We start from the raw sequence: 144,179 nt of genomic DNA, 5'->3' as shown, positions 1-144,179 counted from the left end.
TATCTTTATTATATTCATTCAACTTATCCAAGAGCACTTAACATTTTTCCAGTTGTTTAGAGCTGACTTTGTTTCTGTGGAAAGTGTTTTGTAGTTTTGCTCATGTAGTTCTTGACTTTCCCTTGGCAGATATTTTATACTATCCACCATTGTTTTATTTGTTTCTTTTTAAACCATTTATTTATTTATTTATTTTATAACTTTTTATTTACAAGATATATGCATAGGTAATTTTTCAGCATTGACAGTTGCCAATCGTTTTGTTCCAATTTTTCCCTCCTTTCCCCCACCCTTTCCCCCAGATGGCAGATTGACTGACACATGTTAAATATGTTAAAGTATAAGTTAAATACAATATATGAATACATGTCCAAATAGTTAATTTGCTGTATAAAAAGAGTCGGACTTTGAAATAGTATACAATTAACCTGTGAAGGAAATCAAAAATGCAGAGGGACAAAAATAGAGGGATTGGGAATTCTATGTGTTCCCACATTCTAAGTGGTTCATAGTCAATTCCCAGAGTTCTTTCCCTGGGTATAGCTGGTTCAGTTCATTACTGCACTATTGGAACTGATTTGGTTCATCTTCATTGTTGAAGAGGGCCATGTCCATCAGAATTGATCATCATATAGTATTGTTGTTGAAGTATATAATGACCTTCTGGTTCTGCTCATTTCACACAGCATCAGTTCATGTAAGTCTCTCCAGGCCTTTCTGAAATCATCCTGCTGGTCATTTCTTACAGAAAAAATAATATTCCATAATATTCATATACCACAATTTATTTAGCCATTCTCCAATTGATGGGCATCCACTCAGTTTCCAGATTCTGGCCACTACAAAGAGGGCTGCCACAAATATTCTTGCACATACAGGCTCCTTTCCCTTCTTTAAAATCTCTTTGGGATATAAGCCCAGGAGTAACACTGCTGGGTCAAAGGGTATGCACAGTTTGATAGTTTTTTGAGCATATTTTTTGAGCATAGTTCCAAATTGCTCTCCAGAATGGCTGGATGTATTCACAATCAATGATTGTGAATCACCTACAATGTATCAGTGCCCCAGTTTTCCCACATCCCCTCCAGCATTCTGCATTATCTTTCCCTGTCATTCTAGCCAATCTGACAGGTGTGTAGCAGTATCTCAGAGTTGTCTTAATTTGCATTTCTCTGATTAATAATGACTTGGAGCATCTTTTCATATGGCTAGAATTAGTTTCAATTTCTTTGAGAATTGTCTGTTCATATCCTTTGACTATTTATCAATTGGAGAATGGCTTGATTTCTTATACATTAGAGTCAATTATCTATATATTTTAGAGATGAGTCCTTTATCAGAACCTTTGACTGTAAAAATGCTTTCCCAATTTATTCCTTCCCTTCTAATCTTTCAATAGTTATTTTAAAGGGAATTTCTCTTTGTATCTCTTGCTGTTGGATTTTGTTAGTGATGTATAACAGCAAACTTGCTAAAATTGTGGATTATTTCTAATAGCTTTTTAGTAGAATCTCTGGGGTTCTCTAAGTATATCATCATATCATCTAAAAAGAATGATAATTTGGTTTCCTCATTACATATTTTACTTGCTTTAATCTCTTTTTGCCTCCTCTCCTGCCGAACCTAGCATTTTAACACAATATTGTAATGGTAATAGTGGTCAGCCTTGCTTCATTCCTGATTTTATTGGGAATGGTTCTAGTTTATCACCATTACATATGATGCTTGCTGATGTTTTAAATAGGTGTTATTGAGTATTTAAGGAAAATTTCATTTATTCTTATACTCTCTAGTGTTTTTAATAGAATGGATGTTGGGGTTTATTAAATGTTTTTTCTGCATCTATTGAGGTGATCATATGATTTTTTGTTAATTTGGTTATTGATATAGACAATTATATTAATAGTTTTCCTAATATTGAATCAGCCATGCATTCCTGATATAAATCCTACTTGGTCGTGGTGTATCATCCTGGGGATGATTTTCTGTAATCTTTTCGCTAATGTTTTAGTTAAGATTTTTGGATCAATGTTCATTGGAGAGATTGGTCTATAATTTTCTTTTTTTGTTTTTGTCCTATGTGGTTTAGATATCAGTACCATGTCTGTCATAAAAGGAATTTGGTAGGACTTCTTCATTCCCTATTTTTTCAAATAGTTTATATAGCATTGCAGTTAATTGTTCTTTAAATATTTAGTAGAATTTACATGTAAATCTATCTGGTCCTGGGAATTTTTTTTTTAGGGAGTTGATTAATAGCTTGTTTTATTGCTTTTTCTAAAATGGCACTATTTAACCAGTTTACTTCTTCCTCTGTTAATCTGAGCAACCTATATTTTTGAAGGTATTCATCCCTTTCATTTAAGTTATCACATTTATTGGTATAAAGTTGGGCAAAATAACTCCTAATTATTGCTCTAATTTCCTCTTTGTTAGTGGTGAGTTCTCCCTTTTCATTTTTAAGACTAACAATTTGATTTTCCTCTTTTATTTTTCTAATCAAATTTACCAAATGTTTCCTCTCTCTAAAACAAACAAAAACAAAGTTAAGGAGATAAATAGAATTTTAGGAAAGTTAAATGTGATAGATCTCTGAAGAAAACTCAATAAGAATAGAAAGAAATATACCTTTTCTCAAATATGTATGGTAATCTCACCAAAAACAGACCATATATTTGGGCATAAAAACCTTATAATCAAGTGCAACAAAGCAGAAATGTTTAAAAGTAGACTTTTCAGATAACAATACAATAAAAATTCTATTCAATAAAGGTCATGGAAGCACAGGTTAAAAATTTCTTGCAAGACATAAAGAGTGATATAATAAACAAATTAGAAGAATAAAAGCTAGTTACCCCTCAGATCTGTACAGAAGGAAGGAATTTGTGGCCAAAGAACTAGAGATCTTTATTGAATACACAAAATGGATAATTTTGATTATATTGTTAAAAATCTTTTTTTTTTTAAACTAAAGCTTTTTAGTCACAAAGTATGTGCATGGGTAATTTTCCCAACATTGATTCCTGCATAACACCCTGCTGCAAATTTTCCCCTTCTTCTCCCCATCCACTCCCCCACCAAGCAGGGAGTCTAAAACATGCCAAATATGTTGAAATACATGCCAGATCAAATATATGTATACATATTCACACAGCTATCTGGTTGCACAAGAAAAATCTGATCAAGAAGGAAGAAAAAGAAAAACAGAGAAAAAAAGCAACAAAATGCAAGCAAATAATAACAAAGAGAGTGAGAATGCTATGGTCTGTTCCACTGACTGTTCCTTTGGTTCTCTCTCTGGTTGTAGATGGTTCTCTTCATCACTGCACAAGTGGAACTGGTCTGAATCATCTCAATGTTCAAGAAAGCCATGTCAGAATTGATCATCATATAGTCTTCTTGTTGTGAATAATGATCTCCTGGTTCTGCTCATTTGACTTTACATCAGTTCATGTAGGTCTCTCCAAGCCTCTCTGAAATCATCCTGCTGGTCATTTCTTATAGAACAATAGTATTCCATAGCATTCATATACCATAATTTATTCAGCCATTCTCCAATTAATGAGCACTCGCTCAGTTTCCAGTTTCTTGCCACTACAAAAAGAGCTGCCACAAACATTTTTGCACATGTGGGTCCCTTTCCTTCTTTTAAGATCTCTTTGGGATATAATCCCAATAGAAACATTGCTGGGTCAAAGGGTATATAGTTTGATAACTTTTGAGAATAGTTCCAAACTGCTCTCCAGAATGATTGGATCTATTCACAATTCCACGAACAATCAGTGTCTCAGATTTCCATGTTCACTCCAACATTTGTCATTATATTTTCCTGTCATCTTAGTTACTCTGACAGGTGTGTAGTGATATCTTGGAGCTGTCTTGATTTGCATTTCTCTGATCAATAGTGATTTAGGGCACCTATTCATGTGGCTACAAATTGTGTCAATTTCTTCATCTGAAAATTGTCTGTTCATATACTTTGACCATTTATCCATTGGAGAATGGCTTGATTTCTTATAATTTAGTCAATTCTCTATATATTTTGGAAATGAGGCCTTTATCAGAACCTTTGACTGTAAAAATGTTTTTCCAGTTTATTGCTTCCATTCTAATCTTGTCAGCATTATTTTTGTTTGTATAAAAACAGTTTAACTTAATATGATCAAAATGATCTATGTTATGATCAATAATGATCTCTACTTCTTCTTTGGTCACAAATTCCTTCCTCCTCCACAATTCTGAAAGGTAAACCATCCTATGTTCTTCTATTTAGTTTATAGCACCATTCTTTATTTCCAGATCCTGAACACATTTCAACCTTATCTTGGTACATGGTGTTAGGTGTGCTTCTATGTCTACTTTCTGCCCTGCTAGTTTCCAGTTTTCCCAGAAGTTTTTGTTAAATAGTGAATTCTTATTCCAAAAGGTGGGACTTTTTGTTTTGTCAAATAAAAGATTGTTATAGTCATTGGCTATTTTGTTCTGTGAGCCTAACCTATTCCATTGATCAATTAGTCTATTTCTTAGCCAGTGCCAAATACTTTTGATGACCACTGCTTTATAATATAGTTTTAGATCTGTATAGCTAAGCCACTTTCATTTGATTTTCTCTTCATTAATTCATTTAAAATTCTTGACCTTTTGTTCTTCCAGATGAATTTTGTTATTTTTTTCTAGTTCAGTAAAAATAGTTTCTTGGGAATTTGATTGGCATAGCACTAAATAAATAAATTTGTTTAGGGAGTATTGTCATCTTTATTGTATTTGCTTGTCCTATCCAAAAGCACTTGATATTTTTCCAATTGCTTAGATCTGATTTTATTTGTGTGAAAAGTGTTTTGAAATTTTGTTTATATAGTTTCTGACTTTTCCTTGGCAGATAAATTCCCAAATATTTAATATTATCAACAGTTACTTTAATTGATATTTCTCTTTGTATCTCTTGCTGTTGGATTTTGTTAGTGATGTATAAGAATGCTGAGGATTTATGCAGATTTATTTTGTATCCTGCAATTTTACTGAAGTTATGGATTATTTCTAAAACATTATTAAATTATTTTGTGTGGATTATTTCTAATAAGATGTTAGTTGATTATCTGGACTTCTCAGGTGGCAAGTAATACAGAATTGGTCATTTTAACCATAAATGTGAATGCGGTAAACTTCCCCATAAAGAGGAAATGGTTAGCAGAAGGGATTAAAAGCCACAATCTTACGATATGTTGTTTACAGGAAACACACCTGAAGCAGGGAGATACATGCAGAGTAAAGGTAAAAGGTTGGAGCAAAATCTACTATGCTTCAGGAGAAGCCAAAAAAGCAGGGGTAGCCATCCTGATCTCAGATCAAGCAAAAGCAAAAATTGATCTAGTTAAAAGAGATAAAGAAGTGCACTATACCTTGCTAAAGGGTAGCAATATCAATATTAAACATATATGCACCAAGTGGTGTAGCATCTAAATTCTTAAAAGAGAAATTAAGAGAGCTGCAAGAAGAAATAGACAGCAAAACTATAATAGTGTGAGATCTCAGCCTTGCATTCTCAGAATTAGATAAATTAAACCACAAAATAAATAAGAAAGAAGTCAAAGAGGTAAATAGAATACTAGAAAAGTTAGATATGATCGATCTCTGGAGAAAACGAAATGGAGACAGAAAGGAGTACACTTTCCTTTCAGCAATTCATGGAACTTATACAAAAATTAACCACATATTAGGACATAAAAACCTCAAACTCAAATGCAGTAAGGCAGAAATAGTAAATGCATCATTTTCAGACCATGATGCAATGAAAATTACATTCAACAAAGAACCAGGGGAAAGTAGACCAAAAAATAATTGGAAACTAAATAATCTCATACTAAAGAATGATTGGGTAAAACAGCAAATCATAGACAGAATTAATAACTTTACCCAAGAAAATGACAATAATGAGACATCATACCAAGATATGTGGGATGCAGCCAAAGCAGTAATGAGGGGAAATTTCATATCTCTAGAGGTCTACTTGCATAAAATAGAGAAAGAGAAGGTCAATGAATTGGGCTTGCAACTAAAAATGCTAGAAAAGGAACAAATTAAAAATCCCCAATCAAACCCTAAACTTGAAATTCTAAAAATAAAAGGAGAGATCAATAACATTGAAAGTAAAAAAAAAAAAAAAAAAAAAAAAAACAACCTATTGAATTAATTAATAAAACTAAAAGTTGGTTCTATGAAAAAACCAACAAAATAGACAAATCCTTAGTAAATCTGATTAAAAAAAGGAAAGAGGAAAATCAAATTGTTTGTCTTAAAAATGAAAAGGGAGAACTCACTACTAACAAAGAGGAAATTAGAGCAATAATTAGGAGTACTTTGCCCAACTTTATGCCAATAAAATTGACAACTTAAATGAAATGGAAGAATACCTTCAAAAATATAGTTTGCCCAGATTAACAGAGGAAGAAGTAAATATCCTAAACAGTCCCATCTTAGAAAAAGAAATACAACAAGCTGTTAACCAACTCCCTAAGAAAAAATCCCCAGGACCAGATGGATTTACATGTGAATTCTACCAAACATTTAAAGAACAATTAACTCCAATGCTAAATAAACTATTTGAAAAAATAGGGATTGAAGGAGTCTTACCAAACTCCTTTTATGACACAGACATGGTACTGATACCTAAACCAGGTAGGCTGAAAACAGAGAAAGAAAATTATAGATCAATCTCCCTAATGAATATTGATGCTAGAATCTTAAATAAAATATTAGCAAAAATATTACAGAAAATCATTCCCAGGATAATACACTATGACCAAGTAAGATTTATACCAGGAATGCAGGAATGGTTCAATATTAGGAAAACTATTAGCATAATTGACTACATCAATAACCAAACTAACAAAAACCATATGATTATCTCAATAGATGCAGAAAAAGCATTTGATAAAATCCAACATCCATTCCTAATAAAAACACTTGAGAGTATAGGAATAAATGGACTTTTCCTTAAAATAGTCAGGAGCATATATTTAAAACCGTCAGTAAGCATTATATGCAATGGGGAAAAACTGGAACCTTTCCCAGTAAGATCTGGAGTGAAGCAAGGTTGCCCACTATCACCATTATTATTCAATATTGTATTAGAAACACTAGCCTCTTCAATAAGAGTTGAGAAAGAGATTAAAGGAATTAGAGTAGGCAATGAGGAAGCCAAACTATCACTCTTTGCAGATAATATGATGGTATACCTAGAGAACCCCAGAGATTCTACTGAAAAGCTATTAGATTCTCTGGAATTCTCTAAGTACACCAACATATCATCTGCAAGAGTGACAATTTGATTTCCTCATTACCTACTCTCTTTTTTTTTTCTTATTGCCAAGGCTAGCATTTCTTTCTTTCTTTTTTTTTTAAATTATAACTTTTTATTGACAGAATATATGCATGGGTAGTTTTTTTTATTTATTTACAATATTATCCCTTACATTCACTTCTGTTCCTATTTTTCTCTTCCCTCTCTCCACCCCCTTCTCTAGATGGCAGGCAGTCTTATATATGTATATGTTATAGTATATCCTAGATACAATATATGTGTGCAAAACTGTACAATTCTCTTGTTGCACAACAAGAATTAGATTCAGAGGGTAAAAATAACCTGGGAAGAAAAACAAAAATGCAAGTAGTCCACATTCATTTCCCAGTATTACTTCTCTGGGTATAGCTGATTCTATCCATCATTAATCAATTGGAACTGAATTAGATTTTCTCTTTGTTGAAGTTATCCACTTCCATCAGAATACATCCTCATACAGTATTGTTGTTGAAGTGAATAATGATCTTCTGGTTCTGCTCATTTCACTCAGTATCAGTTCATATAAGTATATCCAAGCCTCTCTGTATTCATCTTGTTGGTCATTTCTTACAGAACAATAATATTCCATAACATTCATATGCCACAATTTACCCAACCATTCTCCCATTGATGGGCATCCATTCATTTTCCAGTTTCTAGCCACTATAAAAAGGGCTGCTGCAAACATTTTGGCACATAAAGGTCCCTTTCCCCTTTGTTAGTGCCCAGTAGTAACACTGCTGGATCAAAGGATATGCACAGTTTGATAGCTTTTAGAGCATAATTCCAAATTGCTCTCCAGAATGGTTGGATTCGTTCACAACTCCACCAACAATGCATCAGTGTCCCAGTTTTCCTGCAGCCCTTCCAGCATTCATCATTATCTTTTCCTGTTATCTTAGCTAATCTGACAGGTGTATAGTGGTATCTCAGAGTTTTTCAAATTTGCATTTCTCTGATCAATAGTGATTTGGAAAACCCTTTCATATGTGTAGAAATAGTTTCAATTTCATCATCTGAAAATTGTCTGTTCATATGCTTTGACCATTTATCAATTGGAGAATGGCTTGATTTCTTATAAATTAGATTCAATTCTCTATATATTTTGGAAATGAGGCCTTTATCAGAATCTTTAACTGCAAAAATGTTTTCCCAGTTTATTGCTTCCCTTCTAATCGTGTTTGCATTAGTTTCGTTTGTACAAAGGCTTTTAAATTTGATATAATCAAAATGTTCTATTTTGTGATCAATAATGATCTCTAGTTTTTCTTTGGTCACAGATTCCTTCCTCCTCCATAAGTCTGAGGGATAAACTATCCTATGTTCCTCTAATTTATTTATAATCCTATTCTTTATATTTCTAATTGCATTTCTAATGCAATATTATATAACAATAGTGATAGTGGGCAACAGTATTTCACTCCTGATCTTATTGTGAATGGTTCTAGTTTTTCATATATTTTTCCATTTCACTTAGGTTGTCAAATTTATTAGCATAAAATTGGGCAAATTAACTCCTAATAGTTGCTACAATTTCCTCTTCATTGGTGAATTGTTGTCCCTTTTTATTTTTGAAGCTCACAATTTGATTTTCCTCTTTCCTTTTTTCTTATCAAATTAACTAAAGTTTTATCTATTTTGTTTTTTTTCATAACACCAACTCTTAGTTTTATTTATTAATTCAATATATTTTTTTTAAATTTCAATTTTATTTACCTCTCCTTTTATTTTTAGAATTTCAAGTTTGGTATTTGATGGGGTTTTTAATTTGTTCTTTTTTTCTACCTTTTTTAGTTGCAAGCCCAATTTATTGATCTTCTCTTCTCTAGTTTATGCAAGTAAAGTTCTAGAGCTATAAATTTTCCCCTTATTACCACTTTGGCTGCATCCCACAAATTTTGGTATGTTGCCTCATTATTGTCATTCTCTTGGATGAAATTATTAATTTTGTCTATGATTTGCTGTTTCACCCATTCATTCTTTTGGGTGAGATTATTTATTTTCCAATTTCTTTTTGTTCTATTTTTCCCTGGCCCTTTATTGAATGTAATTTTTATTGCATTGTGATCTGAAAAAAAATGCATTTACTATTTCTGCCTTTCTGAATTTGATTTTGAGGCCTTTATGTCTTATTTGAGGTGTTTATGGTCAATTTTTGTATAGGTTCCATGAACTGCTGAGAACAAAGTATACTCTTCATACTCCTTTTTATCTCCATTCAATTTTCTCCAAAGATCTATCATATCTAGTTTTTTTTCTAGTATTCTATTCATCTCTTTAGCTTATTTCTCATTTATTTTATTGTTTGATTTATCTAGTTCTGAGAGAGCAAGGTTGAGATCTCCCACTATAATAGTGCTGTCCATTTCTTTTTGCAGCTCTCTTAACTTCTCCTTTAGGAATTTAGATGCTACACCACTTGGTGAACTTATATTTAATATTAATAATGTTTCATTATCTATGGTACCCTTTAGCAAGATATAATTTCCTTCCTTATCTCCTTTAATCAGATCCATTTTTGCCTTTGCTTGATCTGAGATGAGGATGACTACCCCTGATATTTTTTTTAATTCACCCAAAGCATAATAGATTCTACTCCAGCCTTTTACTTTAGTCTGTATGTATCTACTTTAAATGTGTTTCTTGTAAACAACATATTGTAGGATTCTGGCTTTTAATCCAGTCTGCTATTCATTTACATTTTATGGGAGAGTTCATTCCATTCACATTTACAATTAAAACAACTAATTCTGTATTTTTTGCCATCTTATTAACACCAAATTATACTTTTCTTTTTCCTTTTCTCCTTTCCCTCCTCTCCAGTATTTTACTTATGAGCACTACTTGCCTCAAGCTGTCCTCCCCCTTTAGAGACCCTCCCTCCTTTTTATATCTTTCCCTACTATTTCTCTTTTCCCTTCTATTTACCCTACTCTTTCCCTTTTCCCCTTTCCCCTCCCATTTTTCTATAAGATGAGAGATGTTCCTAGGTTAAACCAAATGTATCTAATATTCTTTCTTTGGGCCAAATCTGGTGAGAGTAAGATTCACACAATATTCTTCACCTCTCTTCTTTCCCTCAATTATAATGTTTTCTTTGCATCTTCCTGAGATATAATTTCCCTCAACTTTTCCCATTTTTTCTGTTACAATCCCCTTTCCATCTCTAGTTTCTTTTTTATATTATAACAAAAATCAGATTATACATATATTCTCAATATTCTCCCTAAACAGAAATATAGTTCTCAAGAGTTGTTTTTTTTTTTTTTTTTTTTTTTTTTTTTTTTTTTTTTTTTTTTTTTTTGTTTTTTTTACCTTTTTGTGCTTCTCATGAGTTCTGTATTTGGAGGTTAAATTTTTTGTTTATTTCTGGTCTTTTCATCAAAAATATATGGAATTTACCAGTTTCACTGAATGTCCATCTTTTTCCCTGAAAGTAAATGCTCATTTAGCAGGATAATTTATTCTAGGCTGTAGTCCAAGATCCTTCACCTTTTGGAATATCAGATTCCAGGCCTTTTTATCTTTTAAAGTGCAAGTTGCTAGATCCTAAGTAATACTTTTTGTGGCTCCTCGGTATTTGAATTGTTTCTTTCTGGCCATGATATTCCTTGGGGTTTTAAGTTTTAGGTCTCTTTCAGGAGGTGTTCGGTGAATTCTTTCAATGGTCATTTTACCTTCTGTTTCTGTGATAGCCAGGCAGTTCTCTTTGATGATTTCCTGAAAGATAATGTCTAGGCTCCTTTTTATCATGTATTTCAGGAAGTCCAATAATCCTTATTTGTCTTTCCTAGATCTATTTTCCAGGTCAGTTATTTTCCTCATTAGGTATTTTACATTTTTTCTATCATATACATACATACATATATATAGGTTTTGCTTGACTGATTCTTGTTGTCTTATTGAGTCATTTATTTCCATTTGTTCCATTCTGAATTTTAGTGTGTTATTTTTTCATGTACTTTTTAAACTTCCTTTTTTATTTGTCCAATTGAATTTTTTAATGAGTTGTTTTGTTCTATGGAATTTTTCCCCCCATTTCACAAATTCTTTTTTTAAGAAATTTTTTTTTCTATTTCACAAATTCTGTTTTTCTGGAAATTTCTTATTTCCCCAGTTTATCAAATCTTTTAATGAGTTATATGCTTTTTTCCATTTAACTATATCTATTTTGTGTTGCCTTTTCCAAACTCTCTTGCAAAGCTTTCATTTCCTTTCCCCATTTTTCCTCTAGCTCTCTTTTAAAATCCTTTTTAAGTTCTTCTAGCAGAGTCTTGTGTAATGGGGATCAAATTATATCACCTTTTGGAGCTTCATCTGGAAACAATCTGCCTTTAGTCTCCTCAGGGTTTGAAATCTTTTCTTCTCTTTTGCCTTAAAAGCTGTCAATTGTTAGAGTCCTCTTTACTTTTTTTACTCATTTTTTAAAAGTTAATGTCTACCTTTAGGGTGGGAGAGGTTTTCCAAGCAACCACAACTGCACTGGGTCATGGCTGATTCACTCCTGGTGCTGGGTCTGCCATGTGGATTCAGCAGTTCCCCGAGGCTCTGTGCTGTCTGTGCTAATGTTTGTAGTTGGAGTCTGCACCACCACTCTGAGACTGCACTGCTCCAGGACTCCGAGTTGTCTGCACTGGTGTTTGTACTAGTTGCCCTGGCTGCCTCCCTCCTGTTTCCACTTGAAATAGAGTTTTTTGGCAATCTTTGAAATTATCTTCTGTTGATAATTTGTTGCACTTCCAATATTTGTGGGTTCTGTCGGTCCAGAGGTAATTCATAGGCTGGATTTCATAATTATTGTGAGGGTTGTAAAGAAGGTCAGAGAGAAATGTGTGTCATCTGCACCATCTAAGTTAAAAATCTGTTGTACAAACAAAACCAATTTAGACAAGATTAGAAGGGGAGCAATAAACTGGGAAAATTTTTTACATTTCAAGGGTTCTGATAAAGGTCTCATTTCTAAAATATATAGAGAATTGACTCAAATTTTTAAGGAATCCAAGCCATTTTCCAACTGATAAATGGTCAAAGGATATGTCATAATCATATGAAAACATGTTTTAAATCACTACTGATCAGAGAAATACAAATTAAGACAACTCTGAGGTACCATTGCATACTTCTTAGATTGGCTAAGATAATAGGAAAAGAGAATGACCAATCTTGGAGGGGATGTGGGAAAACTGAAACACTGATATATTGTGAATTGATTCAACCATTCTGGGAGAGCAATTTAGAATTATTCCCAAAAGCTTATCAAAATGTAAATATCTTTTGATCCAACATTGGTCTTTGTGGCTTATATCCTAAAGAGATCATAAAGGAGGGAAAGGGACCCATATGTGCAAGAATGTTGGTGACAGCCTTTTTTGTAGTGGGAAGAAACTGGAAACTAAATGGATGCCCATTAGGTGGAGAATGATTGAATAAGTTATGGTACATTTTTGTTCTATAAGAAAAGAACAGAAGAATGATTTCAGAGAAGCCTGGAGAGACTTACATGAACTGATGCTAAGTGAAATGAACAGATGGCTCAATTTGAACATGGCAACAGCAAGATTATACAATGATCAATTCTGATGGATATTGCTCTTTTCAACAATGAGATGATTTAGGCCAATTCCAAAGGTGTTGTGATGAAGAGAGCCATTGAAGAGAGAATTGAGTATGGATCACAACATAATATTTTCACTCTTTTGTTGTTGTTTGTTTGCTTTTGTTTTCTTTCTCATTTTTTCTTTTTGATTTGATTTTTCTTGTGCAGCATGATAATTGTGGAAATATATATATTTATATATATAGATATGTATATATCTATATATATATATATACACACACACATATATTTAGGGGAGAGGGTGGGGGGAAGGACAAGAAAAAATTTGGAACACAAGGTTTTGTAAGGGTGAATGTTAAAAATTATCCATGCATATGTTTTGAAAATAAAAAACTTTAATAAAAAAGGAGAAAGTAAAATAAATACTTGGAAATGAAATAATTTAATCTTCAAGTGTAACAGCTCAAAAACACATCATAGAAACAATTAATAATTTCAATAAAGTGAATGACAACAATGACACCACATGACAAAGTATATATGATGTAGCAAAAGTAGTACTTAGGAGAAAAATTGTTTTTAATGATGTAGATCAGTAAAAGGGAGAAAGAGCTGGTCAGTGCCTTGGACAGGCAACTACAAAAATAAGAATGAATTAAAACACCAATTAAAAATGTTTTTGATGAAAACGACATAGACCTTCAAAATTTTAGCCAAACATCTACAGAATTTATTTGAATATATATATCCCTTGCATTATCCCTTGCACTCACTTGTTCCAATTTTTCCCCTCCCTCCCTCCACCCCCTCCCCCAGAAGGCAAGCAGTCCTTTATATGTTAAACAGGTTAGAGTATATCCTAGATACAATATATGTGTGCAGAACCAAACAGTTCTCTTGTTGCCCAGGGAGAATTGGATTCAGAAGGTATAAATAACCCGGGAAGAAAAACAAAAATGCAAGCAGTTTGTACTCATTTCCTAGTGTTCTTTCTTTGGGTGTGGCTACTTCTGTCCATTCTTGATCAATTGAAACTGAATTAGCTCTCTTTATCAAAGAGATCCACTTCCATCAGAACACATCCTCAAACAGTATCGTTGTTGAGGTATATAATGATCTCCTGATTCTGCTCATTTCATTTAGCATCAGTTCATGTAAGTCTCACCAGTCCTCTCTGTATTCATCCTGCTGGTTATTTCTTAGAGAACAATAATATTTCATAACGTTCATATATCACAATTTCTCCAATTGATGGGCATCCACACAGAATTTATTTGGGAAAAAAAAAAGAACAACTGTAATTTTTTTTTTGCTGTTTAGAAAATCTTAGGGTGCTAGGAATTAAGGTGACTTTTCTATATTGGTAAGAAGGTCTAAAAAACACTATTAGTGATGAATTTCATGGCTGACTTCATTTTGGAAAGTACTAATTAGTAAGTTTTTAGAAATTAATTCAGCATATTCACAATCATCTACTGCTCCCCTGGAGACAATATAGATTGTATCTAGATCAAAACTATGGAGAAGGCAGCCTGTCATCATCCAAAAGTAATACACTGGTCTGGGCAATGACTTTCTCACCAACAAACCTGTGTGTGAGATCACCATCATCTTCAGCAAGAAGCTCTGTGGCAAGATTGCGAGACATGTTACTTATCTGAAAAGCAGATCCATAGAGGGCCTATGAGAGGTATCTCCATTAAATTACAGGAAGAAGAAAGAAAAAGAAAGGATAACTATGTTCCTGGGATCTCTACTTTGGATCATGAGATCACTGAAGTGGATTCTGATACCAAAGAAATGTTGAAACTCCTAAAATGTGTTAGTTTGTGCTAACTTGCAAGTTACTCAGCCCCACATTTGGGATTTCAAAATATCAAGAGGAGCTGTTAAATATTTACTTTTGCTTCTTTCCGATAAACTTGAGAATTCTCACCTCTAACAACTAATTCAGATAGTTTGACCTTAGCAGAGAAGAGATCCATTTTGGGATCATTCAGATTTGGAAGGGACTTCATAATATGGATCAGGGATATTCCATGAGGGATATATCCCATAGAAGATGAGTAGCTCAAAGTTAATCCCAGAGGCTCTTGAATGGTCTGGGATCCTCCCTGGTCTAGAGGGAGTACTAGTACCTAACTAGCATGCCAACTGTTCTTCAATATTTTGTTGTGACTATTACTCTAAGGAAAGACAGCAGGTATCATTGACGTATCAAGGACACAAAATCGTCAACACACACATTATTTCTATATGCAATTCCCAAAAAAACAGGTGCTAGAAAAAAAGAACAAAGAAATCCATGGAAACAATTTGTCTGTTGTTAAACAGCACAAGAGTTTTCTATTTCTGGTATTTCTATTTCTCCTCCTGGTGCTTTCTTTTACATTATAGGCATGCAAAAATTAGCTGAAAAGTTTAAGTATTCCTTAAGATCTATCATCCATTAGATATTTAACATTGTGTAGAAAGTGGGGGGACTTTCCTCTCATAAATTAACCTTTCAACATGAAGGATGATAATTAGAAGGAGTAAAAACTTATACAAATATAATGTCCAAAGTATACATTACATGAGAGGATTATTATATCTATGCCCTATTCTCACCAGTCCTCACCTTTATCCAAGCCTTCATCCAAGCCTTTTGATTCTTTTCCTCAGTTGACAATCTTGGTGTCCATACTTTGGCAGCAAAAGCTTTGTGGTTCAAATTTTCCAGAGAGAACTATATTTACAAAGTTTTATTCTATTAAACAGTCTTATGATTTTATTGTTATACACTAATGCTAAAGAAATAGTACCCAATGCTAAAGAAAATTCGTTTTATTAATGAAAATTAGCACCTGCTCTGCAACTAAGAGTTTTAGCAAATTGCCCGGGTCACCAATAAGTTGTGTGTTGTAGAAAGCTATTAAACCAGTTAATGGTTTTTCTAACTCGTTCTGGCTTGCTAGACACTACTACACACTGATCCCTGTTCTGTTTATAAAGAAATGAAAATCACATTCAAATTGCCTTATTCACTAAGGCAGCAATGAATAGAAAAGCTGAGCTGATTGAAAACAAAAAAGATAATTGAAAACAAAAGTTAAGGTCTTATTGAGGGGAACCTTGCCCTGATAAAGCAAAGAGTTAAAATGAAACACAAAAGTAATGTTTACTACTTTTCAATACTTGAAATATCAGCTTAACACTTTGGGAATGGCATGGTTCTTTTGCCTGGAGGTGAGCTCACTTTCTAGTCTGGAGACTCTGAGAATACTGTTGCTTTCATAAGTTCTAATACTAGTTTGGACACAAGTTTGGACGCTATCTGGGATACAAGTCCTTTATAAGGAGAATACAGACTTGAAGAAAACGACTTCAAGATAACTGGGGGGAATCTGTTTGGCCTGTCTTTCTCCATCTCTCCTCCAATCTATTCTCAAAACATGTCATATTTATATGGAACTTATGATATGCAAAAATTCTGGGATGCAGTTTGTGCTAAGAATATGCCTAACATGTTTCTGCATTGTATTTCACCAGTCAAGTGACTTATCTCCTCTTATCAGTTCCCCCAACAGAAAAATGCTACCTCAGATTCTCTTTAGCACTGACTATAAAGGATTGAATGTGGGTGGGGGGAGAGGGAGAATGAATTTCAGTTCCCTGCCCCCATTAGAATGCTATTTAAAATTCAGAAGTTCAGTTCTTATAAGTATAGGATTAATAAGACTATCATGGCACTGTGCTTTGCAGGCCTCAGGCAAACCTACAAACTAACAGCTCACAGCTGTCATTGGAGCATCATTAGGACTAAAATGCAAATCTCTGGGATAATATAAAAGGAGAAAACTAAGAAATGGATTCTGTTGTGATAAAGACCAGATTCATCAGTAAAGTTGATGCCTCTGACTAGGACTAGGACCTCTGACATGGGGAATGAAAATATACTGCTGTGTGACCTTATGCATGTCACTTAACCTTGATTTATCTCACTGTCTTCAACTGTAAAATGAGAATAATAACAACACTTAACTTTCAGAATTAGGTTATCTAGGTGTCTCAAAGGATAAAGTACTAGGCCTGGGATCAGGAAAACATGAGGTCAAATTTGTCACTTAACCCTATTTGCCTTAGTTTCCTCTTGTGCAAAATGAGATGGAAAAAGAAATGACAAATCACTCCAGTATTTTTGCCAAGAAAAACCCAAGCCAAGGAAAAATGAGTTTATGAAGAATCAGACACAATTGAACAATAGCAGCAAAATCATTGATATAAGGATCAATGACCTGGAGAGACTTACATGAACTGATGCTGAGTGAAATGAGCAGGACCAGGAGATCATTATATACTTCAACAACATACTATATGATGATCAATTCATATGGACATGGCCATCTCCAGCAATGAGATGAACCAAATCAGTTCCAATAGAGCAGTAATGAATTGTCCTCCTGCATTTTTGATTTCCTTCACATGCTAATAGTACAATATTTCAAAGTCCGATTCTTTTTGTACAGCAAAATAGCTGTTTGGACACGTATACTAATATTGTATTTAATTTATACTTTAACATATTTAACATGTATTGGTCAACCTGCCATCTGGGGGAGGGAATGGGGAGAAGGAGGGGAAAAATTGAAACAAAAGATTTGGCAATTGTCAATGCTGTAAAATTATCCATGCATATAACTTGTAAATAAAAGATATATATATATATATATATATATATATATATAAAGGATTAATGAGATATTTATTGGTAAAGTGTTTGGCATAATGCCAGTCATTGAAAAGTTGCTGCATAAGTGCTTATTCCCTTCCTCTGCTGCCCTAATAATATCTTCATGTCAAAATGCAAGCTTTCTAAGAGACTCTGAAGAGAACATTGGAAAATGAATGTGGTATTTTAACTTTTTGTGGTTATTGTTTATTTGTTTATTTTTTTTTCTTTCTGTTTTTTTTTCCTTTTGACCTGAGTTTTTCTTAAACAACACAACAAATATAGAAATACATTTAAAAGAATTCACATGTTTAATTTATATCAAATTGCTTGCTATCTTGGAAAAAGGTGAGATAAAGAAGGAAGGAAGAAAAATTTGGAACATAAAGTTTTACAAAAATGAATGTTAAAAACTATCTTTACATGTATTTGGAAAATAAAATACTATTAAATAATTCCATGGCTCCACATTAATAACTCCTTGTATTCAAAGGTGCTTACAAAAGATGGGATATTTGGGAAACTTGCTTCAATGATTGGGAAAGGCACAGTAATAAATTCCCAGTTGGTTTGACTTTTGTTTACTAGGCTTATTTTAAGTCAAAACAGAATCAGTACAGAACATGTGCATGCCGCAGGCAAGGTTAACATATTAAGCAGCCTTCCTGCTGTTCTAGACTGGAAGTTTTGAGACTACACTGTATCACATATGATTAACATTTTAGAAAGATATTGGATTTTTATGCATTGGAAATTTATAGATTCATGTGAAATAATTATTAAAATAGCTTTCTTAATGAACAAAATTAAAGATATTTCTCATAAACAACTATATTATTTTCAAATCTTTTCTTGTACCCTTTTCAGGACACTCCTGCCCACATATTGTCTTCAGATGACTATCTATCTTGTCTAGCACTAATTTCAGCTAAGGGACAGACTTAAGACTCATTCATTTCTGAATCTGGCAAAGTGAGCAGTATGGTTCTAAAAGATTTATACTTACTTCTGGGGACTTATTTCCTTAATCTTAGAAAGACAAAGTTTAAAGCACTAATGGGATCCACACAAACTAATTTATCATACTCTCTAGGCACATTACCTACCAATGAAAGTGGTCAGTCCATCAACAAGTATTTTTAAGGGCTTACTATATACCAGTTTTTAACATTTCCTCTCCCTAAATAACAGCAGGAATTTTCTTCTCACTTTAATTGCTCCTTGATCATCATGTAGAACACAAAAGACAGATTTGGATAATGAACACCTTTGATTAACATTTCTTGTTGAATGATTTGTTATGGCTGTATGCAATTCTTTTTATCACTTTATGCTTTTACATGCAGTTGCGGAATTTAATCTTTGAAGGACAGATAATTTTACAGATTTTCATGAGTTTCAAAATATATAATACTGATTTCAGATAAATTCCTATTTCCACTTAAGCAAGCTGCCAACCATGAAACCTCCCAAAGAAAAGAGGTCATTTAAAGGCAAGAGGTTAAACAGATGCTTCATCAGCTAAAGGAAAAGCTACACTAATTCACCTGTGGAAGAATCAAACATATTTTAAGTGTAAGAAAACAAGTAGTCTTTTTTTCTTGTCCTTTCAGGCAAGTATACTGCCCTTTGTTATAAATTTTATATTTCTTACTTAAATCATCAAAAGTCCAAATAATGCCTTTGTCTAGAATCCATACTGAAATTTTGGTTTCTTTAAAAAAAAATTTTTTTTTTGGTTTTGGTTATATGTTTTCATTCATTTTTTTTTTTTTTTACATAATTCCTTATGAGTCATTTTGGGAGAGAAAAATCAGAACAAGAGGGAAAAACAATGAAAGAAAAATGAAATAAAAGAAAAGATTTTTCTAAAAGTGAACATAGAATATATTGATTTACATTGTTGTCTCTCTGAATACAGTTGATGTTTTCCATTGAAGTTTTTTGAGGAAAAAAAAAGTTTATTTGGATTGCCTGGGATTACCAAACCTCTGAGAAGAACCAAGTGTGTCACAGTTAATTAATTCACAATCTTGTTGTTACTGTGTACAATGCATTCCTGATTCTGTTTGTTTTGCTGAGCATTAGTTCATGCAAATCTTTCCAGATCTTTCTAAAATCAGCTTGTTTATTATTTTTATAGAGCAATAATATTCCATTAATATCATATACCATAACTTACTCAACCATTCCCCAATTGATGGGAATCTACTCATTTTCCAATTCTTTGCCACCACAAAAAGAGTTGCTACAAACATTTTTTAGCAACTTTTCCCTTCTTTACAATTTCCTTGGGATACAGTCCCAGTAATGGCACTGATGGATCAAAGGGATGCACAGTTTTTTAGCCTTTTGGACATAGTTCTAGATTGTTCTTCAGAATGGTTGGATAATTTCACAACTGCACCAACAATGCATAAGTGTCCCAGTTTTTCTACACCCACTCCAACATTTATCATTATCTTTTCCTGTCATTTTGGCCACTCTAAATTTTAATTTGCATTGCTATAATCAATAATGACTTAGAGCATTTTTTATATTACTATAGATGATTTTAATTTATTCATCTGAAAATAGTCTGTTCATATCCTTTGACCATCTATCATTTAAGGATTAAAAAGTATTTTTAAAATTTTGATGTGATAAAGAAGGAATTTATTGGGGGAAACTAACTGAAAAATGACTGAAAGTGACTGAAAAATGTGTTATATAGGAAAGTTCATTATAAATAGAAAAGATCTTAATGTATTCATTAATATCATTATGTATTTTATAATAACATTAATTGATAGATTAATATTTACATCAGACCAATGAAGAAAAACATAACTTGTTAAGTAGAGTACTCTGAAGGTGGAATACACTGTTTCAAGATGTAGTGATTTTCCCATCTTTAGTGCTTGTTAGATAGAGAGTGAATAATAACTTCTTGTCTCTAGGATCTCTTTACTAAGTGATCTTCCTAAAGTACAGGTCTGATTGTGTGATTTCCTACTCAGTATATTCCAGTGGATTCTCATTATCTCCAGGATTAAATAAAAAACACAGATAAATAATTCATAAATTGAAGTATCTATAAAATGATTTATACACACATGTATTCATATATACGTACACACACATATTTGTGTCTAATGGTAGCCATTTCTAAAGAGGAAGGGTGGGATAGAAAAGAAGAAAAAGGAAAAAAGTTAACATGTAACTTTATTATACATTTAAAAAGATTAGCAAGCTGTAAATTAGATTTGCAATTTCATGTGTGATCACCCTGCACGTCTAAGAATACATAATGTCTTTCAAGGTTCAGCTCATGGGCTACGTCCTCTATGAGACCTTTTTCCAATTCTTCCCAAATGGTAATGGTCTCTGCCTATTAAAATTGACTTTGTGCATATTTTGATTCTTTTTTTGTATGTGTTTGAATAGGTAGTATGCTTTTTAAATTGAATGGAAGATCTTTATGAGCAAGGATCAGATATTTTTTTCTTCATAATTACAGAACTAATGCAATGCATTACATAGTAGATTCTTGATAGATGTTGAATTTAATGTAATGCTGGTATTACATATGTCACAAATTTCTTCTTCTGTAATTGCTATCTCTTCAATACAATCAGTTCATAATTATAAGTCTGTTCAATCTGTCTCCAATTAAGTAATTAGCTGGCAAAAGATAAATGATAAAAGTTTTTTACTATATGGGACAATTCAATTATGCAACTTCAGAAGTGTAAGGGACTTTAAAAGAAGGTTTTATTGTTGCTCTTTAAAAACAATAACATCAATTTCACTGGCACTTCCCACTGACACTCCCTTCCTTTGGAAAAATTAAATATCATATATGTTATTTCTCTGTTAAGAAACAAGAGGCATACTTCACCATTTACTCTACAGAGAAAGACACAACTTCATTAATCAGAAGTTTGAAGTCTTTCAATATTGGTTTCCTTCACATTATTCCAAAACTCCCTGGCTTTTCTTAAGTGATTTGTGTCAACACATGAGTCTTCTCATGTTCTTTGAATTCTTCATATTAGTTATTTCATTTGTCATAATAACGCAATTTGCACAGCTATTCTCCAATTAATGATATCCAATTTGTTTCTAGTCCTTTGCCACTGCAAAAAAAGACCTTCTGCAGATATTTTTCTATAAATAGTGACCTTTCCAAGTCTTCATGACCTCTTTAGAGAAGTAAAAGTAGAAATGATATCCTTAAGTTAAAGAATATGTATAGGTAAGTGATTTTTGGTTTTTGACCAATTTAAAATTATTTTGTAAATAGATGAATTAAATAATAGCTCTATAACACATAAAATATATTAATATGTCTATTTTACCACAATCTTTTCAACACAATTGTAAGGGATTTTACAGGACTTCTAGGTCAACTCATATTTGATATCTATACATATATATGCATATATACATATACATGTATACATCAATATAATCTTTCCCCTCCAATCATATCTGACTGTGACCCAATTTGAAGTTTTCTTGGCAAAGATATTGGAATGGTGTGTCATTTACTACTACAATTTAATTTACAGATAAGAAATTAAAGAAAACAGGATTAAATGATTTGGCCAACTTTGTTTGAAACATTTTGAATTTGAGATGCTCATAGGATATCCAAATCAAAATGCCCAATGGGCAATTTACAATGTGGTCCTAGAGCTTAAGAGTGAAATGCATATTTTGGCTCTAAGATTATCTGCATAAATATCATCATTAAACATATGGGAGCTGATGAGATCATAAAGTAAGATACTATAGGTGGAAAAGAAAAGGTTCAGGATAAAACTTTGAAATTTACCCATGGTTAATGTTTCTGAAATGATTAAAGGTACAATAAAGGATAATGAGGAATGGTTAGACAACTGAGAGATAAACAAAGAAATCAGTGTCATAAAAATTCAGAAAGAAGAGAGTATTCTGGAGATGAAGGTGGATAATAGTGTGAAATCTAAGAGAGAGAGAGAGTAAGAAGGATAAAATTTGAGAAAAAGTCAAGACAGATAACATTTAAGGTATTACTGATAAATTTGGAGGTGAATTTCAGTTGAGTGATAAGATCAGAAGCCAAGTTGAAGGGTGTGATGACCACGTATTTAAAATTGGCTGGAGTCAGGAATTCAGGTAAAGGGAAAAATCTTCGATCTTTATTCTCAGTAGAGGTGAGGGGGGATTGCAATAGCAATATGGGCAAGAAGGATTGTGATAGCAATATGGACAGGAAGGATTGCAATAACAATATGGGCAGCTGCGACAGGAAGCCAGCTAGCAGAGGGAGACCGAAGCTGAAGGGCCGTTGCAATGGCAATGTGAGCAGCTGTGTCAAGATGCCAGGAAGCAGTCTCTCCTTCCACTTCTCTTCCCATTCCCTTGCCTCCACCCACCAAAAATGTCATTTCCTATACAACACATCAGGACTTGCACAAAGAGTGGGTGGAGGCCATTCTTTCTCCAAGCATATATATTAATAGAGTATGGTCCAATTACTATTTAGCCTCATGTGCTTGGGACCTCAGTGCATCAACCCAAGCCTCAGCCTATTACAGAAGGGGATTTAGAAAAGAGTGATATGAGAGGAAGAAGAAGCACTAAATACAGGCAGTTTATTCTGGAAGTTGAGGAGGGCCAGCAAAAAATGTAGGATTTAATGAAGAAAGGTATTTTGAAAATGAGATTAACTTGTTTTTGGTTATAGACATATAGAGAGGAGCCACTAGGTTTGGACCGATGAGGTGAGACAAAGGGCATTATTGGAGGTGAGGGCAGAGATAAGATAGCAGACAGAAGACAGTTCTTTGTCTGAGCTCTTCTTGGTGTTCCTCAGATCAACACCAGATCAAGCCAATGAACTCGTTTTGGAGTGAAAGAACTCATAAATATTTGGAATGCAACAAATTTCCAGCATAAGATATTTTGGAAGAACTTCAGAAAAGGTCTGTTTCAATAGAGCATGGGGGAGGTGGCCAAGGGCAGCTGCAACGCCAGGATCTGGAGCAGTGTGGCAGCATGCAGGGGAAAGTACTGGGAAGTTCTTAGCCAAGATACAGCAGCATTGGCTACTCTGTCCTGGTTGGAAGCCAGTGGATTAGCAGAAGATATCCAATGCAAATCCAAAAAGCAAATAGTGAGTGTCTGAATCCTAGAAAATGAGGAACTTGGACACACCTCACCCAGCACCAGAGGGAAGTCAACAGCATCAGATGAGGGCAGCAAAGTCACTATGGGCTGTAGAAGAAATTTAGAACAATCTCCTCTTTGACCTAAGAGAGGACTTCAACCTTTTAAAAAAATGAGGAAAAAAAAATAACAAGAATATTGAACAAAGATAGCTTTTTTGGAGAAAGAGAGTGGACTTCAAATCCTGAGGATCCTAAAGACAAATTATCTCCAAATGGAGCCCTAATGGAGTCATATGAGTTGGTCCCCATCTCATAAAACTCTCTTTAAAAAGGATCTTAAAAGAGAAAAAAAATAGGGAAAGAAAACGAGAATTTTGCAAAGTTTGGGCAAAGGGCAAAGAGTTTGGGAAAGGAAACAGGGATTATCTGAAGAAAATTCCTTAAAAATAGATTTAGTGAAATGGAAAAATCATATAACTCTTTACAGAATAGATGTGATGAAATGAAAAAAAAAACATATAATTCCTTACAAAATAGATTTGAAAAAGAAACCAATTCACTGAAAAAGACAAATTTTGTGAAATGGGGGAAAAATCAAACGAACAAAACACCTCAATTAAAAGTTCAATTGGCCAAATGCAAAAGGAGATAAAAAAGTTAACTGAAAAAAAATTCACTAAAAATTAGAATGGAACAAATAGAAGTTAATGACTCAATGGGATTTCAAGAATCAATCAAACAAAACAAGAAAGAAAGAAAGAAAGAAAGAAAGAAAGAAAGAAAGAAAGAAAGAAAGAAAGAAAGAAGGAAGGAAGGAAGGAAGGAAGGAAGGAAGGAAGGAAGGAAGGAAGGAAGGAAGAAAGAAAGAAAGAAAGAAAGAAAGATAGAAGAAAATGTAAAATACTTAACTGGAAAAACAATTGACTTGGAAATTAGATCCAGAAGAAACAATCTAAGAATTATTGGACTACCTAAAAACGATGATGAAATAAAAAGCTTAAATCTCATCTTTCAGGAAATCATTAAGAAAAACTGTCCAGATACTATCTAGAGTCAGAGGGTAAAATAACCATTGAAAGAATTCACCAATCACCTTCTGAAAGAGACCCCAGAATGAAAATTCCAAGGAACATCATAGCTAAATTTCAGAATTATCAGATCAAGGAGAAAATATTGCAAGTAGCCTGAAAAAAAAATTCAAACTGTGGGGTTCAAGGACCCACAGTCAGGATTACTCAGCATCTAACTACTTCCATTTTAAAGGATCAAAGGGCCTGCAATCTGATATTCCTAAAGGCAAAGGAAGTTGGATGGCAATCAATCCAGCAAAATTGAATATTCCCTTTCACGGAAGAAGATGGACATTCAATGATAAAAGACCAGAGCAGAACAAAAAAAATTAATCTCCAAATACAGAACACAAGTGAAGCATTAAAAGGTAAAAAGGAAAGAATTCTTGAGAATTCTATCTCTATTATGGGTATCCTTAGAGAATGCAGGTATAATTTGATTTTACTGTAATAATGAGGTGAAAGGAGTTGTAATGGGAAAAGAGGAATATGGAGATAAAATGAAGGAAATTACATCACATGAAGAGGCAAAGAAGACCTATTATAATTAAGAGAAAGAAGGAAGGGGAGGAGCCCTGTGTCAATCTTATTCTCATCAGATTTGACTCAAAAAGGGATTTCAGATATTTTTAGCTTCATAGAGAAACTTGTCTCAGCCTATAGGGAAGTAGGAGGGCAAAGGGGAAAAGAAAGAGAAAGGCTAACAGAAGGGAGAACAGAAGTAGAAGAGAACAGGTACAAGAAGGAGAGAAGGGCTGTAAAAGGAGAGGGCTGTTTGAGAGAGATTATTGTCAGAAGCAAAATACTGAGGGTGGGGAAAGAGGAAAAGAAAAGATAAAAGTATAACTTGGAGAAAACAAGATAGTAGGAAATACAGTAATTTTAACAGTGAATATGAAGGAAATGAGCTGTCCCCCAAAATGTAAGTGGATAGCATATTGGATTAAAATCCATAATACTATAATATGTTGTTTACAACAAACATATTTAAAGCAGAGTGATACATTCAGAGTAAATAAATAAAAGGGTGGAGCAGACTTAATTATGCTTTAGCTCAAGTATAAAAAGGCAGGGTTATAATCCTGATCTCAGATCAAGCAAAAGCAAAAATAGATCTAATTAAAATAGATAGGGAGGGAAATTACACCTTGCTAAAGGGTACTATAGATAATTAAGTAATATCAATACTAACCATATATGTACCAAGTAGTATAGCATCCAAATTCTTAGAGAAGTTAAGAGAATTGCAAGAAGAATTAGACTAATTAAACTAGTTGGGGATCTCAACCTTGCTCTCTCAGAACTAGATAAATTTAACTGTTGTGGCACAGTTCCCTTTTATTGTCCTGACCCAGTTTTCCTAATTGTCCTATGCAGTTACTCTGTCTCAGATTATAACCATTTCCTTTTTTAAAAATTATTATAGCTTTTTATTGACAGAACCCATGCCTGAATAATTTTTTTTTAACAGCATTATCCCTTACACTCACTTCTGTTCTGATTTTTTCCCTCCCTCCCTCCATCCCCTCTCCCAGATGGCAAACAGTGCTATACATGTTGAATATGTCACCGTATATCCTAGATACAATATATGTGTGCAGAACTGAAGTTCTCTTGTTGCACAGGAAGAATTGGATTCAGAAGGTAAAAAATAACCTGGGAAGAAAAACAAAAATGCAAATAGTTCACATTCATTTCCCACTGTTCTTTCTTTGGGTGTAGCTGCTTCTGTCCATTCTTGATCAATTGAAACTGTGTTAGATCTCTTTGTTGAAGAAATCCACTTCCATCAGAATACAGTATCATTGTTGAGGTATATAATGATCTCCTGGTTCTGCTCATTTCACTTAGCATCAGTTCATGTAAGTCTCGCCAGTCCTCTCTGTATTCATCCTGCTGGTCATTTCTTACAGAACAATAATATTCCATAACATTCATATATACAATTTACCCAACCATTCTCCAATTGATGAGCATCCATTCATTTTCCAGCTTCTAGCCACTACAAACAGGGATACCACAAACATTTTGGCACATACAGATCTCTTTCCCTTCTTTAGTATTTCTTTGGGATATAAGCCCAGAAGTAACACTGCTGGATCAAAGGATATGAACAGTCTGATAACTTTTTGAGCTTAGTTCCAGATTGCTCTCCAGAATGGCTGGATGTGTTCACAATTCCACCAACAATGTATTAGTGTCCCTGTTTTCCCACATCCCCTCCAACATTCCGCATTACCTTTCCCTGTCATTCTAGCCAACCTAACAGGTGTGTAGTGGTATCTCAGAGTTGTCTTAATTTGCATTTCTCTGATTAATAATGACTTGGAGCATATTTTCATATGGCTAGAAATAGTTTCAATTTCTTCATCTGAGAATTGTCTGTTTATATCCTTTGACCATTTATCAATTGGAGAATGGCTTGATTCCTTATAAATTAGAGTCAATGCTCTATATATTTTGGAAATGAGGCCTTTATCAGAACCTTTGACTGTAAAAATGTTTTCCCAGTTTATTGTTTCCCTTCTAATCTTGTCTGCATTAGTTTTGTACAAAAAACTTTTCAATTTGATATAATCAAAAATTTTCATTTTATAATCAATAATGATCTCTAATTTTTCTTTGGTCAAAAATTCCTTCCTCTTCCACAGGTCTGAGAGGTAAACTATCCTATGCTCTTCCAATTTATTTATAATCTCATTTTTTATGCCTAGGTCATGAACCCATTTTGACCTTATCTTGGTGTATGGTGTTAAGTGTGGGTCAATGCCTAGTTTCTGTCATACTAATTTTCAATTTTCCCAGCAATTTCTGTCAAATAATGAATTCTTATCCCAAAAACTGGGGTCTTTTAACCATTTCCTCTTAATGTTTGATGAGATGAAGGTCTTATATCTTTAGGCTATAATCATTCCTTCTTAATGTTTGACAGGATAAAGGTCTATCCATTTTAGACATCATTAGAATATCGGGAGCTTCTCCAGTACCTCCCTCTATTAGGTTATCCCCATCCAGGTACCGCCCCCATTATGTCATTGTTCTTGTTACTTTATAAAAGAGCCTTGTTATCAGACATTCAAGGCTGGATTTTTTGAGACAACAGTCTCATTCAGCCCTGGGACCAAACATGGATCATTTGGTCCCAGTAAATCTCTCCATATAATAAACAAATTATTCTCTAATTTCTATCCTGCCTCAGTTTCTCTGGCAAAACATTTTGGAGCTCCCCAGCGAGGTATTAGAAACTGAGAATGGGACTAGGGGTTAGAGACATTTCAAGTCTCCATTTGGGCCTGGAAACAGTTGGGATCTGGGTTTTCTTTTTCTTGGGAAAGGTTAGTCCTCTGGATTCCTCCAGAGGCTCCAGGAAGAGAGCAGTTCACCAGCTTGGACCACACCCAACAGTGGATACTTTTCAATTCAGCCAGGGGAGAGTAAGTCCAAGTGTCATAAGACACAATCTGATCTGTCTGTCTGTCTGTGTTAGCACCTGGATTCTCAAAATAATAGAATGCTGATGGGCATTGAATTCTGAAAAGGTTATTATTCAGGACACTGGATAATACCCTCTGGTTTTGTGTCTCCTAAACACCTGTTCTGATCTGATTCTGAGCGTCTTTTTGGGCACTATCTGGTTACCTGTTTGTGCTAGCACCTGGATTCTCAGAATAACAGGACACCAACAGATTTTAAAATTCTGAGAAGTAGTGTTGAACTGGACGCAGTTGATACTACCTGAGTATCTCCTAAGACACATCTGGTTCTGTGTGCCAGTTGGCACAACTCTGGGCATTCCAGAGTATGAATCTGGGTGTTTTTTTTTTTTTTAAAGACAGCATCTGGCAAAAACAAAACAAAACAAAACAACAACAACAACAACAACAACAAAAAAAAAAAAAAAAAAAAAAAAAAAAAAACGGCAGGCTCCATTTGGATTATGGGAGGGGAGGGCAGACTGGAGCTGACAACTTTCCTCAGGACTATTCTTTCCAGCTAGCCCCTGTTCTGTGTTAAATGTTTTGACTGCTGGGCAGTCTATGTGTGTTCTGTGTTCTGTGTGATTTGTTTGTCTTTGTATCTCTGGTCTATGTTAAATGTTTTGACTGATGGACAGTCTAGGTGTGCTCTGTGTTCTGTGTGATTTGTTTGTCTGTGTGGCTCTGGTCTGTGTTAAATGTTTTGACTGCTGGTCAGTCTATGTATGTTCTGTGATCTATGTAATTTGTTTGTATGTTTTGTTGATTTAAGAGCTCTTAATCAAATTTGGGAAATAATTTTACTATTGCCTTTGCATGCCAGATTTGTTCTGAGTGTTCTTTTAGGCAGTTTTAAAATGTGAGAAATAATTTTACTGTTGCCTATGCAAGCTAGATTTAGTTAACTTTTAGTATGTGGTCTTAAAAAGAACAATAGCTTGTTTAAAAAAGTTCTGTTAACTTACCTGAAGGGGTCATGTGCTTCTAATTAGGTAAAGTATGTAGCAAAAAAAAAAAAAAAAAAAAAAGAGGATCTGACTTCTGAAGGCTTCAGCTCTGGCCATCTTAGAATTTAGGAAAAGGCCTTTGGGAATAATGGCCACATGGGACCAGAAACTATGCTATTCCATTATTTGAAATATGATAGGAAAAGCAATTTTGTATTATTGGGAATTTAAAGCTATATTTAGTTTGATTCAGAGTTTGTTACCTATATTATAACATTATAAGTTATGCTTTAAATCCAGCTCTGCTGGACATGAGGGTTTTATGGAATTTTTCCCCTCCCCCCCACTGATTTCTGCTACTTTAAAGGTTGGGTGGGGTAGGGATCTTTTATCTTCAAAGGTAAAGATTTAAACTTACTACCCACTGCTGTTACTTCAGCTACTGTAGCATCTAGTTAGCCTGGAGTAAAGTTTAGTTCGACTTCCCTCCCTCACCTATCTTTTTGGAGGTGGAGTGGGGGGGGGGGGAAGCCACATGGAATCCTCTCCTCCCTGCTCCCTCTAAACTGTTCCAGACATTTTTAAATTAAGTTGTAGCTACCTGGTTCTTGGCTAAAAGGAGCAAACTGATTTGTATAAATATAAGGTTATGGTAAATATCTATTTAAGATTTGTCTGAAACTTTGGTTAAGGAGATTTGGGTTTGTAGTTTCTTGTGTTTGTAGTTAATATGTCACTGCATTTTTTCCTCCTGTAACTGTTTCTATAATCAGAGCAATGGTCAATAAGAAACTGTTAATGCAATCCAATTGTGTCATACCTTGCTGTTTCCAATCTGGTTATCTGTAATCATTATATCCTAAATACTTGAGCAAATAAATATTTAATCTGGTCATCTATTGGTTACTAGATATTGTGTCTGAATATTCAAGTTTTTTTTTTTTTTTTTTTTTTTTTTTTAAGATTTATAACTAATGAGAGGCCACATATTGTAGCAGTCCTTATGGGCCAGTCTTTGTATCTCAGACTGTTCTAACTTTTTTTTTATTAGATTTGTTTTTGTTTCTGGATTTGGTCAAATTACAGATATATTGACTTGCTTGTGGGACCTAGATCAAGCTTTGATTGTCAGCACGCCACACCACACCCATTCCCCTCCCTAGACTGAGCATCTCCCCCATCTTCAGCAGGAAGCAGCTTTTGAGATAACCATAGCCCCTCCTCCTGATGTAATTTGGACTGATATGGCGGAGTGGGAAAATAGTTGAATAGTTAGAATTTTAACTGTATTACTGTGTGTTTAAGACTTGGGATGGAAATTATTAAACTTGTGCAACTACTGCTGTTATGTTTGAGTGATTTTTTGTCTGTTGTGTATATGCATATGATTATGATTTACATGTGGGATTGTTATTTGATAATTCCTTTCCATGAGGGAAAAAAAAAAGGGAGGAAGAAATAGGAAATTGGGGGAAACTGGTGCATTTTCTTAGACACTTCTGTCCTACTCCTTATCTTACTAGTTCAGATTTAATTGGAAATCCTTTAAACAGTCCTTTTCATTTTTTATTCCTTGCTTAAATTTTCTGTACTATGATTTGCTGATTATGCTTTAACTTTGAAATCCCTTATTCTGTTGGAATTGCTCTGGCAAACTCAGTTTTGGGGACTATTTTTTAGAAACAACCAGAAATAGGATACCTGTCTTGAGACTGGCAGTCTCTCTGATCTGTTTCTCCACTCCTGCTACCCCATGTCCTTAGTTCGTATTTCAGCATACTTAAAAGGACCTTATAGTTTGATATAGGGCCTCTAAAAGTTTGGGGTTTACCTGCCTTGGTCTAACTGTGCATAATCTGCTCAGAAATGTGATCCTTTCTGCAGCCTTGTCTGTTGCTCTGGGCAGGAACAGGTGGAGCTACTCCAAGCCTCATCCTTCTCCCCTGTAGCAGGTTGCCCCTCTGAATGGGTAGCACAACTGTCTTGAGCCCTGCTGCTCTGTAAGCAGAGGCCGAGTCATGCACAAATGATCATAGACCTAACTCACAGTGAACTGTCCATATGCTCCCAACTGCAGAGGACCTGACATGATTGCAGTAAGGAACTTTGTGTATTGCTGATTTACTCTGGGGTTATCAGAAAGATACTTGACCTTGCCATAAGCGCCTTGCATTGTTCTAGCTTTATTTTGATTTTATTTGGTCTATTTTCGAGTTGGGTTGGTCAAAATTATGGTGCTAACCTTCTAGAAGAAGGTAATTCAAAGATTTGAATAGTTAGAAGAGAAAGAGTGAAATGTTGTGCCATAGTTCTCTTTTAATGTCCTGACCCAATTTCCCTAATTGTCCTATTCAGAGATTAAGGTCTTATATCTTTAGGCTATAATCATTCCTTCGTAATGTTTGATGGGATAAAGGTCTATCCATTTTAGACATCATTACAATATCAGGAGCCTCTCCAATACCTCCCTCTATTAGGTCATTCCCATCCAGATACCTCCCCCATTATGTCATTATTCTTGTTACCTTATAAAAGAATTTTATTATCCAACATTCAGGGCTGGATTCTTTGAGACAATAGTTTTGTTCAGCCCTGGGACCAAACGTGGATCATTTGGTCCTGGTAAATCTCTCCATTTAATAAACTAAAAAATTATTCTCTAATTTCTATCCTGCCTCAATTTCTCTGGCATAACAGAACCACAAAAAATAAGAAAGAAGTTAAGGAGGTGAGTAGAATTGAAGAAAAGTTAGGTAAGATAGACTGTTGGAGAAAACTGAGGGTTGAAAGATAGAAATATACTTTCCTTGTAATACATGTGAGCTATACAAAAATCGACCATGTATTAAGGCATGAAATCCTCAAAAACAAATGCATAAAGACAGAAAAAATGCAGTTTTCAGATCACAATGCAATAAAAATGACATGCAATGAAAGGCCAATGGAAAATAGAACAACAAATAATTGGAAACTAATCTAATCCTAAAGAATGAGTGAGTGAAATAACAGATCATAGACACAAATGATAATTTCATCAAAGAGAATGACAATAATGAGACAACATACAAAAATTTATAGGATTTAAGCAATTCTTAGGGGAAGTTTTATATCTCTAGATACTTGAATAAAATAGAGAAAGAGAAGATCAATGAATTGGGTATGAACCTAAAAAAGCTAGAAAAAGAACAAGTAAATACCAAATATGAAATTCTGAAAATAAGAGGGAACATTAATAAAATTGAATGTCAAAAAACAATTGAGTGTAAGAAAAAATGGAATTAATAAACAAAGTTAAGAGTTGGTTTTATAACTACTAGGAACAATTCACAATTTTAACAAAGTTTCAAGTTACCAAATAAATCCACATTTCATCAGCATTTTTATATATTGCCAACAAAATTCAGCAGCAAGAAATACAAAAAGAAATTCTGTTGATAGCATAAAATATTTGGGAATCTATCTGCCAAGGGAAAATCAGGAACTATATGAACACAACTACAAAACACTTTTCACACAAATAAAATCAGATCTAATCAGGTTAAAAAAAAAATCACATACTCATGGGTAGCCAGAGGAAAATATAACAAAAATGGTAATACTACATATATTGATCTACTTATCTAGTGTCATACCAATCAAACTTGCAAGAAACTATTTTGCTCATGTAGAAAAAATAACAATAAAATTGATCTGGAAGAACTAGAATTTCAAGGGAATTAATGAAAACAAAATGTCGGTGAAGGTGACCTATCTGTGCCAGACCTGAAACTATATCATAAAGCAACAGTCATCAAAACCACTTAGTACTGGCTAAAAAATAGAATAGTAGATCAGTGGAATAGCTTAGGTTCACAGGACAAAATAGTCGATAACTATAGCAATTTAGTGTTTGACAAACCTAAAGACCCTAGATTTTGGGATAAGAACTCACTATTTGACAAAACTGCTGGAAAATTAGAAACTAGTATGGCATAAACTAGACATTGGCCCATACCTAACATATATCAAGGTCAAATGGGTTCATGATTTAGACATACACAAAGATATTTTAAGCAAATTTGAATAAGATAATTTACCTCTCAGATCTTTGGAGAAGGAAGGAATTTGTAACCAAAGAAGAACTAGAGATAATTATTGAACACCAAATAGATAATTTTGATTATATTAAATTAAAAAAGGTTTTATACAAACAAAACTTATGCAGACAAGATCAGAAGGGTAGCAATAAACTGGGAAAACATTTTCACATTCAAGGTTTCTTATAAAGATCTCATTGCTAAAATATATAGAGAATTGACTTATAAGAATCCAAGTCTTTCTCCAATTGATAAATGGTCAAAGGATATGAAAAGAGAATTTTCAGATGAAGAAACTGAAACTATATCTACTCTTATGAAAAGGTGCTCTAAATCACTATTGATCAAAAAATGCAGATTAAGACAACTCTGAGGTACCGCTATATTCCTCTCAGTTTGGCTAAGAAGACAGGAAAGATAATGATGAATGTTGTAGGGGATATGGGAAAATTGGGACACTAATATATTGCTGGTGGAATTGTGAACGGATCCAACATTCCAGAGAGCAATTTCCACCTATATCTAAAGGTCTATCAAACTGTGCATACCATGCATACCAGCAGAGTTTCTATTGGGCTTATATCCCAAGGATATCTTAAAGGAGAGAAAGGAACCCACATATGCAAAAATATTTGTGGCAGCCCTTTTTGTAGTGGTGAAAAACTGGAAATTGAGTGGATGCCCATCAGTTGGAGAATGACTGAACAAGTTATGGTATATGAATGTTATGGAATATTATTGTTCTAAAAGAAATGATCAGCAGAATAATTTTAGAATTACATGAACTGATACTAAGTGAAATTAGCAGAACTAGGATTTCATTGTACATGGCAATGGCAAAATTAAACAATGTACAATTATGATAGATATAGCTCTTGTCAACAATAAGATGATTCAAGCCAATTCCAATAATCTGGTGATGATGAGAAGTATCTATAGCTTGAGAGAGAACTGTGGGAACTGAGTGTTGATCAAACATAGCAGTTTTACTTCTTTTGTTGTTTGCTTGAATTTTATTTTCTTTCTCATCTTTTTTTTTCCCTTTTTGATCTGATTCTTCTTGTGCAGTAAGATTATTGTATAAATATGTATGCCTATGAAAAATAATTGGTTTTATGAAAAAACCAATACAACAGATAAACATTTAGTTCATTTGATTAAAAAAAGGAAAAAAGGAAAATCAAATTGTTAATATCAAAAAGGAAAAGGAAGAACTTTCTCCATAAATATATATGAAAATAGAGAAACAATAAGGAACTATTTGGCCCAACTGTATGCCAATAAATATGATAAATCATAATGTTCGGGCTAGCTTTTTGGAGGTCCTTTGGATGGGCTTTAGTCTCAGCAGCATAGTCACCACGAGGAGGGACAAGAATGGAGTCCAAAGTCTCCTTTATTGTCTCCTTCACTGTCTGAGTCTGTCATAGTCTGACTCAGTCTCAGTCTGACCCAGTCTACTCCAGCTGTCTGCCAGTCTGCCAGTCTCAACCAGTCTGAGTCTGAGTCTGACTTTGTCCCCAATTTTTAAAATACTCTATTACATTTACATCATTACAGTATACAGAGTATAAGCCAATCTAGAATGATTATATCATTATATCAACTAGAGTGATTATATCAAACTAGAGTGATATCATACTAGATATATGTGAACTAGAGGACTATTATCTCATCAATTCCACTGAGTTAAAACCTTGTTTCAAGTATACTTCTCCAGAGTTCCAGTCCTCTATAATAAACTAAGTGAAATGGATAAATATTTACAAAAATATAGATAGTCCAGATTAACAAAGGGGGAAACAAATTACTAAAAAAAAGTCCCATTTTAGAAAAAGAAATTAAATAACCTATTAATCAACTCCCTAAGAAGAAAATCTCCTGGGCCAGATGGATTTTCATGTAAATTCTACCAAAGACTTGAAGAACAATTAATTCCAATACTATGCAAAGTCTTTGGAAAAATAAGAAAAGAAGGAATCCTTCCAAATTATTTTTATGACATAGCACTGATATCTAAAGCAGGTAGAGTCAAAACAAAGAAAGTAAATTATAGGCCAACTTACCAAATGAATATTGATGCAAAGATTTTAAACAAAATATTAGGAAAGAAATTAAATCATGTTATCTCCAGGATAATAAACTGTGAACACCCAAGGCTGGTTCAATCTTAGGAAAACTATTATGCTAATGGTTTTAGCATAGTCATTTCTAGTCATATGAAAAGGTAGTCTAAATCACTTGATCAGAAAAATGCAAATTAAGAAATTTCTGAGGTACCTCTCAGATTGGCTAAGATGACAGGAAAAGATAACGATGAATGTTGAAGGGGATGTGGGAAAACTGGAATACTGATACATTGTTGGTGGAATTGTGAATGGATCCAACTATTCTGGAGAACATTTTGGAACTATGCTCAAAAAAGCTATGAAATTGCATACCCTTTGATCCAGCAGTGTTTCTACTGGGCTTATATCCCAAAGAGATCTTAAAGGAGGGAGAGGGACCCACATGTGCAAAAATCTTTATGGCAGCCCTTTTTGTAGTGGCAAGAAACTGGAAAGTGTACAATTTATGGTATTTGAATGCTATGGAATACTATTGTTCTGTAAGAAATGATCAGCAGGAATTCAAAAAGGCCTGGAGAGACCAACATGAACTGATGCTGAGTGAAATGAGTAGAACCAGGAGATCATTACACATGGCAATATCAATGTTATACAATGAACAATTCTGTTGGACATAGCTTTTATCAACAATGAGTTGACTCAGACCAATTCCAGTGGTCTTGTGATGAACAAAGTTATGTGCACACAGAGTATAAGGATCGGGGAGGAGCCTTGCATAGCATAAGAGGAAGGAAAGAGGCTGTGAAGCCTGAGGCACCTGGATAAAATTTTTGTAGCCAGCAGGCACCGCCTCTCAAAGGGGAACTTTGGTCGTATTGAGAATGCATCATCAACAGAAGTCGCCTTCCCTTATTGGATGTGTGTGTGTTACCTCATAGACCCTATATTAGCAGTGTGGACCAGGAAGAACTCAACAGGAGTTCAACAGGAATCAGCAGGAGGTCAGTAAGAATGCAGGAGAGTGCCAGATATGAACACATGGAATAAAGTCTTGAGCTCACATGCCAGTATCTGTTCTGTTGGACATAACAAACCACCACTTGGAAAGGCAGTGGCCAGAGATCTCTGAAGCCTATGATTGGGGTAAGATTGGTAAAGAACCACTTTATGAGACAGTGGCCAGGAATTTTCTGAAGGCCTGGGAACTAGGCAAGACTAATAACCAGTAGTCTCTGGGTAGGAGGTTACAAGAGAGGACAGTGGAAACTGAATGTGTACCAAAACATAGTATTTTCACTCTTTTTGTTGTTGTTTACTTGTATTTTGTTTTCTTTCTCATTTTTTTTTTCCTTTTTCAAATGAATTTTCTTCTGCAGCATGATATTTGTGGAAATACGTATAGAGGAAGTGCCCATGTTAAACATATATTGGATCACTTGCTGATGGGGGGAGAGGATGGAGGGAAGGGAAGGAAAAAATTTGAACACATGGTTTGTAGAAGTGAATGTTGAAAATTTTTCATATATATAGTTTGAAAATAAAAAGTTTTAATTAAAAATAAGGAAGGGATTTGTTAAAATGTACCAAAAAAAGTTGTTTGCATGTAACTGGAAAAAATTTTTAAAAAATTAAATGCTATATGTCCTGCTACTGAGTGATTATTTTCATTGCAGACAGTATATTAAAAATGAATATTTCATCCCATTTATTTTAGTTTCTTGGTTTTTGAATCAAATTAAATTGTATCACTCCATATCTTAGAATCTGTAAGATAGTTTGATTCAGGGGAATGGATATAGGATTTGGTGTCTAAAAAGCTGAAGTTGAATCTTGGCATTGCCATTTATTTATTTATTTTTTGACTTTAGATAAATAATTTAACTTCTATGAGCCTTAGTTTTTTCATTTGAAAAATGATGGGCCAGTAGAAATGACCTTTTAGATTCCTTTCAGCTTTCTAAATCCTTAATTCATCATTCTGTTAATTCATAGCAACTCCAAGTACCAGTAAAACATTGATATTTTTAAATAAATGTCCAAAGATGACTGACAAATGTTTCCTGTTACATTTATAAAATTTTGTCTACAGGTCTCCTATCTCTCCCATTCCTTCTCAAATAAATATGTGAGGCACCACATTCCTTAATTTCACCAGAATTGTACTTAACTTCTTTCTTGTCTAATTCTTTATGTATGCTTTTCACCTGTTTTATCAGTACCTTCTTCCTCCTGCATTTTCTTTTTTTTCCTTATTCTAATACTTACATAATTCCTTAAAGCCAATTGTATTAAGTTAAAGATATAGAATGTTTCTTTAGGAATTGAATCAGGACCATTATCATTGTAATCTTCACTTAGTTGCTCTCCTACTAGTTTCCACTCATCTGGCTCTAATTCTTCCTTAGAGAACCAAGGAGATGTGTATTTTAATGTTTCAAAGAGTTCAATGAGCTGCTTCCAAGTTACAATCAAACCTTGGCTTTTTATTAATTTAACTATGCTTTCTACACACTTTTCTTGGGGTGGAGAAGGCTGTTTCCTGAGCATTTCTCCCATTTCAGTTGAAACACTAGTTTAGCCCTTAACAAAGTTTCCTTCTTGTCTATTTTTGTACTTACCCTAATTTCGGGGTCATGGAGACTTTTCCACTGAACTCAGGATCATGTCAATCTGGACTGCTGAGTGTAAATCCTTACTTCTATGTATGGGCACCAAAATGTAATGTTCTGGCTTAGCTTTCTGTAGGTCTTTGGACCAGCCTTCATTTCAGCAGAGTAATCACCATGAGAATAGCCAGAGATAAAGTCCAAAAGTCTTTATTGTCTCCTTCACAATCTGTCTCCTTGTCTAGGGCTCAGCTAGCTTTGTGGAGGTCCTTTAGACTGACCTTAGTCTCAGTGGGAGAAGCAGGAGGACAGGGAAGCCACTACAAGGCTGAAGAAGATGGAAGGTCTCTCCTTGGCTCCAAGATCTTGAGCTCCAGCTCCAGTCCTCTGTCTTCTCTGAGTTTCCCCTAGTTCTGACTCTGACCTCTTAAATATTCTCTTACAATTACATCCATTCATCATACTGAGTATAATCCAATCATTATATCACTAGGGAACCATTATTTGTTGTAAGATTAATTCAATCATACTGAACTAGAGAACTATTATTCACCATGCTAAACTAGATAACCATTGTATTATCAATTCCACTGAGTTAACACCTTGTTGTAAGAATTTCTCAGAATTCTGGCCCATTACAAAATGTACTCTCCTTAACATCGTAATATCTAGCTGAGTCTAACATAGTACATTTTATGTAATAGTGACAAACTAAAATCCCTTCTGATAAGAGGAAGAGTAAAACAAGGATCTACATTGCCATCATTACTATTTAATATAATGATTGAAATATTAGTTGTAATAATAAGACAAGACAAAGCCTGAAAAAAATAAGCAAATGCAAAAAAGAAACACAATTATTGCTTTTTTTAGGTATATGATGTTTTACTTTGAGGACTCTGGAGAGTTAACTAAAAATGAAATAAAACAAAAAGTTGAAGATATAAAATGGATCTACATCTTTCATTAATTTTTTTTTCAACACCAATAAAACTCAACAAAAAAGAATAGGAAGAAATTTTTTAACTACAAATGCATATAATATTTGAGAGTCTACTCATCAAAACACATACAGGAACTTTAGGAATACAACTAAAACAGTTTACAGAGATAGAGACCTAAGTAATTGGAAAAATATTATTTGTCCGTGGTTAGATTAAAGTTACATAACAAAAATATCAATGCTATATAAATTAATTTACTTAGTCATGCCATACCACTCAGACTCCCAAAGAATTAGCTTATAGAGTTATATAAAAGTAAAAATTCACCTATAGTCATAAAATTTTAAGGTCAACTTGATGTTTTTATGCTATCTACTCTATGTCATTCAGTTCAGATAGAAATCAAAAAATGAAAAAAAAATCAGTTATTTCAATAACCCAGATTGTTTAGGGTATGGTGAAATTTATATTCAACATGAATTCAAAAGTGCTCATTTTAAATCCTGCTTATGAGTTTTGCTAGCTACTTGACTATGGGTGATGTATTGAACCTCTCTAAGCCTTGCTTTCCTCATCTGTAAAATGAGAATAAGAGACAGTGGGATAAATAGAAGATGAAGAATTAATTTCAAACTCAAGAGAATCTGCGTTTGGATTACATCTTTGATACATATTGGGTTGTGTGATCTTTAGCAAGTCACTTAGCTTTTCAATGAAGAGGTCATTGAAACTCATTTCCAGATGACATGATAGCCTAGAGTATGACTTCTACTAGGGCCTGAACCAAATTAAAATGCAATAGGAAAATGCTTAACAGAATAGAGGAAAAAAAAATAACATATTGATATAACAACAATAATAATATTACTTATCATTATTATCTTAGAAAAGAGTTGCTTATATGTTTGAATATAGAGTCCTATGACAATGAAATTACAGATTTAGGACATTCCCACCAAAAATGATGAGGATAAGAATATCTCATAAAAAGAGAATATAATTCATATCTAAATCAGTATAAAAATGTATTGAGATACATCATGGTTTACTAGTTAAAATATTATACTTGAATTAAGAAGTCCTAGATAGATGTCCTTTCTCTGACAGTTGCTGCCTGAATTCCATTTGGTCATGATTTGGGTTCTTATTGACTCAGATTGAATTGTAAATAGCAGTCATTTCTGCTTTGACCAGAAACCCTGAGTGTCTTCCCCCTCGTAGTTTTATTTATTTATTTGGATTTCTTTTTTTTTTGACTAGGTGAGAGAAGAGATTCTTTGCCTCAATTGCTACTTAGCCTTAATCATTGAGTGGTTGCTATACAGTCAAACTTAGACTTGTTGACCTTAGCTTAAAAATGGCCAAGGTCTCTCATTGCATCCAGGACTATCTCCATTCATCCTGATCTATATCTTGCCACTGGACCCAGATGCCTCTGGAGGGGAAAGTATGGTGACTTTGCACAACCCTCCCTCACTTAAATCCAATTCACTTGCATGTCATACTATCACCCTGATGTCATGGTCCTCTTCAAGAATGAAAGACATGTTTAACATATATTGGATTACTTGCCATCTAGGAGAAGGGCTAGGGGAAAGGGAGGGAAATTGGAACACAAGATTTTGCAAGTGTCAATGTTGAAAAATTATCCATGTGTATGTTTTGGAAATAAAAAAAAAGCTTTAATAAAAAAGAATGAAAGACAAACAACACTATGCCATAGATATCACTCTACCCCCCTTGAGTCCAAGCTACTCTCTAAAACTCTAAAATTGCAGGGAATTGACATTTCAAGGAACTCATGTACGATACAAAAGTGCTACCTATTTTGCAGGATTATAAGGAAACCACTTTATCAACTGTAATGTGTTATGCAAATAGAAACTTTTATTATGAAGGCCAATGTTCTATATGCAAAGACCAAAGGAGGCCTGAAGGCACCAAGCTAATCCCAATATGAATTATGCTAAAACTTGAAGACCTGGGTGTTTTAGTAGAATTTCTGATTTGCTCTAAATTATTCTTGGCTCTGGTTTCCATAGGATGAGTATAGATAAGTAATGTATTACTATCAATTAGCTTGACAGGATCTAAATCCACTGGTTTTTTAGAAACTATTCAGCTTGTTTCTTACCCTATTAAGACCTTAATGGTCATTTTTTTTTTATTGAATTCTATGCTATATCTTACTAAAAACTAGAAATAAGGTAAGATATTTTTAATATTTTTTTCAGATAAAAAAATTTTTGTAATTTAAATATGTGATTGAAAAGCTTTTCTCTATTACTATGAAGAAAATGAAAAAAAAATCTCTACTGAAAGATACTGGGGACTTTTCTATCCTATGATGTAACTTACTCTCTTCTCCTGTCAGGAAAAAAACCCGATTCTATTATTAATTCAGCCATTCTGTCTCCAATTAGTTAACATGTTTAAAGCCATTCATAACAACCTTTGAGACAATCTTGATGAGAATTTACCTTTCCTAGACTGTCTTATTATCATAAATTAAGACAGTTGTAAACTCTATCAACTATAATTATATACAAAAAGGAAGTTAGTTTTCCAAGATTATTTTGATGGGCATATCTTTAGACAGGTCTGGGGCCTGATCTACCAGGTGCATTCCATTGAGCTCTCTGATTCTTTCTCTTGATTTCAAGCCTTTGCATCTGAGAGAATTCAAAGGCTATATTTGCCTTATAAGCTTACTATGAGGTTATTGTCTCTCCTTATAGTGTCTTACCTCTTTCTGGCTACCTCTGGTTAGAGTAACTATATGCTCTTCCAAGTCTATTTCCTATATACTATTCCTTGTGTCTATTGTATCCCTTTATTTTGTCTGTAACTTCTTCCCTTAAATAGTTATCTTTTGCTAAAGAGAATGGACATTTTAAATTTGCCACATGTTTATTGCTACCCCATCACATCACCAGTACCATAGTAGATTTATAATAACACAGGTATGTGTCTATGAGCAATGTGTACTGAAAACCATCTTTGCCTACTGTCTCTCCATTTAGTGCAACACTTGTCCCTCTTCTTCCTTAAATTTACCATGGTAGAGGGATGATGTTAGCGGCTACAGTGGGGGAACCCACATTATGGGGGCATTCAGTACCTTCTCCTAATGTTGCAAGGATATATATGGAGCAAATAAATAACACATTGGTCCTCCTTTACTTTTATCGTATGACTAGTTGATATGTTTTTTTGTCTGTCTCTAAATCTGCACAGACCTTAGATTCCCAGAAAAGAAATTTCTTGAGGAAGTTGAGGGTTTTGCTTTGCTTGACAGTTAAGAAAGTCAGCTTAGGAATCTTTTGATTCTTATGAATTAGTTTTATTAGAACCTTTAGTTCTATAAGAATGTTTCTTGATTTTGAAACATGTAAAAATCTCTTCAGAGATTTGTTGACAATTTTTGTAAAAGCATTCATTAAATCTGCTTTTACCTTTGTTTGGAATCAAATTGTCCCCTATATTCTACCATGGGATCACAGAGCTTGCTGTACTACTACTATTCCCCAATTTTTCATCTATTGGTAGGTGATCCTTGTTGCCAGCACTCCATAAAAGAATCAAAATTTTCTTTTTTCCTAACATACTCTCTGAAACAATTCTTCATTATTTTTGAGGTTTTATGGGTTTTGTTTTACTGACCCCAGGGAAACATATAAGAAATTAAATAAGAAAAGAGAAATCGCAAACACATTCCAACTTAGGGAAGGGAAAATTCATAGGGTTCTAAACTTCTAGGCCCATACTTTTTAAACTATAGTTTATTATTAAACTATTTATTTTATGGTTTAATATTTTATTATATATGCATATATATTAAATATATATTACATATTGTATATATATTATATTTTATAGTTTTATACTTTATTTTAAAACTATAGTATAATTGGCTTAATTTTAGTCCTTTCTAATCCAAAAATATCAGCCTGAGAAGGGGTACATTGGCTTCAATACATTGTCAAAAAATTCCATGACTAAAAAGAAAATTAAGAATAGAGAATAAAATTAATATTTATCAAGCACCTACAGTATACCACACATTGTGAAGCTTTACAAATTTTATTTCATTTGATTCTCACATTTTATGAGATATCTTCCCTATGTTGCAATTGAGGAAAGTGAAGCAGTCAGAAATTAAATCATTTGCCTAAGGTCACAAAGTTTTTAATTTTCTAAAGCTAAATTTGAGCTCAGATTTTCTTGCTCTATCCACTATACCACTTAGCTGACTAATTGTCAGCCTAGGTAAGTCACTTAACATTTATCTCTCAACTTCAGTTTCTTCATTTATAAAATGGGAATAATAGAATTTCAAAGGGTTGTAAGGAACAAATAAGATAATAGTTGTAAAGTACTTAGCATGGTGCCAGGTATATAGTAGTTCCTTCCTTCCTTTCTTTCTTCCTCCCTTCTATCTCTCTCTCTTTTTTCTTTCTTCCTTTCTTCCCTTTTTCTCTTTCTTTTTCCCATAGTTAAGGTGAGCTGCCCAGAGCCACAAAGCTAGTTAGTGTCTAAGGACACATTTGAACTCAAATCTTCTTGACTTCTCAGGTTGGTGCTCTGTCCACAGTGCTACCTAACTGCCACCTGGAACACAGTAGGCCCTTAATAACTGTTTGTTCCTCTTTTCTCCTGAATAATTGAATGACAAAGAGCCTTCTTTATTAGGTCTCCAAAGAATTCTCCCCTGGGTTTTCATCACCTATTTACTTGGTAGTTGTCTTCACTGCCCTTCTAAATAGAAATTTAAAGGGCTTTTGCTCTATTTCCCTGTACCTGGAAAGAAATTCACCTGCCACTTGTTGCAGTTCATTCTGCCCTTTTGGTGAAACTATTTTTTCTTTTACTATCAATTAACTCAACAAATGTTTTAATTAACTACTATCTAAAGACATTCTGCCAGTACCCTATTGTAATAAAAAATACAGCTGTTTCCACAAGAAAACTCAAATTCATGGTGGGCAGTTTGTCCACAGCCAAAGCATGTTTAGCAGAACAAACAAAACAAACAAATAAAGATTAACCCTAAATATAAAAGGGCCCCGACAAAATGGTGACATTGCATGAGTGAAGATAAAAGTTTGTATGAGTTCAAACCTATTTCTACCATCCTCCCTTGCTAATGGGTGGGGGAGGATGGTAGAAATTATGACTTAACATTAGCCTATGTTTTCTTGTTGTCCTTTGTCTCTCAATATACCAGCACTGTCAACAATGCTTTGGGGCGTATCTTTTTTTTTTTTTTTCCTGATCTCTGTTTGCTTCTTAACTTGTGATATAAATACTGATAACTCAACATTTTGCCTTGAATAATATACTTTTTTTTCTTTCCTAGTCCCCCAACACCTGAAATATTACTACTTCATGCTGCCTAAAATTCCTAAAAAGAATTATACTGGTATCAGAGTAGAATGTTGTAACTAGACCCTAGGAAGGTTGAAAAGAAAAGTAAGATATAATCCCTGTACTCCAGCAGCTTGTACTATAAGAGTAATTTCTGCATTAAAATTAGGACTAATTTCTTATTTCCATATGAACCAATTGTGATTTAACTCAAAATGTCAGAGTAGTGAAAAGAAAAAGCAAAGGATGTTAAGAATCACACAGTTTTGTGAGTGTTTATAAATAATAACTTGGCTATTGGTTTTATAAGTGTAAGATTAATAACAATAAATAGATACATACATTACTAAAGGAATTTAAGCTCAACAATAATGTCTTCATTATAATTGAAATTATAATAAGACAAAAACGATACAGAAAGATGTCTCATTCTATCTCCTTAGAGAGGCAAATAAATTAGTTGACATATGTGGCCTTCAACTAGGAGCAACAAGAAATATTACTTCATTGGACTCTTGGAATCACATATTGTAGTGCTAATTATAAACATTTGCAAACAAAGACTACCATAAAGATAACTGAAGCTTACATATCAACATGGGTTGCAAAGGATGAAGAGAGAAAGTTGAAAGAGAGAACTTGAAAAACTGTTATGTTAATAGTAACATGAATGCAATATGAACATTAAGAGAATGATGAAAAAATAAGTTAAAAATAAAATAAAAACAAAAAAATAATCAAAAGTAAAAAAAAAAAATAGAGAACAAAGATTCCTATAGAAGAATCTCATGATGATACACAAATAATTCCTTTTAAAAAGATTATTGGGAGATGCTGTACATGGCAAGCACTCAACATTCAAATGGATCCAATGATGCTGATTCATCCTGTGCAATTCCTGTCTATGACTTCTTGGAAGTTCACAATAGAGTGAATATTCAACATACTGTGGGGATATGTACCAAATATATGTATATATACAAGTATATGAGTGTTTGTACATGAAAACACAAATATGTATTGCTATAGGTATAAATATACTTATATACATATTCATATGTATATGTATGCGATTTATACATATGTAAGCATATACATATTCCCTTTCTTCTAATAGGAAGATACAAGTTAATGACCAACAATGGGCCACTGAAGGGAGAACCTTGAGATTTACCTTTGAAGAGATTCTTGTCTTTCAACCTATTTAATAAGGTAAGATAAAACTGATGGACTTCTTAAAGTATCACAATATGTGATCTCATCATGTGACTAATTCAGCTGCTGTAATTACCTAAAACACCCTTACTCATATTTTTGAAGTTTTATATTTGTTATATTTTCAGCCTATCCATACCTATAATGTACATCTTCGTTGACTTCTGAATAATATGTAATTTAATTCTTCAGAATCTATATTCTCCATGTAAAGTCATATAATAAAACCAGCAGAGATTGATATTACAAATATGGATTTTTTTCCAGAAGAAATTTGCAATCATTAAAGGATATTAGTATATTCCTGAAGACAATCCAATCTCATCCTACTCTTGTTTAGTTTTAGACTTAACATGTATTTCCAGTATCTCTTTTTGCTGTATCTCTTTAGATAACAGTAACTCTTAAATAGTAGAAATGAATAATGACAGGAATTTATCCCAAAATTAAATAGGAGCAGAACAGGACATATTTTCTACATAAAGCTGAAAATCTATTTTAATGGCTCTAATGCTCCCTTGGAAACATAATCTATTAAAAATATAAATATTGCCTCCTATCATGGTAAATAAGTTATATACTATGTCCAATTAACTCATGTCATAATCTGGATAATATACAGTTTTTATCCGATGATTTTTGGTTGTTTTTTTTTTTTTTTTTTTGGATATTTGGGTCAAGCTTTTTTGAGTAGTTCAAATTTTCTTCTAAGAGACTTTCCTGTGTTTTTTCAACCTAGACAATGTCATCTACTTATTGGAGCATGAAAAGGAACTCATCATTCATAGAGTATCTCTTTCAAATTTGTACTCTGCACTGTGTTTTCTCTATGACAAAGGCATTTTATATTACTAGGTCAAATGGATTTTATAGTCAAAAAATAATAAATTCTATGCAAGCTTGTATTCTTTGCATCTTTCACTTAATTGTGTAATACTGAAGAAAAATATGTATCATATACTATAACTTATTAAAGTCTTCTTATAGCAAGGAGTATTGGATCTAAAACCATACTAAAAAATGAAAACACAAAATAATCATGTAAACTATTTGATACTGGGTGAGAAACAGACGTTGACAAGTGAAATATATGGCATAAAGGCACATGGCATAAGCGCATATGGCATAAAGAAATGGGCAAACATAGGAGCCTAGAATTTTATATACCTCTAAATCACAGATTCAAGGGTAAGAACTCACTGGAAAAAAATTCTGAGCAAAATGAAATGTAGTCTTGCAAAAACTTAGTATAAATTAGTATCTCATAGCATATACCAAGATAGACTTTAAATGAATATATGACCCAGATCGGTGGACCCAGACTCTATGGGCCACTGAAGGGAGAACCCTGAGGTTTCCCTTTGAAGGGCTTCTTGTCTTTCAACCTAAAATTAAGGTAAGATAAAACTGATGGACCTCTTCTTAAAATAATGAAAACTAAAAATAGTCAAAAAACATTTGTTAAGTACTTACTATGTGCTAAGCACTAGGGTTATAAATAAGAACAGAAAACTAGTTGCTGACCTCAAGGAGTTTAATATTCAATGTTGACAATGGGAAAAGACAATACTCTGTAAAAGAAAGCTGAAAACAAATAGGGACCAGTAAAAGGGTACCTGAGTAAGGTGCCCTCTATATTGAAACAGCAAGTAGATCAGCTGGTGGGAGAAGAGTTATTCTGTAATTCTATAATTATATATAGATCTCTTTCTATATTCTATAAATTCCATAAAAGAGGCATTTTTTTCCCTTTTATCTTACAATTATCCAATAAGAGGGGAGAGGATATTAAGGATGCTAAGAAACTACAGAATATTGCAAAAACAATTCTGGTGATGAGATTATCCTGTGCAAAGCATGAGTTACAAAGTTAAAATGAAACAGAATATATATAGAGAAAAGAAAGACATTAAAATCAGAAAATAAATATATGAGCATTCCTAATGCCAAGACTTCCAGATGCCTCTCTGATGTGGTATAATAACCCAAAGTTTGTACTATCTCATTATAGGCTTCAGGACCACAGGTTCACTTCCTTAGTACAAGGAAGCTTCAAATACAACTAACTTTGTAAACAGAGTGCCATTAATTTTAGAATGTAAAAGAGAAGAAATAACTGGCTACAAATGTAAGGAATGTTCAAATATCAGCTGCCTTTATATATTCAGAACACTGACTTAAAGTGGAAAATATTAATACTAAATTGAAGGGAAAAAATCACATATAAGTTAGAGAAAATAATAAAAATGAGAATATATGGAGCCAAATTATGGCAATGACAGAACAAAGCTTTTGAGGCCTCCAAATTGGAAATGGACAAAGGAATAGATAGTGATTCCAATTTCTAAATAATTCTACTTTTCTACTCCAGATTTATTGAAAAATCTGAGATGATAGTCCTGTTCTCCTTCTCCATCAAGTAATATAAATAAAAACCTACCAAATACAAACTACAAAATAAACTATAAATTCTATATCCCTAAGAAATAATACAAAAAATTGCCCAGATATACTGGAATCAGACAGTAAAGAACAATTAGAAAATCTATAGAAAACCAGGTGAATGAAGCCATAATGTACAAAGAAAACTAGTAGTCAAATTCGAGAAATACAAGTAGCAGACTGATTTCAGTTTCAAAAGTTTAAGGATCCTTCCTGTGTAGGAACAAGAATGCAGACCAAAAGAGCAGCAACCACACCTCTCCTTGGATCATACCATCTAGAAGACATCCCAAATTTCCAAATCCCAGAAATAGCCCCTAATAAAGTAGCACAAAAAAGCTTTGAATTTTGAGATAGAACCCTTTCACTCCCAAACCCTATGATGGGAACAGAATCCATCATTAAGTTTCAAATAAAGAAGATAGGAAGAGGAACAAATAACAGCAAAAAAAAGGAACCATAAAAATCTACTATGGTTAGAGGAAAGATCAAGACACTAACTAAAAGACAATAAAGTTTTTTTTAAATGGCTATAAGCAAAGCATTTTTAAAAAGTGTGAATTGAATAGAAGCACAACAAGAAATTCTCAAAGAGCTAAAAAGATTTCTTTAGTCAAATAAGAGTGATAGAAAAAATAGATAATGAAATGAAAACAAAGAAATATGTTTTGAAAGGCACAAAATAATGATGAAAATAGCAACTTAAAATTAAAATTGGCCAAATAAAAAAGTAATTACAAAAACTCACTAAAGAAAATAATTCCTTAAAAAAATCGAATTTGGCAAGTGGAAGTTAGTAACTATGGGACATCAAGAAATGACAAGACAGTTAAAAGAATGAAAAAGGAATAATATGTAATTTTTTTATCAGAAATAAAACGAACCTGGGAAATAGAACAAAAGAACATAATTTATGCCCAAAGGTCTGTCAAACTGTGCATACCCTTTGATCCAGCAGTATCTATTCCAAAGAGATCATAAAAAAGGGAAAAAAGCCTAGATACTCAAAAATGTATTTAGCCCTCTTTATAGCATCAAGAAACTGGAAAGTGAGTGGAAGTTCATCATTTGGGGAATGCCTGAATTTGTTATGGCATATGAATGTTATGGAATATTATTGCTTTATAAACAATGATCAGTAGGATGATTTCAGAAAGATGTGGAGACTTACATGAACTGGTGCTAAGTGAAGTGAGCAGAGCCGAGAGAACATTGTACACAGCAAACAACAAGATTATGTAATGATCAATAATGATAAATGTAGCTCTTTTCAATAATGGGATGATTCATGCCAGTTCCAATAGATGTGATGGAAAGAGTGATCTGCATCTAGAAGACTGTACGAACTGAATGTGGATCATAATATTTTCTCTTTTTTTGTTGTTTTTGTTTGCTTACTTTTTTGTTTTCTTTCTCCATTTTTTCCTTTTTGATCTGATTTTTCTTGTGCAGAATAATAATTTCAGAAATATTTATAGAAGAATTGCACATTTAATATATATTATATCATTTGCTGTCAAGAGGAGGGGAAGAGAGCGAAAAAAATTAGAAACACAAGGTTTTGCAAGGGTGAGTGTAAAAACTATCTTTGCATACAAAATATATTTTGTAAATAAAAAGCTTTTATTGGAAAAAAAATAATTTAAGAATTGAATTACTTGAAAATCATGATAAAAAAAATCCTTAAATTCATATTTCAAGAATTTTTCAAGGAAAACTGCCAATATCCTTGAATAAGAAGGTAAGAAAGAAATTGAAAAGAACCATCTTTTACCTCATGAAAAAGATTCCCAAATAAAATTTCCCAGGAATATTATATCCACTTTAGATATGGTCAAAGGGAAAATACTTTAAGAAGCAAAAAGGAAACCACAAAAATATTCTGAATTGGTAATCAAATCAAACAAGATTACAGTTTTTACATTAAAAGAATGGTGAGCTTGAAATGCAATCCCCCAGAAAACAAAAGTGCTGGAATTACAACCAAAAATAACTTAGCAAAAATGAGCAATTTTTTTTCAAAAGAGAAATAGATATTAATAAAATACAGGATATTCAAGAATTCCTGATGAAAAGACCAAAGTTGAATAGAAAATTTCACTTTTAAATACAATACTCAAGATAAGAATTATAGAGAAATCATAAGGAACTTAATAAAGTTAAACTGTTTACTTAGTTAGGGAGCAGATGATAAATGTATTTTCTATGATTTTTATCATTATCAGGGAAATTGAAAATTATTATTAATCACCATGCTAAACTAGATAATCATTGTCTTTATTAATTCTACTGATTGAGCACCTTGTCAGCTCCTTGTTTCCTTGTTTCAAGTTCAGAGTTCTGGCCCATAACAGATTTCAAATTTCCCCTCTGAGCTAGATAAATCTAACCATAAAATAAAATTTAATAGCTGTCAAAGAGGTGAATTGTTGGTTTTGTTCATACCTCATTCTTGTCGCGAACCAAAGACATCCTGAAGGTAATATATTGATTTTGCATGAATTAGATCTAAGTGAGACAGAACTGCACAGACTCATCTGTCTATCACTCTGTCCTCCAGAGTCATAGAAGGTCAATGGCAAGAGAAATATCAAGATGATTGCCAATGGTCCAAGATGGGATGGCTGATATTGGATTTATTAAATGATGGACATTTTAGGTTTCAGTTTGCCTAAGCAATGTCTATTCAATGACTAAGAGCTAAATAAAAATTGAGGCAAAATATAGCATAGTTTACCATGACAAAATATCAATCTCTAAGGGAAATCCTCTTATAATTTCTTATCAGAACAGACAACAAGGAGGAGGACCAGAAGGAGAAAGAGGAGGAAGAGTAGAAGAAAAAGGAGGAAGAGGAAGAGAATGAGGAGTAGGAGCAAGAGGAGAAGGAAAAGGAGGAGCAGGAGAAGGAGAAAGTGGAAAAGAAGGAGGAGGAGAATGAAGAGGAGCAGGAGGAAGAGAAAGAAGAGGAAGAGAATGAGGAGTAGGAGCAAGAGGAGAAGGAAAAGGAGGAGCAGGAGAAGGAGAAAGTGGAAAAGAAGGAGGAGGAGAAGGAGGAGGAGAAGGAGGAGGAGAAGGAGGAGGAGGAACAAGAGGAGCACCAGGTGGAGGAAAGAGAGAAGGAGCAGGAGAAGGTGGAAGAAGAAGAGTAGGGGGAGAAGGAGAAGGAAGAGGAAGAAGAGAAAGAAGAGGAAGAGAATGAGGAGTAGGAGCAAGAGGAGAAGGAAAAGGAGGAGCAGGAGAAGGAGAAAGTGGAAAAGAAGGAGGAGGAGAAGGAGGAGGAGGAGGAACAAGAGGAGCACCAGGTGGAGGAAAGAGAGAAGGAGCAGGAGAAGGTGGAAGAAGAAGAGTAGGGGGAGAAGGAGAAGGAAGAGGAAGAGAAGAAAGAAGAGGAAGAGAAGAAAGAAGAGGAAGAAGAGAAAGAAAAAGAAGAAGAAGAAGAAGAAGAAGAAGAAGAAGAAAAAGAAGAAGAAGAAGAAGAAGAAGAAGAAGAGAAGAAGAAGAAAAAGAAGAAGAAGAAGAAGAAGAAGAAGAAGAAGAAGAAGAAGAAGAAGAAGAAGAAGAAGAAGAAGAAGAAGAAGAAGAAGAAGAAGAAGAAGAAGAAGAAGAAGAAATAGTGGTATTCCTCAACTGACAGTTTGGAGAAAAGGGAGATCAATTAATTGGATATATAACTTAAAAAGATGGAAAAGGAGGACAGGTAGGTAATGCTGTGGATGGAGCACCAGACCTGAAGTCAGGAAGACCTGAGTTCAAATATGGCCTCAGACACTTAATATTGCCTACTTGTGTGACCTTGGGCAAGTTACTTAACCCCAATTGCCTGAGGGCAGAGGCGGGGGGGGGGGGTGGAGAAGGAGGGGAGAGATGGAAAAAAAATTAATTTAAAACAAAAATCTTGAAAATTAAAGAAGTAATGAATAAAAATTGAAAACAAAAGCACATTGAAATAATGGGGAAAGTAGGAGCTGTTTTATAAAGAGGGAGGTCAATAAAATAGATAAGCCATGAGTTGATTAAATTTTTAGAAGAAAAAAGAAAACTAACTAATCATATCCAAAATGAAAAGAATGAATTCACCAGCAATGAAGAGATATTAACATAATCATTAGGAGTAAATTTGCCCAATTATGTGCTAGTGAAACTGAAAAACTAACTGAAATGGGTGAATATAAAATATAAATTATTTAGATTTGAATATAGATACTTCTAACCTTATGTAAAGAGGCAATTCTTTTTTTAAGGCAAACTAGGAATTTGATTTTTTTTGTTTAATAATGTTTTTTCCCCATAGTCTTCAACATTCATCTTTGTAAGATTTTACATTCCAAATTTTTGTTCCTCCCTAATAGGGCAGATCAAAATTTTTTTGACTTTTTTTTCAGGGTTCTTTGGGGGAGAGGGTACCATGGAGAACTCAGCTCAGGGAGAGAAGGAGGAAGAGGAGGAGAAAGAGGGGAGAGAGATGAAGAGGAAGAGAGAATGAACACTGTATAATATGATAAAGTCAACATAGAGAGGTTTTAGGGAATGAAGATTTCTTTCAAAAATTTTAGTAAAGAGAATTTATGTAATAGGAACTTAAAACAATAGCTGTTTGTATTTTTAAAAAAAAATTATCTTAAAAAAGAAATTGAACAACCCATAATAACTTCCCTAAGGAAAAATCTTCAAAATGAGATGAATTCACAAATTAATTCTACCAAACATTTAAGGAAATTATTTGTAAAAGTTAAGTAAAGAATGAGTCCTATCAAAAAATTTTATGACACAAATAAAGTTTTAATACTTAAATGAGAGAGTTTTAATACTTAAATGAGGGAGAAGGAATACAAAGAAAACTATAGACCAATCTCTAATAAATAATGAGGCAAACATTTTAAATAAAATATCAGCTAGCAAATTGTAATAATATATCACAAAGATCATACATTTTGACCAGGTAGTATTTATACCAGGAATGTGGAATGGTTCAGCTATCAGCATAATTAGCCATATGTATAACAAAAAACAATAAAAAAAAAATCATTTGCAGAAAGCCTTTTACAAAATACAACACTCATTGCTATTAGAAACACTAGGAAGCATAGACATAAATGGATTCCTATGACGAATGGATTCCTAAAATGAGAAATAGTGTATAACAAAAACCAAGAGCAAGAATTATTTATAAGGGGGTAAACTCAAAGACTTCTCAACAAGATCATATATGAAGCAAGGATGTCCATTATCATCATTATTATTCAAAATGGTTGATAGAGCAATAATACAAGAATTAAAAAAAAAAAAAAACTAAAGAATAAAAATAGACAATGAGAAAACAGAATTATCACTCTTTGTAGATATGATGGCATATTTAAAGAACCTTAGAGAATCAATTAAAAAGACTAGTTGAAATAATTAACAACTTCAAGAAAGTTGTTATTTACAAATTAAGCCCACATAAATTAACATTTTTATATATTATCAATAAAACTTAGCAAGAAGAGATAGAAACATTCCTTTTAAAGTCATTGTGGACTATACAGAATACTGTGGAGACCACCTTAAATACAAATCCAGGGATTATATAAACACAATTACAAAACACCTTTTATTCAAATAAAGACAAATCTAAACAATTGGAGAAATATTTTTAGGTCATGGGTAGCCCAAGTTTACAGAATAAAAAATGATTATTCTACAGAAATTGATTTACTTATTCAGTGCCCTACCAATCATACTACTAAGAAATTATTTTATAGAGCTAGAAAAAATAGTAACAAAGCTCTTCTGGAAGAACAAATGTCAAGCGTATAAAGGAAAATAGTGAGAAAATGTTAAATAATATAGCCTAGTGGTCCTAGATTTAAAAATTTAATTATAAAGCAATAATAATCAAAACAATATGGTACTGAATAAAAAGTAGAATGGTGGATCAGTAGAATAGATTAGGAACACAATACCCAATAGTCATTGGCCATTGGAGTCTAGTGTTTAATAAATTCAAATGATCAGGCTTTAAAGGTAAAAACTCAACATTTGACAAAAATTTCTGGAAAAACTAGAAAACAGTTTTAGAGAAATTAGATATAGATAAACCTCATACTATATTCCAAGGAAAGATTATTATTTTAAGTAAATTAAGGGGGTGTGGAAAAATGTATCTATCATAGTTTTGGATAAGGAAAAAGTTATAGAAAAATAAGTTAGAAAGGGATTGGGAAAGAAAAATAGTTAATTTTGATTATAGGAAATTAAAAAGCTTTCATAAAAACAAAACCAATGTAGCCAAAATTAGAAGAAAAACAAAAACCTGGGATATAATTTTTACAGCAAGTTTCTCTGATAAAACAATCTCATTTCTCAAATATTTAGGTAATCCAGCCAAATTTATAAAAAATTTTATATTTTATATTTTAAATATAAATTTATATATTATCAGAGAAAAAACTCTGATAAATAGTGAAATAATATGAACAGGAAATTTTCAGACGAATAAACCAGTTATCTATAGTCATATTAAAAATATTTTAAATCACTATTGATTGGAGTAATGCATATTAAAACAATTTTGAGATATTACATCATACTTATTATATTGACTGTTAGAATAGAAGAGGAAAGGGAAAAATGTCAGAGGGAATATGGGAAAACTGATACACTAAAACACTGTTAGTGGAGATATGAACTAATCCAACCATGCTGGAGAGTGTAGAGGGCCTGAACTCTGAAAAGGTATACTTGAATCTAGGTCATCATGGTGTTTATAGTTAAGCACCTATTCAGTGTGAGATAATAGTTCTTTATGGTGATGTAATGGCTGCACCTGCTCAGTGTGTTGTAGAGATGTAATCATACAGAGGTATTTAAGGGAATCTCAGATACAGAAGGCTTTCTCAGCCACAGCTCTCAGCCAGACACAAGAGAAGACTCCGTACTCCATCTTTGACCTCCTGGTGGTTGTCCTGCCTCCACTCCTCCACTAAGACCAAGGACTCAAGCTGATCCTGAGATTCTCCACAGAGCTAGTACAGACATTAAATTTCGGTGGCCAAACATGGGGCCCTAGAAATTAAGGGCCTTGCAAAGTAGGGCACAAAGCAGTTCAACTGATGCAATCATAAGTTCAGTGGAAAAGTCCCTGTGACCAGAAATAGGTTGAGTAAACTAGTCACTTTCATTTTTCACCTAAAATGGGGCAAATACTAAGAAAAGAGTCTTCCCCATCCCAAGGGAAGTGTGTAACAAACATAATTAGGTTAATAAGGAAGCAAGGTTTGTTGGTAACTTGGGAGCAGATCATTTGACTTTTAGAAATATTAAAGTGTATGTCTTCTTGGTTTTCTAAGAAAGAAAAATTAGAGCCAGATAAGTGGAAACTAGTGGGAGAGCAACTATTTGAATATAATGAAGATAATGGTCCTTTTTCAATTCCTAAGGAAACATTCTATATGTATATATCACATAATACAATTGGCTTTATGGAATCCCACAAGTTTTAAAATAAGGAAAAAGGAGAAAGAGCAGGGGGAGGTGGTACTGACAAAGCAGCTGAAAAACATGAAGAATTGGACATGAAAATAGTTAAATACGATGCTGGTGAAATTAAGGAGCATGGTGCTTCTCAGCAGGAGCCCTTAGGGCATTCCCATCTCATGATCCTCCGCTCTCAATTTTGCCTTCCTAGGTGGAGGGAGGAGGTGGAATGGGAGGGGCAGTAACACTATCAGCACCATGTATGTAGCATCATTGTCCACCCCCTATGACACCATTACAAAAGGCATTAATTAAAGCTAAAGATGAAGGACAAGATACATCTAATCTGAAAAATAGAAGCATGCCCTGTAATTGAAGAGTTTGACTCTTTAGGTCAAGAAAGAAGAAAATAAGCTTCATTTAATTTGGAAATTATCAAAAATCTGAAAAAAGCTTGCATACTTTATGGGTTGACATCATATTATGTTAAGATGATATTAGAGAATTTGGCTTCTGAAATTTTAACCCCTAATGTTTGGAAATCTATAGCAAAGACGTGTTTAGAACCTGGACAAAACTTGTTGTGGCTTTCTGAGTATATAATGAACTATGTAGAATAGAAGCCCAATGAAATAGGCAGACTGGAGTTAATAAAGAAATCACTTTTGATCAACTAGCAGGTGTAGGTCATTATGTAGACACTGTAGCACAGATTAATTGCCGTATAGCAGCACATGAGCAAATTGCTGCTGCTGCTATCAAAGCATGGGATACCCTCCCAGGAAAACAAGATAGAGGGGAAGTCTTCACAAAAATAGAGCAAAATCCAAATGAACCCTTTGTTGATTTGGGGGGGACCTCTGCAAACAGCTTTCATATGAACTATTGGTGAAAATGTAGCAACAGAAATTATGATAAGATAACTTGCTAAAGAAAATGCTAATGAGATTTATAGAAGAAATATACTAGGGCTACACAAGTATGCTCCTTTAGATGAGATCATAAGACAATGTGCCACAGTGGGCCCCTTTTATTACCAGGTTATGGTGTAGACTTCCCAAGATCTGAACATGGGAAGACAGAGTCTCTTTTGGCAAGGGACTTCCAGAGAGACTTATCAATGTTTTCAATGTAGAAAAATAGGGCATTTGAAAGCTCATTGTTGGCATAAAAATAAAGTGAAAAACAGGGTGGGCGAATAAGACCCCAAACCCCATGTCCAAAATGCAATAGAGGCTTCCATTGGGCATCAGAATGTAGACTGATTCAGGGAAATGGGAAGTGGGGATCAGATCCAAGGCCCTAAGCAAAAAACAGTTGGGGTATGATGGCAGCTGATGTTATACCCAGAAAATCTCTAGAAGTTCAGTATTTTGACATGCTCAATCAGCTGAGAAGAAATCTGATGGGAGAAAGGGACCACAGTTGGGGAGAACAGAGTTGTATGCAGCTGGGACTACTGAGATATCCCTTGAAGAGGTGAAATCTGTCCCTGCCTGCATAGTAAGCTTGACCATTTCACCTTCTGAGAGTGCTTTAAAAACAGTGTTCATCCATACACTGATTTGGGAAACTGGGGAATGTGTAGATAATATCTCAGTCACTAATACAAGTAGACAATGTGTGACCTGTCATCTAGGAGAAGAAGTAGCATCAGGTTTACTGAAACAGACTCTTAATAGGCAATTTGGTGATATTTGCCCAGATTTTGAATCCCAACAATAGAATCCAGGATTATTCTGGACTGCAGCTGTTATAGCTGACTACCCTATGCTTACTATCTATGTAAATGGCATACCATTGAAAGGGTTGGTAGACACAGTGCAGATAGTACAGTCATTAGAGGTGCCAATTGGCACAGTCATTGGCCAAAGATTAAGGCAGACACCTATATGTATGGCATAGGAGAATTAATAGCAGCTGAAATTAGTGCTACCTCTTTGAGATGGATATTTGTTATGTGAATTTAGGAAAGGTTTGGATTCGCTCCTATAAATAACACTTTCTGACTCAATTTAAGTGAAAGTAAAATTTAATTATACAATACACGGAATAGATTACCTACAATAACAACCAATACAGTAAATAACACATAAAAGACAAAGGAAAAGAAGAAATATGATTAAAATGTAAAGCGTCACCCATCCAAAAGAGCACCATCTCTAAGTTGCAATTCTTAAGTTACAATTCTTAAGTTGCGATTCTTAAGTTGCAGTTCTTAAGTTGCAGCAGGCTGGGAAACCCCGAAGAACAGCCTTTGAGTTCCGAACGGGAGAGATTCCAGGTGAATGAGGTTCCAACTATGATTAAAACTGGCCTGAATTTATAATGTTTGAAAACAAAGAAGGCACAGAGCCAACTTGCTTACATATAGAAAGTTATGTATAGGAGAAGGAAATGCCAGATGGGCTTCCAAGATATGACGTGATTAATGTAGATGTCAGGGAGGGGGCCAACCCTCACTGGCATCCATTGTATCCCACGGAGTGGCTTGTTCCTGGGATTGTAGAAGTGAAGCCAAACACATGTGGCATGTTCCCAGTCTCATAGGGTTAAAGAAAGGCTAGGTTCCCATGGAGAGAGTCATGTTCTTGAAATGGTTTGAAATGAACTTACTAATAAGAAGGCATTTCTTATTCATTTGGCCTTAAGTTCACGAGAAGTATAAGAGGTCATGACTAGGGGGGTGAAATTAGAATAAATATTTTTCATTTTAGAATATATATAATAGTTATATAGACATAAATATAGGTAACAGCAATATGGGAATAGCTAAACTATTAAAATATGAGGGAGCACTTTTAGATTTAAATAAAAAATCATACCTATGATGATTAGTATCAGAAGTAAGTAAATGTGAGGCCTCAAGCAACTGTCCTGCAACTATATGAGTCTGAATTCGATGTTCATTCAAGGTGCGCTGATTAGACTGTAATAGTTGCTTCAGGACATAAGATTGATTCAGAATATTAATTAAAGGTTGTAAAGACAAAGAGGTATGGGGGAGAGGTAATAATTTGGGTACCCAAGTCAAACTCTGTATCACATCAGTGTCAGAGGAAAAATAGAAATCATCACCCTGCCAGTGTAAGAAGGAAACATTAGCTAAACAGCCAGAATAAGGAGGAATCTGAGAAACAGAGGCTAGATCAGTATCATTATTAGTCACAACACATATATGTTGGGCAGAAACTTCATATAGCATAGAAAAAATGTTTAAAGGATATAGAGTTAGATCACAAAGATTAGAAGAATGTGGGAGAAAGCAAGGCTCCATCTGCCGGGTCACATCCCACATACTCTACCCTTATCCGTCAGTACACAGTCAGCTAAGGTGTGAGTTACATTATTATGATCTATATAATTACTTTGTATGTGAGGTAGTGCAAAATAATTATGTAGTACAAAATGAATAACATGAAATTGACACATAACAGTCCAAACATGTACTTGGTAATATATAATAATTAGTGCATCAATAAGGGGTTCACTGTGCATTTTCAGGTTTAAGCTTTTTCCATATGTCAGTATGTTGAGGAAATATTTGATCCCATATATAGGTGTTTCCTTCTTGTAGGAGACATTGAGCGTTCTCCTTCTGGATCAAGGTATACATATTTTGGAGAGAACATTTAGTTCAACTGAATAATTTGGTAACATTGTTAGCCAGATGTAAATTAACTAAAGTACTATCATCGAATACATGTAGAAATTGGCCTTGGTAGTTTAAAGTATTTTGGTGCAGTAGAATTGTTGTGGATAACCATTGTGCATTAACAGTCAAGGTTTGAGATACATCCTATCCAACACTGCGCAGTCTGCTGGCCAGGGTCTCAAGATCTATGGAATTAACTATACCCAAACCAGTTCCTGCCCCACCAAGCAAAATATCATACCAAGCTCTTCTCCTGTTGCATAAGGACAAGGGAGGAAAAGTAACATTATAGTGTAATACTATTTTGTGTTGTGAAATGGAAGTATTGGTACAAGTTTTAGGAACTCTTACAATGGATGGAAGATGTTTTTCAGGTTCTTTATCCCATACCATTTTCATAAAATTCCAATATTTCTTTAGAAATATAAAGTGTAGTCCATTTTGACACATAAAATATTGATTATTATGTGTTGGGAAAGAATAATTGAAATAGGTACTTTGAGTAATAGTAATATTACATGGCATCATAGCAGATACAACAGTATTTCCATGTGTAGGAAAAGTAGTAAAATTGAGATAAGAAAAATAACATAATAGTGTTATGTTAGCCTTAGGTATAACTGTAATAGTCCCATTGGTTTGATTAGATCTAAAGATTCTAAACATAGGTCTCGAAGTCACCCAAAAGAAAGATCCATCAGGTAAAGTCCAGGCTCCTATTTGATACAGGGGTGTATTGGGACACATAAATCCATCTTGAAACCTCTGAGTTTTGTTATCCCAATATAATGGTATCGAAGTGTTGTATGGAGAGTCAGGTAGGTAATCAGCAGTTCAATCCCTGGGCGAATGTTTGCGAGGATGCATCAACATTCCTGAGGTTTATGCCCATGCGGTCCACCAGCCAATAACAACTAGCTGTAAGAAGCAAGTGCACCAAGATGTTCTGCAGTAGTGTGGATCCATTTTCCTAACATTAGGTCATCATCCTTAGTGGGAATCACTTGTAGTGCCTTTCTTTGTATTTTGGATAGTTCATCTGCTCGTGTGTTATACTCACGTTCCACGGAATCCGTCTTTACATGTGCACCTACATGAAACAGACACATTAGTATTCTGACACCAATCCCATATTTGTAACCACAATTTCTTGCCCTAGACCTCCTTATCTCTTATTTTCCAGTCATGTTTGTTCCACATGGGCATCCAGACCACTAGTCCATTGGCCACTGCCCATGAGTCAGTAAACAAATGACACTGATTTCCATTTTCACTCCGTATTGCTTGATAAGCAGCCATTAGTTCAGCCCACTGGCTACTTTTGCCTTCTCCTGTAGCCTCCAGAACAGTATTTTTTACTGGATTATATGCTATTGCTTTCCAATATCTTTTGGAGCCTATGTACTTGGCTGAACCGTCAGTAAACCAGGCATGATCTTTTTGTTCTTTGGTTAAGGAATCATAACCTTGATTCCAAGATACTAGGGACTGCTCATATATTCTGGGTGTTTCCACACATTCCTGCTGGTTTGGAAGTTCTAAAATCTTCTCATGTAGAGCAGACACTCCCTGCCTACCAGTTTTTACTCTATTTTATAAATACCACTTCCTTTTAATTATGAAAGATTCTTGAACATGTCCAATTTTGTGGGAAGCAGGTGTCCCCAAAATCCAGCTCATTATGGGTATAGCTGGCCTTAAAATTACTTCATGATTTAAAGTTTGATGCTCAATTTCCACCAATGCCCAATATGCTGCTGTAAGGGGCTGAGGTTTGAGTTGATGCACTGAGGTCCCAAGCACTTGAGGCTAAATAGTAATTGGACCATACTCTATTAATATATAAGCTTGGAGAAAGAATGGCCCCGGCCCACTCTTTGTGCAAGTCCTGATGTGTTGTATAGGAAAAGATGATTTTGGTAGGTGGAGGCAGGGGAGTGGAAAAGGAAGGGGAAGGAGAGACTGCTAGCATTTTTGCAATTGCAATTGGGACCAGCTTTTCAGCTCAGATCTCTCCCTCTGCTAGCTGGCTTCCTGTCGCAGCTGCCCATATTGCTATCGCAATCTTTTTTCACCTCTTCACTTTAATAAAGACTGAAGATTTTTCCCTTAACCTGAGTTCCTGACTCCGGCTGATTTTAAATACGCGGTCATTACAATTGGCGCCCAAGCGTGGGAACCAAGGACCCTACTTTCACTGAAGAAGTCTCCAGTGACCAGGAACTTAGGTGAGTATAAGACAAACAGGGAACTTATTTTCTTAAAGACTAAATTAGGAACCTTTTTTTTGGCTGAAATGGGACAGATCCTAGGTAAAGATTATCCACCCCCCACCCCAACCCCCCCACACCCAGTCCCATCCAGGAGTGGTGCTATAGAAAGCCTGCTTAAACTGATAGAAGATCAAGGGCAACTTGTAACTTGGGAACAGGCAGCTAGACTTCTGGGTACATTAAAAGGCACCTCCCCTTGGTTCTTAGAGGAAGAGCAAATCTCTCTAGATAACTGGGCATTGGTTGGTCAACAGCTCTCCGCATATAACAATGAAAATGGTCCTCATTCAATTTCCATCGAGGCATTCTATTTATACAATATGATACAGTTGGCCTTAAGATACTGTATACATTCTAGGAGAAAAGGTAAAAATTCTAGGAATAGCCAAATGAAGAAGCCTGAGATAAAGGAGGAAGACAAAGAACAGATTAATGGCCATATCCCCACAGGGCATGGAGACTTAAGTGAGGCTCAAGGGTGTGGTGAATCTGAGGCAGCTTCAGCCCCACCTAAGGAGCAGGTAATTGACTCTCCTCCATCAACTCCACCATTCAGGATGGAGGGAGGAGGGGTAGTGGGGGGGGGCAGTGACAGCACCAGCACCTCCCCCCCCCCCCAGCATCCAGCTGCTCCTATGAGTAGATTGCAAAAGGGACTAATTAAGGCCAAATAAAAAGGGAAAAATGTATCAGAATTTCAACACCACATTTTTCCTGTAATTCAACAGTTTAATTCTTCAGGTCAAGAAAGTAGAAGATACTCATCTTTTGATATAGAAATCCTCAAAGACCTGAAAAAAAGCTTGCACTCTTTATGGGGCTACATCAGCTTATGTTAAGATGTTATTACAGAATTTGGCTTTTGAAATCTTGACCCCCTAATGACTGGAAATCTATAGCAAGGATATGCCTAGAACCTGGACAAAACTATTTGTGGCTTTCTGAATATAGTGAGCACTGTAGGATACAAGCCCAACAAAATAGTCAAAGTGGAGTTCATACTGCAATCACCTGTGACCTACTAACAGGTGTAGGTCCTTATGCAGATGTCGCAGTACAAATTAATTATTCTGTAGCAGCATATGAGCAAATTGCTGCTAATGCTATCAAAGCATGGGCTTCTCTCCACAATAAAGATGAAAAGGGTGGGGTCTTCACAAAAATAACACAAGGGCCAAATGAACTCTTTGCTGACTTTGTGGGACGTTTGCAGACAGCTATCACAAGAACAAATGGAGAAAATGCAATAACAGACATTTTGATAAGGCAACTTGCTAAGGAAAATGCTAATGAGGTTTGCAGAAGAATTATACTAGGACTGCACAAGGATGCTCCTTTAGAGGAGCTCATAAGATGCTGTGCCACAGTGGGCACAGGTGCCTTTTATAGCCAGGCTATGATGCAGACTTCCCAAAATCCAAACATGGGAAGACAGAGTCCCTCCTGGCAAGGGACTTCCAGAGAGACTTGTAGATGCTTTCAGTGTGGAAAAGTAGGACATCTGAAAGCTCAATGTTGGTATAGAGATAGAATGGGAAAACAGGGTGGGAGAACAAGACCCAATACCCCATGTCCAAAATGCAACAGAGGCTTCCATTGGGCCTCAGAATGTAGACAGATTCAGGGAAACGGGATGAGGGGCCCAGCCCCAGGGCTCAAGGCACAAAACCCTTGGGGCATGATGGCAGCCAATGGTGCACCCAGAGAGTGCCTAGAAGTCCAGTACCCAGACATGACCAATCAGCAGAAAGCCATATGATGGGAGAAGGGGATTACACAGTCAACCAGCCAAGAAGCAACCTGATGGGAGAAAGGAATTACAATTAGGGAGAATAGAGCTGTATGCAGCTGGGACAACTGAGATACCCCCTGGAGAGGTGAAATCTGTTCCTCTCCAGCCTATGGATCCCTTACCTCCAGGCACAGTAGGCTTGACCATTTCACCTCCTTTTTGTATGTACAAAACAGTGTCCATCCACACACTGATGTGGGAAACTGGGGAATGTGTAGATAATATCCCAGTCACTAATACAGGTAGACAATGTGTGACTTATTACCCAGGAGAAGTAGTAGCATCAGGTTTACTCATACAGAATCCTAATAAGCAACTTGGTGATAGTCACCCAGATTCTGACTCCAGACCACAAAATCCAGAAGTGCCAGTTGGCCCAGTCACTGGCCAAAGATTAAAGCAGACACCTATATGTCTTGAGTAAGAGGATCAATAGCAGCTGAAGTTAGTGCTGCCCCTATGAGATGGACTTTTGAAGGCAAAACAGGAGTTTTTCTCCTTTTATAGTTGAAAAAATCCCCATCAATCTGTGGGGAAGAGACGTTTTACAACAATTGGGGTTAAAAATGAGTACTTCGGTTTTTTAAGCAGGGCTGCTGTTGAAGGCCTGCCAACACTTTCACCTGTTCCTATCCAATGGAAAACTGATACACCAGTGTGGATAGAACAGTGGCCCTTAAGTAGCGATAAAATTCAGGCCTTATTAGATATAGTACAGGAGCAGCTTGATCAAGGGCATTTACAACCTTCTCTAAGTCCTTGGAATTCCCCAGTGTTCGCTGTAAAAAAGAAATCGGGAAAATGGAGGATGATCACTGATTTAAGAAAAGTGAATGAACAGATGGAAACTATGGGAACTCTTCAGCCTGGACTTCCATCTCCTACTCAATTGCCTAGAGAGTGGCCTCTTTGGGTCATTGATATTAAGGATTGTTTCTATTCTATCCCTCTGGATAAGGAGGATATGAAAAGATTTGCCTTTTTAGTGCCCAGCGTTAACTTAGCTGAGCCTTATAAAAGATATGAATGGACAGTTTTGCCACAGGGAATGAAAAACAGCTCCACTATGTGTCAAATGTATGTTGCTGCTGCTCTTGCTCCAATAAGAAAAGCATTTCCAAAAGTTATGCTGTTACATTATATGGATGATATATTGGGATGTGCACCTGAGGAATAAATGCTAGAAGCATGTCTACAAAAGACCATAGAAACACTAAGATACTACAAATTATACATAGCTGAAGAGAAAATTCAAAGACATGCTCCTTTTCAATATTTAGGATATGAAGTATACCCTAAGATGCTTACAGTACAAAAACTGTCCTTAAGAACAGAGAAGCTAAACACCTTAAATGATTTTCAGAAATTGATAGGAGATGTCCAATGGATGCGACCAGTGTTAGGCTTGACTACCTATCAGTTACAACCATTATATGATATTTTAAGGGCAGACAGTGCTTTAAATTCACCATGCCAGCTTACAAAAGAAGCTCAAGAGGCTTTGAGAGAAGTTGAACTGGCTTTATCCAATGTGGTCGAAAGAGTCATTCAAAAATCCTTGGAAATATCAGTTTTTGCCACACAAGAGGCACCCACAGCAGTCCTTCATCAAGGAGACAGTGTGATGGAGTGGGTGAACCTTCCGGCACAACCAGAACAAAGCCTTACTCCTTACCCAATGCTTGTGACTAGAATTTTGTTAAAGGCCATTAAGCAAGCAGTACAATTATCTGGGGCAAGACCTGATAAGATATACACCTTTTACACCAATACACAAATTAATGTGTGTTGTGAAACCATCCCAGAGTGACAAATTTTATTAGCCATGGCTCCAAATTTTACACATGGGTCTCCATTAAAGATAACCAGACTTTTACATAATTGGCGATGGATTCTTGAAGAAAAAGTTTCTAAAGTTCCTCTTAAAGGACCAACTATTTTTACAGATGCTTCCAAACACAATATTTGTGCTGTATACTCTCATGACTTAACGATAAAGAGAGTAGTCAGAACTCATTTTCAGTCCACTCAGCAGAACGAATTATATGCAATCATGGTAGCTCTCACTTATTACCCAGGAGACATAAATATAATATCTGATTCAGCCTATTCAGTAGGTGTGGTACAAAGAATTGCCACAGCCCAAATAAAATTTGCAGCTTCTAATATATATCAGCTCTTTAAGGAACTTCAGGAGCAAGTGAGAAAACATCCAGGTAAGATTTATATCTTGCATGTCCACTCACATAGTGGACTCCCAGGTCCTATTTTTGATGGGAATTCAAAGGCAGATAGCCTTTTAACTATGTTAGCCAGTACGCCTTTATTTCAGGAGGCCCAGGAATCCCATTCTAAATACTATCAGGCTGCTCAAGCTTTGCGTTTACAATTGGGGATAACAAAAGAGGAAGCTAGGAGCATAGTAAAAAGCTGTACAGCTTGCCTTCCTTTCTACGCTCCTACACTGCCTCCAGGGAAGAACCCTCTTGGTATGAGACCCAATGAAATCTGGCAAATGGATGTGACCCATTATAAATCTTTCGGTCGTCTGTCTTTTATCCATGTTGTGGTAGACACCTTTTCAGGATTCACTTTTGCCATACCAGCAGCAAAAGAGACAGCCCGAGTGGTCATTGAATTCCTCACGCAAGCATTTGCCATTATGGGTGTGCCACAAGCAATAAAAACAGACAATGGTCCTGCATACACCTCCAAACATTTTGCACACTTATGCGCACAGTATAAGATTTTACACACCACTGGCATACCCTTTAATCCTCAAGGACAGGCAATAGTAGAGAGGAGAAACAGAGACATTAAGATGCTGCTCCAAAAACAAAAGAAAGGGAGAGCCACAGTTAACCCTAGAGAACTACTAAATCTAGCACTTTATACTATTAACTTCTTGATTTTTGACAAAGATGCACTGGCTCCGGTAGACAGATTTTATAACCCAGAAGAAGGGCAGTGTCCAGTGCGAGCAGCTCTGGATAGATAAATCTTCAGATAAATCGTCAGGTGATGTGGAGAGACCCAGAAAGTGGTGAATGGAAGGGACCAGATAGACTAACTGCTTGGGGGAGAGGGTTTGCTTGTATCTCTACAGGTGGAGAAGGAATCAGATGAGTGCCAATGAGCCGTATTCACCTTGTCCATCGCAGAGAGACAGAGCAGACCTTTGAAATGAAGGAGAAGACCCAAGAAACATCGGGTGGTTCTGTTGCTGATTGTGCTCACCATTGAAAGAGTGTGGCAGTTATGGCGTTTGACTCATGGACATAGAAAATCATTGGACTTCAAAACCCTCAGAAATCATTGGATTTTCTGAGACATTAGATTGTTGTAGGACTTTAGATCCCTAAGGAATCATTGGATTCTTTGAGACATAAGACTTGAAAGCCCTCAGAAATCATTGCATTCTCTGAGAAATGATAAGACTGTTACAGGACTTCAAAACCTGCTGGAATCATTGGATTCCCTAAGACATAAAAAGACTTTTGAAGGACTTCAAAAACTTGGGGGGATCATTGGATTCCCTGATATGTGAAGCAATGGACAATAGATTGGTTTTGGACTATCTCTTGGCTGCTGAAGAAGGTGTATGTGTGACTGCTGTTTACATACTCTCCTTCTGGGACTTCTGGCAATCTTTTACAACACAATGTTGATTTATATTGTTTGTTATACTGTTACTTGGGTGTATAATTCATGTTTGTTACACCACATCAAGCCTGCACTGACTGTGGGGAGGGTCATCACTAATAGCCTCTGCATTGTTGCTATGTGCTTGTATAATACTTCCCATGCTGATGGGTTTGTGCATAATAAGACCCTTCAGCCCAGAAACCCGCTAGCAACCCCCACTTCCCTTTGGTGCTTTTCATCTCCCTTCCTGAGATGTCAGGGAGGGTGTGATCACCTCCCCTTGGGGGCTCTGACCTCCCTGAGGAGTCAGGGATGGCATGATCACCTGTGTTCTAAAACAAAAGAAAGCGGGAGATGTAATGGGCTGAGGCTTGAGTTGATGCACTGAGGTCCCAAGCACATGAGGCTAAGTAATAATTGGACTGTACTCTATTAATATATAAGCTTGAAGAAAGAATGGCCCCCGCCCACTCTTTGTGCAAGTCCTGATGTGTTGTATAGGAAATGACGATTTTGGTGGGTGGAGGTAGGGGAGTGAAAAAGGAAGGGGAAGGAGAGACTGCTAGCATTTTTTGCAATTGCAATTGGGACCGGCTTTTCAGCTCAGATCTCTCTCTCTGCTAGCTGGCTTCCTGTCGCAGCTGCCCATATTGCTATCACAATCCTTCTTGCCCATATTGCTATCGCAATATTTTTTCACCTCTTCACTTTAATAAAGACTGAAGATTTTTCCCTTAACCTGAGTTCCTGACTCCGGCTGATTTTAAATACACGGTCATTACATGCTGCTAATAATTGTTGTTCAAAAGAAGTATAATTATGTCCTGCAGGGGGCAATTTTCGGGACCAAAACCCTAAGCGAACATTTTTCCCTTGTTGTTTTTGCCACAAACTCCAGTCTGCATATCCATTTAAAACAGATACTTGTAATTCTACAGGCCCCTCCTTTAAAGGCCATAAATCTGAGGCAGTCTGGATAGCAACTTTAGCTTCCTCAAAGGTCTGTATCTCCTTATCTTCCCATTCAAATTCATATTTCTTTCTGGTGAACTTATACAAAGTTGCAAGATCTGGCCTAAATGGGGAATATGATTCCTCCAAAATCCAAATAAGCCTATACATTTTTGTGCTTCTTTCTTATCCTGGGGAGAAGAAAAGTCCAAAATTTTCTGCCTGGCCTTTGGTAATATTTCTCTGTGGCCTTTATTCCAAATTATCCCTAAAAACTTTACACTCTGGACAGGTCCTTGTATCTTATCAGGATTAATTTCCCATTCTTTCCCTTTCATATGTTCTATAAGCTGCATCAGTCATTGTTCAGCACTCTGAACAATAGTGGCTTGTATCATAATATCATTAATATAATGGGTTAATTTCACAGCAGACCAATTAAGTTCATTCAAGTGTTCAGCCACTATCCGATGACAAATAGTGGGACTATGTAAATAATCTTGAGGAAGTCTAGTAAAGGTATACTGCCTGCCCTGCCAGGTAAATGCAAATTGGTCTTACTGCTTAGGTTCTGTAAGTATAGTAAAAAATGCATTAGCTAAGTCTATTACTGTATACCAAGAACCAGGATATGACTGCACAGCTTATATTAGAGTAATAGTATCTGGGACAGCTGCATATAAGGGAGGGGTGACTCTATTCAATTGTCTATAATCTACTGTCATCCTTCAGGATCCGTCAGATTTTCTTACAGGCTAAACTGGATTATTCCAGGCAGTAGTTGTAGAGATTAACACTCCAGCCTGCACATATTCCTTTATAGTTTGAGTAATCTCTTCTGTCCCTCCTGGTATCCTATATTGCTTTTGACTAACAATTCTTGAGGGAACAGGGACAGAGACTGGAGGCATTAATAATTTTCCAACCACTATAGCTATTTGCAAAGTTCTTATAGCAAATTGATATTGTCCATCAGGCAAATGGAATGTCATCCCTTTTAATGTATCAATTCCTATTATATACTCAGAAATGGGTACAATTACTACTCTGTATTTCCTTTTTAGGGAATGTTCCTATCTTCATATTCAAAGACACTTGTCTAGCCCTAACTTTGTGTCCACCCAGCCCCGAAATAGTTATTGGAATTCCATTTCTAAATTTAGTAGGATTCCCATAAATCAATGTGGCTATTACTGGGGTGTCAGTGTATGAGTCAGCATCTCCACTAAGACTGCAGTTTTCATGACTTCCTCTTTCAGTCTTTGAATTCCATCTCTCAAAATATACCAGGGGCAAGCAGCATTAAGCCACATGGAGGAGTCAGGATACTGATTTCTCAAACTCAGAGCAACTAATTCTAAAAGAGTGGTATTACTACCATTCTGATTAAGCCCAATTTGACTATGATCTCTAATGGTCTGTTGTACAAAAGGATTTGAAGTTAAACTGATAAATTTTAAACAATCCTAAGGATCTAGCCAGACTTCACCAGCTCCTCCATCACTTAATCTAACCAGCCATGAGATAGCTGGTTCCCCTGTTCCCTGAGAAAATCTACTAAGTAAATCAGTAACTTCCCTCTGTGAAAAATCCTCAGTAATCTCAGTGACTTTTGGCTGGTTATTGCCTTCTTTTTCAGCCCTTCGTCTAATGATGGCTCTAGCCTCTTCCTCTGCCTGAGGAATTTCGTCCTCTATTATTTCTTCCCCTCTCTCATCATCCTCATCCCATATATCTCCATACCATTTGTCAGGATCCCAATCCATTTTTGCAGAGGCTATTGCAGCATGCACTTTCTTTTTATTAACTTTCCCTCTCTTGTTCCTATACTTAAATTGAGCTACTTGGACAGCCGCTTTTTTAGCAATGATCTGGTAATTACGAGCTTGATCTCCCAAAATAACATTTTGGCATTGTAACATTGACATTCATCCCTGAAATTCAGACATTTCTTTTTCCATCTGAATTTTTTCCTTCTCTTTCTTTTTTAACTCTTGACACACCTTTCTATATGCTGTTAACAAAGCCCATCCTCTCCTACAGATACCATTCATTTCCTTTCCTTTCTTTATTGTAATGTTAATTAAACATTCAGCTAAGTGAGCCAGCTTGCCATTTCTTATTCGAGCATTCCAATCCTCACACATTCCAGAGCTCTGTGCCCAGATCTTTGCTAAGGAAGAAAAGGACATGTCCTCCCAATCCAGAACTTCAACCGATGTGGGGGAATCGCAATTCTTCTTAAAGAAAGGCATTTATATAGTGAATCCTGCCAACTACGCCAATTTTTGTTATGTGAATTTAGAAAAGGTTGGGATTTGCTCCTATAAATGACACTTTCTGACTCAGTTTAAGCGAAAGTAAAATTTAATTATACAATACACAGAACACATTGCCTACTATAACAACCAATACAGTAAATAACACATAAAAGACAAAGAAAAAGGAGAAATCTGATTAAAATATAAAGCATCACCCATCCGAAGGAGCACCATCTCTAAGTTGCAATTCTTAAGTTATAGTTCTTAAGTTGCAGCAGGCTGGGAAACCTCGAATGAACAGCCTTTGAGTTCCGAACGGGGAGAGATTCCAGGTGGATGAGGTTCCAACTATGATTAAAACTGGCCTGAATTTATAGTGCTTGAAAACAAAGAAGGCACAGAGCCAATTTGCTTACATATAGAAAGTTATGTATAGGAGAAGAAAATGCCAGATGGGCTCCCAAGATATATCTTGATTAATGTAGATGTCAGGGAGGGGGCCACTGACATCCATTGTATCCCACAGAGTAGCTAGCTCCTGGGATTGTAGATGTGAAGCCAAACACATGTGGCATGTTCCTGGTCTCATAGGGTTAAAGAAAGGCTAGGTTCCCATGGAGAGAGTCACATTCTTGAAATGGTTTGAAATGAACTTACTAATAAGAAAGCATTTCTTATTCAATATTTCTTATTCAATATTTGAAACTGAAACAGGAGTTTTGTAGTTGAAAAATCCCCATAGATTGATGGGGAAGAGACATCTTACTACATACAGTTAGGATTACAATTGAGTACTTCAGTTCTTTAGGCAGGGCTGCTATTGAAGGCCTGCCTGCATCCTCACCTGTTCCTATTCAATGGAAAATTGATACAATAGTGTGGATAGAACAGTGGTCCTTAGCAAGTGATAGAATTTAGGTCTTATTAGATATAGTACAAGAACAATTTGATCAAGGATACTTACAACCTTCTCCAAATCCTTGAAATTCCCTAGTATTTGTTGTAAAAAAGAAATCTGGAAAATGGAGGATGTTGACTGATTTAAGAAAAGTAAATGAACAGATGGAAACTATGAGAACTCTTCAGCCTGGACTTCCATCTCCTACTCAATTGCCTAGAAAATGGCCTCTTTGGGTCATAGACATTAAGGATTGTTCCTATTCTATCCCTCTAGATAAGAAGGATATGAAAAGATTTGCTTTTTCAGTGACCAGTGTTAATTTAGCTAAGCCTCATAAAAGATATGAATGGATAGTTTTGATGCAGGGAATTTTCATTTTTTTCTATTTTTCTATTTTTCAATAGCCCTATTATGTGTCAAGTGTATGTTGGTGCTGCTCTTACTCCAGTAAGAAAAGCATTTCCAAAATTTATGTTATTACATCACATGGATGAAATCTTGGGGTGTGCACCTGAATAGCAAATGTTAGAAGCATGTCTACACAAGATCATAGAAACACTAAAGAAATATAAATTGTATATAGCGCCAGAAAAAATTCAAAGACATACTCCTTTTCAATATTTAGGATATGAAGTATATCCTAAGATGTTTACAGTACAAAAGCTTTCTTTAAAACAGAGAAATTGAACATCTTAAATTACTTTTATAAATTGAGAGGAAATATCCAATGGATGCGTCCAGTGTTAGGCTTAACTACCTATTAATTACAACCATTATATGATATTTTAAGGGGAGACACTGTTTTAAACTCACCACACTAGCTTACAAAAGAAGCTCAAGAGAGGTTGAGAGAGGTTGAACTGGCTTTATCCAATGTGGTTGAAAGAGTTACTGGAAAACTATTGGAAATATCAGTGCTTGCTACAAGAGGCACCCACAGCAGTCCTTCATCAAGGACACAGTGTCACAGAGTGGGTGAACTTCCCAGCACAACCAGAACAAAGCCTTACTTCTTACTCAGTGCTTCTGGCTAGAATTTTATTAAAGGCCAGTAACTGAGTAGTACAATTATCTGGGATAAGACCTGACAAGATAGAAACCTTTTATACCAATGCACAAATTAATGTATGCTGTGAAAACATCCCAGAGTGGCAAATTTTACTGGCCACAGCTCCACATTTTACACATGGGTCTCCTTTAAAGATAACCCGACTATTATATAACTGGCAATGGATTTTTGAAGAAAAGGTTTCTAAGGTTCCTCTTAAAGGAACACTATTTTTACAGATACAACCAAACATAACATTTGTGCTGCATACTCTCGTGACTTTACTATAAAGAGAGAGTCAGAATTCCTTTTCAGTCCATTCAGCAGAATGAGTTGTATGCAATCATAGTAGCTCTTACTTATTATCTAGGAGATGTAAATGTAATATCAGATTCTGCCTATTCAGTAGGTATGGTACAAAGAATTGCCACAGACCAAATAAAATTTGTAGCTTCTCATATATATCAGCTCTTTAAGGAATTTCAAGAGCAAGTGAGAAAGCATCCAGGTAAGATTTATATCTTGCATGTCCACTCTCATAGTGGACTTCTAAGTCCTATTTTTTATGGAAATCCAAAGGCAGATCACATTCTAGCCATGTTAGCCAATATTCCTTTATTTCAAGTAGCCCAAGAATCTCATTCTAAATATCATCAGGCTGTTTGAGCTTTATGTTTGCAATTTGGGATAACAAAAGAAGAAGCCAGGAGCATAGTAAAAGGCTTTTCAGCATGCCTTCCTTTCCACACCCCTATGCTCCCTCCAGGGAAGAACCCTCATGGTTTGAGACCCAATGAAATCTGGCAAATGGATGTGACCCATTATAAATCTTTTGGTCACCTGTCTTATCCATGTTGTAGTAGATACCTTTTCAGGATTTACTTTTGCAATACCAGCAGCAAAAGAGACAGCCCGAGACTGAATTCCTTATTCAAGCTTTTGCAATTATGGGTGTGCCACAAGCAACAAAAACATATAATGGACTTGCATATACTTCTAAACATTTTGTACACTTTTGTGCACAGTATCAGATTTTACACACCACTGGCATACCTTTTAATCCTCAAGGACAGGCAACAGTAGAGAGGAGAAACAGAAATCAAGTTGCTCCTCTAAAAACAAAAGAAAGGGGGAGTCACAGGTAACCCTAGAGAACTTTTAAATTTAGCTCTTTACACTATTATTATTATTATTTTTTTTAAATAAAGATGCCCTGGCTCCAGCAGATAGGTTTTATAACCCACCAGAAGGGCAATGTCCAGTGGGAGCAGCTACATTATCTTTAGATAATTACCAGGTGATGTGGAGAGATCCAGAAAATGGTGAATGTAAGAGACCAGACAGGGTGGTGATATGGAGAGATCCAGAAAGTGGTGAATACAAGGGATCAGGTAGGTTAAATGCTTGAGGGAGATGGTTTGTTTGTATTTCTACAGATGAAGAAGAAATCAGACGGGTGCCAACGAGCCATATTTGCCTTGTCCATCAGAAAGAGATGGAGAAGACCCTTGAAACAAAGGAGAAGACCCAAGAAGCATAGAGTAGTTCCATCGCTGATTGTGCCCACCACTGAAAGAGCATAGTAGTTTTGGCAATTGACTCATGAACAAAAATTGTTAATGAGGCTATTGTAAGACTTCAAAATCTGCAGGAATCATTAGATTCCCTGAGACATAATAAGGCTTTTGCTGGACTTCAAAACTTGCAGGAATCATCAGATTCCTTGACACATGAAGTAATGGACAATAGATTGGTTTTGGATTATTTCTTGTCTGCTGAAGGAGGTTTATGTGTGATTTTTACTTATATACCCTCCTTCTAGGACTTATGGACATGTATATTCATATTGTTTGTTATATCACTATGTTAATTCATATTGTTTGTTACATCACTACTAGCCTGAGTTATTATTACAATATGCTTGTTTAATACCTCACATACTGATGGATTTATGTACACCTGTTTCAATTTTAGTCCAGAGGAAATCTACTAACAATATCTGGTTTGACTCCCTATTTCCCTTTGATGTTTTCATCTCCCTTCCTGAGAAGTCAGGGAGGGCATGATCACCCTCTTTTTAGTGTTTTTCAGCTCCCTGAGAAATCAGGGAGAGTGTGATGACTTGTGTTCTAAAACAAAAGAAAGAGGGAGATGTAGAGAGCCTGAACTCTGAAAAGGTGTACTTGAATCTAGGTCATCATGATGCTTATTGCTAAGCACCTACTCAGTGTGAGATAATGGTTCTTTATGGTGATGTAATGGCTGCACCTGCTCAGTGTGTTGTAGTAATATAATCGTACTGAGGTATTTAAGGAAGTCTTAGACACAGAAGGCTCTCTCAGCCACAGCTCTCAGCCACTGGCACAAGAGAAGACTCCAGACTCCATCTTTGACCAGATTGTGGTGGCTGTCCTGCCTCTTTAATTCCTCCATTGAGAACAAGGACTTGGAATGATTCTGAGGTCTTCCAGAGAGCTAGTCCAGATATTACAGGAGAGCATTTTGGAATTATGCCCCAAAGACTATAAAATAACGAATTTCATTTCACCCAGTAATACCACTACTTGATCTGAATCCCAGAGAGATAAAAAAAAAAAGACCTATTTGTACCAAAAAAAAAAAAGTATACTATCTCTTTTTTGTGCTGACAAAGACTTTGAAACAAGGGCAGGCCCACAAATTGGATAATGCCTAAACATATTATAGTATATTATTTTAATAGAATATGATTTAATATAACACATTTACATAATTATATATTGATGATATTGATGCTATTAATATTAATAATATCATATTACATAATGTTTATTTAAATTAATAATATAAACTTTGATTTAATGGAATGTGAAATGGAATTATAATACAATCGTATTATTAAAAAAATACAAGAAGGAATTTTTAAAAAATCTGGGAAGATTTGTTAACTGGTGCAAAGTGAAGTGAGCAGAAGCAGGAGAATATCACACATAATAACAATAATATGGTAACACGTTAACAGTAATATTGTAATAATGCTCAACTGTGAAAGGTTTAGTTGTTCTAATCAAGACAATGATTCTAGGCCATTCCAAAAAATTCATGATGAAAAATGTTATCCAGCTCTGAAGAGAGAAATGAGAACTTCTGAATGCATATTAAAGCATATATTTTTAACTATCTATCTTTCTCATTTTGTCTTTATGTTTTTCTTTTGCAACATGACTAACTTGGACATATGTTTGCTATGATGTCACATCTCTGATCAAAATCAAATTTCTTGCCTTCTCTGGGAGAAGAAAATTGTGGGAGTGAAAGAAAGAATTTGGAAGTCAAATTTTTAAAAAAATGATTTGAAAATATTTGACAAAATTAAAAAAAAATTAAAACTTAGAGGAAAACTAAATTTCTAATTCTAAGTAGAAAAAAATGAACATAACAGAATTAATCTATGGTTTTAAGAAAACTGAAAAAAAATTGGAGCATGTTATTCTAAATAGTAAAGATCAACTAGCACTCAAAAATAATATAATCTGCAAATAATATAACCTACTAATTTCTAAATATTTTGGAAAAGGAAATTACTTGAATCAATACTTTAACAGAACACAGAAGCAAAGAACAAATACAGTGGAGAAATGGATAAACAACAGTTATAAAAATGAAAGAAAAATAATTAAATGTTTATTTTCAGTAGACAAGTTAGAATTGAGCATAAATAAGAATGGAATATTATTATTATTTATTTTTAATGTTATTTTTATTTTTATTTTTTTAATTTGTATTTAATAATTACTTTATATTGACAGAATCCATGCCAGGGTGATTTTTTTTACAACATTATCCCTTGCACTCATTTCTGTTCCGATTTTTCCCCTCCCTCCCTCTACCCCTTCCCCTAGATGGCAAGCAGTCCTATATATGTTGGATATGTTGCAATATATCCTAGATACAATATATGTTTGCAGAACTGAACAGTTCTCTTGTTGCACAGGGAGAATTGGATTCAGAAGGTATAAATAACCCGGGAAGAAAAACAAAAATGCAGATAGTTCACATTTGTTTTCCAGTGTTCTTTCTTTGGGTGTAGTTGCTTCTGTCCGTCATTTATCAATTGAAACTCAGTTAGGTCTCTTTGTCAAAGAAATCCACTTCCATCAAAATATGTCCTCATACAATATCATTGTCAAAGTGTATAATGATCTCCTGGTTCTGCTCGTTTCACTTAGCATCAGTTCATGTAAGTCTCACCAGTCCTTTCTGTATTCTTCCTGCTGGTCATTTCTTACAGAACAATAATATTCCATAACATTCATATACCACAATTTACCCAGCCATTCTCCAATTGATGGGCATCCATTCATTTTCCAGTTTCTAGCCACTACAAACAGGGCTGCTACAAACATTTTGGCACATACAGGTCCCTTTCCCTTCTTTAGTATCTCTTTGGGATATAAGCCCAATAGAAACACTGCTGGATCAAAGGATATGCACAATTTGATAACTTTTTGGGCATAATTCCAGATTGCTCTCCAGAATGATTGGATTCATTCACAACTCCACCAACAATGCATTAGTGCCCCAGTTTTCCTGCATCCCCTCCAACATTCATCATCATTTTTTCCTGTCATCTCAGCCAATCTGACAGGTGTGTAGTGGTATCTCAGAGTTGTCTTAATTTGCATTTCTCTGATCAATAATGATTTGGAACACTTTCATATGAGTGGTAATATTTAATGTTATTTTTAAAAAGAAAATATCATAAATTTTCTATATGACAATGAAAAAGCAAAAGGCAAATTTTTGGTAAAAACTAATGATTTTAATGGGCTTAATATGCAAATTCATAAGAATAAGTGGAACAATTGAATTCATATTTCAGAAGAAAGATCTCATCTCTTCTTTATTAAATCATTATTACAGGTGGTAGAATAATGCAGAGAATATTTCTCAGATGTCAATAAAAGAGAGCAAAGAATGAGGCAGTAATTAGTGGCTAGTCAGGACTGAAGAAGAAAGGTGAACCAAAAATATATAGTTTCTCCCACTGCCTTTGAGAAAATGGGAGAATAGGGATAGAATAGAATATATGAGGATAGAGCAAAGAAGGGAAAATTGAGGGGGTAATATATATATATTTGTGTGTGTGTGTGTATGTGTGTTTATATAATGGTTTCTTGGCAAAGATAATGGAGAGATTTGCTATTTTCTTCTCCAGTTCGTTTTGTAGATGAGGAAATGGAGGCAACAGGGGTTAAGTGACTTGAACTCAGGTGATTCTGACTCCAGGGATTGCACTCTATCCATTATTCCACTTAGCTGCCCTTTTAGAAATTGAAAGGCCCTTCTACCAATTCAGAACATGTGTGAGTATTTTGGGGAGAGGGGTTTCCTCCCTATATGTTTCATAGTGAAGAATAACCTTTAATTGTCTGCTGAGCTGGAATTTAATGTGTATAAATAAGCCAAATCATGTTTTCTCAGGGCAGCTAGATGGTTCAAGTAGATGGAGCACCAAGTCTGAATTCAGAAGAATCTGAGTTCAATTCTGGTCTCAGATATTTAACATTTACTAGCTTTATGTCCCTGGACAAGTTACGTAACCCCAATTGCCTCACCCTTCTCCCAAAAATTGTTCTGTGATGAACACAGTGTTGATGATGATGATGATGAGAGATGAGATATAATGATGAGAGAGGACAGAAGTTCTGCAAGAGGAGGGGGGCTGAGGAATCTTGGGTCAATATTACCTCTGCTGGGTTGCCATGTGCTTTGCACACGGATAGACTTTTCTCTTTTCTCTCTTTTTAAAATTCTTTCCTCATCTTATAATAAGAAATACTAGAGGAAGAATTACTAGGTAGTGACCATATACGTTTTGAAAGGTTATAAGAACCTCCAGAGATCTATTTCTAAACACTGGAAGAAGACAATCCTACAGAGCAATCTGTATGACATATCCTATCATTGGAATAACATGACAGGTGATCTACTATGTCTTCTAGATAAGAAAATACTTACTCATCCTCTACACACAGAAATGAATCAGTGCAAAGAAGAATGTTTATTGCAGGCAATTTAATTTTGAACTCATTATCCTCAGGACCAAGTTGAGAGAAGAAGATATTTGGGATTTATTATTATTATTTTTGTTCTTGCTAAGTTTTTGCAGTAAATATACTGTTGTAAAAGCCAAATTAATACTACCTAGTTAATAATGGTATTGAGATTAAATGATGTGTTGTTATTGTTCAGTCTCTTTTAGTCATGTCTGAACTTTTTGTGATTCTACTTGAGATTTTCTTGGCAAAGATCCTAGAGTGGTTCGCCATTTCATTCTTCAGCTCATTTTATATATGGGAAAATGGAGGCAGACAAGGTTAAGTGGCATAGTTAGTAAGTGTCTGAAGCCAGATTTGAACTCAGAAAGATGTGTATTCTTCATTGAGACTTGGCACTCTATCCACTATACCACCTAGCTGTCCAAATGATTAAATAGGCTTAATCATAATGAAGCATTAATCACTGATAAGAATTCACTGGCTGGAGACACAATTCAATAACCTTAGAAAAATCTGTTGCCCTTCACAGGTACCCAAAGGACTCTGAAAAAAGATATGCCTGCTTTTTTTGGGTATTTCACTAGTACAGATGTGATTTGAGTTATTCTGCCAGTCTTCATAAATGCACACATACTTGCATATATACCTATATGTTATATATAAGTACATGCATATATATATATATGTTCATTGTGTATGTATATATATTTACTTCGTTGTTTACATATAAACACATGTGACTACATGTATAGAGCATGGGCTAGGCATGCCCTTATCTAAATATAAGTAGTTAATGGAAGAAAATGAAAAAGGAGATAGTGGGGAAGATATAATGAAACATCTTTTTTCATTATGGCAAAAATGTAATTGTTTCTGTGAGTGAATACTGCATATATGGGGCAGCTTGGTGGTATGGTGGACAGAGCGCCAGCCCTGAAGTCAGGAGGACCTGAGTTCAAATCTGGTCTCAGACACTTAATACTTCCTAGCTGTGTGATCCTGGGAAGTCACTTAGCCCCAATTGCGTCAGCCAAAAGAAGAGACAGAGAGAGAGAGAGAGAGAGAGAGAGAGAGAGAGAGAGAGAGAGAGAGAGAGAATACGTATAGTCTGGAAAGTTTTCTGTATTTTATATTTTGCTCAATTTAAAATTATTATTAGAAATTCACTCCAAAGGGAATTGATCATAAAATATCTGTGATGACAAGAACAAAATTCTATAATTAAAATATCTTATTAAAAGGAAGAAAATTACTTAGAGCATATATTTATTTGCAGTAGAACAACATTTTCTTCTTGATATATTATATTTTGAAGAAATGGGTTATTCTAATCCCAATATAAATTACATTGTTTTGATATGAAATATTTGACAAATTAATTTTATTGGCATAGTCACAAGGGAAAATGCCACTGAGATCAAATTTATATTCAGAGAGTTCCTGTGACCTGTGATTAAAGGCATAAATGAATGGAACTTATTTTTATCACCCCAAATCCATCATTATTTAAAAGTCTCTGATATATTATGATTACATTCACCATGCTTTTAAGATAACAGTGTAAGATTCAGCAACATATTACTGACCTGGAATTAGAGTCATTCATTATCCCAAAAAAGAGTTTATAGCAGTAAAAGGAAGAAATAAATATATTTGATTGCCTGTATGATTATTTAACAATACTTCTCTTTTTGCATAAACTTAAATTATTATAAATTATGTACTGACCAATGACTTCCTCTGAAGCAATTCTCTCTGTAAATTGAATCAAGCAGGCTTCTACATATAAAAGTTAATAAACTAGAGTTGGATTTTCCTCTTTGAAGTCTTTAATATAAACATGCCTATCAAGCAAGAATGAGGGATAGTGTCACTTCTGGTAAATCAAAGTAATATGTTTAAGTCATCAAAATGTCTCAAACTATCATCATTAGCATCTAACATTTTTATTTCTAGAATGCTTTGTTGTCAAGTTAGTTTATCCTTCAAATTAGTGCTCCAGGCAACTTTCTGTTTTTGGCTCCATTTCATAATCAACTAACTCTCAACTTAAGTGTTTTGTGAAAGCACACGAAGATTCCTAGATTGGCTTTGAAATTACTAGTAGTGCTCTCAAATACATATAAATAGTCAATAGAAAAAATATCAATGAAACAATGTTAATCTAGAAAACAGATAACTACATAAACTTCCATGTTTCTGTCATGATGGAGAAGATGGACTTAATTATATTCTTCTGAAATCTTCATTCTAATGTGGCTTAGCTGTACCAGATCTAAAATATATTGCAAAGTGGCAGACATCAAAACCATTTGGTACTGATTAAGAATTAGAGTAGTGGATCAGTGGAAGAGGTTAGTTCCACAAGACACAATACCTAATGACTATAGTAATGTAGTTTTTTGATAAACCCAAAGATTCTAGCTTCTTGTATAAGAACTCACTATTTGACAATAATTGCTTGTGAAAAGCAGAAAATGGTATGGTAGAAACTAGGCATTGACTAGAATTTAATATCCTCTACTGAATTAAAATGAGTTCATGATTTAGATATAAAGGGTGATACTTTGAGCAAATTATGAGAAAAAGGGATAGTCTACTTCTTAGACCTGTGGAGAAGGGAAGAATTTATGACCAAAGAAGAATTAAAGAACATTGTGAAATACAAAATGGATGATTTTGATCAAATTAAGTTTAAAAAGATTTGCACAAACAAAACCAATGCAGCCAAAATTAGAAGGGAAATGAAAAGCTGGGGAAGATTCTTTATATTCAGTGTTTCTGATAAAGGCCTTATTTCTAAAATGTATAGAGAATTGACTCAAATTTATTAGAATATAAACCATCCCCCAATTGATAAATGATCAAAAGATAAGAACAGACAATTTTCAGATGTAGAAATTAAAGCAATTGCTAATTATATGAAAAAGTGCTCTAAATCACTATTGATTAGAGATATAAAAATTAAAACAACTCTGTGTGGTATTCCTATGCACCTTTCAAATCAGCTAAGATGACAGGAAAAGATAAAGATAAGTGTTAGGAGAGATGCAGGAAAACTTATATACTAATGCTTTGTTAATAGAGTTGTGAACTGATTTAACTATTCTGGAGAACTATTTATAATACCCCAAAGGTTATAAAACTGTGCATACTCTTTAATCCAGCAATATCTCTACTGGATCTGTATCCTAAAGAGATCATAAAAGAGGGAAAAGGAGCCATATGTTCGAAAATGTTTGTAGCAGCTCTTTTTGTAGTGCTAAAGAACTGAAATTCAGTGGAGTCCCATCAGTTGTGGAATGGCTCAATAAGTTATATTTGAAAGCAGTCTGCTTATGATTTTTTATAGAACAATAATATTTCATTACATACATATTGACTTTCAAAGAAGCCTGGAAAAACTTATATGAACTGATGCTAAGTGAAGTAACAGAAGTAAGGTAATATTGTGCAGAGTAACAACAAGATTACTTTATCAGAGTTAGACTTGGCTCTTTTCAACAGTGATGTGATTCAGGTCAATTCCAATAGACTTGTAGTGGAGAAAGCCATCTGCATCTAGAAAGGCCTTTTATTTATTTATTTATTTTTAATTTTATTTTATAATAACTTTATATTGACAGAATCCATGCCAGGGTAATTTTTTTACAACATTATCCCTTGCACTTGCTTCTGTTCCGATTTTTCCCCTCCCTCCTTCCACCCCCTTCCCTAGATGGCAAGCAGTCCTATATATGTTAAATATGTTGCAGTATATCCTAGATACAATATATGTTTGCAGAACCGAACAGTTCTCTTGTTGCACAGGGAGAATTGGATTCAGAAGGTAAAAAGTAACCCGGGAAGAAAAACAAAAATGGAAATAGTTCACATTCATTTCCCAGTGTTCTTTCTTTGGGTGTAACTGCTTCTGTCCATCATTTTATCAATTGAAACTCAGTTAGGTCTCTTTGTCAAAGAAATCCACTTCCATCAGAATACATCCTCATACAATATTGTTGTCGAAGTGTATAATGATCTCCTGGTTCTGCTCATTTCACTTAGCATCAGTTCATGTAAGTTTCTCCAAGCCTCTCTGTATTCATCCTGCTGGTCATTTCTTACAGAACAATAATATTCCATAACATTCAGATATCACAATTTACCCAGCCATTCTCTAATTGATGGGCATCCATTCAATTTCCAGTTTCTAGCCACTACAAACAGGGCTGCCACAAACATTTTGGCACATACAGGTCCCTTTCCCTTCTTTAGTATCTCTTTGGGGTATAAGCCCAGTAATAGCACTGCTGGATCAAAGGGTATGCACAGTTTGATAACTTTTGGGGCATAATTCCAGATTGCTCTCCAGAATGGTTGGATTCGTTCACAACTCCACCAACAATGCATCAGTGTCTCAGTTTTCCCACATCCCCTCCAACATTCATCATTATTTTTTCCTGTCATCTTAGCCAATCTGACAGGTGTGTAGTGGTATCTCAGAGTTGTCTTAATTTGCATTTCTCTGATCAATAGTGATTTGGAGCACTCTTTCATATGAGTGGTAATAGTTTCAATTTCATCATCTGAAAATTGTCTATTCATATTCTTTGATCATTTATCAACTGGAGAATGGCTTGATTTCTTAAAAATTAGAGTCAATTCTCTATATATTTTGGAAATGAGGCCTTTATCAGAACCTTTAATTGTGAAGGTGTTTCCCCAGTTTGTTGCTTCTCTTCTAATTTTGTTTGCATTAGTTTTGTTTGTACAAAAGCCTTTTAATTTAATATAATCAAAATTTTCTATTTTGTGATCAGTAATGGTCTCTAGTTCATCTTTGGTCACAAATTTCTTTCTCCTCCACAACTCTGAGACATAAACTATCCTATGTTCCTCGAATTTATTTATAATCTCATTCTTTATGCCTAGGTCATGCACCCATTTTGACCTTATCTTGGTATATGGTGTTAAGTGTGGGTCCATAAGGCCTTTGATTTAGATCCCACCAAGGACTTCAGTATAAGACATTATTTCCATTTCTTTAGTTAGGTAACTCGGTAGTACAGTGAGTAGATAGAACATTGACCTTGGAATCTCAAGATGGGATTTCTTATATTGCCCTCTGAAATTTCTAAGCTATTGGACTCAAATCGCTTAAGTTACTCAGCCTCAGTGTCCTTATTTCTACTTTACTTTCCTCATCTATAAAGCCAGTGTATTGGGTTAAATGGGTTGGTTTTTTAAAAAACATTTGCTCTAGTTCTAAATTTGTGATCCTAAAGTAAGAGTTTGATTCAAGGTAGAAAGAAGATTTTATTTTTAATAGTATTTTATTTTCCCCAATACATGAAAAAGACAATTTTCAATATTCACCTTTACAAAACGTTATGTTCCAATTTTTTCTTCCTCTCTCTCTCCCCTCCCCCCAAGATAGCAAACAATATGGTATAGGTGAAACATGTGCATTTCTTCTCAACATATTTTCATATTGATCATGATGCATAAGAAAATCAGATCAAAAAAGAAAAAAAAACTTGATTAAAAAATAACAAGCAAACAATAACAAAAAAGGTAAAAATACTATTTATATAAGAGTTCACTTTAGGATCACAAATTTAGAACTAGAGCAAATGTTTTTTAAAAAACCAACCCATTTAACCCAATACATTGGCTTTATAGATGAGGAAAGTAAAGTAGAAATAAGGACACTGAGGCTGAGTAACTTAAGCAATTTGAGTCCAATAGCTTAGAAATTTCAGAGGGCAATATATGAAATCCCATCTTGAGATTCCAAGGTCAATGTTCTATCTACTCACTGTAAAACCCTTCAAACCCAGGTATCTTTGTTTTACTTTATAATGGTATTTTAACTTTTATTTCATGATTTCCATATAATGTAAGAGTAAATTCTTTCAGACAGAAGAAAGAATCAGCCTATCTGACTTATAATTTATATTAAATGTAAATGCTTATAGTAAGAGATTTGCTTAAAATGAAGTATATGAGTTGCTTTCTTCCCCATTTAAAATTTGTTTGGAACTTGAAACAATTTCCTCTAAAATCATATTGGATTTTCCAGGCCAATTCGCAGAATGCTATCTAATTCATTTTAAGAAACAATGAAAAAGCATATAGCTGACTTAAAAAAAGTTTTATTGAAGCCTTTACATCAGTTTACAAACATACCCCACATCTACCTTATCTAACCCACTTTTTTAAAAAAGTTGCAAAAAACTAAGTACATATAACAAATTTTAGAACATTTAATCAATTAACAATTAATTAACAAGCATTCATTTGGCACTTTATGTAAATAATTGCACAAAGAGCTTGAGATAAAAATATATTAAATGAAATAATTTATTCTCAAGTAACTTTCATTTCACTGAGGAAAAATAAGTACATGTACAAATTTACATAAAATAATTATGAATAAAAGCAAATTAGTTAAATTAAAGGTAATTTGGAAGAGAAGATGCTAACATCTAAGGGGATCATAAAAGTCTTCATATCAAACAGGGATTTTTAGAACAAGATCCATGAATTTGGGTTTGTTTTCTAATATTTTAAAAACTACATTATTGTTTCTACATAGTCTATATATTTTATTATGAACATTTAAGGGGTCACTATATATAATATAGATATGTCATATCCATTATCTATTTTAAATATATTATATAGTTTTATATAAAATTATACATATTGTATTTTATTAAATATGCTGTTTTATACATTATATTATGTATATAACATACACAAACATGCATGTGTATATGTATAAAATAGGCTTTGCTAAAGTGCTAAAAAGATCTTTATATATTGTATGTCCTCCCCATTCCTCCACCTCCCATTCTTCAAACTGTGAGCTCTGTAACAATAGAGATTGCTTTTTTTTCCCTTTCTTTGTGTCCCAAGCACAATTCTTTGCACATGTTAGGCATTTAATCAATAGTTGTTGACTGCCAGAAAGAAAATAAGAATACCAGATGTAGAAAGTGGTACTTGATCTTCGTCTTGAAGGAAGAAATGTCCTCTATAAGATGGAGGTGGGAATATACTTAATTCTGGGCATGTAAGATTATATAGCACCAAGTTAGAAGATAAAATATTCCATGTGCATTGTTTCCCCACTTCTTTAGTGAAAGATGCATTTTTCTTACCACTTTTGTAGTATACATTTTGCCATAATTACACCGCATTAAGCTTTATTTTACTGCTCTTTCCAAATTCATTATTGGTAGTCATTGTTTATATGACTTCCTTGGCTCACCCCCCTACATTCTATGGCAGTTTATATAAACATACTTTTATGAAATGTTCAATTTTTCATTTTTACATAACAATATTCTATCATATTCATACACTATAGCTTTTTTTTGCCATTTCCCAATCAATGGAGAATTACTTTATTTAAATAATATACCTTGATATATATTGATATATGTGGAATCTTTGTTTTTTGTCTTTAACCTCACTGGAGTACATGTCTACTCATGGAATTCCTGACTCAAAACACACGAACATTTTAGCCATTTATTTTAAAGCATAATTACAAAGTATATTTGACATTTTTTGGAACTGTTTACTCTATTAATATTCCTGTATTTTCACAGCAATTTTTACATTTTCTATTTTCATTTTTGTTGTCTTTGCAAATTTGTTAATTATGAGGTAAAGTATGAATTCATTTAGTTCACATTTCTCTTATCAACAGTGATTTGAACCAATCTTTAATATGATTAGTTTGCAATATAAATTTTCCAACCTTCTCTAACCGCATCCCTTTTGTGATTTTTTGAAGTGAGGTAATGATATTACATTACATGTGTATATCATAATTTATTTAATAATTTCCCAAATGAACAACTTTTTACCAGTTATTTGCCATAATTTTTATTATTATTTGCTATAATAAAAATTATCTTTGATCTCTTTGTGTATGTATGTGTGTGTGTGTATATATATATATTAGCGGTATTTCTAGCTTATCATGTTTCCCCAGTTTAGTGACTTTTGGAGTATAATTCAAAATTGTCTTCTAGAATGTTTGAATTAATTCACATCTCTACTAAGGATACATTAGTCAGACTACCAGTCAACAACTAGTGATTAAGTGCCTACCATGTTCAAAGAGCTATGCTTGGAATACAAGGAAAGGCAAAAAACCAAAAAATCCCTGATGTCAAGAAACTCATAATTCGAAGGGTTGGAAGTAGGGGATTGAGGGAGGAGAGATACAAAATACAAAGAACATGTACAAATAAGAAACTTGAAGTATTTTGTTATCTATTATCAATATTGAGTAGGTAAGGAACATGTTTAAACCTATATTTTAGGGAAGATCAATTTGACTGCTGAGTAGAATCTGGAGGAGACCAGAAGTTGGGAGTAGTTTGAGTCAGGATGGAAAATTGGAAGACTACAATAATGGTAACAGTAAATCAAGCCTTGATTTGTATCCATTGATAATTTCTGTGGTATAAATGGTTGAATTGAAAATTTAACAATAGACTTCCAGAGCCAGTTTGAGCTGGATTAACTATACTTGAAAAAGGGGTTCCAGATTTTTCCATTCCTCTGAAACCCAAAGATGACTTCCTTTGACTAATTTTCATTAGCTTGAACTCTGAATTGGGAATATCATTAATACAGAATTAAGCTATCTTGTCACAGAACCTTGATTACTTTTCAAAGCTTCTACACATCATTTCACTGTGTGTTATAGTCCTTGTACATATAAATTCTTATATTCTTCAACTTTTTCTTTGGATAATTATGTGGTATCTGGACAAACTTGTTAAAATTATTCAATAAGAATTTGAGCCATTTGTGTAGATATAAAGGAATACTATAGTAATAGCTCACATTTATATCATGCTTTAAAATTTAGAAAGCGATTAATGAACATTATCTGATGGTCAACCCAAACCTGTTAAGTAAATGATATAATTCTTTACCATAGTTTATTAATTATTTCTATCACTATGAAGATCAATGGGTTTGGGTTTGAATTTGGATTTTTTTCTGAGTTTAAATTCTGCCTTTGGCACATATCAGGATTTGTTAACAGAAACTAATTACTTTACCTCTCTGAACACAGATTTTCTCATCTATAAAAAGGAAATAATAGCTGTGTAGATACCATTAGACTGTAACCTTCTGGAGGGCAGGGACTGTCTTTTGCCTCTTTGTTTTATCATCTGTGCTTAATACAGTCTCTGGAACATAGTATAAGCCTAATAAATATTTATTGATTGATAGGCTCCTTGTGAGGATCAAATGAGATAGATGATGTATTTTGCAAATCTATATGATAGATAATCTATATGTCATTTTCTAGTTTGAGTATACTTTTTAAGGAGTTTGGATTCTCTAGAGGAGAGGATGCTCCTCTGGTCTCCATGGGGAAAATTTTCCTTTAAGTCTAATTCTAATTTGAGGGTGAAACATAATTGCTTCAGTAAAATCTTATTTTCATGGAATGGATTGGAATCGAAGTCATTCTACCAAATTAGATTTTCTGGTGGGGAGGGGGGGTTTAGAAGCCAGCAATTTACAGTTAAAGATTTACTGAAAAAAATACTCTTCAATCTGGCAAACAATAGGAGATAAAAACATTGTTGCATTTTAAATGAATCAGGACACACAAAACTTCTAAAAACTGAAATGTGTGTGTGTGTGTGTGTGTGTGTGTGTGTGTGTGTGTGTTCATTTGTGAGATGAGAACCAGCATTAGGGTGGCAGCTCTGTCAGAGTAGATTAATGGGGGTGATTTTGTATGCTTCTGTTCTGACATTCCATACCTAGAACCTGGCTTCAGGAACCTAATTATTGATGTTGACCCTGGGTTATGATGTTCTTGTTTGGGTATTATACTATTTTTCTTCTTATTTCTGCTGCCTTATGGTGGGGTTATCAGTTTTCACTGGTTTTCATGTCATAACCCTGACTCACTCCTTGCCTTAGCTTTCATTTTCTTCATTTCTGAGTGAAAGAGCTTACTTTTCAGTCTTTTAGGATTTCTTTATCATTATTGCTTTTGGACTGTTTTCAGGAATTGAATTGGGCTTTTATGGGAGAGCTATGCTTCTCTATAACCTTTCATGTTGCCATCATAACCAGAATCTATAGGGAGATACATTTTCTCAAGCCTGGTCATTTCAGCTTTACTTTTTGGGGGATCCTTTTTCTTTCCATAGTGAGAAGCTTTATATATGCTATTTCTCTCACTGGACCTCAGAGTTCATTTTATCTGAGATTTCATTCTGCATTATTTCATGTCTTCCCATATTTCTATGAAGTCTTGTGGCCCAATAATATTCCTTAATGGCCACATGGTTTAATTGTTCCCCAGTTGATTGGATAGGATTGGATAACAATCAAGGTTACCCAGCATTGTTATCAATTAGGGATTGTTTCCCCAAGTAAATTATTTTCTTGTGTTTAGAAAACACTGAATTATTTGATTGTTTTCTAACTTATTGTTTCTCTTAATTTTCCTTAAAAGGAAAATTCTATGTCTGAGCTTCCACCCTGATTAATGACAGCTGATTGACAAGAAGGTCTGGTAACAATGAGTTACTAAGTCAGCCTAATTTTAAATAATCTTTCCTAGCATTTTCAAAGGAAAGTAAATTCCTTTTTCTCAGTATATATGCATTTCATTTCTTCTTTTGTCTTATTTTACATTATCTTAACCTATGTCAAATAATGTTACACATATATCTTTGAATTTATGCTTTATTTATTTGAAAATATCCTTTGCAAGCAATGTCACATTTTGATATTAGAAATATACACTTATCCTGTTAAAATATCTCCTATCATATGGTATAATTTTATTATAAATGACTATTTTATTTTGACAAAGAGCATTTCTACATTTATTATTCAAATAATTCATTTTTGATTGTTTTTGTTTTTAATGAGATTGAGTCATTGATTGTTTTTCCTAATGTTGAAACATTACAATCATAATTGGTATAAGTATCTTGGTCATAGTGAGTTATTGTGTATAAATACATTTACATAAATATGTGTATATGTAGACATACATTATATATGTGTATGTATTTAATATTAAATCCCCAATTAGTCATCAAATCTAAATCTTTTTAATTGGTGATTTTTCTACTAAACTAGACCTCCTTTCCCACTTTTATACTCTACTACTTTCTCTACAAACAGAAAGAATAGTTTTCTTTATATATACATGTTATCAAAAGAAAAGAAAATATAGTTATCTAATACAATAGCAGATCAGCATGTTTTATAAATGAAAATTGGTATTCTTTCTGGAAGAGTGAATACTTAGATGGATACTAGTTTTTCACATTTTTTCCCTTATTCATTGCCTTCCTGGATATAAAGATGTATATCTTCAATCTTAAAAGACTATACTAAAAAAATTTCTTCAAGGTGACTGGCAGGTTTTCAGAAGTTCACATCAATCTCTTTGCCTTAAATCTTAGAAATAAGAAGACACTAATGAATAAGAGCCATTTCTGGGTTTTCTATCTATGCATTGATGGGGCTATAGTTCTTTAACTCTACAGAATATAATGATACCTATAACTCACATCATGATGTGTAGAAAATATATATTAAATACTAAGAATTTGACTTAAGTAATGTTTTGGATCTCTTTGAATTTTATTTAAACTTAAAGAATTTAGATCTGAAAAGCATATCAACCCCCTCATTTTATATATGAGGAAAATTAGATCCAGAAAAGAGAAATCACTCACCAAAGTGCATCTGCATAATGAGTCATCAGAGCTGGTATTTGAATGTCCAATAATCTTGCCACTTTCATAGTACAGACTGAAGAAAAATTTGATATAGTGATAAAATATGTATTCCAAGATGAAACAGAGCATGATTCTGAAATAATACACGGAATTGGCACACTGGTACCTTATCTTTATCCACACATACCATCACAGAATAAGATCTCAGATGACAGAATTGGTAGTGATGAAAAAGAAAGAGACAAACTAGATAAATTGGTTTTGCTCTTTTCCAAATTTCTTCTCCCTGAATTAAGGAATGTTCAAATCCTTTTCTGCTCCAGGAACATCTTTAGCCTCTCTTCCATTCTTTTGCTTCTCTCCCCCATCAAAAGCTTACTTCCACTAAGATCAAAATCCCCTCTTTTAAATCCAATTTCTATGATAAAAAGCCCAGGAGCATACTAATTATCTTCTTTTTTTAAATGTTAGTTAATCTAATATTGTCCTTTATATATCTATCAACATTGTTTTCACCTTCCTGAAAAATAACCTAGTATTTAAATGAGGGTAAATGGATAAAAAAAGAGTACCAAAGTAATGAACTTTTAACTGAAAATGAGTGGATGTCTATCATTTGGGGAATGGTTGAATAAGTGATAGACTATGAATGTAAATGGAATTTTATTGTTCTATAAGGAATAATCAGCAGGATAATTTCAGAAAAGTCTAGAGAGACTTATATGAATTGATGCTAAGTGAAATAAGTAGAACCCAGAGAAAATTGTACACAGCAACAAAAAGATTATATGATGATCATCTCTAATGGACTTGTCTTTTTTTTTTAACCAATCAAATGATTCAGGCTGATCAATTCCAATAGACCTATGATGGAGAGAGCCTTTTCCATTCAGAAAGAGGGATATGGGGACTGAATGTGAATCTCAGTTGTTGTTGTGTGTTTTTTTTTTTCTTTCTCAATCCCTCTCCCCACCCCCTCGCCTTTTTGATCTAATTGTTCTTGTGCAGCATAGTAAATTTGTAAATAAGTTTGGAAGAACTGCAGATGCTTAACCAATATTGAATTATTTGCTTCCTAGGGAGGGAAGTAGGGGTAAGGGAGGAAGAAAAATTTGTAACACAAGTTTTGAAAGAGTGAATGTTGTGATAAAAAAAAGAGCCTAAACATTATTATTCAGGAAATCATAAAATATAATGACCCTGACATCCTAGAATCAGAAGGCAACATAGTCATTGAATGAATTCACCAATCACCTCCTGAAAGGGATCCCAAATTAAAAACCCCAAGGAATATTGTGGCTAAATTTCAGAACTATCACATCAAGGAAAAAGTATTGCAAGCATCCAAAAAGAAACATTTCAAAAACTAATGGGTCACAATCAGGATTACCCAGGACCTTGCAGCTTCCACCTTAAATGATCGAAGGGCCTGGAATCTGATATTCTGAAAAACAAAGGAACTTGGATTACAGGCAAAAATAAACAATCCAACTAAAATGAGCATTATTTTTCAGGAAAGAAGATGAGCATTTAATGATACAGGTGAATTTCATCTATTTCTGATGAAAAAAAAAACTTTGATCTCCAAATAAGAACTCAAGAGAAGCATAAAAATGTAAAAAGGAAAGAACTCCTGAGAACTGTATTTCTGTTGTAAGTATATTTAGAGAGTGTGGGTATAATTTTATTTTATTATGATAATATGAAAAAGTAACAAAAGATAGAAAGGATATTGTACTGGAAAAAAGAGGGAAATAGAGGTAAAATGAGGGAACTTACATCACATGAAGAGGCAAAGAAAACCTATTATAATTAAGAGAAAGAAGGGAGGGTGAGCATTATGTGAATCTTACTTTCATAAGAGTTGGCTCAAAGAGAGAATATCAGACATATTTGGTTTCACAGAGAGCTTGTCTCACCTTATAGGAAAGTGGAAGAAAGGAAAGGGGAACTTAATAGAAGGGAAAACAGAAGTATCAAAAATATGTAAGAAAGGGGAAAATGTTCTAAAAGGAGAGAGCTGTTTGAGGGAGGTGATGGTCAGAAGCAAAATACTAGGGAAGAGAGAAGGGGGAAAGGAAAAATAAAAGCATAATTTGGGGTGAATAAGGTGTCAGGAAATACAGAATTAGTCCTAACTGTGAATGGGAATGGGATGAATTCTCCCATAAAATGGAAGTGGATAGCAGACTGGATTGAAAGCCAGAATCCCACAATATGTTGTTTACAAGAAACACATTTAAAGCAGAGTGATACAAGGAGTAAAGGTAAAAGGCTGGAGCAGAATCTACTATGCTTTAGGTAAAGTAAAAAAAGCAGGGTTAGCAATCCTAATTTCATATCAAACACAAGCAAAAATAGATCTAATTAAAAGAGAAAGGAAGGAAACTATGTCTTGCTAAAGGGTACTGTAGATATTGAAGCAAAACCAATGCTAAACATATATATACCAAGTGGTATAGCATGGAAATTCCTAGAGAAGTTAAAAGAGCTGCAAGTAGAAACAGACAGCAAAACTATACTAGTGGGGGATCTCAACCTTACTCTCTCAGAGCTAGATAAATTGAAATGCAAAATAAATAAAAAAGATGTTAAGGAGATAAACAGAATTTTAGAAAAGTTAGGTATGATAGATCTGTGGAGAAAAGTAAATAGAGATAGAAAGGAGTATACTTTTTTCTCAGCAGTTCATGGAACCTATACAACAAACTGACCATGTATTAGGACAGAAAAACTTCAAAATCAAATGCAGAAAGGCAGAAGTAAATGCTTTTTTTTCCAGATCATGATGCAATAAAAATCACATGAATAAAAGGCCAGGGGAAAATAGATAAAAAATTAATTGGAAACTAAATAATGTAATCCTAAAGAATGAATTGGTGAAACAACAAATCATAGACACAATCAATAACTTCATCATCCATGAGAATGACAATAATGAGACAAATTTGTATGTGCCAAAGCGGTAATAAGGGGAAATTTTATATCTTTGGAATCTTACTTGAATAAAATAGAGAAAAAGAATATCAATGAAGTGGGCTTACAACTAAAAAAAAATTCAAAAAATAACAAATTAAAAACCCTAAATTAAATACCAAGTTTGAAATTCTGAAAATGAAAGGAGAGATTAATAAAATTGAAAGTAAGAAAACTATTGAATTAATAAATAAAACTAAGAATTGGTTTTATAAAAAAGCCAACAAAATAGATAAAACTTTAGTTAATTTGATTAGAAAAGACAAAGAAGAAAATCAAATTGTTAGTCTCAAAAATGCAAAGGGGGAACTTTCCACCAAAGAAAAGTAAACTAGAACAATTATCAGGAGTTACTTTGCCCAACTTTTTGCCAATAAATTTGACAACCTAATTGAAAGCCATGAATATCTACAAAAATATAGATGAACAGATTAACAGAAGAGGAATAAATAGTGTCATTTCAGAAAGAGAAATAGAACAAGCTATTAATCAACTCCCTAAGAAAAAATCTCCAGGACCAGATGAATTTACATGTGAATTCTACCAAATATTTAAATAAAAATTAACTCTAATACCATATAAACTATTTGAAAAAATAGGAAATGAAGGAGTTCTATTAAATTCCTTTTACAATACAGAGATGGTACTGATACCTAAACTAGGTAAGATGAAAATAAAGTATATATATATATATATATATATATATATATATATATATATGTATGCCAATATAGAATTGCTAGAAATCTTCCTCATGAATATTGATGCAAAAATCTTAAATAAAATATTAGAGATTACAGATAATCATTCCCAGAATAATACACCACAACCAAGTAGGATTTATACCAGGAATGTAGGACTGGTTCAATATTAGGAAAACTATTAACATAATTGACTATATAAATAACCAAATTAACAAAAAACTATATGATCATCTCAATAGATGCAGAAAATCACTGAATGAAAACCAACACCCATTCCTATTAAAAACTCTAGAGAGTATAGGAATAAATTGACTTTTCCTTAAAATGATCAGCAGTATCTATTTAAAATTATCAGCAAGTATCATATGTAAATTGACAAACTAGAGCCATTCCCAATAAGATCAGGGGTGAAACAAGGTTGCTCACTATCACTATTGCTATTCAACATTGTATTAGAAATACTAGTCTTGGCAATAAGAGAAGAAAAAGAGATCAAAGGATTTAGAGTAGATACTGAGGAATTAAATTATCACTTTTTGCAGATGATATGATGATATACTTAGAGAGCCCTAGAGAATCAGCTAAAAAACTACTGGAAACAATATACAACTTTAGTAAAGTTGTAAGGTAGCAAATAAATCCAAAGAAATCATCGACATTTTTATATATTACCAACAACACTACACACCTGTCAGATTGGCTAAGATGACAGGAAAAAATAATGATGAATGTTGGAGGGGATGCGGGAAAACGGGGACACTGATGCATTGTTGGTGGAGTTGTGAATGAATCCAACCATTTTGGAGAGCAATCTGGAATTATGCCCAAAAAGTTATCAAATTGTGCATACCCTTTGATCCAGCAGTGTTTCTATTGGGCTTATACCCCAAAGAGATACTAAAAAAGGGAAAGGGACCTGTATGTGCCAAAATGTTTGTGGCAGCCCTGTTTGTAGTGGCTAGAAACTGGAAAATGAATGGATGCCCATCAATTGGAGAATGGCTGGGTAAATTGTGGTATATGAATGTTATGGAATATTATTGCTCTGTAAGAAATGACCAGCAGGATGAATACAGAGAGGCTTGGAGAGACCTACATGGACTGATGCTAAGTGAGATGAGCAGAACCAGGAGATCATTATACACTTCGACAATGATATTGTGTGAGGATGTATTCTGATGGAAGTGGATTTCTATGACAAAGAGACCTAACTGAGTTTCAATGGATAAATGATGGACAGAAATAGCTACGCCCAAAGAAGGAACACTGGGAAATGAATGTGAACTATTTGCATTTTTGATTTTCTTCCCGAGTTATTTTTACCTTCTGAATCCAATTCTCCCTGTGCAACAGGAGAACTGTTCGGTTCTGCAAACATGTATTGTATCTAGGATATACTGCAACATATTTAACATATATAGGACTGCTTGCCATCTTGGGGGGTGGGGTGGAGGGAGGGAGGGGAAAAAACAAAACATAAGCGAATGCAAGGGATAATGTTGTAAAAAATTACCCTGGCATGGATTTTGTCAATACAAAGTTATTATTAAATAAAATAAAATTTAAATTAAAATATATATATATATATATATGTATATATATATATATATATATATATATATATATATATATTACCAACAAAATCCAGCAGTAAGAGATGCAATGAAAAATTCCATTTAAAATAACTGTTGATAATATAAAATATTTGGGAGTATACCTACCAAGGGAAAGTCAACAACTATGAACAGAAGTATAAAATACTTTCCACACAGATAAATCAGATATAAACAGTTGGACAAATATCAAGTGACCCTGGATAGGCCAAGCAAATATAATAAAAATGATAATGCTACCTAAATTAATGTCCTTGTTTAAGTGACATACCAATCAAACTCCCAAGAAATTATTTTACAAGTCCAGAAAAAATAACAACAAAGTTCATCTGGGATAACAAAAGGTCAAGAATTTCAAGGGAAAAAATGTCACTGAAGGGGGTCCCGCTGTGCCTGACCCAAAACTATATTATAATGCATTGGTCGTCCAAACCATTTGATACTGGCTAAGAAAGAGAATAATCAATCAGTGAAATAGGTTAGGTTCACAGGACAAAATAGTTAATAACTATAGCAATTTAGTGTTTGACAAACCCAAAGATCCCAGCTTTTGGGATAAGAACTCACTATTTGACAAAAACTGCTGAGAAAATTGGAAACTATTATGGCAGAAACTAGGCATTGACCCACATCTAACATCATATACCAAGATAATGTAGAAATAGGTTCATGATTTGGACATAAAAGGTAATATTATAAGCAAATTAGAAGGACATAGCATAATTTATCTCTCATATCTGTGAAGAAGGAAAGAATTTGTGACCAAAGAAGAACTAGAGATCACTACTGATCACAAAATAGTTAATTTTGATTATATTAAGTTAAAAAGTTTTTGTACAAACACAACTAAGGCAGACAAGATTAGAAGGGAAGCAATAAACTGGGAAAATATTTTTACATACAAAGATTCTGATAAAGGCCTCATTTCCAAAATATATAATTGACTCAAATTTATAAGAAATCAAGCCATTCTCCAGTTGATGAAAGGTCAAAAGGTATAAACAATTTTCAAACAAAGAAACTGAAACTATTTCTAGTCATATGAAAAACTGCTCCAAGTCATTATTAATCAGAGAAATGCAAATTAAGACAACTCTGAGATACCACTACACACCTGTTAGACTGGCTAGACTGACAGGGAAATATAATGCGGAATGTTGGAGGGGATGTGGGAAAACAAGGACACTAATACATTGTTGGTGCAATTCTGAATACATCCCACCATTCTGGAGAGCCATTTGGAACTATGCTCAAAAAGTTATCAATCTGTGCATACCCTTTGATCCAGCAGTATTAACACTGGGCCTATATCCCAAAAAGATCATTATATACTTCAACAATACTATATGATGATCAATTCTGATGGACCTGGCCATCTTCAGCAATGAGATGAACCAAATCAGTTCCAATGAAGCAATAATGAACTGAACCAGCTACACCCAGTGAAAGAACTCTGGGAGATAACTAGAACCATTATATTGAATTTCCAATCCCTATATTTTTTCCCGCTTGCATTTTTCATTTCCTTCACAGGCTAATTGTACAATATGTCAGAGTCCGATTCTTTTTGTACAGCAAAATAATGGTTTGGACATGTATATTTATTTTGTATTTAATTTATACTTTAATATATTTAATATGTATTGGTCATCCTGCCATCTAGGGGAGGAGGTGGGGGGAAGGAGGGGAAAAATTAGAACAAATGGTTTGGCAATTGTAAATGCTGTAAATATGTCAATGCATATAACTTGTAAATTAAAAAGCTATTAAAAATTTAAAAAAAGTGCTCCAAATAACTATTGATCAGAGAAATGCAAATTAAGACAACTCTGACATACCACTACATACTTGTCAGATTGGTTAAGATGACAGGAAAAGATAATGATGAATCTTGGAGGGAATGTGGGAAAAGTAGGGCACTGATACATCTCTGGTGGAACTGTAAATGGATCCAGCTATTCTGGAGAGCAATTTGGAACTATGCTCAAAAAGTTATAAAACTGTGCCTATTCTGTGATCCAGTAGTGTGGCTCTTTTCAATAATGAGATGATTCAGCCCAGTTGCAATGATCTTATGATGAAGAGAGTCATCTATACTCAGAGAGAGGACTGTGGGAATTGAGTGTGGATCATAACATTTCACTTTTTGTTGTTGTTTGCTTGAATTTTATTTTTTCTCATTTTTTCTTTTTGATTTGATTTTTTCTTGTGCAGCAAGATAATTGTATAAATATCTATACATATATTTAATTTAACATATATTCTTCTACGTTTAACATATATTGGGTTACTTGCCAGCTAGGGGAGGAATTGGGGAAGGAGGAGAAAATAGGAACATAAGGTTTGCAAAGGTTAATGTTTAAAATATTCATGTATATATTTTGGGGAAAAAATTTTAATTAAAAAAATGCCACAATGGGTTGTGCCATGGTTGGTACAGCCCAAGATCCTGTTCTTGAAAGCTACATTAAAAGGTAAATAAGAGCGGTATATTCATACTGACATTGAAATTGTAATAGATGTTGAACCTTGATTAGGGAATGGTGAGCATAAATTGTGCTATGCAAACATAATGGAATATTGTGTATATGTAAGAAATGTATGTAAGAAAATAGTGAATATAAAAAATTCAGAAATCCTAAAAACAAAATAAAACAACAACAACAACAACAACAACAACAACAAAAACCACTAGGCAACAGAGGTACAAAAAGTGAATGAGGTGAAGAATGTCTTTAAAAGCAGAATTGGCCAAATCAAAAGAAAAGCACAAAAATTCACTGAAGAATTATATTGGCACAACCTATTAATAGAGTAATATTTCTCTAGTTGTTTATATCAATACTTGAGTGGTGTTTTGCAGTCGTGTTAATATAGTTCCCATGTGTTTATTGCTAAGTAGACTCCCAAGTAGTCTATATTGTCTGCAATTATATTAAATGATATCTCTCTATACTTTCCTGCTAGTTTTTGTTATTGTTGTTGTTGGGTTTTGGTTTTTATTGTTATTTTTGTAATTTGTTTTTTTATGTATTACTGCTATAGCTAGCATTTATACTACAGTAATGATTAGTAATGTTGATAAAAGACATTCTTGCTTGATCTTATTGGAGAAGATTCTAATTTATCTCCATTACATTTAAAGAGAAGTTCTATTTACTTCCATGTTTTCTATAGTTTCAAAAGAAATGGATATTGTATTTCATCAATTTTTTTTTTACATCTATTAATATAAACTTATGATTTCTGTTAATTTTGTTGTTGATATGGTTAATTTTGCTTAATGTTTCCCAAATATTGAATTGGCTTTGAATTTCCAATATAAATCCCACCTGATTATAGTACATGATCTGTATGAAGCAATGAAGGCTATTTATGGGCCAAAGATGTATGGTGTATCTCAACTACTTGGTGCTGATGGTGCCTTACTGATTAGTGATGAAGTCATGGTCCTGGAGAGATGGGCTAAACATTTCCATAGTGTTCTTAATAGATTATCTTCAATTAATGTTGAAGTTATTGATCATTTACCTCAAATTGAAATCAATCACTCCCTAGCTGAAGTTCCAACTGAAGAAGAAATTTTGAATGCCATTAGGCTATTTTCATGTGACAAAACACCAGGTGCTGATTCTATTTCAACTGAAATTTATAAGGTGGGTGGTCCATTCCTCATAAAAAAAGCTGACTGAAATTTTCCATATGACAAGAAGTTATGTGCCAGAGAGTCAAGATGGTAGAGACAACATATGTTTCTTTCTGACCTTCTGTACAACCCTCACATTAATTACAAAATCCAGCCTCTGAATTAGCTCTGGACCATCAGAACCCACAAATATTGGAAGTACAACAAATTGTCAGCAGAAGATAATTTCAGAGATTGTCAGAAAAGGTCTGTTTCAATTGGAAATGGGAGGGAGGCAGTGAAGTGCAAGGAGCTGAGTACAAACTCTTTGCAGATAGCACAGAGTCCCTGGGTAATGCAGGCTCTGGATAGAGGTGCAGACTATGCGTGGCAGACAATCTACAGGGAGGAATCTATAGGAATCTACAGCAGTGTTGGCCACTCTGCCCTGGTTGCAAGCCAGTAGATCAGCAGAGAATTTATAAAACATCCAATATAAACACAAAAGATCAGTTGTGAACCCTCAAACACAATCATCTTTCAGGACCTGTCCACACCCACCCAGCACCAGGAGTGATTCAGCACTGACCAGTGCAGCTGCTTGGAAAAGCTACTCCACCCTAAAGACAGACCTTAACTTTTTTTTTTTTTAAAAACAAGTAAAAAAAATCAAGAGGACTCTGATGATAGACAGATATCTGGTGAAAGATAAGAATGGATTTCAAACCCTGAGGAGACTAAAGGCAGATTGTCACCAGATGAATTCACAAAAGGATATAAACTGGTTCCCATCACATGAGTCTCTCCTAGAAGAAATTAAAAAGGATTTTAAAAGAGAGCTAGAAGAAAAATGGGGAAAGGAAGTGAAAAATTTGCAAGAGGGTTTGGAAAAGTAATATAAATTATTGAAAAATAGATTTGATAAAATGGGAAAAGAAAGCAACTCTCAGAAAAACAGAATTTATGAAACAGAAAAAGAAAATAACTCCTTAAAAAACAGAATTTGTGAAATGAAAAAAAAAATCCATAGAACAAAACAACTCACTTAAAAATTCAATTGGACAAATACAAAAAGAAGTTAAAAAAAAAGTAAATGAAAAAAATAATTCAGTAAAATTCAGAACTAAACAAATTGAAATGAATGACTCAATGAGACAATAAGAATCAGCCAAGCAAAACCAAAAAAAAAAAAAAAAAAAAAAAAAAAAACAGAAAAAAAATTTAAATACCTAATTGGGAAAACACCTGACCTGGAAAATAGATCTAGAACAGACAATTTAAATATTATTTGACTCAATGAAATATTTGATGAAAAAAAGAGCCTAGAAACTATCTTTCAGGAAATCATCAAAGAGAATTGTCTGAATATCATAGAATCAGAAGATAAAATGGCCATTGAAAGAATTCACTAAATACCTCCTGAAAGAGATCCCAAAATTAAAACTCCAAGGAGTATCATGGCTAAATTTGAAAACTATCAGAAAAAGGAAAAAAAAATTACAAGCAACCAGAAAGAAATAATTCAAATACCAACGAGCCAAAATTAGGATTACTCAGGATTTAGCAGCTTGCACTTTAAAGAATTGCAGGGACTAGAATTTGATATTCCTAAAGGCAAGGGATTTGGAATACAGCCAAGGATAAATTATCCTGCTAAACTGAATGTTTTATTTCAGGGAAGAAGATGGAAATTCAATGAAACTGGTGAATTCCATGTATTTTTGATGAAAAGACCAGAGCTAAACCACCACAACAGCAACAAAATGACCTTCAAGTAGAGAATTCAAGAGAAGCATAAAAAAGGTAAAAAGAAAAAAAAAACCTCTTGAGAACTGTATTTTTATTATGGGTACACATAGAAAGTACATGTTTAATCTGATTCTACTTTTATAAAAATGAAATGAAATAGAAAGACAGGAAAAAAAATGGGGAAAGTGGAGGTAAAATGAGGGAAATTACACCGCAGGAAGAGGTAAAGAAAACATATTATAATTGAGGTAAAGAAGGGAGAGTGACAAATTATTGTGTGAACCTCACTCTCTTCAGATTTGGCCCAAAGAAAGAATATTAGCTATATTTGGTTTTATCGAGAAACATCTCTCATCTTATAAAAAAGTGGGAGGGGAAAGGGGAAAAGGGAAATGGTAAATTAAATAGAAAGGGAAAGAGAATTAGTAGAAAAAAAGATATAAGAAAGGGGGAGGGTCTCTAAAGATGGAGGAATGCTTGAGGCAAGTAGTACTCATAAGTAAAATACTGGGAAAGAGGGAAAGGGAAAAAGGAAAGAGAAAAGTATAATTTGAGGTTAGTAAGATGGGAGGAAATACAGAGTTAGTAGTTGTGAATGTGAATGGAGTGAACTCTCCCATGATACATAAGCAAATAGGAGACTGGATTCAAAGCTGGAATCCTATAATATGTTGTTTGCAAGAAACACATTTAAAGCAGAGCAATACATACAGAGTAAAGGTAAAAGGCTGAAGCAGAATCTATTATGCTTCAGGTGAAGTATAAAAAACAGGGGCAGTTCATCCTGATCTCAGATCAAGCAAAAGTAAAAACTGATCTAATCAAAAAAAGATAAGGAAGGAAACTTTATCTTGCTAAAGGGTATCATAGATAATGAAGCAATATCAATATTAAACATGTATATACCAAGTGCTGTAGCATCTAAATTCCTAAAGTAGTAGTTAAGAGAGTTGCCAGAAAAAATGGACAACAAAACTATAATAGTGGGAGATCTCAACCTTGCTCTCTCAGAACTAGATAAATCAAAACAAAAAATAAATAAGAAAGAAGTTAAAGAGGTAAATAGAATACTAGAAAAACTAGATATGATAGATATTTGGAGAAAATTGAATGGAGACAGAAAGGAATACACTTTCTTCTCGGCAGTTAATGAAAAACCGGCCATATATTAGGACATAAAGACCTCAAAATCAAATGCAGAAAGGCAGAAATATTAATTGCATTTTTTCAGACCATGATGCCATAAAAATTACATTCAATAAAGGCCCAGGGCAAAATAGATCAAAAAGAAATTGGAAACTAAATAATCTCATCTTAAAGAATGAATAGGTGAAACAGCAAATCACAGATACAATCAATAATTTCACCCAAGAGAATGACAATAATGAGACAACATACCAAAATTTGTGGGATGCAATCAAAGCAGTAATAAGGAGAAATTTTATATCTCTAGAGCCTTACTTGCATAAACTAGAGAAAGAGAAGATCAATAAATTGGGCTTGCAACTAAAAAAGTTAGAAAAAAGAACAAATTAAAAACCCACATCAAATACCAAACTTGAAATTCTAAAAATAAAAGAAGAGATCAATACAATTGAAACTAAAAAAAAAACCTATCAAATTAATAAATAAAACTAAGAGTTTATTTTATGAAAAAAAAACACAACAAAATAGATAAAACATTAGTTAATTTGAATAGAAAAAGGAAAGAGAAAAATCAAATTGTTAGTCTCAAAAATGAAAAGGGAGAATTATTCACCAATGAAGAGCAAACTAGAGCAATTATCAGGAGTTACTTTGCCCAGCTTTATGGCAATAAATTTGACAACTTAAGAGAAATGGATGAATACCTATTAAAATATAGATTGTCCAGATTAAAAGAAGAGGAAATAAATTACTTAAATAATACCATTTTAGAAAAAGAAATAGAAAAAGCTATTAATCAACTCCCTAAGAAAAAAATTCCCAGGACCAGATGGATTTACATGTGAATTCTATGAAATATTTAAGGAACAATTAACTCCAGTACCATAAAAACTATTTGAAAAAATAGGGAATGAAGGACTCCTACCAAATTCCTTTTATGACACAGACATGGTACTGATACCTAAACCAGGTAGGACAAAAACAGAGAAAGAAAATTATAGGCCAATCTCCCTAATAATATCAATGCGAAAATATTAAATAAAATATTAGCAAAGAGATTACAGATAATCATTCCTAAGATCATATAGCATAACCAAATAGAATTTATACCAAGAGTGCAGGGATAGTTCAATATTAGGAAAACTATTAACATAATTGACTATATCAATAATCAAATTAACAAAAACCATATGATTATCTCATTAGGCTCAGAAAAAGCATTTGAAAAATCCAACATCCATTCCTATTGAAAACACTAGAGAGTATAAGGGTAAATGAACTTTTCCTTAAAATAGTCAATAGCATCTATTTAAAATCATGAGCAAGCATCATATGTAATGGGGTTAAGTTAGAACCATTCCCTTTAAGATCAGGAGTGAAATAAGGTTGCCCACTATCACCATTGCTATTCAGTAGTGTATTAGAAATGTTAGCCTTGGCAATAAGAGAAGAAAAAGAGATCAAAGAAATAAGAGGAGGTAATAAAGAAAAAAAATTATCACTCTTTGCAGATGATATAATGGCATACTTAGAGAACCATAGAGAATCAACTAAAAAGCTATTTGAAATAATCCACAACTTTAGCAAAGTTGCAGGATACAAAATAAATTCACATAAATCATTAACATTCTTATACATCACTAAAAAAAATCTAACACCAAGAGATACAAAGAGTAATTCCATTTAAAATAATTATTGATAATATAAAAATATTTGGAAATTTATCTGCCAAGGGAAAGTCAGCAACTATATAAGCAAAACTACAAAACACTTTCCATACAAATAGTCAGATCTCAGCAATTAAGAAAATATCAAGTGCTTGTGGATAGGTCAAGTGAATATAATAAAGATGACTATACTCTCTAAACTAATCTATTTATTTAGTGCTAATAGTGCTAATCAAACTCCCAAGAAACTGTTTTACTGAACTAGGAAAAACAACAACAAAATTCATCTGGAAGAACAAAAGGTCAAGAATTTCAAAGGAATTAATGAAGAGAAAATTAAATGAAGGTGGCTTAGCTATACCAGATCAAAAACTATAGTATAAAGCAGCAGTCATCAAAACCATTTGTTACTAGCTAAGAAATACAGAAGTTGAACAGTGGAATAGGCAATGACTCTAATAATCTAGTATTCAACAAACCCAAAGGCCCCAGCTTTTGGGATAAGAATTCACTATTTGACAAAAATGCTGGGAAAATTGGAAACTAATATGGCAGAAAGTAGGCATAGACCCACACCTAACACTGTAAACCAAGATAAGGTTGAAGAATTCATAATCTAGACATAAAGAATCATATTATAAACAAATTAGAAGAACATAGGATAGTTTACCTCTTAGATTTGTGGAGGAGGAAGGAATTTGTGACCAAAAAAAGAATTAGAGATCATTGTTGATCATAAAATAGATAATTATGATTATATTAAGTTAAAAACTTTTTGAATGAACAAAACTAATGTAGACAAGATTAGAAGAGAAGCAATAAACTGGGAAAAACATTTTTGCAGTTAAAGATTCTGATAAAGGCCTCATTTCCAAAGCATATAGAGAATTTACTCTAATTTATAAAAAATCAAGTCATTCTCCAATTGATAAATGGTCAAAGCATATGAACAATTTTCAGATGAAGAAATTGAAACTATTTGAAGCCACATGAAAAGATGCTCCAAATCACTATTTATGGGAGAAATGCAAATTAAGACAACTCTGAATTACCACTACACAACTCTCAAATTGGTTAAGATAACAGGAAAAGATAATGATGAATGTTGGAGGTGATGTGGAAAAACTGTGACACTGATACATTGCTGGTGGAACTGCAAACAGATCCAACCATACTGGAGAGCAGTTTGGAACTATGCTCAAAAAGTTATCAAACTGTGCATACCCTTGATCCAGAAGTTTTTCTACTCGGCTTATATCCCAAAGAGATCTTTAAGGATGGAAAGGGATCCATATGTGCCAAAATGTTTGTGGCAACCCTCTTTGTAGTGACTAGAAACTGGAAACTGAGTGGATGCCCATAATTGGAGAATGGCTGAATAAATTATGGAACACGAATGCTATGAAATATTATTGTTCTGGAAGAAATGTCTAACAGGATGATTTCAGAGAGGCTTGGAGAGACCTACATGAACTGATACTAAGTGAAATGAGCAGAACCAGGAGATCATTATATATGGCAACATCAAGACTATACGATAATCAATTCTAACAAACATGCCTCTCTTCAACATTGAGATGATTCAAACCAGTTCCATTTCTGCAACTATAAAGAGAGCCATCTACAGCCAGAGTGTGAACCATGAGAACAAAGTATGGAACACAATATAGCATTTTCACTCTCTCTGTTACTTGATTGCATTTTATTTTCTTTCTCAGTTTTTCTTTTTTCTTCCTTGTTGATCTTATTTTTTTTGTACAACAAGATAATTGTATATATATATATATATATATGTATGTATCCATATATTGGATCTAATATGTATTTCAACATATTTAACATGTATTGGACTATCTGTCAGTTAGGGGAGGGGGTGGGGGGGAGGAGGGGAAAATTTGGAACAAAAGATTGTGCAACAGTCAATGCTGGAAAAATTACCCCTGCATATGCTTTGTCAATAAAAAGCTTTAATAATAAAAAAGTAAAAATTAAAAAAAGAAGTTATGCCCCACATGTTCAAGGATGCCTCCATTGTCGATCTTTATAAAGGCAAAAGGAATAAATTGTTCTATGATAGTCATAATGTGGAGGTGAGAGGGGAGGTGTCTCCTTTTACTCATTGATGGCAAAATTCTTGCCAGAATCCTCCTTAATAGGCTTCTTAATAGGCTTACCCTACACCTAGAAAAAGGTACCTGATAGCCAGTGTGGCCTCAGAAGTGGCTGAGAAACAGTTGATGTGGTGTTTGATGCCCAAATACTCCAGGAAAAATTCCAGGAGAAGAATAGAGATCTTTGTACAACATTTGAAGATCTGACCAAGACCTTTGGTACTGTCAGTCATGAGGGCTAAAGGAAAATTATGTCAAAATGTGGTTGTCCTGAGAAGTTTGTCAGTACAGTATGTCAATTTCATAATGGTATGCTTGCCCATGTTCTGGACAATGGACAATGCTCTCAACTTTTCCGAGTCCCCAGTGGAGCGATACAAAATTGTATTTCTGCTCCCATGATTTTTAGTATGATGTTTTAAGCCATGTTGTCAAACATCTTCAATGAGGATAAACATGGAATCAAAGTCAACTACCACACTGATAGTAAATTCTTCAACTTGAAAAGGCTACAAGCCAAAACCAAAGGTGCATGTTATTTTTTTTTGTTTGTTTGCTGATGATTATGCACTCAATGCAGCCTCCAAAAACCGAGATGAAAAAAAAAAAATGGATCAATTCTCTGCTGCTTTTGTTGATTTTGATCTAATTATTTTTATTTTTTATAATAACTTTTTATTGACAGAAGCCATGCCAGGGTAATTTTTTACAACATTATCCCTTGCACTCACTTCTGTTCTGATTTTTCCCCTCTCTTCTTCCACCCCCTCCCCCAGATGGCAAGCAGTCCTATATATGTTAAATATGTTGCAGTATATCCTAGAAACAATATATGTATGCAGAACGGAACAGTTCTCTTGTTGCACAAGGAGAATTGGATTCAGAAGGTAAAAATAACCCGGGAAGAAAAATGAAAATGCAAATGGTTTACATTCATTTCCCAGTGTTCTTTCTTTGGGTGTAGCTGCTTCTGTCCATCATTGATCAATTGAAACTGAGTTAGGTCTCTTTGTCAAAGAAATCCACTTCCATCAGAATACATCTTCATACAGTATTGTTGTTGAAGTATATAATGATCTCCTGGTTCCTCTCTGTATTCATCCTGCTGCTCATTTCTTACAGAACAATAATATTCCATAACATTCATATACCACAATTTACCCAACCATTCTCCAATTGATGGGCACGCATTTAATTTCCAGTTCCTAGCCACTACAAACAGTGCTGCCACAAACATTTTGGCACACAGAGGTCCCTTTCCCTTCTTTAGTATTTCTTTGGGATATAATGCCAGAAGTAACACTGCTGGATCAAAGGGTATGCACAGTTTGATAACTTTTTGGGCATAATTCCAGATTGCTCTCCAGAATGGTTGGATTAGTTCACAACACCACCAACAATGCATCAGTGTCCCAGTTTTCCCGCATCCCCTCCAACATTCATCATTATTTTTTCCTGTCATCTTAGCCAATCTGACAGGTGTGTAGTGGTATCTCAGAGTTGTCTTAATTTGCATTTCTCTGATCAATAATGATTTGGAACACTCTTTCATATGAGTGGTAATAGTTTCAATTTCATCCTCTGAAAATTGTCTGTTCATATCCTTTGACCATTTATCAATTGGAGAATGGCTTGATTTCTTATAAATTTGAGTCAGTTCTCTATATATTTTGGAAATGAGGCCTTTATCAGAACCTTTAACTGTGAAGATGTTTTCCCAGTTTGTTGCTTCCCTTCTAATCTTGTTTGCATTAGTTTTGTTTGTACAAAGGCTTTTTAATTTGATGTAATCAAAATTTTCTATTTTGTGATCAGTAATGGTCTCTAGTTCATCTTTGGTCACAAACTTCTTTTTCCTCCACAAGTCTGAGAGATAAACTATTCTATGTTCCTCTAATTTATTTATAATCTCGTTCTTTATGCCTAGGTCATGGACCCATTTTGATCTTATCTTGGTATATAGTGTTAAGTGTGGGTCCATGCCTAATTTCTGCCATACTAATTTCCAGTTATCCCAGCAGTTTTTATCAAATAATGAATTCTTATCCCAAAACTTAGGATCTTTGGATTTGTCAAACACTAGATTGCTATAGTTGACTATTCTGTCTTGTGAACCTAACCTATTCCACTGATCAACTAAGCTATTTCTTAGCCAATACCAAATGGTTTTGGTGACTGCTGCTTTATAATATAGTTTTAGATCAGGTACAGCTAGGCCACCTTCATTTGATTTTTTTTTTTCATTAATTCCCTTGAGATTCTCGACCTTTTATTGTTCCACAGGAATTTTGTTGTTATTTTTTCTAGATCATTAAAATATTTTCTTGGAAGTCTGATTGTTATAGCACTAAATAAATAGTTTAGCTTAGGGAATATTGTCATCTTTATTATATTCACTTGGCCTATCCAAGAGCACGTAATATTTTTCCAATTATTTAAGTCTGACTTTATTTGTATGGAAAGTTTTTTGTAATTTTGCTCATATAATTCCTGACTTTCCTTTGGTAGATAGATTCCCAAATATTTTATGCTATTGAGAGTTATTTTGAATGGAATTTCTCTTTGTATCTCTTGCTATTGGATTTTGTTGCTGATGTGTAAAAATGCTGAGGTTTTATGTGGATTTATTTTGTATCCTGAAACTTTGCTAAAGTTAAATTATTTCTAATAACTTTTTAGTAGAATCTCTGGGGTTCTCTAGGTATACCATCATATCATCTGCAAAGAGTGATAGTTTGGTTTCCTCATTGCCTACTCTAACTCCTTTAATCTCTTTCTCGACTCTTATTGCAGAGGCTAGTGTTTCTAATACAATGTTGAATCATAATGGTGATAGTGGGCAACCTTGCTTCACTCCAGATCTTACTGGGAAAGATTCCATTTTTTCCCCATTGCATATGATGCTTACTGACAGCTTTAAATATATGCTCCTGACTATTTTAAGGAAAAGTCCATTTATTCCTATACTCTCAAGTGTTTCTATTAAGAATGGATGGTGGATTTTATCAAATGCTTTTTCTGCATCTATTGAGATGATCATATGGTTTTTGTTTGGTTGGTTATTGATATAGTCTATTATGCTAATAGTTTTCCTAATATTAAACAAACCTGCATTCCTGGTATAAATCCTATTTAGTCATAGTGTGTTATCTTGGAGATGGTTTTCTGTTAGGTTCACAAGACAGAATAGTCAACTATAGCAATCTAGTGTTTGACAAATCCAAAGATCCTAAGTTTTGGGATAAGAATTCATTATTTGATCAAAACTGCTGGGATAACTGGAAATTATATGGCAGAAATTAGGCATGGACCCACACTTAACACCATATACCAAGATAAGATCAAAATGAGTCCATGACCTAGGCATAAAGAACAAGATTATAAATAAATTAGAGGAACATAGAATAGTTTATCTCTCAGACTTGTGAAGGAGAAAGAAATTTGTGACCAAAGATGAACTAGAGACCATCACTGATCACAAAATAGAAAATTTTGATTATATCAAATTAAAAAGCCTTTGTACAAACAAAACTAATGCAAACAAGATTAGAAGGGAAGCAACAAACTGGAAAAACATTTTCACCGTTAAAGGTTCTGATAAAGGTCTCATTCCCAAAATATATAGAGAACTGACTCAAATTTATAAGAAATCAAGCCATTCTCCAATTGATAAATGGTCAAAGGATATGAACAGACAATTTTCAGAGGATGAAATTGAAACTATTACCACTCATATGAAAGAGTGTTCCAAATCACTATTGATCAGAGAAATGCAAATTAAGACAACTCTGAAATACCACTACACACCTGTCAGATTGGCTAAGATGACAGGAAAAAATAATGATGAATGTTGGAGGGGATGCGGGAAAACTGGGACACTGGTGCATTGTTGGTGGAGTTGTGAACGAATCCAACCATTCTGGAGAGCAATCTGGAATTATGCCCAAAAAGTTATCAAACTGTGCATACCCTTTGATCCAGCAATGTTACTTCTGGGCTTATACCCCAAAGAAATACTAAAGAAGGGAAAAGGACCCATTTGTGCCAAAATGTTTGTGGCAGCCCTGTTTGTAGTGGCTAGAAACTGGAAAATGAATGGATGCCCATCAATTGGAGAATGGCTGGGCAAATTGTGGTATATGAATGTTATGGAATATTATTGTTCTGTAAGGAATGACCAGTAGGATGAATACAGGGAGGCTTGGAGAGACTTACATGAACTGATGCTAAGTGAAATGAGCAGAACCAGGAGATCATTATACAGATCAACAACGATATTGTATGAGGATGTATTCTGATGGAAGTGGATTTCTTTGACAAAGAGACCTAATTCAGTTTCAATTGATAAATGATGGACAGAAGCAGCTACATCCAAAGAAAGAACACTGGGAAATGAATGTGAACTATTTGCATTTTTGTTTTTCTTCCCGGGTTATTTTTACCTTCTGAATCCAATTCTCCCTGTGCAACAAGAGAACTGTTCTGTTCTGCAAACATATATTGCATGTAGGATATACTGCAACTTATCTAACATATATAGGACTGCTTGCCATCTAGGGGAGGGGGTGGAGGGAGGGAGGGAACAGAAGCGAGTGTAAGGGATAATGTAAAAAATTTACCCTGGCATGGATTCTGTCAATATAAAGTTATTATAAAATAAAACAAAATATATTTTTAAAAAATAAATAAGGATGAATATACTCAAATTAAATATTTTAAAGTATTTCACTTACAAGTAAAAATTGAGATTTTGATATGTTAAAATATCTTCTGGACAGTGATGGGGGGAACCCTGAAGCTGTCCTCTGACTTTGGTGGGAACTCTTGAGAAACTCTCCTCTGGGACAGGCCTGTCTCAAAGAATCAAGATAAAATGGTTTCATTCTGTTATCATGGTAGACCTAGCTAGACCCTTTATTGAGTTGAGTCTAGGACCACTCCTACTTAGCCCAAACTTAAGTAGTCTCATTTAGTTGGAGATCTGGACTTGATATCTCTGTTGAACTGAAAATTGGCTCAGGACCACTCCCAATAAGTGGTCTCATTCTACTGGAAATCTAGACCCGAGGGCAGTAATCTCATTCAATTGAAACTTCAGTCTCAGATCTCTTTTAAAGGGCAAGTTTAGGGCTCATTTTTTTGCAGAGGCCCAAAAGCAAAACCATGCCACGCCAAAGAACCTCTCTCTCCTTGGCATAACTGCCTTCGAGGGCCCCTGCCTGTTGTGAAGAGACACCTTCCTCTCAGTGTTAGCACATCTCTTTTTATCTCTCTGCCAGGATTTCTCTGCTAGGAATTTAATCTCTCTCTGCCAGGATCTTGTCACTTGGAAGTCAGTCTTCCTAGCAAAAACTGACTTCTCAGTGCCAACAAAAAATTTCTTTTTGCCAGTCTAACTTTTCCAGTTTGTGAATTCTTTTACAAAAGACCTGTGTCAACCAGAAAGGGTTCCCTACAACTCTCTGCCCTGCACCTAATCTCATCAACAATATACCTCAACTATCTTTTGAGATGCATAAGAACAATGGTTTTCTCATGGCAAATATTGAATAATTTTAGTAGTTTAAAATTCAGTATAAATTCTAGAGCTACTGTTTGTTGTGGCAATAGTGGAAGAGAATGTTGTGGACAAAAAGTACCACAGTGATACCATCACTGGTATAAGGTTTAAATATAGTTTCAAAACCATAATTGTTGATGTTCAAGGAAAGTCACTCAATCCTTCTCAAACTCAATTTTCTCACCTCTAAAAGAGGACAATTTTTGCAACATTTATATCACAGCTTGGCTATAAAGAAAGGACTATATAAATATAAAAGCACAATAGAAATACAAGCCACTGTTATTACCAGAACTGTGATTTTACTTCATTTTTTTCATGTTAGAAATTGGGGGAAAAAAGCCCCAGAATATGTGTTCCAAAGGAGTTAATTTTCCTTTCACACCTGACTAATGAACTGCATCTGGGCAGATTTCCAAGACACATTCTCCTTACTCCACAAGGCAGCTACTCTCTAGAGAATGGCTTCATTTTTTCACAGCTGTTGTCTTTTAACATTTTTTCCTAGCAGATCTATGGGAAAACCACCTGCTTTTTCAGCTGGCACATGGTGGGAGGCTTGACTTAGAGCCAGTGGATGCACCTGCATGGTCTCATGGTCTCCAACATTTCAGATTGATTAGCAACTCTAGCACAGTTGTAGATTTTCAATTGAGATATGCATTTGAAATAAAGTATTTTCTTTATAGCCTCCCTATTGGGACAGCGAGTGTTAGGGACAGGATGTCTTACTTCAGATTACTCACAGGGCAAAAACAGACTAATTTTTTTGGTGTTTTTGTTTAAACTAAATCATTTGTCCTTTATTATCATTCCAGTGGGAGAATGTTTTATTACCAATGAAAATGATTTCCCATTTTTTTCCTCTCTTTTATTTTTCTTTATTTCACAGGTTGAAATATTAAAGAGAAAACATTTAAGTTAGTCGATCAGTCAACAAGCATTAATTAAGGGCTTATCAGTGCTAGTCAATGTGCTAAGCATTAGGGCTACATAGTAAAGCAAAAAAAAAAAAACAAAAAAAAACAAATAGCAAAACAAAACAAAAAAGAACCTCACAGTTTCTTCCTTCAAGGAGCTCAAATTCTAAACATGTACAGATAGCTACATACATAAAATAACTATTCAGTGTAAATTGAGGTAATCTCAAAGGGAGCACTGGGTGGAGAAGATCTGAAAAGTGAAATTTGAGTTATGTCATGAAAATCAAGGAAGCTAGCTAGAAAAGGTGAGGAAAGTTACCATTGCAGAAATTGTGAACATCCAGTATAAAAGCAGTTAGAGGAGTTGTGTTTTACCCAACAGGCAGTGAGTGAAAACATTCAGACAGTAGATGTGAAAAATCCATTGTCTATCACCAATGAATTGCATTAGAAAAATGGTACAGAATATAATCAGACACTCCCATGTGGTGATCTTCTTTTAAAATAAGTAGAATAGTTCTCTCTGGGGGAGAAGGTAGGTTTCTTGGGGGAGGTTTTCTTGGAGGCAGCCTTAGTATCAGTTCAGATCAATAATTACCCCAAATGCAGCCAGCTGGTAACAATACAAACATTTATTTTCTCCTTCCAAAGTAGCCTGGTTAGTTGAGGCCTCTCTTTTTGCTTGGTTCCAAGAGCTCTTGCAGTTTTGTCCTTTGCTTCTGCCTCTGCTTTCTTCAGCCTCCAGAGCCAGCACCACGTTGAATCTGTCTTGCCTCTGAGAGTGCCTTCTTAATCTTCACTGAACTCTGGACTCATAGCTTCTTCCTTTGAAAACTCTTCTTCCGCCACCAGCCAGCCAAGTGGAAAATACTCTAATGAATCACTCTTCACTGGCTTATATACGACTCTTCTGAGAGAATGGGATTATGGGTTTTCTCCCATAGTGCTCTCTGGCCCTAAGAGCTTCAAGGGAGGTGTGAATTCAGATATCTCATACTAAACCCTGAAATTTCCCATACATGTGAACTCCAGTGAGTAAAGGTGCAAACACAAGAATTGTATCAATTAGTTCTACTTAGTACCTTGTTTCAGGTTCTGGCCCAAAACATCTTCTTGTAAGAGCAGATCAATAATCTATCAACTCTAATGAGTTAGCAGTTTGTAAAGATTCCAACACTCCCATGTATCTATGATCTCATAGATGTAACAAATGTCACCAATAACTCAGGGCAAACTCATGCCCATATATTCTCTGGCAAGTTTTTTGCCCATGTCCTCTCATAGGTTATACATATTAGTCTATTCAATATCTTTAGAACATTTATTGCTATCCCAAGACATCAAAAAAGATACTTGAGGAACTTTTAAGTCAATACACAAGTTATACTTCATTTTTATAACATCAAGTCTCATAATAAACAGATGGCAATGAAGTTTACTACTAACCGCCTATTTAATTCTAGCCTGTTTCTCCATATGAATTTCATTAATTTTTTGGATTTTTTAATCATTTAATAATTTTATTGGTATTATCAAAATTGTTATTTTGATCTATATCTATCCATAGGAAATTAATGTTTCTCAAAAAATTACATGTTTTTAGTTCTGTAAAAAACATAGTTGTTTTCATAAAGCTCCTGGGTACATATTGCTAAATGTCCAAAATATTTTATACCCTCTGTGTCATTTTGAATGTACTTTCTCTTTCTAATTGTTTTTGCTGACTTTTGTTTGAAACATACAGAAATGCTATCTCTTTGCCTGTATATAGAGTCTTCCTGATGTCTGAAATACTTTCTCTCACAGTCCTTTATACCCTATCTCCTTTCAAGACTCATGTAAAGTCATCTGTTCCAAGACAATTACCACCTTCTTTCATTAGATATTTCTAGGCATCTAAGTGGCTCTGTAGATTGAGAACTGTGATAGGAAGACCTGAGTTCAAACTTAGCCTCAGATACTTAGTAACTGTTTGATCCTGGGCAGGTTACTTAGCCATTGTTTCCTCACTTGTAAAATGGAGGTTATAATAATATATAACCTCCCAGGATTATTTTTATCAAATGAGATAATGTTTGTAAAGTGCTTAGTACAGTGCCTGGCACATAATAGGCAATTACTCAATGCTTGTTTCCTTCCTTATCTCCCTTGTAATTTTTTTTTTTTTTTTTTGGTATCTACTTGTCTAGGTACACACTCTTTCCTGACAGAAGAATGGAAGGACTTAGAGGGCAGACACTATCTCAGATCTGTCTTTCTACCCCTAGCATAAAGCCTAGTAGGTGGAATTTTGGTTTCAAATATGGTTTATGAAAATGTCCCTTTATTTTAATATGTTGTCTTCTCTTATTAAAATGTAAGCTCTGCTTGCCTTTGAGTGAACTTAAATAGCATTTGTTCTTGTTTTGGCCAGAAAAATCTGAGGGTCTTTCACTCCCAGATTGATTGTTTTTTTGAGGCCATTCTTTGCCTCATTTTTTTCAAGCCTTTAATCACTCAATGGAGGATTGCCTCAAGTCACATTGAGACTTGTTAATGATCTTACCTTTAAAAGATCAAAGATGTGGCACAGTGGGATAGAGCACTGACCCTGGAGTTAAAAGGATCTGAGTTCAAAACTGAACTAGCTGTGTGACCCTCTGGATGAGTCACTTAACCCCAACTGCCTTAACAAGAATAAAATAAAATTTAAAAAAGGGGGAAAGAAAAAGACCAAAGTATTCCATTGCATCTAGTGCTGTTCAGTCATCCTGACCTATAGCTGACCACTAGATGTAGATGGCCCTGAAGGAGAAAGTAAGATTGCACAGTCTTCCCTCATTTAAATCTGCTTCATTTGCATGGCACAGCATCATCTTGTTGATGTCAAGGTCATCTTTGGGAATGAAGAACAATTAACAACAACTTGGGAGAAAGAACTATCTTTCTCCCTAGAAGTGTCTATTTCCTCAGTGTTAGCAAAATACCTGGCACATAACACTTCATTTCCTATCCGATGCTTCTCTCAATTTTAATTCTAAAAATATCATGCTTTCCTCAGAAAAAAGTTTATTTGAAATCCCATTATCTTGGAAATTGATTCAACTTTCAAATTCAACACCCCTTCTGCCCCCTCAATTACTTTTGCCCTATTATTGGAGGATGGAGAAATAGAACACAAAGCTCTTCTGTATAGAGGGTTTTGTAGCGCTAGCTAACTCCATTTCCCATCAGCTTTTCTACTGATTTGTACTCCAAGAATATCATATACTCTTTGCTAGGTATCCTCTGGTATCCCCTTCTTCTTCTTTTTCTTTTTCTCCATTAGCTTATAAGTTCCTTGAAAGCAAAAAAATGTCCTTTTTTTATCCCTTGGTTTGGCAAAGTGCCTAGTACATAAGAGGCACTTAGTAAAATGTTTAACTAGTGGTTAGCTATTAATTATTGATTAACAAATAGTAATCACTTAGTAAATGTTCCTTGCCTACCTGCCCAATGTGGTATAGTAGAAAGAGAATTACAGTCAAATTGAGAAAATCTGGATTTGAATGTCATCTCCCACACTTTCTTAATCCTATCAACTTGGATAGGTCTTTTAATATCTCAATTTCCCTATCAGATATCAATATTTTATTTGCAGTTGTTTGAAGTGCTACAAACATATCAGTTTCAATTGTTATTATTACCAAATTTTACTCTTTTAATAATCCCTGATGATGAGCTATAATTCTCTCTTTTTTGTGTAAGCAACCTAAGTAACCAGAAGATAAAATAATCATTTATGCTACAGGTCCTGGAGCTGAGATCATCTCTCTCTTGGTCCTGGCTTCCATCCATTCCCACAACTTATGTGTTTAAATCTAAAAAGTAAATTATTGTTAGGTAATAAAAATGAAATGATTGAACTAATCAAAAGTAATAATCTGCTTTGAACGTATTTTAGTATAGAAATTATAACATTAGGATTGGTTACAGAGTGCACAGAGGATCATCACAGCCAAGATTTTGGCTTGTCAAAGGGAGTTGTAACATGAGTTGTCAACAAGTTAAGATATGTCCATATATCCAAAAAGCATTGAGTACCTACAAATCTACAACCTCTATTTCACCTTCCAGTTAATTAACCTAATAATGTTCTGCTTAACTATCCATTTGAGAAACAGCAGAGTAATCAGGATACTCTTATTTTTTCCTGACATTTAATGGCACTTAATATTCTGCTTCTGAGTGTTTATTTTTTGTTACTACTCAGAATAATGTTTCATTGGGAAGATGGATTTAGATAGCTAAAAACTCAGAGATCGTGGCAGTCACTTTGTGATCTTCATCTGAGAAAAGAATTTCAGGGACAGAGTAATGTGTTTGTGAGATTTTACATGAAAAGGAGAATAAAGCTAGGTTATGTTTGAGCATAATGTAACTTTTTGCTATGATATTGAAGAGGAAAAGAATTAGAAATAAAAATATGCTGGAAAGGGAACTCTGGGCTTTCACAAACTGAGGGCCTCATCCAAATGGCTTAATTTTCCCTTTTAAGGGGAGAATTTGGTCAATGTGATTCACAGAAAGCAAAGAATAAATAGCAGCTTTAATGCAGTGCTAAAATGTCAAAAGTATCAACAACCGGTGGCCCTTTGTAAAGTGTGAACACCTACATCTGAATGAGGTTTAAAAGGACCTTGATTGTTGGGGTTAAAAATAGTCCTGGAGACCTTATATAGATAACCCCTGATTACAATTTGGCAGTTTGAGTGAATGCAAACCAATGCTGCCTCTGGTAGAAACCATTGCAAGAAAAAAAAAGGGATAAAGAAAGAAATTTCTCTCATCAGCCGGCACTTTTAGCAGCAGAGTTATTCATATCAGACATATATCATCCAGGAGTTAGAGTGTAAATTTGAGACCCAATTGAAGAAGCAGAAATGCATATTCCATACAATATAGATATGAAGAAGCAGTTATTTGAGAGAAGACATATCTTTTGGCCAGAGAAAAGAGATAAAGCAATTATTTCAGTTGAGGACTTGCAGTTCAGTAGTTTTATTTGTGTCCAATTCTTGCTGACCCTATTTGGAGTTTTCTTGGCAAAAATACTAAAGTGGTTTGCCATTTCCTTCACTAATTCACTTCATAGATGAGGAGCTGAGGCAAAAAGGATTAAGTAACTTTCCCAAGGTCACACAGCTAGTAAGTATCCGGGTCTGATTTGAAGGCAGTTATTCCTTACTCCAGTCCTGTTGCTCCATCTACTGTGCCACATAACTATCCAATCGAGAGCTAGTTTTGGAAACTGAGTTAAGGTTTAAAGAGGAGCAGAACACAAAATTTCACTTAAGCATGATGGGGAAACCCTGAAATTGTTCTCTTTAAAACTGTTCTGACTTTGGGGGAAGGAGAAACTCTTCTCTCAGATAGACCCACCTCAGGAAATCAAGATAAAGTGGTTTCATTCTGTTATCTTTGTGGGAGTAGCTAGATCTTCTATTGAGTTGAGTCTAAGACAATTCCCACTTAGCCCAAACTTAAGTGGTCTCATTTACCTGGAGATGTAGATTTGATATTTCCATAAGACCTCTGTTGAACTGAAAATTGGCTCAGGACCACTCCCAGTAAGTGGTCTCATTCTACTGGTAATCTAGGCCTGGGGGCAGTAATCTCATTCAATTAAAACTTTAGTCTCAGAACTCTTTTAAAGGGTAACTTTGGGTTCATTTCTTTGCAGGGGCCCAAAAGCAGGACCATGCAGGCCAGGGGACTGCTGCCTGTGAAGACCTCTGCCCACTGAGAAGACATTCTCTTCTCAGTATTAATCCCTCTTTATCTCCCTGCCAGAATTTCTCTGATAGACCTTTACTTCTCTATCAGGACCTTGCCACTGAGGAAGTCAGCCTCCTAGCAAAAGCTGCAGTGCCAACAATAAACTCCCTTTTTTGCCACTTAAACTCTTTGGGTTCGTGAATTCTTTCATGTTGAACCTGCGCCAATTAGAAGGGGTTCCCACAACTCTCTGCACTGCCACGACCACAGCAAGTAGACCACTTAACAGAGTTCTTGCTCCCCAGGGCAAGGCATGGGTAAGGATCGCCTCAGAATTTTAGCAAAAGTAAAAAGACTTGAAGGTCCTATAATACTGAACTTGGCCTTGTCTATCCTCTCTATGTGTGATGTGATTCAACACCATTCTTTGTTCTTTCTCCCACCCCCACCCCCAAGGTTGCTATATATGTTAGTGGAGGAGTGTGTCCCAGATTTAGGAAAGAAAATCCCCCCCCCACTACTGTTCTCCTTACACCATCTTATTAAATATCTTCACTGAGATCAAATTGTGTTTGTTGGCCATTTCCTAATGGATAGCTCACTTGTTGGGGTTTATTAGCTATAGTGTTTGGTCTGAAGACCTATAATGGCCCTAGAAACCAAATTTGTAGATGCTTTCTGGGAACCGGATTCATGAGTAAAAAAGTAAGTTTAGGGAGTAGTCCAGAGGGAGTGTAACATTCTTTCTTTTTTAATTAGCTTCTCCTACTTATATTTATTCAGGGAAATCTCTAAAATAAAACTTAATATAGTTTGTTTCGTTCATTTGACAGATGGTCACAAGGATTCCTGATTCCTGTATTCCCACATTCCCACTCAATAAACAGTATGATTTGGTATGGAATAGCTTTTATTTCACTTGTATATCATAAAACATGAAACATATCAATAAAATGTTTTTATTAAAAATATAAATAAAAAAAAAGAAAAGGAACATGTGATCATAATAGTTTAGCTCACTGTACTAAGACAAGAAGAGAAAGAGACTTAAATATAAAGTCAAATGAAACTTATGCTAGTTGACTTGTTTCCAGTCACAGAAGACTGAAGAGTTTGTGTCACTAGACTGGATTCCCCAGCATGCCCAAATTCAAACCTACACACACACATACACACACACACACACACACACACACACAAGCACACATACACACACACGTAGGAGTAGAGTCTATAATCTCTTGTTCATTCTAAAAATCAATGATAAGTGAAGAGAGTGGGAGTAATTCCTTCAGATTCTTGCATTTTTCCTGGAGACAAGATGAGAGAAAGAGAGAGGAAGAAAGGTCAAGACCTCAATCTCCAGAAACTGCAGTCCTACCCACACTTCTATTTCAAAGTCAAATAAGGTCTCCTGCTTATCATGGATGGATCCCTTCTAAGATCTTCATCATTAGAGCTGATGCAATACTTATCAATATTGCATATAATGCCAATATACAATGGGAAGTTCTGCCAGGAGAAGTCATTTTGGAAGAAAGCCTGGTTCACATTAAATAAATATATAGATATATGTACCTTCTCATACTCCATAGCCTTGATTCAGGGGGAAAGCTTATGCCTGATATTTATGATATAAAATGTCCCTTGGTATCCATGACCCACAAGGAAACATTCCTATGCTGGGATAAGCTAAGTAGGGATAAGAAGACAATTTTACTGCCCTTGTGCTCATTCAAATAGCCAGAAGCTACCAACTATTTATTATGACTTTACAATGGAGAGAAAATCTAGGGATATCTGATTACATTTTGACCTAGGAAAAGAATAGAGAAAATATACCTCTTTTCTTCATTGTAGAGGCTGAGGGGACTCAGTGTGCAATGTTGAATATACTTTTAAATGAGCTTAATGTAAAAACTAGTTTTGTTGAAGTTCTTCCCCCTCTATTTCCCCCACTTGACATTTGTTATAAATGAATGTTTGTGGAATATGAGAGTGATGAGCGTTGCAATCAAAAATGACTATGATGTAAAGCAAAAAACATACATTGGGGAAAAAATAAAGGTTTTCCCCTTTGTCACATGATTTATGAACTAGAAGGATTATAGTGAGATAGACAAAATATTGGTTTATTAGCTGAGTGAAGCTAAAATTAAAAATAGTCCCTGCAAATAGAGTAAATTGGTTGATTAATTACATAAAAGGGAAGAGATATGAAGCAATTCTGCAAAAGGAAATGAATGACATAGTTTGATTTTGGCACCTAAATTGAAGAAAGTATAGACTGAATATGCTTCACATGGAAAATTTGGACAAAGATATTTGAGATACTTTGACACTACCTCATAGTCAGGGGACAGAAGATACAGCCAATATTTGTATAGGTTTCCCCAGTAAGCTTGATGATGACTATCTAATCACAACAAACTCATTTTAAGAAGTGTAAGAAAATCCCAAGTTCCTTGTAATCTTTTCAAAATTCTTTCATATTTTTCTTTTTATTGTTTTTTTACTCTCATTGTACTTTGAAACTGGTGACTCCTCCAGATTTATGCAGGGACTTATTTGGAATAACAGTCAATTAAAGCCTGAAATAATAACCTTTATTTTTTAAAAAACTTTTAATGAATTGACTTATCAGCAGCTTTGCCAATTAATAACAAGAAAAATTGAATTTTACGTAAGCAGCAATTCTGGAATTATCAAGAGGAACCAGCAAGGAGGGGTTTTCATTAGAATTAATTAATTTTCCTTAATTAAAGTTTATCCACCATAACAATCCTATAGCTGGGGAAATTCAGTGTGGAGCTGACATTTTCCAGTTTCATTTCCATTGTATCCCAATGGAAATATAATTTGAACTCCTCTAGGAAGCAAGGAATACACTGTTAACCTCCTGTGTCATCTAGCTCCAGATATAAAGCAATTACTAAACTTAAAGTTGATGAACACTGTGACAAGCTTGTCATTTTTCCATTTGCATATGGCTGTTTGCCTTCATAACTCAGCTAGCTCCTGAGCCTCTCAACACATTACAGCTATTAGTTTATCTTTTATTAAAAGAGGGGGGAAAAAAGGGGAAAATAAATACATTTTCAATCAGTGAAGAAGGTTGTAAATTTTAAATTGACCTCCATTTTAAACTCTTGCTGAGATTAGAATGTGTGATCAGTAATTCTTCCACTCCTGTTTCAGAATGAGTCTAGGGAATTATTTAAAAAGGGTTCATAAGGGATAACATCCTATGTCATTCTCCATTTGCACAGCAAATATCATAAAGCAGCAAAATGTCAGTACTTAGATTTTAGTTTTCTTTATTAATATTTCAAAAAAATTATGATTTTATCCAAGTGTGTACTCTCTTCATTAGTGTACACTGTAGCTGCCTCATGGGAGCTTGAAGCTTATTTCTTTTGGGTAATTAAAAAGTCTATTTTCTAAAAGTTTGCTTGCTTTCCTTTCTTTGGGAGATTTAGATTTTTGTTACTATTTTTATTGACAATGTTGATTCTTTCCCTCTGCCTTCTTTTGCAACAAACAAATAACTAAGCAAATAATATTTAATACAGTGATTGCCTCTCATAATTTTTATCTTCCTCTCTTGACTACCTCCAAGGAGAGTAATGGTGCCTTCACAAGTTCCAGAGAACTCTGTGGTCTGTACTCCTAAAACTATAGTTCACATACCCTAACTTCTAAATTTCTCTTAATAGTTAAATCAATTGACACAATTAGTTCAAAGAAAAACATATTTATTAAGATATTATAGTAAGAATAGTAATTACAAAATTTTTTTCCCATAAACGTGGGATGATCTAAAAACTCATACAAGTGTCCAAGTGAAGTAGATACAAAGGTAGAAAATATATGTGACAAAAGTCCCTTTGGAGTTTGGGCAGGCCTTTTAGTTTGATTCCCAAGGTTGGCTTCCATTTACCAATCAAGTTCTATCTGTTAAGGATATATCTCTCTTGAGTCCATATTCACTCTTTCCTCAGCTCCCACATTCCATGAAATTGTTTCCTCTCTATGTCTGTGTCTGACTAGAAAGTATTTTTTTTCCTGCCCCATCAAGTGAACTTTAAATGCTCTCAAATTGATTCCACTGGAACTGATACATGGAATGTCTCCTACTGGATGAGTAGCAATGCTGGTTGATGGGGGAGGGGAGGGGAGAAATAACCCACTCAAAGACTAATACAATACCCCATTACCAAAATAAGTGCAAATCTGTATGAACTGGGTTGGAGTCCTGATTTTCTCTCTTCAGATTAAATTCTCTGGAATCTACTTATAATTCCATGCCTTTTCCCCTTGGATTCCAAAGTCTCTTGGGCATCTCTTCTTTGTTGTGAACTATCTTTTGCTTCTATTCCCTTGAGTTGTGTTGTTTTTTTCTTCATATGACTAAGTAGAATCAATGGCTTTTATTTCCTGAGGGAATATAGCAGGAGGAATATTTCAACCCTTCTGATGATGCATATTGGGCTAGTCTTTTGATAAAAGACACTGAAGCATTCTTTAGGATTTATTTGGTTCAGGGAACTAAAGTCTCAGTATTTTTGCACCTTTTCTTCATCACTTGAGTAAAAAGCAGACATGAGGAGCTAGAGGGGTTCTTGGGGGTTATTAGCTGGTAGATCATAATAGGTGACTCATTAAACCAACTCATGTGGCTCTCAATGCCTATTCTTATTGAATATCCTCTGCTTCAGCTAAATAAATTCCCTTTTCTTAACTGTTGGGTGACCCATAAATGTCTTATTTTGTACCATTATTGAGAATAAATTACCAGAAGACTGCTGACTCAGATCCAAACCAGAACAATTGACAAAGAAATTGGAATATAAGGAAATCATTGAAGTGGAGGATGGACAGTGTAGAAGGTGAACCCAGATTGTCTTTCATTTTTCTGTTGGCACTCTTGGTAATGCATCTAGAAATGGCAGTTGCTTATATAAGGCATCTTCTCAACTCCTGTAATGGCTGAGTAAATCTACATTTGTGAAATGGTGAAAGATATGTTAATGTCTCATTTCATTTCAACATTAAATCTCTACTACTAGGAGAGCATTCTGAGTGAGGCCCCAGCCCAAAACAGGAGGTGAATCAACATTATGATTTTATTACTGCCATAAAGGAACTGAGTAAGTACTTCTACAACCATAGCCCAAAGCATAAATCCATGAAGGCACACCATGGATTGGGATTATAGATGCTGAGTTGGATCTATTAGCATTTTAGTTCAAACAGTATTTCCGTCTTCTTGTGAATTCAGCACTGGTTACTCACAATTAAGGCTTTTTTCCCTTTTTAAATTTTTGAGGCTTTTAGGCTACAGTTTGAGGCTACTGTGAGAAAGACAATTTCTCTATAATGTATCTATTTGTGTGATATCCTAAAAGTATTGTTATAGTCAATGTTCTGGAATTTGTGGAAAAAGAAGCCTGTGACATCCTGTCATAGATAGTGTAAGATATTAAAGGTTCTCTTCATGCTATCTTTGGTGCATGTGATCTGATCATTAGTGAATCTAAGGAGATGGTCTCAGTATAAATCAACTCAATTGGGATGCTGGCAAGAATTCCAAATGGTCAAGACTTCCAAACATAGCTTAGAGTTCAAGTATCTCATGACCCAGAGTAAGGAGAACCTTAGCCCATTGAGTAGACTGATTCTCCTGCTACTGTTTGACTCATTTTTAATTATGGCATAGCTACTAATGATTCTTCTCCATCAATTTCCTAATCCTTTCATATAAACAGAAAGGTTATCCAGGTTTAACACTGGACAAATTAACTTTTTGCTTCATGCCCAGCATTTAGTTATATGCTTTCCAACAGGATTATTATTCTCCACCTCATGTCACACTGAATTTTATTGTCTTATAGAATAACTTCCAAAGACAAATCCTCCGTTTTTTGAGTCTATATGACTTTTAATAAATATTTGGTGAATTTTTCCTGTATGTCTAGCATTGTACTAGAAAAAGATTATGTTGAAGGGAGAAGAATATATTCCCAAATTAAAAAGAATCCATATTAAAGAGATAATAATCTTACTGTAGAGGAAAAGATTCACATTATAAAACAGTTAAAGAAGACTATATAGACATTCCTTCCTGGTTTGATTAGAGAATTAGTGCAATTACAGATCAGAATAGGGAGAGAATACATGGACTGAAAAAAACCTGAAGAAGTCTTCATTGGGTGCTGAAGTGATAGTCCTGAAGCTCAATAAACCTCAATGATTCCATACCATGTCTAGAATTACATATAATCTCTTTACTTGGCATTGAAAGCTTTTCACAATGTTGCTCTATTCTATCTTTCCTTGTTGTAAATTAACTCTGATTTATTTACTCACCACAGAGGCATGCTATTTCTTATGAACAATATTCTATGTCCAGCCCCTGTCCTCCTTGCCCCTGAGCTATTACATAATCTTGTCAAGCTCCATGCTAAGAATTCTCTCCTCTCTCACATCTACTTCTCAATTCCTAGCTTCCTTAAAAGCTTAGATCAGTTGCCACCTTTTCTTATTGCACTACCTACTTGTTCTTCCTCTTCCAATTTTTCTTGTAATTATTGCATTAGTTGAAAAGACATGCTGTCTCCCACAACACAAAATAAACTGCTTAAGAGTAGAGACTATTCATATGAAAAGGTGCTCTAAATCATAATTGATCAAAGAAATGCAAATTAAGACAATTGTGACACACCTGTCAGACTGGCTAAGATGACAGGAAAAGATAATGTTGTTTGTTAGAGGGGATATGGGAAAACTGGGACACTAATACATAATAGGTGGGATCCAACCATTCTGGAGAGCAATTTGGAACTATGCCCAAAGAGTTAACAAACTGTGCATACCCTTTAACCTAGCAGTGTTTCTACTGGGCTTATGTCCCAAAGAGATCTTAAAGGAGGGAAAGGGATCTGTGTGTGCAAGAATGTTTGTGGCAGCCCTCTTTGTAGTGGCTAGAAACTGGCGACTGAGTGAATGCCCATCAGTTGGAGAATGCTTGAATAAGTTATGGTATATGAATGTTATGGAATATCATTATTCTGTAAGAAATGACCAGGATGATTTCAGAGTGGCCTGGACAGATTTACATGAACTGATGCTAAATAAAATGAACAGAACCAGGAGACATTGTATATGGCAACAACAATATTATATGATGATCAGTTCTGATGGACATGGCTCTCTTCAATAATAAGATGATTTAGACCAGATCCAATGATCTTGTGATGAAGAGAGCCATCTACAGTCAGAGAGAGGATTGTGAGAACTGAGTGTGGTTCACAACATAACATTTTCACTCTTTTTGTTGTTGTTTAGTTGCATTTTATTTTCTTTTTCATTTTTTCTGATTTGATTTGATTTTTCTCATGCAGCAAGATAATTGTATAAATATATACATATATTAGAATTAATATATATTTCTACCATGTTTAACATATATTGGACTACTTACATCTAGGGGAGGGAGTGGGGGAATGAGGGGAAAATTGAAACACAGAATTGTGCAAGGGTTAATGTCAAAGAATTATCCATGCATATATTTTGAAAAATAAAAAGTTTTAATAAAAAAAAACTTTAAAAAATAAAATAAAAAAGAATAGAGTCTATTTAATTTTTGTCTTTGCATGCACAATGCTTAGCATGTTGCCTAGCACACAGATACTTAATAAGATCTTATTGTGTAAAAAAATAGGAAAATTGGACTTGTGGTTTTCTTCATACAGGGAAGTCTCAAATAAGAAATCCCTTTTAACCAAAGATTGACACCTTTTCTGAAATTTATATTCTGGTATAATTTTACAGATCACTCAGAGGTTAAGTGATAGCCAATGTCAGTAAGAGGAGTTCAACTTAACCCAATTCTTCCTGTTTCCAGTGCTGGTTTCTCTCTGCTACAAGGTATTACCTTTGTTAGAGAGTGAGATAGAGAATGAAAAATTGGATGCTTAGTTGTCATCAGTCTCCCAGGAAATAGGTACTTCTATGGTATTCTCACACCTGAAAAAAGTTTTAAGATGGCTTGCCACATCTATGTTTACTTTCTTAGACCTTCACATACAGCTTAGTTTGTAAAGATTTTTTTTCTTCCTCAAATAACTCACTTTCTACTTCTGCTTCTGGACTGTTTTCCCTGACTCCCACTCAAATTAATGGTCTGGGTCCCCAAAAGTGACTGAATTATATTCTCTTAATGATTGAAAATAAGTAACTTCAAGTGGCTGCAATGCCTAGTACTGTGTCTCATGAGTACCTACTGGCTGGTCAGATTTTAATTAATTTCAAAAAAGAATATTTGCTTAGGTTCTATAATAAGAAGAGTTGATAGGTTGATATATTAAAAAAAACACCCTCTACAGTCTGAGACATACAGTTCAATAATCATACTTCTGTAGGAGATTAGACTTGTTTGGATCATTGCATTGCAAAGAACTATGTTTATCATAGTTGTTCCTTGTACAAGGAAAAAAAGAAATGCCTACTAAAGTGAAAAAAAATAGATCGGATATGTTTTCTGTGTTTATGTCTATGTGTAGGAGTTGAGTGAGAATAAAGAATTAAGATAGGACTTAGCCCAACATTAGATGTTTCCTTAAAATAATGGTGTCCAAAAGTAGAACTGTTGCTTCATGAAGTAACAAGTTCCCCAACTCTATATATATCATCAGTGATTGAATGTGACAAGTTATAGGTGTAAAGAGGATTCATTTATTTAATTGTTTTATTTTTTTTTTTTTGGTTATACATGTATATTAACTTTTTAATTACACATTTCTTTATAAATTATGTTGGGAGAGAAAAATCAGAAAAAAAGAGAAAAAAAAAACATGAGAGAAAGAGAAAAAAGAAGAGGACATAGCATGTGTTGATTTGCATTCAATCTGCATAGTTCTTTTTCTGGGTGAAGATGGCATTTTCTATCCAAAGTTTATTGGAATTGACTTGGATAATTGAACCACAGAGAAGAACCAAGTCTTTTAAAGTAGACCATACCGCATTCTTGCTGCTATTTTGTACAATTCATTGCTGCTTCTGCTTATTTTGCTCAGCATCAGTTCATGTAAACCTTTCCAGAGTTTCTAACATCAGCTTTTTCATCATTTTTTATAGAATAATAATTACCTTCATAAACCACAATTTATTCAACCATTCCCCAATTGATGGGCATCTATTTTCCAGTTCTTTGCTACCACAAGAAGAGCTACTGCAAACATTTTTGCACATGTGGGTCCTTTCCCCTCATTTTTGATTATTTTGGGATACAGACCCAGTAGTGGCACTGTTGAGTCAAAGGGTATGCACACTTTTATAGCCCTTTGGAGATAGTTCCAGATTGCTCTCTAGAATGTTGGGATTTTCACAACTTTACTAATACTGTATTAGTGTTCTAGTTTTCCTACATGCCCAGCAAAATTTATCATTATCTTTGCCTGTCATCTTAGCTAATATGAGAGGTGTGATGTGGTATGTCAAAAGTTGTTTTAATTTGCATTTCTGACACTATAAATATTCAATTTTATTCATTTCCAAAGGATACCTTGGAGACTATTGGTTATTTTCCAAACAGTGTCAAAAATGGTGAGGTGTAATGTGATAGAGGATTTTCTATTTTGACTTGCCTATGTTGTGTTTGCTCCTAAACCAAAAAGATAACAAAAATACTATCCTTTGAGAGTAGTAATATTTTTCAATTCATCCACAAAATTCACATAATTAAATTTTTCATTATTTCAGTTTATTTGGACACATCCCTGTGTCCCCATGATTGGGGCAGGTCCATACTGGTTTTCCATTGCTTCATCTGGAATCTGCTGTTCTGATTTGATAACATCTCTTCCCTAGCCTCCTCTAGCCTTCTCTTTAGACTTTTAGTTGTTTTGCAAAACAACTTATATAGCCAATTCCCAAAATTATCCCTGGTCTGAGACCCCTCCTTGTTTCTATTTAAACTCTGCTCCCTCTTCCCCTTTGGGTTCTGCAGGACTTTACTGCTTCTTGATACTCTAAACTGCAATTCCCTTGCAGCAATTGAAGACCTTAGATTTTGCTATTCTGGTAGTACTCTGTTTCATATTAACAGAAGTTGATCATTGTGGTAAAGTTGTGTGCAACATGTTTTCATTGGTGATGTCTTAATAGAGGGTCTGTATATGTTTATCAGTTTTTAAGAACAAACGCATTTTTTTGTCACATTATGATGTACAAGTGCTTATTTTATCTTAAAAAATCTTAGAGAAAAATAGCTTATCCAGAATAACTCATAAGAAAAAATGAAGGCTTAAAACAAAACTATTATACTGTCAACAAGTTTATTCCTACTTTCTTATTAAGATAGTAAAGCATAATATCTAAGCATCTATGATAATAAATCATAATATCATTATAACTTTAAAAACAAAAATTAAAGTTTGTTTTCTAACATTGGGGAATGTTTGGAAATTGCTTTAACTGTATGGTCCCTATGAGGTTTACAAAACAGAATATTCTTGGAGCTGTCAAACTATTAAATGTATTAGAATTGGAGAAGTGCTTTTTTTTAATTCAAATATGATGTTGCTGTCAAATTGAATTTGAATATGAGTTTATGACAGTAAAGCATGTGCTACTCTTAGTTTTTGTTCCAGTGATACCCCAACCAAAACTTGAATTTGCAACTGATCTGAATCTTTCTCTCTTTGTTCTCTCTTCCTTCCTAACCATTTTTTCCCCACAAACACACTGTGTGCAAGAGATTTAGAAAGATGGAATAGTGCCCTTCTGAATAAACAGAACTGTCCTAAATAGAATAGGCTTTTTTCCAAAGTAATAGATTTCCTTTCATTGGAGAATCTTAAACAGAGACTTGACAATTATTTGTCTGCAAAGTTGTAGATAGAATTTCTGTGTTAGTAGATGCTGGACCAGGTAATTTTTTAAATCTCTTCCAATACTGAGGTTTTATGATTCATTGATAAATGTTGAGAAGTTAAACAAGGGAAAATGTTGGGACTGACTACATTAATGCTTCTAAATATGAGTGTTCTTAGATATTGTTATGGTTATTCGATTCTATGCCCCCTTCCTTTCAACACCAGTTTGAAAAATAGTTCCCAAGAGAAGAAAAAAAAAAAAAAAACAAACCCTTGAAAATAAAAGCTTTTAGTGACTTGTTTTCTTCAGGGCTTCCTAGCATTCTACCCCCTGGGAAGAATGTGTTCAAGATCTTTGGAAACTTTTATATGGAGGGTTAGAAATGGTGAGGCATTTTAGAAGATATCTACAGCTGTGTCATCTCATCCTGTAGCTCAGAAAGAAGATTAAAAGTCTTGTGGATTTGACTTTAGAGATTAACTAGAGAAAATCTTCTTTTCCAGTAAGTAATTCTTAAATTTGAATGCTGTTTTAGTGTGAAACTGTTTAAACATTCCTCTCATCTAGTCTGTGAGGGGCATATCCAGAAATACAGCATTTTGCTTTTAAAAATTCTAAAAGGAAACCATGGACACTCTTTATTAACTCAGCGTTGGAGAATCCTTCTTCCTCTCCCTGATGAAATTTTCCTAACTTGACTCATCCAAAGTCCAGCCCTATCTACGTCCCAAAATCTTCCTTCATTGATAGTATTCCATGCTTGGGATCTTTTCATATAATCAAATAATATGTGACATATATTCTCAATATTATACCCACTCTGGATCTACTTCACAACTCCCACTCACCTTATTGGACTAGATTATCAGAGAATAGTTTTCTATGACCATTTCTCAAAAATTTTCTATAGTATATTTTCCATTGATTATCATCAAATAATCTCAGGTAGTTTATAGCAATTTATATGTAGCAAAAGTATTTACTAAGGTAATATAATAAGAAAATTTGGTATAAAATGTCCCCTCCAAAACATTTAAGGCATATTCTTTTACAAATATATACAGATATATAGAAAGATACTTATTCAAAGGGAAATACTTGAAATTCTTTTCTGTACTGGAGGATTCTTCATAAATTCCCTTTCAGTACATTTACAGAGTAGATTCTGAAGGCTAGTATCCTTTGAGAGTTCTGAAGATGTTTTCTTTTGATGTGTTCGTTTTATTTCCCATGTGTCCTTCAGATCTAAATGTTGGCATCAGCTCCCGCTTCTCTCCTGCTATCAATTCTGGTTACCAGGCTTTTTTGATACCTCTGAGGACTCCCATAATCTAAATTATCTAGGATGAAGACAAGAGAAATAAACATAAATTACTATTAAAATTTTAGTTTCAAAAATCAATAACAAGTATAAAATGGCAAAAATAATTCTAGACAGATCATGTAAAATAAAAGAATTTTGACATAATAACTGAACTTTATGTAGCTTCATAGTTTCCATATATTATCTCATTTGAACCCCATATTCCCACTGTAAATAAGGCACTAGAGTTGTTATTATTTTCACTCATTTACCATCAAGAAATACTGAGTCAGAGAAAAGTGACTTGGCTGAGGTCACACAGTTAATAAGTAAGAGGAAAGTTGAAAATGTGGTGGCCTATCTTCTGAAATCATAAGGTCCTTGTCATTATTAAAAAAAAAAAAACATCTTGAAAGGCTACTTAGTTATGCTGTATGAAAAGGGAGATGGGAATTCATGCTTTGGGAAAAGGAATTTAACTTGATGATCTGTAAGTTCTCTTCCAGCTCTGGTTTTCCCTGATTCTATGGTTATGTGATTACAAGATTTTACTTTGTACTTTGTGATAAAAGGAGACAATGGTTGAGAACATAATTAGAATCCCCAAATGTCAATTTAGTCAATAGTTTCAAACTCTACTAGTATCACTCTTCATTCCCTATATTAACACCCTTATTCTTTTTATTACTATTAATAATAATACATAGGTTGACTTTTCCCTCTCTGTTATCAAGCCCTATAGAGGAAGTGTGGTGTAGTATATAAAATATTGGGCTTGGAGTCAAGAAGATCTGGGTTTAAATCATTTTTCTGAGACTATCTGATACTATTGCTTGGTATGTGTGACTGTGACCAAGTCACTTTATCTCTCTGTATCACAGATAACCATATTCAATCATATAACAGATGTAACATGTTTTAATATTAGAGGGGATGCTCATTTCAGCAGTTTCCCAAGATGACAAAATCTCTCTCTCCTATATGATCTTTCCCTAAATGGAAGTATGAACTGAATAAAAGAACATTAGCAGCATTTAAAAAGATAAACCAAAGGCCTGGTTAATCCACTGGAAAACGAGTACCTCATTGGTCATGTATAGCTTCACAATACATGGAATGCTGGACCTACCTATAGTTAGGAAGACCTACATTCAAACCTGACCTGAAACACTACATGTCTCTGGATAAGATATTTATCTCAGGTTCCCCAACTATAAAATGGAAATAACAACCTGTCAGGGTTGTTGTGAGTATAAAAAAATGTAGTATTATTTATAAAATACTTTGCAAAGTTTAAAGCTCTATATAATTATTAGTATTATTATTACTATTGTTGTTATTATTACCAGCATTCTGGTATATTTTTAATTTATTTTTATTTTTTATTAAAGTATATTTTTAAAAATAAAATGATCAAAAGACCATTTGATCTTTTGTAGGTGAGTAGTTAAAATATAAATTGTCCAATTTTTTTATTTGTCTGATGGTATTATATTGTGCCTTAATTAGCACTTTAGTTCCATACAATTCAAAATAAATTACAAGTAACCTCATTTAGCTTCATACTAGAGTAAAAATGATTGAGCCAAGCTTTATAAATATATGATGTGCACATCACAGTGCTTAGTGGTGATAGGAAATTTAAGGATTTATTTATAGGAAAGCCATTTTCTAAAAATAAGCCTTCCATTGAAAAGTAGCCTCTGCAGTGGTAAGGGCAGACTTTTGAATAGAAACACTTCGGCTGTGTCATGACAATTCCTTAAAAGTAAGCTAATGCAGTTTAACGATTGTTCCTGTGTCCCATGAGATAGTAAATGGGACAAGTCATGCAAAAGTAAGTTTTAGTTTATTCATAGAAAAGGGGAGGAGTACCCTTAGTTTTTTTTTTTTTTTCCTGGCTTGAAGGTACTTATTTGTGACTTGAAAGAGAAAGAAAAGCTATTTTTAAAGCTGTAAGGAATTCTAATATCTGGAGAAAGTGTGTGTGTGTGTGTGTGTGTGTGTGTGTGCGCGCGCGCGTGCACGCACGTGTGCATGTGTATTAAATTATGACTACACCCATGCAAAGTCAAAATAGCTAAGAGAAAAACATTCATGGGAATTGAGGTCATTAAGAGTAGAGATGGGAAGAGGTAGGATTTGGTTGAAAAAGACTGAAGTCAGGTACTGAATTCCACATACGACAACTACAAAGATGAAGTGCACATTAATTGATAGAAAATAATCTTGTTGGATGATTACAGAAGCATTTTTATGTTCTAGTCAATTCAGAGTAAAGGAGAAAAAAAATCACAAAACTAGGAAATTTAGCTGTATTATTAGATCACCAGCTGAAGAATATAGTTTTCTGTCTTCTTTGATTAAGGAAGAAATTGTTATCATCCATTGCAGTAATGATAGCAATTTGCTTCAAAATAGAAATGTAATTTCTACATAGAAATTTTAACCAGCTATGGCAAAATCTATTGAAGCTATTAAACCTTTATTTCTAAAGATAAATTTCTTTCTTTTTTAGTTTTTAAAACTATATATTATTTTATTTTTCCTAACTACTTGTCAAGATAATTGTTGGCAATCATTTTTGCAAGATTTTGAGTTCCCAATTTTTCCTCATTCTCCCCACTCTTATGAAAATGGCAGGCAATTTCATATAGATCATATATGTGCCATCATGTAAAATATATTTTAAATTAGTAACAGCTAAGAAGGAAGAAGTAGATAAAAAGGGAAAAAACATGAAAAAGAATAATGTGAAAAAATATACTTTGATTTGCATTCAGAGTCCATCAATTCTTTATTTAGATGTGGATAGCATTTTCCATCATGAGACTTCTATCCTTATGCTCTATCAGTATGTTGCTGAGAAGAAAAATCATTCAAGTTGATCATCATACAATGTTGCTGATACTGTGTATGATTTTTTTTCTGATTCTGCTCATTTCATTTTGCATCAGATTGTGCAAATCTTTCCAAGTCTTTATGAAATCTGCCAATTCATCATTTCTTATTGCACGATAACATTCCATTATATTCATGCACCACAGCTTTTCAATCATTCCCTAATTGATGATCATGTCCTCAATTTCCAATTTATTTTAACACCACACACACAAAAAAAAGATTGTTATAAATGTTTTTGCAAATGTACTTTTAAGCATTTGCTTTTCCAAGCTATTCATTCTTTTTTCATAATTCTCTGGCTCTCTCTCTAATATATGAAGCTTTAATATAATATGTATGCATATATAGATAGTATTAAAACTTTTTACTTTCAAAATACATGCATTGATAATTTTAAACATTCACCCTTGCAAAACCTTGTGTTCCCAATTTTTTCCCCTTCTTTTCCTCCACCTCTTCTCTAGACAAAAAGTAATTCAAAACAAGTGCAATTCTTCTATACATATTTCCACAATTATTATGCTGCAAGAGAAAAATCAAATCAAAAAAGGAAAAAAAAATGAGAAAACAAACAAAATGCAAACAAACAATAAAAAAGTGAAAATACTATGTTGTGATTCGCACTCACTCCCTACCAGTTCTTTCTCTGAGTGCAGATGGCTCTCTTCACCACAAGACCATTGGAACTGGCCTGAATCACCTCACAGTTGAAAAGAGCCATGTCCATCAGAATTCTGGTATAATTGCATAATCTCACTGTTGCTGTATACAGTGTTCTCCTGGTTCTATTCACTTTGCTTAGCATCAGTTCATGTAAGTCTCTCCAGGCCTTTCTAAAATCATCCGGCTGATCATTTCTTATAGAACAATAATATTCCATAATATCCATATACCATAACTTATTCAGTCATTCTCCAATAGATGGGCATTAACTCCGCTTCCAGTTCCTTGTCATTACAAAAAGGATTATTAAAAACATTTTTGCACACATAAGTCATTTCCCCTTTTTTATGATCTCTTTGGGACACAGGTCCAGTAGAGACACTGCTGGATCAAAGACTATGCCCTTTGAGCATAGTTCAAAATTACTCTCCAAAATGACTGGGTCAATTCATAACTTCACTAATAATGGCTTAGTGTTCCAGTTTTCCCACATCTCTTCCAACATTCATCATTATTTTTTCCTGTCATTTTAGCCAATCTGAGAGGTGTGCACTAGTACCTCATAGTTGTTTTAATTTGCATTTCTCCAATCAATGGTAATTTAGGGCTTTTTATCATGTGACTATAAAAGGTTTTAATTTCATCATCTGAAAATTGATATCCTTTGACCAGTTATCAATTGGAGAATATCTTCAATTTTTATAAATATGAGTCAATTCTCTATACAGTTAAGAAATGAGGCCTTTCTCTGAGACCTTGGGTATAAACATTTTCCCCAGTTTATTGCTTCTAATCTTGTCTTCATTTGTTTGTACAAAAACTTTTTAACAATATAATCAAAATTATAAATTTTGCATTCCATAATGTGCTCCAGTTTTTTTTTTTTAATGGCCACAAATTCTTTTCTTCTTCACAAATATGAAACATAGACTATCCTTTGTTCTTCTAATTTGCTTATATTATCACTCTTTATGTCTAAATCATGAATCCATTTCAACCTTACCTTAATATACAGTGTTACGTATGGATCAGTGCCTAGTTAGTGACATATTAATTTCCAATTTTCCCAATAATTTTTGTCAAATAGTGAGTTTTTATCCCTGAAGCTGGGTCTTCAAGTTTATCAAACACTAGATTACTATATTAATTGACTGTTATAGATTGTTGTCTATTTCTTAGTACCAAATGGTTTTGATGACCACTACTTTCTAATAAAGTTTTAGATCTGATACAGACAGGTCACCATTTTAATTTTTTTCATTAATTTCCTTGAAATTTGTGACTTTTTGTACTTACATTGTTAGTATTCTGTAAAATAATTTCTTGAGAATTTGATTGGAATGGCACTGAATAAGTAGATTAATTTATGCAGTATTGTCTTTTTTATTATATTAGTTCTACCAATACATGAGCATTAGATTTTTTCCAAGTGAATAGATCTGATTGTCTTTATGTGAAAAGTGTTTTGCTATTGTGTTCATATAGTTCCTGATGTTGCCTTAGCAAGTAGACTCCCAAATATTTTATATTATCTACAATTATTATAAATGGAATTTCTCTTTGTATCAGTTGCTGCTGGACTTTATTGGTAACATAAAAAGATGCAGATGATTTGTATGGATTTATTTTGTATCCTGCAACTTTGCAAAAGTTTAAAACTGTTTCTAGTAGTTTTTTAAGTTAATTCTCTCGGATTCTCTAAATATACCATAATATCTGCAAAGAGTAATAATTTGCTTTCCTCATTACCTACTTGAAATATTTTAATTTTTTTTCTTCTTTTCTTGCTAAAGCTAACAAATCTAATAGTATATTGATTAGTAATGGTGATAGTGGGCAACCTTCTTTCAACCCTGATCTTATTGGGAATGGTTCTAGTTTATTCCCATTACATATGATGCTTGCTTATGGTTTTAAAAAGATGCTACTGATCATTTTAAAGATACTCTCTAGTGTTTTTAACAGGAAGGGATGTTGGATTTTGTCAAATGCTTTTCTGAGTCTATTGAGATAATCATATGATTTGTTAATTTATTTATTGATATAATCAGTTATGCTAATACTTTTCCTGATATTGAACCAGCCCTATATTCCTGGTATAAATGCTACTTTGTCATAGTGTATTTTCCTGGGTATAACTTGCTATAATCTCTGCTAATTTTTTGTTTAAGATTTTTGCATCAATATTCATTAGGGAAATTGGTATGTGATATTCTTTCTCTGTTTTAATTGTACCTGGTTTAAGTATCAGGAACATATCTGTGTCATAACAGAAATTTGGTAGGACTCCTTTCCCTATTTCTCCATATAGTTTGAATAGTATTGGAATCAATTGTTCTTTAAATGATTGGTAGAATTCACTTGTAAATCTGTCTGGTCCTGGAATTTTTTTCTTAAGGAGTTGACTAATAATTTGTTCATTCCTCCCCCCCCCCCCAAAAAAAAAATAGTACTATTTAAGTAATTTATTGCCTCCTTTATTAATCTGGGCAATTTATATTTTTGTAAGTATTCCTCTATTTTGTTTAGATTATCAGATTTATGGGCATATAATTAGGCAAAATAGCTCCTAATTATAACTCTAATTTTCATTTCATTGGTGGAAAACTGACCCTTTTCGTTTTCTATATTAACAATTTGATTTTCTTCTTTCCTTTTTCTAATCAAGTTAATTAAGGGTTTAACTATTTTGTTGGAGTCCCCCCCCCCCATAAAATGAACTCTGATTTATTTATTAATTCAATTTCTTTTACTTTCTTTGTTTCAATTTTATTTGTTTTCCTTTGAATTTTCACAATTTCAAATTTGGTATTTAATAGGGTTTTTTTCATTTGTTCTTTTTCTAGCATTTTTAGTTGCATGCTCAACTCATTTATTTTCTCTTTATTTTGAGATAAACATCTAGACATATAAATCTTCCCCTAAGAACTGTTTTGGCTGCAACCCATAAATTTTGGCATGTTGTCTCATTATTGTCATTCTCTTGGATGAAATTATTGATTGTGTCTATGATTTCTTGTTTCACCCATTCATTCTTTAGGATTAGATTGTTTAGTTTCCAAATAGCTTTTGGTTTATTTTTCCCTGATCCTTTATTACATGCAATTTTTATTGAATCATGATCTTAAAAGGGGATATGTATTCTATTTGTGTTTCTGCATTTGATTTTTAGGTCTTTATGTCCTAATACATGGTCAATTTTTATATAGGTTTCATATACCACTGAGGGAAAAAAAAAAAATATATATATATATATATATATATATATATATATATATATATATATATATATATATATATATATATATATATATATATATATATATATTCCTTTCTGTCTCCATTCAATTTTCTCCAAAGATTTATCATACCAAACTTCTCTAAAATTATATTCATCTTCTTAATTTCTTTCTTATTTTTTTTGCAGTTTGATTTATCTAGTTATGTGAGAGCAAGGTTAAGGTCCCCCACTAGTATAGTTTTGCTGTTGATTCTTCTTGTACCTCTTTTAAATTCTCCTTTAGGAATTTGGATGCTATACCTATATCTATATCTATTTTTGCTTTTGCTTGATCTGAGATCAGGATATTTACTTCTTCCTCTGTTAGTTTAGGCAAGCTATATTTTTGGAGGTATTCTTCTATTTCATTTAAGTTGTCGAATTTATTAGCGTAAAGTGGGGCAAAGTAATTCCTAATTATTGCTCTAATTTCCTCTTCATTAGTGGTGAGTTCTCCCTTTTCATTTTTAAGACTAGCAATTTGATTTTCCTCTTTCCTTTTTTTAATCAGATTTACTAAGGATTTGTCTATTTTGCTGGTTTTTTCATAGAACCAACTCTTAGTTTTATTAATTAATTCAATTGTTTTTTTACTTTCAATTTTATTGATCTCTCCTTTTATTTTTAGAATTTCAAGTTTAGTGTTTGATTGGGGGTTTTTAATTTGTTCCTTTTCTAGCATTTTTAGTTGCAAGCCCAATTCATTGACCTTCTCTTTCTCTATTTTATACAAATAGGCCTCTAGAGATATGAGATTTCCCCTTATTATCGCTTTGGCTGCATCCCATACATTTTGGTATGATGTCTCATTATTATCATTTTCTTGGATGAAGTTATTAATTATGTCTATAATTTGCTGTTTCACCCAATCATTCTTTAGTATGAGATTATTTAGTTTCCAATTATTTTTTGGTCTACTTTCCCATGGCTTTTTATTGAATGTAATTTTCAATGCATTGTGGTCTGAAAAGGATGCATTTACTATTTCTGCCTTACTGCATTTGAGTTTGAGGTTTTTAATGTCCTAATATATGGTCAATTTTTGTATAAGTTCCATGAACTGCTGAAAAGAAGGTGCACTCCTTTATGTCCCCATTACATTTTCTCCAGAGATCTATCATATCTAATTTTTCTAGTATTCTATTTATCTCTTTGACTTCTTTCTTATTTATTTTGTGGTTTGATTTATCTAATTCTGAGAGTGCAACGTTGAGATCTCCCACTATTATAGTTTTGCTGTCTATTTCTTCTTGCAGCTCTCTTAATTTCTCTTTTAAGAATTTAGATGCTACACCACTTGGTGCATATATGTTTAATATAGATACTGCTTCATTATTCATTCTACCCTTTAGCAAGATATAGTGCCCTTCCTTATCTCTTTTGATTAGATCAATTTTTGCTTTAGCTTGATCTGAGATCAGGATGGCTACCCCTGCTTTTTTGACTTCACCTGAAGCATAGTAGATTTTGCTCCAACCTTTTACCTTTAACCTGCATGTATCACCCCGCTTCAGGTGTATTTCCTGTAAACAACATATTGTAGGATTCTGGCTTTTAATCCATTCTGCTAACCGCTTCCTCTTTATGGAGGAGTTTACCCCGTTCACATTTATGGTTAAAATGACCAATTCTGTATTACTTGCCATCTTGTTAACCCCAGTTTATGCTTTTCTCCCTTCTTACCTCCTTCCCCCCTTCCCAGTATTAAGCTTGTGAGCACCACTTGCTTCTCACAGCCCTCCCTTTTTTAGTATCCCTCCCCCCCTTTAGAGTTCCTCCCCCTATCTTACCCCTTTCCCTCCCAGTTACTGTATTCCCTTCCACTTAGCTTATTCCTTCCCTTTTCACTTTTCCCTTCTCACTTTTCAATGAGGTGGGAGAAGTTTCACCATAGATTGAATATATCTAAAATTTTTCTCTTAAAGCCAATTCTGAAAGCAGTAAAATACTTACTATATTCATTCCTCTCCATTCTTTCTCTCAGATATAATAGGTTTTCTTTGCCTCTTCATGAGATGAAGTACCCCCAGTTTCCCCTTTTTCTGGTACAATGTCCTTTCCACATCTAGTTTCTAGAACAAGGTATACGTGTATTCTTTATACATCTTTATAGCAGAAATATAGTTCCCAAGATTAATCTTTACCTTTTTAGATTTCTCTTGAGTTCTGTACTTGTAGATCAAACTTTTTGTTAAGTTCTGGCTTTTTCATCAAAAATAGGTGAAATTCGCTTACTTTGTTGAATGTCCATCTTCTTCCCTGGAAAAAGATGCTCAATCTCGCTGGGTAAGTTATTTTTGGTTGCATACCAAGTTCCTTAGCCTTTCGGAATATCATATTCCAGGCCCTTCGATCCTTTAATGTGGATGCTGCCAGATCCTGGGTGATCCTTATTGTGGCTCCTCGATACTTGAATTGGGTTTTTCTATCTGCTTGCAGTATTTTTTCCTTTGTCTGAGGGTTCTGGCATTTGGCCACTATATTTCTTGGTGTTTTGATTTTAGGATCCCTTTCAGTAGGGGATCGATGAATTCTTTCAATGTATATTTTACCCTCTGTTTCTATGACTTCTGGGCAGTTCTCTTTGATAATTTCCTGGAAAATAGTGTCCAGACTCTTTTTTTTATCATACTTTTCTGGGAGTCCGATGATTCTCAGGTTGTCTCTCCTGGATCTGTTTTCCAGGTCTGTTATTTTCCCCAGAAGGTATTTCACATTCTTTTCCATTGTTTGATTTTTTTGGATTTGCTTGACTGATTCTTCTTGTCTCCTCGAGTCATTCAATTCCATTTGTTCGACCCTGATTTTCAGTGAAGTATTTTCTTCACTTACTTTTTAAAAATCTTTTTCTAATTGTCCCATTGAGTTGTTTTGTTGTATGGAATTTTTTTCCATTTCGCCAATTTTGTTTTTTTAGAGAGCTATTTTCTGTTTCCAGTTCACTAATCCTATTTTTCAAGGATTTGATTTCTTTATCCAGTCTCTCTTTAGCTGAGTGGGATGACTTCTCCAGACTCTTTTGCCAAGCCTCCCTCTCCTTTTCCCAAGCCTCCCTCTCCTTTTCCCATTTTTCTTCTAGCTCTCTTGTGAGAGTCTTTTTAATTTCTTCTATAAGATTCATCTGTGCTGAGGAACAGATGATCTTCTCCTTTGGGGATTCACCTGGAGACTGTTTGTTTTTAGTCTCCTCAGGATTTGGAGTCTGCTCTTTATCTGTATAGAAGCTGTCAAGGGTTAAAGTCTTCTTCAGTTTCTTGCTCATTATGTCTAATAATCAAAGACAAACTATCAAAGAAACAGAAGAAAAAAACCTTGAATGGAGGCTGCTTTCTTTGGGAGGGGGGAGGGGCTGCGTGATGTTACAGAGCTTCCTCTACAGACTGCCGGGGGGGGGGGGGGGGGGGGAGGGGGCAGTGAGGCACTAGCCCGACTGTGCTGCGCCTGCGCTCTGAGATCCCAGAGCTTGCTGAGACACTGTGGGGGAGGGGTGGCCAGGTCCCGAAAGACTCCAGCTGTTTGGGGTTGTATTCTTCACCCCAGGTGTTTTTAGCTTCTCTGCTGGGTTGCCGACTTGCTGCCGGAGCAAAGTATCTAATCCTGTAGCAAAGCTCTCCTCGCAGAGACGGCTGCGATCACGCCCCACCCTCTCTCCACTCTGCTCGGCTCTGAGCCGCCTTCTGTGCTCTCGCTGCCGCTGTCTGCCTGCAGTCTGCTTCCGTTGATCTGAGATCAGGATTGCTACCTCTGCTTTTTTTACTTCAACTGAAGCAAAATAGATTCTTCTCCAGTATTTTATCTTTTATCTGTTTGTATCATTCCATTTTAAATTTATTTGTTATAAAAAAACATATTGTAGGCTTTGGGCTTTGAATCCAGTCTGCTATGGATTCTGTTTAAAAAGAAAGTTTATCCCATTCACATTCACAGTTAAAATGACTAATTCTGTATTTCCTGCCATCTTATTTTCTCCAAGTTATACTTTCCCCCCCTTCCCATTTTCCCTAGTTTTTAGCTTCTCATCACTACTATCCTCAAAAAACCCTCTCCTTTTATAGTCCCTCCCCCTTTTTTGTTCTTTCCCTTTCTACTTCTGTTCTGCCTTCTATTAGCTCACCCTTTCCTCTCCTACTTCCTGATAGGATGAGACAAGTTTCTCTGTGTGCCAAACATGCCTGATATTCTTTCTTTGAGTCAAATCCAATAAGAATAAGGTTCATAGCCTGCTCATGCTCCTCCTTCCTTTATCTTAATTTTAATTTAATGCCTTTTAATGCTGTATAATTTATCCTATTTTACTTCCTCTTTCCTCTTTTTTCAGTATAATCACATTCCTCCTCCAGTTTCTTTTTTTATATATTATCACAATAAAATAAAATTATACCTGTACCATCTAAATATACCCATATCAGAGATATAGTTCTCAGAAGTTAAATAATCACTTTCCCATATTTGAATGCAAACATTTTAACTTTTAAAAGAAAGTTATTTTTTCCTTTTCTTTTTATCTTTTTTATGCTTCTTGAATATTATATTTGAAGATGAATTTTCTGTTCAGCTCTGGTCTTTTCATCAGAAATAAATAAAATTCACTTGTTTCATTGAATGTGCATCTTTTTCCCTGAAAGATAATGCATACTTTGGCTAGATAGTTGATTCTTTTCTGCAATCCAAGTTCTTTAGCCCTTTGGAACATCATTTCAGCTTCTTTGATCCTTCAAAGTGGAAGCTGCAAGATCCTGATTAATGCTGATTGTGCATCCTTGATATTGGAATTGTTTCTTTCTGGCTCCTTCCAATATTTTCTCTATAGTCATAATCATGAAATTTAGCCATGATATTCCTTGGAGTTTTCATTTTGGTTTCTCTTTCGGGACGTGTGAATTCTTTCAATGGCTATTTTATCCTCTAGTACTAGGACATCAGGACAGTTTTCCTTGATGATTTCCTGAAAGATGTTTTTTCATCTCTTTTTTATTGTGATTTTCATGTAGTCCAATAATTCTTAGATTGTCTCTCCTAGCAATCTTCTGATTTTAGATAACGTTTGTGGAGGCAAAGAATAGATCTCAAATTCTGAGGGTACTAAAGACAAATTATTTCCAGATGAAGTTCCAGAGAGTGATATGAGTTGGTTTCCATCTTACAAGGCTCTGTTTTCCTGGTCAGTTGTTTTTCCAATGAGATAATTGTGTTTTTTTTTTTTTTTTTTTTGTTTGTTTGTTTGTTTTTCCAATTTTGGGGTTTTCTTTGAATGATTCTTGATGTCTTATGGAGTCATTCACTTCAATTTGTTCACTTCTAATTTTTAGTGAATTATTTTCTTCAGTTAGCTTTTTATCTTCTTTTGCATTTGTCCAACTGAACTTTTAAATGACTCATTTTGTTTCTTTTTTTTCCATTTCACAAATTCTGTTTTTCAGTGAGTTGGTTTCTTTTTCCATTTTGTCATGTCTGTTATGTAAGAAGTTATATGCTTTTCCATTTTATTAAATCTATTTTGTACAAAGTTATATGCTTTTTCCATTTTACTAAATCTCTTTTAAAAAGAGTTTTCTTCAGATAATTTCCAAGCACTCTTGCACAGTTCTCATTTTTTTCCCCATTTTTCATCTAACTCTCTTTTAAGATCTCTTTTGAAAAAATAAAATCTCTTTTGAATTCTTCCAACAGAGCCTTGTAAGATGGAAACCAACTCGTATCACTCTTTGGAACTTCATCTGGAAATAATTTGTCTTTAGTATCCTCAGAATTTGAGATCTATTTTTCTCTGCCTCCAAAAACGTTATCTAGAATCAGAATTCGTTTTGCTTTTTTTGTTCATTTTTAAAAAGGTTGAGGTCTTCTCTTAGGGCAAAGGGAAGATTGTCCCATGCTTCTTCTACAGGCAACAGAGGCTTTAAACTTCCCTGGGACTAGTGCTACTATCTTTCTTCTTATGCTGGGTGGGTATGATCAATTCCTTTGTTATCCTGGGATGCAGGATCTTATTATTTGCTTTTAATAGTTGCATTGGATATCTCACAGCTAGTCTCCTGATCCACTGGTGTCTGAACCAGGACACAGGAACCAACACTGCTGTATTTTGGCTAAGATTCTCCTGGTAGACTTCCCCTGTGCTTGCCCTGGATCCCTGTGTGGCCTTCACTCGGCCACCTCTTCCACTCCCAATCTCACCCCTCTCCTCCAATGCCTGATTGAAAGAAACATTTTCTGAAGTTCTTTCAAAATATCTTTGGCTAGAAATTTATTACACTCTAAGTACTTGTATGTTCTTTCCCTTTAAAAAAACAATTCAGAAAATTGATCTGATGTTGATCTGAAGGAAACCAGAAAGAGCTGAAACAAAGACCTGTCTAATCTCCACCATCTTGCTCCCCCTATAATCATCACTCTTATTTCTTTTCTCAGTTTTACCTGGTGCTGCACTGATGTTTCCCTGAGGCCCATGGGGGACTCCAGTTTGAAGCTTGCTGAGGGAATGAGGTGGGGGATGGCTGGCACTGCTGGAGGCTGTAGGGGTTTGGAAATTTCCCTGGTGCTGAGAGGGTATCCTAGTGGTGGTGTCTGTCCTGTGCTAAGGCTTTTAGGTGTTTCTGTGTTTCCCCAGGATTATACTGAAGCATGTAGTGGTATGGCTTCTGGATGATGTCTGCTTGCCTGAAACTGCTAATGTGCATGAAATTCTGGCCACTGACAGATATCCCTTTGTTTGGGGCTAGACTGGAGCATTTGATGATTGGTAAGCATGGAGTCTATCAGCTACCCTTGGTTTTCCATGGCACATGGAAGGACCTGCTGTTATTGTATGACTATTCTACCATAATGGGGTTCAAGTTATCTTGCTGATTTGCTGAGGTGAAGCTTGCTGCCAGCTTGTGGAGAGCTTCCTGTTTTGGACTGTAATCCCCCATTACCCAAGTGAGACAGATTCTTCTTGTTGAAACCTCAAGTCTCCTGGGTGAAATGACTATTTCACCTTGTCTCCTTGCTAGTTCCTCTGCTTCAGGATCTGTCATGTTATTTTATGGTTGTCTGAAGGTTACAGTGATTCACTACTTAGTGTGCCATCTTGGCTTGCAATTCCTCCTGCATTCCTCTTTTGCCTGAGTGAGAGAACTTTTTACTTATTTTCCAGGTTTCTTGGACTAAAAGATTGTTTTATCTATTACTTTTTGCTGGATTTACTGTTCCAAGATTGAATTATTTAATGATTATTTGGAGGTGAATAAGGGAGGGTTCTGGTGATTTATTGCTTTCTTTGCTAACTTAACTCCCTGAAATCCCTGGAAAGGGAAGTTATGTCTTTCAATGCAGGCCAAAATCACTTTAATGTTTTGAGCTATTTGCCATATTACAATGTTGATTGTATTGTCTATTGACAATGCCAGTTTTTGTTTGTTTTGCTTTGTTTTGTTTTGTAACAAGCTATTTAATCATGGATTACCCCTCCTAAAGTGGGTTGTTTTCTTTCTTTTTTTTTAAACCTTTGTGGAAGGTTGTTAGCTAGGTTCTCACTAAACTTGATCTGTTTGGATTCAGCTCAGTATTGCATGTTGTCAAAATCTTTCTGGATTATTACTGTTGTCCAGTTTATAGCTATTACTCCTTGTTTTGAGCAATCT

This window comes from Antechinus flavipes, chromosome 2, assembly GCF_016432865.1.
Source record: "Antechinus flavipes isolate AdamAnt ecotype Samford, QLD, Australia chromosome 2, AdamAnt_v2, whole genome shotgun sequence".
In the NCBI taxonomy this organism is placed as follows: Eukaryota; Metazoa; Chordata; class Mammalia; order Dasyuromorphia; family Dasyuridae; genus Antechinus; species Antechinus flavipes.
The sequence above is the reverse complement of the archived record's forward strand: the minus strand, read 5'-3'. Positions refer to the sequence as shown.